The 143226-nt window shown below is 47.8% G+C and overlaps 2 protein-coding genes, 1 long non-coding RNA gene and 1 other non-coding gene across 7 annotated transcripts; 3 read left to right on the top strand and 1 right to left on the bottom strand.

The window, feature by feature from the left end:
* Positions 1 to 31706: 31706 nt before the first annotated feature.
* Positions 31707 to 72709, top strand: NOS2 (nitric oxide synthase 2). Of its 3 annotated transcripts, XM_043903143.1 has the most exons (27): positions 31707 to 31895; positions 33449 to 33621; positions 42422 to 42506; positions 43286 to 43408; positions 44891 to 45039; positions 48644 to 48806; positions 49777 to 49868; positions 50818 to 50959; positions 51051 to 51190; positions 51749 to 51923; positions 52017 to 52118; positions 56509 to 56703; positions 57742 to 57824; positions 58587 to 58731; positions 59578 to 59682; positions 60845 to 60894; positions 61248 to 61422; positions 62202 to 62334; positions 63447 to 63525; positions 64526 to 64707; positions 66302 to 66465; positions 67755 to 67962; positions 68810 to 68897; positions 69354 to 69475; positions 69798 to 69946; positions 71106 to 71300; positions 72114 to 72709. In XM_043903143.1, exons 2-27 carry the CDS (start codon positions 33512 to 33514, stop codon positions 72231 to 72233), a joined length of 3474 nt encoding a protein of 1157 aa, XP_043759078.1. In that variant the 5' UTR covers positions 31707 to 31895; positions 33449 to 33511; the 3' UTR covers positions 72234 to 72709. The 3 variants fall into 3 exon arrangements, with proteins under 3 accessions (XP_043759078.1, XP_043759079.1, XP_043759080.1); XM_043903144.1 differs by lacking the exons at positions 31707 to 31895; positions 33449 to 33621 and adding an exon at positions 38909 to 39102; XM_043903145.1 differs by lacking the exons at positions 31707 to 31895; positions 33449 to 33621 and adding an exon at positions 39683 to 39757.
* A 1442-nt stretch (positions 72710 to 74151) lies between these two features.
* LGALS9 (galectin 9) lies at positions 74152 to 92352 on the bottom strand. 2 transcript variants are annotated; one of them, XM_043903141.1, is made up of 11 exons: positions 92205 to 92352; positions 86167 to 86258; positions 83494 to 83695; positions 82531 to 82641; positions 81095 to 81190; positions 79212 to 79247; positions 78501 to 78551; positions 77797 to 77838; positions 77238 to 77326; positions 76979 to 77141; positions 74152 to 74829 (listed from the first exon to the last, which is right to left on the bottom strand). In XM_043903141.1, exons 1-11 carry the CDS (start codon positions 92241 to 92243, stop codon positions 74683 to 74685), a joined length of 1068 nt encoding a protein of 355 aa, XP_043759076.1. In that variant the 5' UTR covers positions 92244 to 92352; the 3' UTR covers positions 74152 to 74682. The 2 variants fall into 2 exon arrangements, with proteins under 2 accessions (XP_043759076.1, XP_043759077.1); XM_043903142.1 differs by lacking the exon at positions 81095 to 81190 and having other exon boundaries at positions 92205 to 92351.
* LOC122694425 lies at positions 91716 to 106096 on the top strand. Its single transcript, XR_006341186.1, has 3 exons — positions 91716 to 91786; positions 97164 to 97378; positions 105896 to 106096. It is a non-coding gene; the product is annotated as an uncharacterized LOC122694425 (long non-coding RNA).
* On the top strand, positions 93180 to 93252 carry TRNAG-UCC. Its single transcript has one exon. It is a non-coding gene; the product is annotated as a tRNA-Gly (tRNA).
* Positions 106097 to 143226: the final 37130 nt, after the last annotated feature.

Genomic DNA, 143226 nt, shown 5'->3' with positions numbered 1-143226 from the left:
TGTATACAATTTTATTTGTCAGTTACAGCTCCATAAAGCTGGGGCAGTGGAAAGGGAACAGTCTTGTTTCAGTTATTAAACCTTAATATTAACAATGTTATGTACATTCTCTCCATTTAAAAACTCCAATCCTGCATCAATTCCAAACATCCCTCCTCTCCCAGACCTCCTCTCCCAGGAGGCTCCTCTCCTTCTGAGGTGTGTGTGTGTGTGTGTGTGTGTGCGCGCGCGTGCTCTGGGTGAGGTATGTCTGCTGTCACTCAACCCCTCTGTCCTCCGTGGTTACTCCCTGCTGCAGGTCAGACGAGGTACCTGCTAAGAGCCCACCTGCAAGAGACTCAGTGTCAATATCAGTGTCAAGTGGCATATTGAGGGGCGTGTGTGTTGGGGGCACTATCCATACAGAATTTAAAAGCAATCATAAAACTGACAAAAGTCAGTCTATGTGTGTCCTCATTATGTCCAGAAAATACCAAACAATGTCAGTGATAAAATACTCCTTCCCACTTACGCAGACCATACCCCCTTGGTATACTATGATGTCAAGCAACTTTGGCAGGCCGTGGGAGTCCCTTGAGACTGGATACCTTCAGGCTGACTGCCAGCAGGAAGACCCTGCCACTCCTTCCTCTGTGCCCAGTGGAGCTTGCTTCCTCGTTTCCAGCAAATCGGCAGCCTCCCAGCTCATCTTGCCCTCCAGTGCCCCAACTCTGGCACCGGAAGGTCCTGGTTGCTGGCAGGGTTGAGGGGAGAGTTCTTACCCTCTCTTGACTCTGCACTCCAGTAGTGTCAGGGTGGCTCGGGGGACATCAAATAGGCAATGAAGTGTCCATCTCCCCATCGTGCAGATACTGCCAGCTTTTTATTGAGTTTCATCCCCGTTTGAACTAGTCGAAGGCCCACTCCTCCCTCTCCATCCCCAGGGGAGTAAGGATAGAAGAATTTCTTTTCACAAACACTGTCCTCCCCCAAGAAGCATCTCGCCACTCACCCTAAACCACCAGCTTTATATAGACCCAGGTGGTGGAGAGAAGGGCGTCTGTCTCTGACTCCTACGAGTGTCAATCCCTTGGCAGGCCTGGTGGAATGGTGGCTTACTTCAAGCTGGTGGCTCATGGACTTTGCTTTTTTGTTTTTAGATTATTTATTTGGCTGTTCCAGGTCTTAGCTGCTGCATGCGGGATCTTTAGTTGTGGCCTGTGAACTCTGAGTTGCAGCACATGAGCTCCTAGTTGCAGCATGTGAGATCTAGTTCCCTGACCAGGGATCGAACCCAGGCCCCCAGGATTGGGAGCCCGAAGTCTTAGCCACTGGACCACCAGGGAAGTCCCTGGTGGCTCATGGACTTGGCTACATGGTAGATCCAGTTCCTTTGGTTCTCAGTTCCAATCATAATTTTGGGAAATCAGAAACAATTTTTCTTAGCATCTCAGGCCCCTAGACTGTAGCTGTATAACATTTCATGGGATTCTCAGACCAGTGCCAAAATGAAACAGATGCTAGACTTATCTGGCAAGGATTTTAAAGCAGTCATCATGAAAATGTTTCAACAAGCAATGGCAAACATGTTTGAAACAAATACAAAACTGAAAAATCTCAGCAAAGGAATAGAAGATGTCAAAAAGAATCAAGCAGAAATTTTAGAACTGAAAAATGCAGTAACCAAACGTTTAAAACTCAGCTGATGGGCTTAAGGGAAGAATAGAGAGAGGACAGAAGAAAGAATTAATGAACTTGATGATAAAAATAGAAATTCTCAAATCTGAACAGTAAAAAGAAATAGATGGTGAAAAAACAGAGCTGTAGGGACCTATGAGACTATAGCAAAAGAATATTTGTGTCATTGGCGCCCTAGGAAAAGAGAGTGAAGCTTAACATGTATTTTAAGCAAAGATGGATGAAGACTTCCCAAGCTTGGCAACAGACACAGATTCAAGAAGCTGAAAAATCCCAGACAGGGTAATCCTAAAAAAAAAAAAAAAAAAAATCAGGCCAAGACACGTAATCAAGCTTCTAAAAATTAAAGAAAAAAATTATCGTATGATAATTCTATGTTTAACATTTTGAGGAACTGTCATACTTTTTTCCACAGTGACTGCACCATTTTACATCTCCACCAGCCATATACAAGGGTTCTGATTTTTTCACATCTTTACCAACCCTTGTTATTATCTGTTTATTTTATTCTATTTTACTTTTTCAATAATAGCCATCATTCTAATGTGTGTGAAGTGGTATTTCATTGGGGTTTTGATTTGCATTTCTCTGATAAGTATTGATATTGAGCATCCTTTCATGTATTTATTGGTACTGTAAATCATTTTTGGAGAAATGTATATTCAAGTCCTTTGCCTATTTTTTAATTGGGCTGTGTGTTTTAGTTATTAAGTTATTGGAAATTTATTAATCCTTATCATTAGTCAGAAAAGATTACAGATGCAGGTAGAAATATATACACACATAGAGTCAGATGGACTCCAAACTGTATTGGTTTGACTTAATAATTTTTTGACTTGCAACAGTGTGAAAGAGATAAACATTTAGTAGAAACTACACCATGAATTTTGATCTTTCCCAGGCTAGCGATATGAGGGGAAATACTCTCCTGATGCTGGGCACCAGCAGCGAGCCCCGGGTCCCAGTCAGCCACGCAATCACGAAGGCAAACAGCTGGTACACTAACAATCATTCTGTACCCAGCCAATCATGCTGATCACTTTCAATACAGCACTCAATCAGTTATAAGAGATATTCAACATATTATTATAAAATAGGCTTAGTGTTAAATGATTTTGCTCAACTGTAGGCTACTGTTAAGTGTCTTGGGCCCATTTAAGGAGGGCTAATCACTTCATGGGAAATAGATGGGGAAACAGTGGAAACAGTGTCAGACTTCATTTTTTTGGGCTCCAAAATCACTGCAGATGGTGACTGCAGCCATGAAATTAAAAGACGCTTACTCCTTGGAAGGAACGTTATGACCAACCTAGATAGCATATTAAAAAGCAGAGACATTACTTTGCCAACAAAGGTCCGTCTAGTCAAGGCTATGGTTTTTCCAGTGGTCGTGTATGGATGTGAGAGTTGGACTGTGAAGAAAGCCGAGTGCCGAAAAATTGATGCTTTTGAACTGTGGGGTTGGAGAAGACTCTTGAGAGTCCCTTGGACTGCAAGGAGATCCAACCAGTCCATCTTAAAGGAGATCAGTCCCAGATGTTCATTGGAAGGACTGATGCTGAAGCTGAAACTCCAGTACTTTGGCCACCTAATGCGAAGAGTTGACTCATTGGAAAAGACCCTGATGCTGGGAGGGATTGGGGGCAGGAGGAGAAGGGGACGACAGAGGATGAGATGGCTGGATGGCATCACCGACTCGACAGGCATGAGTTTGAGTAAACTCTGGGAGTTTGTGATGGACAGGGAGGCCTGGCGAGCTGTGATTCATGGGATCACAAAGAGTCGGACATGACTGAGCAACTGAACTGAACTGAACTGAAGCTATGATATTCAGTAGTTTGGGTGTATTAAATGCATTTTCAACTTGCGATATTTTCAACTTCCAGTGGGTTTATCAGGATGTAACCCCTTATAAGTCGAGTATATAGATATCCCATAAGGATCAGAAATAGGATTTGCTACAATTATTTTCTCCCATTTGTGGATTTCCTTTCACTCTGTTGACAGTGTCCTTTGACACACAAAAGTTTTTTTTAGAATTTTTATTGGAGTATAATTGCTTTACAATGGTGTATTAGTTTCTACTGCACAGCAAAGTGAATCAGCTATCTGTATACATAGTGAAAATGAAAGTGTTAATCACTCAGTTGTATCTGACTCTTTGCGACTCCATGGACTGTAACCTGCCAGGTTCCTCTCTCCGGAGCAGGTAGCCATTTCTTTCTCCAGGGGATCTTACCAACCCAGGGATCCAACCCAGGTCTCCTGCATTGCAGGCAGATTCTTTACTCTCTGACCCACCAGGGAAGCCCATATATATATATATACACACATATATCCCCTCTTTTTTGGCTTTCCTTCCCATTTAAATTTTGATGAATTCCAATGTATTTCCTTTTTCTTTCATTGCCTGTTCTTTTGCTATCATATCCAGGAAATTAGTTCCATGATGTTTTCTCTCTGTTTTCGCCTAAGAATTTGGTAGATTTAGCTTTTACATTTAGGTCTTTGATCTATTTTGAGTTACTTTTAAAAATGAGGAGTAAGAGGAGGATCCAACTTCATCCTTTGCATGGGGATATTCATCAAACCAACACCATTTGATGAAGAGACTGTCCTTTAACATTGAATGGTCTTGGCATCCTTGTAGAAAATTATTTGACTATTATGCCTCCATGCACTGTCTTGAACCTTTATATGCCCCCGGTCCATTTGCCACACGATAGACCTTAAAATACTGTAGACAGCAATTGCACCCCCCACTTATATGCATCAACCATCCTTTGATACAATTCTCCCATTTCACCTACAGTGCCTAAGCGGTACTTTTGAGGTTGAATAGGTGAATTCATTAATTAGTAAATATGACATGGTATAAACTTTCCTAATGTCCTTTGTCTCCCTACTTTGGGAATGCCCCAGTGTCCCAATGTCCTTAAAAATGTGGTTTCCTGAACAGGACACAAGGTTTCATATAAGGATGAGCCATCTGTATGCCAAAGGTTGTCACCTCCTGTTTTCAGAACACTCTGCTTCTCTTCACGAAGCTGAGAGTTGTTAGTATTTTTGGCAGACGTGTCTGTTCACTGTTGACTCATGCTAGGCTTATGATCTATAAAAACACCCAACGATATATTAAAAGAACGTTTATTGCTATTTCCCCACTTGTTTATAAAAGAGAGGGACTTTGGAAAAACATAGAAAGGTTAAAAAAAAAAGAAATCGATCATTAACATGTTTATCATTCATTCTACCTTCTTATCCATTTCTGTGTTTAAACTTTTTTTTTTAAACAAAATTCAGACTATATATTTCATGTCATTATGTATTCTTCACAATCTTACTTCATAATGAGGCTATGTAACATCATTTTGTTGTTTAGTTGCTAAGTCGTGTCCAACTCTGTTGCGACCCCATGGACTGTAGCTCGCCTGGCTCCTCTGTCCATGGGATTTCCCAGGCAAGAATACTGGAGTGGGTTGCCCTTTTCTTCTCCAGGGGATCTTCCTGACCCAGGGATCGAACCTGTGTCTCCTGCCTCGCAGAGAGTTTCTTTACCGCTGAGCTGCCAGGGAATCCCAAGTAACATCATAATGACTATATCATAATTCCTTCATTTAGTCTGTGTTTTACCTTAATACTCTTTTGTATGATTTACGAACCATTTTGCTATTGTTGGACTTTTCTATTGTTTTCCTTATCTGCTATAAATAATGTTACAATGAGCATTTTGGTACACAACTCTTTTTTAATCCTCTGAATATAAGTTGGACTTCACAATTTATCCATCATTGAGCAGTATACATATAGCCAATGCACATTTAATAAAAGATTTCTTCAAGTTCTGCTTAAATAGAAAATTCAAGATTCTGTGTGTTTTACACAAAACTATATAGTGTTTCCATCATTAGGAGCTGTTGTTTTCTGCTGGCTCACATGCCCCCAGCATATTTATCTGTGAAGTCCTTGAGAGAGGTTTTATTAAGCGCCCTTTCTGAGAACCAGTCACACTATGGCTGTGACAGTGCTTCTCAAACATTTTTTTTTTGCCCATGCCCCGTGCAATGCTTATTTATTCCACTTTTAAAATAGATCTATCAGCCAAGGGAATTTGGTAGAAAATCCCTCTGGAAATTCTGAGAGCTGTCTAGGGTGCCTGCCTACACAGCTTGAGAATCACTAGTCCCTGATGGGATAATTTTTTTAGAAAAAATAAAAAGGACTATCTTCCAATGACTTGTTCTTAGTGAATTTGCATTGGTCCCTAGAGATCAAGGCACTAAAAGATCATCTATTCAATACTCAGTTTAGAATTTTTCCAGGGTTGGGCATTAAGCTTCCTGATGGTGAGAATTATCACCTACTCTAATTACATCACAAGCACTGGTAAAACTTTATCTGGACTTTTACTTACTTTGGTAAATTCCCTTTTTTGTTTAAGCCAATTTAAGTTTTTCTGTCTGCTGTTTGCAACTGAAAACATTCTAACTGAAGAAAGGAAACTAACCCTGAGATATTACTCACTGAAATTTAAATCATAAAACAGCCAAATGAAGCAGATGTTATTCTGCCACCTTATAGATGGGGAAACTGAGGTTCTTAGATAGCAAATGACCTATGTTCCAGGGAACTGAAGATTTGCCTTCAGGGGACTTCCTTGGTGGTCCAGTGGTAGGGAATCCACCTTCCATTGCAGGGATCATGGGTTTGACCCCTGGTTGGGGAACTAAGATCCCACATGCTGAGGGGCAACTAAGTTTGTGTGCCACAACTAGAGAAGCCTGTGCGCTGCGATGAAGAGCCATGCACTGCAGTGAAAACCCAGCACGCTCCCCCCCAACAAAAGATCTTAATTCAGATCCCAGTCTCACCTCCGTGTTCATGTACTTTACGTGGCTCATCGTCTCTGTCTTAACCACCATGCCCAAATATGTTCTACGCTTCGTGATTGGAAGACATTCTCTTTGATGGAGACCGACATGAAAACAGATGTTAAATAGCCTTCTTTCTTCTAGTAGTGCTTGTCCTTTTCAAAATTTTTAGTTATTTACGGCTGCTCTGAGTCTTTGTTGTGGAACGTGGGCTCTTTGTTGCTGCGAGGGCTTTCTCGAGTTGCGGCAAGCAGAGGCTACTCTCTCGTTGCAGCCTGCAGGCTTCTCTCTGCGATGGCCTCTCTGGCTGTGGAGCGGCGGTCTAGAGCGTGGGCTCAGTAGTTGTGGCTCACAGACTTAACTGGATCCTGACGAGGGGTCCCCTGTGTTCCCCGCACTGGCAGGCAGATTCCTAACCACTGGATCACCAGGGAAGTGCCATGCTTGTCCTTCAATGTAGCAAAGCATGTCCAGAGCTATTTTCCATAGAACCCTAATGTTTCTCTGTGTGTTAATATGTATGCCACGGAAAACAAAGTTGTTTAGTGGTCACGTGACTTGGGAAATGCTACTCCATCATGGAGTCATGGGTGGATTAGCATTTTAAAGGCTCTGATGAATCTTACAGTAAATAACCTGGTTAATTTCACTTAATCAGTGTTTCTCAAACTTATTGGTCACAAAACCTTGTGTTGGAGGAACATTCATTAAGATTTTGGTGATACATCAATTGTCCACTGGAACAGAGTTTGGGAAATGCTGATGTAATGGATGAAACCCTATGCTTGGTATCAGAGACTCCTTTGTCTAACCCTTAACGAAGTTTATTTATCTGAACTTTGGTGTATCAAAGGAAAATAGACCAATAATCACATCCTGTCTGACACAGTACTATGAGAATTCAAAGAAGATAGAAGAGCTCACATCTGCTACGTGTTTGTTCTGTGCTTAAACACTAACACCTTAATTTATTTAATTCTCACTATTCCTGCATGGTAGATTTTGTCATTGTACATGGGGGAAATGATGTTCTGGAGGGTCTCTCGGTCTCTAAGTGGAAAAGCCAGGATTTGACCCCAGATAACACGGGTCCAGACCTGTAACCTCTACTCTGTCCTGCCTCTCATCTCTTATGCTCTGACAATGACCAGGAGGCCCTCTGACAGTTCTTTGTGTATCTTCTAACCTCTGTCCCTTCTGCACTTCTTGCTTCTGCCTTGGAGTTCATTCTCCAATCTCCTACACTGTGCTGCAAGAGCTGCTGGAAATTCCACATTGGTACACCATGGTGTTTCCACCCAGGGTGTGGGCATGACCTCAAGACAACACGTTCTTACCTCAGGCTGTGGAGGAAGTGATGGACGGAGTGCCGGGCACGGTGACAGACCTGGCACGCTGCCTGTGGGCCCCACGTGCTGGCCAGCAGGAACCCTCTGGAGCCTGTGCGTGCGTCTCATTCTGGAACAGCTCTGAGCTGGCTTTTCAAGAACAAATGCCCACCAAATACTCTGTTCCCTCCTCCCATTCCTTGCTCTCTTCCTTTCTTTTTATTTTTTTAGTAGACAAAATTTATGCAGGGTAAAAAAGTCAACAGCCTCAGAGAACGTAGGACAGAAATTAAGTCTTCCTCCCCACCCTGCTTTGTGGCTCAACTGGCAAAGAATCTGCCTGCAATGTGGGAGACCTGGGTTGGGAAGATCTCCTGGAGAAGGGAAAGGCTACCTACTCCAGTATTCTGGCCTGGAAAATTCCATGGGCTGTATAGAGTCAGACACGACTGAGCAACTTTCACTTTCACTTTCACCCAACCCTGATTCTCTCCCACACCCAGTTTCCCTTCCCAGAGGCAGTGCCCATTTCTTTCCAAGATACGTAATGTCATATAAAGATACATAAAGTCATATAATACTATCACGTCTTGCTTTTTTTTGTTCTTTGTAACAACTGCTGAAGACTCCATCAGTTTACTTAATGTAATCTAGTTCCTGCAGACTTGTCTGGCCACACTGTCTGGCTTATTTGATCTTGCCCATGGTAGTCAGGTTGGGGTCCACACAGGTGTCTCTGTGCTTACTTTTCCTATTCTCATTTTGTTCTTTTAAAAATAAAATCTAGTAAAAGTGTTTTTCTTTCCCATGATTCTCCACAGGTCCAAACACTGAGTGTCTACTTTACTTTTTAACTGTCTGTTCCTTCCCTAGGTCCATAAAATTCCAGATCTGTACACAGGCAACATGAAACGCATATGGTGGAAAATACCATATTTTTTCTAATACACTTTGACCTAGTAGGCTTGGGAAAGCTATACAATTCCAAATCATGTTCTGCAGGTGCTGCTGCTGCTGCTGCTAAGTCGCTTCAGTCGTGTCCAAGTCTGTGCGACCCCATAGACAGCAGCCCACCAGGCTCCCCCGTCCCTGGAATTCTCCAGGCAAGAACACTGGAGTGGGTTGCCATTTCCTTCTCCAATCTGCAGGTGCAGGTGATGTTAAATTTGTTAGTAAGGCTACCACTTGTAACTTATCTTCTATCAACTTTTGTTAAATAAAAGGTACACCTCTATTTCTTGCAGTTTCTTCACTTTGCCTGAGAAGAAAATAACCCCATTAATTGTTTTTTGTTCATTCAGAAGCCCAAACCACCAGGTCAAAGGGTATGGATTCTCTGTAAAACTTCAGTTTACCACAGAAAGAAAAATCATTCAAAGAATATCACTCAAGTGCTTTCTTCAAAAATAAAAAATTCCTAAATAGAAAAAAAAAACCTGCCTGAATATGGTGGAAGGGGCAACTTGAACCTGGACTTTATGAAGGGGAATGACTGACCCCAAGTACTGAAAGGAGGATGATACTCATTTTCCTGGGTGGTTTCCTGGGTGTGACCGAATCTCTAAGGGCAGGCTCTTTTCTCATCCTGAGCTCACCTCGGAGGTGGGCACATCTTAGTATAGTAATAAGAACTGGGATCTTTACAACACTTGGGTGGAGAGGTGGAGAACAGGTGTTCCCCTAGACACCAACTTCATAAAGATCCCCAACCCCATTTCCCTACTCATCTCCTTTCTCCCCTCAGTCTCACCCACTTCCTCTTCCACTGCCTCTTCCTCTCGGGTTCTTTCTTCACTTTCTAGAGCAAGTTGTCTCTTTCCCTTTGCACCCTCACACCTCCGGCCTCGGCCTGCCCGGCAATGCCTCTCAAAGTGTGGTTTCCGGATCTTCTGGGTCAGATTCACATGCCAGACTATTGACAATGACCCAGGACCTGAAACAAGTAGAAACTGGGGCAGGAGGGGCCAGGAATAGGCGTCACTAGCAAACTCTCATTTACAGCTGTCCTAAAGTCTGAAGACTAGATGTGGAGAGTTGCCTTCGACACCATCAGTTGGATCTAGCTATCTGGAGCCAGGTTGATGGGCTCAAGTGGTACTAAGCATGGTGGTCTGTGGCTATAAATGCAATGACCTTGGCATGCTTGAGTCAGCAAGGGGCCAGGGTGCGGCCACTCTAAGACTGAGTTCAGTCTCTGGGATGAAAGAAGAAATCCCTCCTAATGTACTTTGCATATAGTAGACCTGAAGTGAAATGAAGTGAAAGTCACTCACTTGTGTCCAACTCTTTGGGACCCCATGGTCAATATAGTCCATGGAATTCTCCAGGCCAGAATACTGGGGTGGGAACCTTTCCCTTCTCCAGGGGATCTTCCCAACCCAGGGATCAAACCCAGGTCTCCCACATTGTGGGAGAATTCTTTACCAGATGAGCCACAAGGGAAGCCCAAGAATACTGGAGAGGGTAGCCATTCCCTTCTCCAGCTGATCTTCCAGACCCAGGAATTGAACCGGCGTCTCCTGAATTGCAGGCGAATTCTTTACCAACTGAGCTATGAGGGAAGCCCTGCCTGAAGACCAGCACTTTTTCCCTTTTAAAATTGAAGAGAAGTTATATGCAGTAACATGCACAAAATTACACTAAGCAGCTTGATGGGTTTTTGCATAATGACACACCAGTGGAATCTCCACCCTGACCCCATCAAGGAGCACAGGCTCCCTGTTGCTTCCTTCCTCGCATCCACACAGTGGTAATTACTAGCTTGACCTCCATCCCCAGAGATTAATTTTGCCTGCTTCTGAACATTATCTAAATAGAATCATATGGGTGCAGTTGTGTTTGGCTTCTTTCACTGAACATTTTGTCTGTGAGAATCACTCAGGCTTTTGCATGTAGCAGGGAGTCGATCTTTGTGAAAAAGACCTGCTGTGTACCAGCGGTCAGCAAACTGTTTCTGTGAAGGGTAAGATAATAAACATTTTCAGCTACACAGACTATATAAGTCTCTGCTACATGTACTCAACTCCACCATTTGGGTCGGTACATTGTGTTATCGCCTTGTGGATTCTGTGTTTCCTTGGTGACTGGTGATGTTGAGCACCTTTTAAAATGCTGTTTTTGGCCATGTAATATTCTCTTTTGTGAAGTAAACATTTTCTGCTGTTCCTAATAATTGAATCATTTGTCTTTTTCCTGTTGACTTTTAGAAGCTTGTTATATATTTAGGATGTGCGTGTGTGTGTGCTAAGTTGCTTCAGTCATGTCTGACTCTGTGATCTTATCAACGATGGCCCGCCAGGCTCCTCTGTCCATGGGATGCTCCAGGCAAGAATACTGGAGTGGGTTGCCATGCCCTCCTCTAGGGGATCTTTCCAATCCAGGGATCGAACCTGCATCTCTTATGTCTCCTGCATTGGTAGATGAATTCTTTATCACTAGTGCCACCTGGGAAGCCCATATTCAGGACACAAAAATATACAAAATATGTTGTTACTTGTAAGTATGGCAAATATCTTTTAGTTTATGGCCAACTTTTTGCCTTCTTAATCATATCTTTTTGATGAACTGAAGTTTTTAATTTCAATGAGGTCTAATTTATTAACTTTCCTTTTACAGTTAGAACTTTTTGCGTTCTGCTTAAGAAATCTTTGCCTACCCCTTGGTCAAGAAGATTTCATCTTATGTTTTCTTCTAGAAGCTTTATTGTTTTACCTTTTCATGTCTGGGCCTGCAATTCATTTTGAATTAAATTTTGTGTTTAATGTGATGTAGGGCTCAAAATTCTTTATATTCATTCCCTATGGAAACCCAACTGTTCCAGTTCAAGTTAGTGAAAATTCTATACTTTCCACCCAGGGTAGGAGGGGTGCACTTAATCTTAGATCTAGTCTTTAAAAGGGATCTGGACCCATAGAGTGTTCAAATCTGAGAGGGTCTCTGAACTAGTGAGAGGGTCTCTGAACCATGCCTCAGAAGAAAGAGATGAAGGGGCAGAGAGTCTAGATGCTCTGGGCAAGAATAATATGGAGCCATCAACTCTAAGATGGACGGGACACATAAGGGAAAAAGTTTGGTTCTTTCCATTTCTAAAATTCTGTCTCCATAATGCTTAGAAGGATGTTGCACCAGGCCAGATTTTTTAGGTGTTGCTGGCAAAACAAGATTTCCAAGAAATTACCCTTGGAGGAAAGAGCCCAGCTTTGCCTTTTAAAATGTTTTCATTACTCTTCACATTGCCCAGACTAAATGTTTGCTTCCAGAGAAGAACAGGCTTTAAATAGTGAAAGACTAAACCAGCACTGGCAGTAGCAGTAACCAAGGAAAGTCCTGAGTATTCTGAGGCCCCAAACTGTTTATTTCTGTAAGTGAAAGAGAAAGAGTGTCCGGGCTCAAGTTCTGCACACATCAGACTGAGGACTAATGTTTTCCAGACAGATGACTACTGTCCAGAGTGTTCCTGGCTTGCGCCCCAGGGCCTTCCCCCTGGCTACGTGAGCGCCAGCAGCCACCCTGCCATCTGCGAGGGACAAGAAAGCTGCTATTGTAGGCTTCACTCTGACACTCCGAGGAAGGGGCCGATGGGCACTTGTTATCTCTCACCATTTCCCAAGTGTATGGGGTTTGGACTTGGCTGGTGGGCACAGAGCCAGGGAGCAGACCCGGGAGTGAGGGCTATGACCCTTGAGTTGATGCTGGAAGAGTAGTTCTTCCCTGACTCGTCATTTATACCTGAGAGTCTGCAGGTGCAGGTGCAACAGGGGATAAGTCGCCTTTGGATTGGCGGGCTCCGCTAACTCAGAAATGTTCTTCTTCTTTTTTTTTAAACTTAAATTTTTCTTTTTTATTGACAAGAGGCCTTGCCTGGCCCAAAGTTTCTTTAGTTTGGAGAAAGGGCTTATACTTTTCACCTCCTGGTTGGTATAGACTATGTACACGTTAAGATCTGTGCAGTGTTTATGAAACATTCCTCTTGCTCTAAGTCAGAGCTACACAAAAGGCATATGACTGGCAGGCCATCCTGGATTGGTTTCAGGAGAGACTGCAGGCTGGACCAGGAAGAACCAACATGAGACGGTCAGAGACTTACTGAGACACTGGGAAGTGTCAGGATCATTCTTGAGACTCACTTTCCTTGGAAGGAGACAGTTAATAAATTATTAACAAATAATTTATTCTCTGCCAGATGAATCAATGCATTCATCCAAAATGCTTATCAAGGCAGGCATGATGCTAGGCACTGGGTATATATATACATCAATGAACAGAAGAGACAAAAATTCTTGCTCTCACGGGGACTTCGTTCTAGTGGGGAGAAACAGACAATGAACAAACAAATTAGTAAATTATATAGGATGTGAAGTTAAGTTCTGGGGGAGATGGATAGAGCAGGGAAGAGGGGATCAGGAAGGTCAGGGTTGGGGAAGGGATGTACTTTTAAACAGGTAGCAAAGTTGGCTTCAATGAAAAGGGACACATGAACAAAGAATTGAAGGTGGGGAGGAAGGGAGTCATGGGATTATCTGGAGGAAAATCTGTTCATGCAAGGCTTTGACTCACCCTCAGATGAGGTAAATTCTAAATCCAAAGCTCTCCCCACCCCCCACCCCCCTTCCTTTCTCCTTCCCTCCCTTTCACATGCACTAATTGAGTGCCCGCTGTATTCTAGATTCTCTCACCCCCTACAGCTCTCTTCTCACTGAGAAACAAAGGACAGATGAGCTCAGTTGCTAAGAGCTCCCCAGGCCTCTTCAAACAGAACTTGGACATCTTCAGAAAAGCCCCCAGTATGGCAGGATGGGGCTTCCCTGGTAGCTCAGATGGTACCTGAGTCTGAGTCTGCCTGCAATGCCGGGGATCTGGGTTCAATCCCTGGGTTGGGAAGATCCCCTGGAGAAGGGAATGGCAACCCACTCCAGTATTCTGGCCTGGAGAATTCCGTGGACAGACCATGGGGTCACAAAGAGTTGGACACGACTGAGCGACTTTCACCCACCCACTCACTCACTCATGGCAGGACAGATGGGAATTTAGTGATGGATTCTCTCTTTAATATTGGAACCTCATAGATGCCCCCAGAATGAAATTAAATTGGTAATATGTTCACTCCAGCAACTTTTATTTCATTCCAACTAGCCCTTATCTTCTGAGGCCTTTGATGGGCATTTTAATTAAATCATGAAGAGCCCTTTGTCTTCTGAGAAGAAGGATGGAAGCATCCCCCATCCCACCACCTCCCTCCTGCCCTGACCTCTGAGGAATGTGCCTTGTTCCCAGCTGGGTGTTGGGATGGCAGGACCCAGCGGTGGATATGGTCTCCACCCGATCCCCACTCCCAGGTTCAGAGTAGAGATAGTAACTTGTGGATGGAGCAGTTGCCAGACCCTGGGTACTTTATAAACACTGGTGAAACAACCTGCTCCCAAATCCTGTTGTAAACAGCTGTGACCCTCTTCAACTAGACCCTGCAGCTTTATGGCTTCCCTGACCTGACTGATAAGAGGTTTTTGCTGCTATGCTGTGAATGTCCTTGCCTGGGGTGGGTCATTTCTCCATTCATGCATGCATTTCTTGTTTCCATTTTGCAATCATTCATTCATTTCTACCTTCCTGCTCCACAGGCATTTCAACCCTGAGTTCCTGAGCTTACCCTACCCCTAGATCAGCTCTTCCTCCGTCTTCCTGGCTCAGTAAGTGGCATCTCTGCTCCTCAGTCCCAGCAGCTTTCTGGGAGTCACCCCTGAGCCCTGCGCCCCCTCATCCTCCATGGCCACTCCCTGTTGTTTCCATACCCAAAGCTTTCAGTCCTGCCTCTGCCACTCACTATCTGTGTGGCCTTGGGGAAGCTGGCTTAACCTCTCTGCGCCTTTCCCCACTGTCACATGGAGATAATGTCACTACCTCAGGGGGCTGTTTGGAGCGGACAGGAGTTCATATATATAAAGAACAGCATCTGGCACATAGGAAGCACTAGACACATGTTCACCACAGAGATGATGCTATTGTTTGTGTTCTTATCCTTTAACCAGAGGGTAGTTCATAATATTGTCATATTTGTCATGTTGGGCATTTTATTTGAATGCATGAAATCTTACATTAAAATATAACAAAAGAAACAGGTTAATCTTCTAAAAATTTATGTTATTTCTTTCTTTATGAGTGCAGTGGGTCTTCACTGCTGCCAGGGCTTTCTTTAGTTTCGATGAGTGGGGGCTACCCTTCTTTGAGGTGTGCCAGCTTCTCATTGCAGTGGCTTCTCTTGTTACGGAGCCTGGGCTCCAGGGCACACATCGTGATGTAGGCTTGGTAGTTGCGGCTTATGGGCTCTAATGCAGGGGTTAGTAGTTGTGGCCCACAGGCTTAGCTGCCCCATGGCATATAGGATCTTCCCAGATTGGAGTTCAGATTGGTGTCCTGCACTGATACGCAGATTCTTAACCGCTGAATCACCAGGACTTTAGGGAGCCCGAAAAAAAAAGTAATCTTAACCGAAGAAATGAGGAAGTAAAAGAATAATGATATGGAAAAGTGTTCACAGATATTATTGTTGAGCAAAAGCAAAAGACATGTTATAAATATATTTTATATAATTAATAAAATTATATAATAAAATTAATAAAATATATAACAATATATTATTATATTATATATAATTATATATTAAAATATTTATAATTATATATTATATATAATAAAAATATATATTATATATATAATATATATATTTTGCAAAAGCAAAGGACATTGTTATAAATATATTTTATACAATTAATACAATTACATAATAAAATTAATAAAAATATATATATATTGCATATACATATGCATAAAATATATATATATTGCAAAAGCAAAAGACATGTTATAAATATATTTTATATAATTAATATAATTATATAATAAAATTAATAAAATATATAATAATATATTATTATATTATATATATTTATATAATATATATAAATATATATAATAAAAATTATATATAAAAATATATATATAATTACATACATATAAATATATATAATATTACATATATATATAAATATATAATAAAATAAAATAAAATAAATAAAATATAAATATATTTTATAACATGTCTTTTGCTTTTGCTCAACAATAATATCTGTGAACACTTTTCCATATCATTATTCTTTTACTTCCTCATTTCTTCGGTTAAGATTACTTTTTTTTTTGGGCTTCCCTAAAGTCCTGGTGATGCAGTATGATGACGTGGCCTCATTTCTGTAAAAAAAAAATAAAAATGTATCTGTACATGTGTGTATGAAAAGAAGAACCAGCCCAAATGTTAATGAGTGTAACTCCCCTCTCAGTGGTAGGATCATGCAAGGTTTTGACTGTCTTTTTGTTGCTCTTTGTTTTCCTATGAGAAACTCATTTTTAAAAGTTAGTCAAAATGAAAGCAAGCAATTGCCGTGTCCTTTGGTAGTTCCCTCACCGACAGGACAAGTTGTCCACCCTCCTTGGTGTAGCATCCTGGAGACATGGGATCTGATCCTTCTACGATCCAGTCACTCCCTCCACCCTTTACCCCACATGCTCCTCTCCAGCAGTATTGAGCTGCTTGCACATAGTATGTCCTTTGCCTAGAATCCTTTGGATGTGTTCTTCAAAACCCTTTTTAATGATCCATAAAAAAGCAAAATCAATAACACTTGCTTTGTAAGAGCACTTTAAAGAAACTGAAAAGACTGGGAGACTGTATTTGTAAACTACATATCTGGAAATTAATTTGTACCCAGAGTATATAAAGAATTTACAAAACTCAACAGGAAGAAAACAAACACTAAATTTTTAAAAAGAGCAAAAGACCTGAACAGACACTTGACCAAAAAAGATGTGCAAAGGACGAATAGGCACGCAAAAAGATGCTCTGCGCCATTAGTCACTAGGGAAATGCAAAACCACAGTGAGATACTACTACACACCTAATGTTAGTCTAAACAAACAAAAGTCTGACAACAATAAGTACTGGCTAGTGTGTGGAGCAAATGGAACTCTCATTATTGTTGGTAGAAATGTGATGCGGTATGACCATTCTGGGTTTGTTTGTTTAGAAAGAGGTGACAAGCTGTTTACATTTATTTAGTTATTTATTTATGCCACATCGCAGCATGTGGTGTCTTAATTCCCTGACCCGGGATTGAACCCATGCGCCTTGCTGTGGAAGTGCAGACACTGGGCCATCAGAGAATTCCTAATATGGTCATTCTGGAAAACAGTTTGGCAGTTTCTCATACACTTACCACAAGACCCAGTATTTCCACTTCTAGGCGTGTAACCCAGAGAAACAAAACTTATGTTCATGCAAGAAGCTACGCACAAATGATTGTAGCAGCTCTCCCCATAACTGTCAAAAACTTAACCACCCAATATCTTTCAGTGGATGAACTGTTAGACTGTCGTTTGTCCATACAGTGGCTTCCTCTTCTGCAACAGAATGGAACCAACTATGGATGGTGCTTAAAGGCATTATGCTGGGTGAAATAAATCAGTTTCAAATATTACTCACTTTATAATTCCATTTATATGACAATCTATAAAAGACAAAACTGTAGGGTTGGAGAACATAGCAGTTCCAGGGGGTTGGGGTTGGGAGTATGGTGTGACTACAAAGGGGCTGCAGGAAAGTGTTTGGCGGGGTGATGGGACTGTTCTGTATCCTGAATATGGTGGTGGTTACATGAATTTACACAAGTATTAACACTCCTATGCCTGTGCATCAAAAGAATGAAAAATCAATGCCACTTAAAAAACAAAGCTCTGTTCAGGAATTACTTGCCTTGAAAATCCTCCCTCATTCTTCCTGGCACTTGGATTCATCACTCTGAACTACAATAGGAAAGACAGACTCCAGGTCTTCAGACAGACTGCAGATCTGGTGCGTGGGAAGTGGAGTGGAAGCTGAGAAGCCCACTGAAGGTCTGGTTGACCTGAAATCAATAGACTGCCAGATATTTCTCCAGCAAAGATGGGTTTTTTTTTTCTTTTAATTTTTTAAAGATGGGTTTATTTGGGATCAGCAGAGAATTGCAATTTGGGGTCCAAGAGCCATGTGCAAGTCTCTGCAAGGCAAGGGAAGAAGACTGCTTTTATAGAGGGCGAAGGAAGCTGGGAAGTCTGTGCAAACAAAGCGTCTGTGGCTTTCCTTGGCTGAGTGCTTGCCAGGAAAGAAGAGGAGTCTTTCTTCTTCCTGCTGGGCTCTGCTAGATGCACAGGTCAGTGGAGCTCTGCTGTGTGGTCTCTCAAGTCTGTTTAATTGAGGCTTCTGTTCATTTTTAACTGTTCAACAAGTCAGGTGGTAGATGCTGTGTCATTTCAGGCAAGCATCTGACTTCTCCAGCTTCATGGTGAGAAAGTCCATGCCTCTATATTACCGAGGGAGGACAGGTGGGTGCACCAGGCAATCATAAAATTGGCCTTCATTAAAGTCGCTTAGTAGGCTGTGAAAGGTTGATTGCTTTCCAACAGGAACTTCGGCAAAGCCATCTGCTCCAGAGCCCCAGAAGATGCAGAGTCAGGTACTTTCCAGCATCGAGCCTTATCACCGTCTAGCTCCTCTCCTTCCTCAGTCCTTGATAAACAGTTTGCTTCCAGTTTTACTGTCAAATAGGAAACTTTCTCAATAAAGCAGTAGTACCCGTGTTAGGCTCTGTTAGGGAGCTGCAAAAACACAAGCCTCTCATATAGGCTTCTTTGGGGAATAAAGAGTTTATTGGAGAATATTCTGGGCAGTAAGGAAGCTGGGTCACATGGCCAGAGTCACAGAGCCTGGGGGAGAGTTCAGGATCTGGAAGGGAGCCACGTCCAGCGCCTGGGGCTCCTCCACCCTGCCCATCTGGGGCATCCTGCAATCTGTCCTCTGCTCCCCATCTCAGACCTCTGTTTGCTGGTGGCTTCCTCCGCCCTCTGCCTCCCACCCTCTCTCTTTCCGGGGGTCTTTTGGAGGTCTACACTGCTGTCAACTGCTGCTCCTCTGTCTCTCCAGTTCAATACTCAAAGGCAGAGGGTCCACCTCCGAGGCCACTGGCTGCCCCAGGGTGAGGCGCCCACCCTTGTCCAATGGACCGGGAGGGGTCACATGGTACACAGCAGGGAAACAGTCCCGGAATATTCCTCAGAAGTGGCTGGGCCAGAGCAGATGTCCCAATGCTTCTAGGAGTCTCTCCAGCTGGGAATTAGGTATTAATGAAAAAACAATTAACACAGAACTACAGGCAAAACGGGCTTCCCTGGTGGCTCAGATAGTAAAGGATCCGCCTGCAATGTGGAAGACCCAGGTTTGATCCCAGGGTCGGGAAGATCCCCTAGAGAAGGGAATGGCTACCCTCTCCAATATCCTTGCCTGGAGAATCCCATGGACAGAGCAGCCTGGTGGGCTACAGTCCACGGGGTCACGAAGAGTCAAACATGACTGAGTGACTGTTTCTTTTTCACAGACAAAACAATCCAAGCCAATCCAAGCTGCAGTCACAAAGCTGCTCCTCTCTCAGTGCAATTTCTCCATCTCTCTCCACCTAGTACAGGCTGCAGTTTTCTCTTCTGGTCAAACTGAGAGCATACATTTCCCCCACATGCACCTTTACTTTCTTGATCAGGGTCCATCAGATCACCTGGACCAGAAGCCCCATGAGGCTCGTGGCCCCATGTTACACGGAACCAGAGAACCGGCTCACTGGGAGCCATTCAGATGAGCCAAGAATTTCCCCCAACTGGGTCAGGCTCTAAAGGCGCTCCATGGCCTTTCTGCGTGAGTGACACCCTCTGCCTGGGGTTTCCTGTAAACCTCTGCCCAGGTTTCCCATAAACCAGACACAGCGTTCTGACACGTGCTAGAGCCTCTGGAAGACGGCTAGAGCGGGAAGCCATGGCCGCCACCACCCTCAGTCACTCCAGCAAATTCTCTGAATCTCTCTTGACCTTTACACTGCCCCAGCCAACAAATTACTTAGGCGGCATAGAAACTACCCAACAGAGAGCTCACCTTATATAGGTCTAGAACAGTAAATATGGGTCGTTGCTGTGACCACGCCCCACTCCTGAGCTGGGACAGGTACGGCTACTTTTTCCTACTGAGCCTCAAAGTACAGAACCTTGAACTCATTCCTGCTGAGAGATGCCGAATTGTTATTATTTATCTGATAAGTTGGGCATAACAGATAAAAGCCATATGCCATCCTAGATCTTGGCATCTGATTGCCCTTCCATGAGGTTGGCCTGTAGACTCCCAGTTGAGTTTGAATCAGCACTGCTCAGGTGCTCCCCACCCCAACCCTCATCCCCCTAGCACCCCCAACCAATGCCCTTCAAGGGCCTACATGGAAGACTCAGGGGTCTGAAAATCCAAAGAGCTTGAGGACAGAAATGACTGGGAGGAAGTGCCCTTTGGAGGCCTGTGATAATCCTCCCAGGATTGTCTGCATTGCCCACCTATTCCACAACTGCCGGCCGCCCCCACCACTGTTTCCTGCTATCTGTAAACCTCTGGTCTTACCCCCACCCTTTCCACCACCCTCCTCTTCTCAAACTCTTGTCCAGCAATTAACCAGTGAAGTGACATTTATGCATGAATGGGGCAGACTTCTGAGAAAACAGTCTGGAAAAAGGCACCACCCACTCTGTGCTGTGCCCTTTGTGGACAATTTACGTGCATCGCTTCATCCTACAGTTATTCCACACGCTGAGCTTTATTTTCATTTCCCAGAAGAGGAAACCAAGGCCCAGAGGGGTTACAGAGCTAGCCCCACCCAGAAACAGGTCCCGTTCAGAGCCTACTGATGGGTCTAGGGGAGTCCAGGCCACCTGCATGCTGTAAGCCACCCAGGACTGAGGCAGCTTTGGGGTGTCTGGAGCCACGGGGCGGGGGGCAGGCTGCAGATTGCTGCGTCTCCACTTAGTTCAGGCCCCCAGCGAGCGGGCGGAGCAGGCTCTCCCACCAAAATCAGATCGCAGAGCTCAGGGACTGACACCTACTTTTACATGTCCAACCATCCATCCATTGGCCAGCCACTCATTCATTCATCGGAAGTCCATTGACTACTGCACACCCACTAGGAAGTGACTGTATAATGAAAAAGACAGACAATAATTGACAGGCAAGGTTTGAATAGAGAAATAGGAACCCTCATACACTGCTGGTGGGAACATAAAATGGAGCAGCTCCTTTGGAAAATATTAGGGCAGTTCCCCCAAAAGTTAAACAATAAGAAAAAGTTAAACATGAAGTTATCCTGTGACCCAGCGATTCCACTTTTATACCCAAGAGAACTGAAAATATTTTTTCACACGAAACTGTGCTCACATGTTCATAGCAGCATTATTCATAATATCTAAACAGTGAAGTCAAGTTAAATGCCCATCAACTGATGAATGGATAAGCAAAATATGCTATGTCCATACAATGGAATATTATTCAGTCATAAAAAGGAATCAAGTACGGATACATGCTACAATGTGAAAAAACCCTGAAAACATTATGCTAAGTGAAAGTAATGTTCAAAATTCTCCAAGCTAGTCTTCAACAGTATGTGAACCAAGAATTTCCAGATGTTCAAGTGGATTTAGATAAGGCAGAGGGACCAGAGATCAAATTGCCAACATCCATTGGATCATAGAAAAAGCAAGAAAATTCCAGAGAAACATCTATTTCTCTTTCATTGACTATGCAAAAGCCTTTGACTGTGTGGATCACAACAAACTGCAGAAAATTCTTCAAGAGATGGGAATACCAGACCACCTTACCTGCCTCCTGAGAAATCTGTTTGCAGGTCAAGATGCAACACTTAGAACAGGACATGGAACAATGGACTGGTTCCAAATTGGGAAAGGAGTATGTCAAGGCTGTATATTATTACCTTGCTTATTTAACTCATATGCAGAGTACATTATGCGAAATGCTGGACTGGATGAAGCACAAGCAGGAATCAAGATTGCAGGGAGAAATATCAATAACTTCAGATATGCAGATGACACCATCCTTATAGCAGAAAGCAAAGAGGAGCTAAAGAGCTTCTTGATGAAAGTGAAAGAAGAAAGTGAAAAAACTGGCTTAAAACTCAACATTCAAAAAATTAAAATCATGGCATCTGGTCCCATCACTTCATGGCAAATAGATGGGGAAACAATGGAAACAGTGACAGATTTTGTTTTCCTGGGCTCCAAAATCACTGCAGATGGTGACTGCAGCCATGAAATTAAAAGACACTTGCTCCTTGGAAGAAAAGCTAGGACAAACATAGACAGCATATTAAAAAGCAGAGACATTACTTTATCAACAAAGGTCTGTATACTCAAAGCTATGGTTTTTCCAGTAGTCATGTATGGATATGAGAGTTAGACCATAAAGAAATCTGAGTGCCGAAGAATTGATGCTTTTGAACTGTGGTGCTGGAGAAGACTCTTGAGAGTCCCTTGGACTGCAAGGAGATCCAGCCAGTCAATGGAAATCAGTCCTAGATATTGATTGGAAGGACTAATGTTGAAACTGAAGCTCAAATACTTTGGCCACCTGATGCGAAGAACTGACTCATTGGAGAAGACCCTGATACTGGGAAAGATTGAAGGCAGGAGGAGAAGGGGATGACAGAGGATGAGATGGTTGGATGGCATCACTGACTCGATGTACATGAGTTTGAGCAAGCTCCAGGCGTTGGTGATGGACAGGGAAGTCTGGCGTGCTGCAGTCCATGGGGTCGCAAAGAGTCGGACATGACTGAGTGACTGAACTGAAGTGAAAGAAGCCGGACACAAAGGTCACATATTCCATATATAAAAAATATCCAGAATAGGCAAGTCCATAGAGACAAAGGGCAGACTAGCAGTTGCCTCGGGCTGGGACGGAGGAGGAAAGGGGAAGTGACGCTAATGGGTATGGAGTTTCTTTTGAGGGTGATGGAAATGTTCTGGAATTAGGTTCTGCTGATGGTTACACAGCCTTGTAAAAATAAAGCCCACTGAACTGTACACATTTAAAGGGTGGGTTTTATGATGTGTGAATTATGTCTCAATTAGAAATTTTCTTGACACATCTACTATGTGTCAGGCACAGTGCTGGTGCTGCAGAGATGTGTGAGATGTTGTCTTGGCCTTCAGGAGCTTGCAGCTCATAGAGGAGACAAATGAGTGAGTTCACAACTGAAAGAGTGCGATTAGTGTTGAGATGGAGGGGAACCCAGGGAAGCCTGGGGGTGAAAGGTCAGGGGAACTTTTTAGAGATGACAGCATTATGAAGTGGAGCAGAGTCTGAGAAGGGTGGGGATGGGGAGCTGCCGGGAAGGATATTCCAAGCAGAGAGAATAGCTTATGGAAAGGTGTGGCTGGCTGGGGAGCTGCCGGGAAGGATATTCCAAGCAGAGAGAATAGCTTATGGAAAGGTGTGGCTGGCTGGGGAGCTCCCGGGAGAAGGGAAGAACCTTGAAATAGGGACCAGGACAAATCCAAGTGTCAGATGCCAAAGGCCAAAGTTCCCTCCTACAGTAACATGAGAGGAACATTCCCTGGGCAGGAGGAAATAAGGCATCAACTCTGGGATTTCCCCAGTCGTCTAGTGGCTAAGAATCCATGCTCCCAATGCAGGGGACCCATTGGTCCCTTGGTCAGGGAACTAGTTCCTATGTGCTGCAATTAGAGATACTGAATGCCACAATGAAGACCCACCTAGTGAAGCCCAATAAAAAATAAATCAATATTTAAAAAAACCAAAGGCTCAACCTCCTCTGAAAGAACCTCTCCAGGTTCTGATTTACATACACAGCAAGCAAACTGCCCGTGCCCCCTGTCCCACCCTTGTTCCTGTAGGGAAAATACAAAGAAGGGTAAACAAGAAAGCAACTAGCACCCTTATTTCTACCACTTCTAATATTTTAATATTTTTGCTCATGTCTTTTTATGCCTTTATTTTACTTGGTGGGAGTGATTCCGCACTATGATCTGATGTTTTTACTGATACCATAAACATTATTCCTTGTCATAAAATATTCTTAAAATATTTCATTTCTTCATGTAATGGTCCACCATAACCCTGGCCCCTAAAGCTGGACCAGGGCGCCTTTCCTGAATGATGATCATTTAGGTTGTTTCTGAGCCTTATGTTCAGTGATGCCCTGAACATCTCTGTGGCCTGTGTGTGGAGTCACTGGCGCTGGTTATTACTGTGCTCTGCTTTCTTGGAGGGCACTCCAGTCAGCACGGGCACTCTCCCAAGAGCACCAGAGCCAAGATGTGCTTGAGTTGGGGAGACTCAGAAAAACCCAGATATCAGAGCTGGGAAGGCTCCAGAGAACCTTAACAGAGACCCAGCAGGCTCATGGGGCCCAACAAAAGATGCACAGCTGTTTAGGGAAGGATCCAAGATGATGCATTCACCCAAGCTGGTGAGAAGGTGTTTAGAACTTCTCTTTGGATCAGCATCCAGCATCCTCAGAGGCTGAAGTGGGGGAGAAAGTGACCAGACACTTGTCTTCCGTTTGACCTCACCCTAGCCCATTCAGAGCAGTGCAGCTGCTGCTCTGCCCGCATCATTCACGGCAGTGCAGCCTGGCCACTCCAGCTGCCAGCCTTGGCATCTCTGTGCCTGCGGGCTTTTCCAAAGCCAAGGAAGGCTACCCTGCCCATAGCAGGCCTTGGGGAGTTAATGCCCCTACCCTGCTCCTGGAAGCGATTCTCTAGAATTGTCGGGCAAACAGTCAGCAGTCTCGTACCTTGGGTGAGGTCTGAGTTTTACCTAGGTTTCTCTGTGGGGTTGAACTCCAGCTGCCTGTTCCGGTAACTAGCTTAGCATTGCACACTTGATGGCTACCTGCCCTTCCTTGCTCCCCTACTGGTGTCCTCTGCACAGAACCAAGGTACTAATTGCACCTTAATCCTTGACCTTTGAAGTACCACACCTCAGGACTTGCCCTGATGCCACGCCAAGTATTAATCTTCAACCCGAGAAGCAGCGAGGAAGGGCAGAAAAGGGACGATGTTCTGGGAAGCATCAACAAGAAATCGAGCCCTTAAAGAAAATTCCTGGCTGGTCCGCCCCCAAGAGCTGGTCAGGTCATCGCCCACTGTGCCCAGTCTACCAGTGAAGTGCCAGCTTGTGCCAGCCAGCGTGAATCATACTCCAGGGACTCAGAGATCAAAGCCGTCCACATCCTGGTCCATCCTAGGTTTGTCCACCTTAGGTAACAACCGGGGCATTTCCAGCAAAAAGCCCCCTGTTTCAGTCAACTCCAAGTCATTCAAGGTGGTACACACTCAGGAGACCTTGTGACTCACGCCCTCCAGTGGTTAGTCAACAAATGACAAGGAAGGGGCCGGGGGTCTTGCATGAGACCTAGGGTATCAGAACTGGAGGATCCTTAGAGAGCTTCTTCCCAATGCCATCCTCTGTCACATGAGGCACATGAAGCCTAAATAGGACAAGAGACATCACAGGTCACACACAGGCACACGTGTAGAGAAAGAACAAAAGTCACACATCTTCTCATGGATGCTCCTTGCAGTTTTCTTGCATCCCACCTTCATAATTTTTGTCACACCTGTTAACACCTACATTATTATTTGCTCCGATATTTCCCCCTTAGACCGACTCCTCTTTTAACTTAAATAAATGTAATTCTCAAATCCATTTTATCATTTCCCGCACATGAAACATCAGTAAATGATCACAGACAGTAAACACATTGATAAATACTTCAACTATTAAAATTTAAAAAGGTTACTCCAGGTATGTGCTAAGTCACTTCAGCCGTGTCTGACTCTTTGCGACCTCATGGACTGTAGTCCACCAGGCTCCTCTGTCCCTGGGATTCTCCAGGCAAGAATACTGAAGTGGGTTGCCATGCCCTCCTGCAGGGGATCTTCCAGACCCAGGGATCGAACCTGCATCTCTTAAGTCTCCTGCATTGGCAGACGGGTTCTTTACCACTAGCACCACCTGCCACCCCAAATCTCCTCTGGATTGGTCATGTTTTGGGAAACTTGTCATTTGACCGAAAAAGAGATCCCAGGTCATGCAGATATGGAGCTTTAGCATCACCAGTAAGGGCACCTGCTGAGCATCTGAGAGTGCAGAGTGCTGAGGTTATACGTGGGGAGACGGCATCCATGTCACCATCTCGAAGGGTAGGGGAGGAGGTACCAGAGAGCCTGGGGAAGGAGGAAGAGAAGGGCCTGATGTAGCTACCAGAAAGGTCAGGGGCCTGCTGGCCTAGAAGAGGAAGTTGTCCAGTACGAACTGCTGTGAGACCCGGGAATGAGTTACTCTTGGCCTCAGCTTCCCCGTCTGCCAGGATGGGAACCCCTAGGATTTATTGAGTGTCTGGCACTTTGAAGACAGGACCTCATATTTCCCTGGTGGTACAGTGGATAAGAGTCTGCCTGCCAATGAAGGTTACATGGGTTTGATCACTGATCCGGGAAGATTCCACATGCCATGGAGCAACTAAGCCCATGCGCCAGAACTACTAAGCCCGCGTGCTGCAATTACTGAAGCCCAAGTGCCCTGCAGCCCGTGCCCTGGAACAAGAGAAGCCTCCATAAAGAGAAGCCTCTGGGCTCTGCAGCTACAAGCAGCCCCTGCTTGCAGCAACTAGAGAGAGCCCATTGTAGCAATGAAGACACAGCACAACCAAAAATAATAAATAAATTTAAAATAAATAAAACCTCTTTAAAAAAAAAAAGAGAGGATCTCATTTTATCCTCAGGAAAATCCTACAGAGAAGCACTTCCTGGTCTCTTTTGGCAGCTAAAGAAAGTGAGGTTAGGGGTGGGATGAAGGGATCTGGCCGAGGTCACCTGGCTGAGCTGGGCCTGGGACACCATTCACGACCCCAGGATGACCTCACAGTCCCATGTGTACCGAGGGTGAAGGTAAGCCCAACTGTCTCAAGCCTTGCCAAAATGACATCACTTGACAAATCAGCCATTGCAGTGCTTGCCTGAGGCTGCCTGGCTGCCGGGCCTGGCTGAAGCTGGGAGGCTGCTCCTAAGTCCTCCAGACCACCCTGAGAGCAGCCAGCACCATGACAACTACATGCTGTCGCTTTCTCTACTCCTACTGGGACACCAGGTGGCAAGGATACTGAGCCGGAGCCTCCTGGGTGAGAATGGGGGTTCCCTGGATCCAGAGAGATATGACTCTCCCTGTGGAGAGCAGGCACTTAGCATCAGGGGAGATTTAGGCTTTTCTCCTGGCCTGAGATGCCCTCCTCTGGCTCTTCCCCACATCTAAGTCCTTCTGTCCTCCAAGTCCTCCCCCCATGGCCTGAAGCCCTAGAGCCCCCATCCCTGAAGACCCAGTGCCCTCAGGATCTAGGCAGCACAACTCAGCACTTGGCAGAGTGCTGGAGTCAGGCACGGAGACCCTCAGGGCAGAGCCCCCCTGGCTTCAGAGCTGGGAGCATGCAGAACCGCAGTTGTGGCTGTTCATGTTGATCCCTGGGTCCTCGAGCCACTGTGGGCCGCCTCTCTGAGCTTCGGTGCTACAAAATGAGAACAATGACACTTTCATTGTAGGGTTGTCTAGAGGTTACTAGAGGTTACTGTGCATGTAGTAAGTGCAGAGATCCTTCATGTAATCACTGCTTGAGCACCTGCTGTGTACCAAGGTAATATAAGTGATAAATGTGATAGAGCCTTCCTGTCCTCATGGAACTTGGGATATGCTGAAGGGTCACCCTCTTTCCCTTAATCTGGAGTGAGGAGGACAAAGGCCATGTCTTGAGGATCACCCCTCTGCTCACTAGCATGCTGAATCCTGCCTAACAGCCCCTCCCCGCCCAGCATAAACACATGGAGAACCTATCTCTGGGGTCTGACAGTTCTGGGTTCAAATCCCAGCTCTGCCCTGTCCTCCCTAGGTGACAAAGTGTCACCTTCCCTCCCGGAACTGCAGATTCCTCTTATGCAAATTACTGATTAGAGCCCGTGTGTGCATGCTGAATCATTTTAGTCATGTCCAACTCTTTGTGACCCTGTGGACTGTAGCCTGCCAGGTTCCTCTGTGCATGGGATTCTCCAAGCAAGACTATTGGAGTGGGTTGGCATGCCCTCCTCCAGGAAATCTTCCCAGTCCAGGGTTTGGACCTTTGTTTCTTAAGCCTCCTGCATTGGCAAGTGGCACCTGGGAAGCCCCAACTCTATCTGATGGCAAGTCAATCCCAGGATGATGAAGCCGAGAAATTCCAGCATCAATTGTTATTGGCATGGTGCCCTGATGCACTGGTTAGGTAGGGCAGAGGCTATTTCTTCACAGCAGCCTTGGAACCTGCAACCCCACCCTCCTGGGGGCCCACATGTCCTCTGCCTGCTCTTCAAACTGGGCTTTGATTTCTCTTCAGCGGAATTCACCTGCCACATCCATCAACAACAGACGCCCAGGAATGCGGCCTGTTGGGTAAGCAGGGCCAAGGGTGAAGCGGGCCCAGAACACACAGAACAGCAGATATAGAAATCCATGGCAACCTCCAGGATGGGAACCAGCCCTGGACCCTGCAAACTAGAGCTCTGAGGTGAGCATCCCTGTTTGTCCCAGCCCAGAGACTGTCTGCTATGTGACTGTGGGGTCTCTTAGCTTCTCTGTCTGTCACCACCCTTAGTGCTGTTTTCACTCCCCTCTTTGCCATCTGCTAATTAAGAGAGTATTGGGAGGGTGGTGATGGTTGTACACCACCTCGTGTAACCCTTAAAAATAGTTAAAATGGTGAATTGTATGTTCTATGAATTTTATCCTAATAAGAAGATGAATACATAAATGTAATGTTATACAGAGAAAGAGAATTGGGGATTTAAAAGCTAACGGTGGAACTTCCCCGGTGGTCCAGTGGCTAAGACTCTGTGCTCCCGGTGCAGAGCAACAGGGGTCGATCCCTGGTTGGGGAAATAGATCCCGCATACTGCAAAGAAAATCAAAGAGCCTGCATGTCTCAGCTAAGACCCAGTGCAGCCAAACTAATTCATTAATTAAAAAACACAAATTTTTGCAGTGGAATGCTGACCCTTGTGAAGAAGGGAACTTTGAAAGGCAGGTCATGTCACGTATGTGTGTGTGTGTGCTCAGTCATGTCCGACTCTTTGCAGCCCCATGGACTGTAGCCCACCAGGCTCCACCCTCCATGGAATTCTCCAGGAAAGAATACTGGACGGGGTTGCCATTTCCTACTCCAGGGGATCTTTACCTGCTTGCTGTTTATCAAAAAGTAAATTGAAAAAAAAAAAAAAAAAAGTAAACTGTTCTTCTCTGACCCACAGTGGGAACCAGAAATTCTTACGTGATTACCTTTTTGCTCCATAGTTCAAAGCATTTTCTTGTATCTCATTTACTCACTTTATCTTGGTCACCCTTTCTAATGTGAAAAATCAGGCCCAGAGACTAGAGGGCCTGAGGTCAGTCCTAAGGCCTGATCTTTTCTGACGCCACATAGCAGCCCAGTATCAGAACTGTCATGAGAACCCAGGACCTCTCAGGCTAATTGCAGCTGCATCAGGCGCTGAGCCTGGTGCTCAGGTCAGACAGTCACTGCTGACCCAAATGCTGCCAGGGGCCAAGAACATCACGGTTGGCAGATGCTGAGTTAGAGCAAGACCCAAGGTGAGATAGCAGCCTCGGAGCTCAGGCTGGTAGCCTGAACAGCATGCAAAGGAACAGGAAAGAAAACAAATAGTTATAGAGCCTTAACTCTGGGCCAGGCACTCCAGTGCCCCTAGAGGGGCACCACTCATCATCCATCCACCATTCATTCCTCTAGTGCTTCCCCAGTGCCCACTCCATGCTGGTCAGTAGGTGCTGGAGATGTTGGTTGATGGGGACAGCATGGTCCCTTACTCCCCAGGGCTCACAGTTTAGTGGGGAGACAGTCACCAGATCTGGGTTCTCACCTGACTCTGCCACAGATTCACCTGAGACTCCAGGTGCTTCAGGGAGGGGAATCAAAGAACGCCGTGGACGCACAGGCAGCTGGCCGATTATAGGCATCATGTATTTCAGGGGGTCATGGAAAGGGAGGCCCCTTGTGGAGGTACACTGAGAAGATAATGAGGACACAGAGACACTCTCTGGGGACTGCGTTTGGGAGTGGTCTTCTTCATCAGGGTGGGAGCATCTGAGAGAGTGAGCTAGGGCGCCAGCCTCAAGTGAAAGGCAACATACACACATCCTGGGATCTTACAGCCCATGCATCCAAAGCCCAGCTATCATATGTCTGATTGATTAAATAACTGAATAACTGCATCTTCTGAAGCAAAAACAGCCAGGGCTTTTGAGGTCAAGTAGATAAGATTCTAGAGGAGTTCACGAATGGCAAGGAGTAGTACCATTTCAGGGTTGTTGGAGGAGTTAAAGGATTAATACATGTATTTGCTGCAGATATAGCCAGAATATGTGGGAGCAATTATAGGGGACATGGTTAGAGTAAGACAAACTCCTAATTATCCCTCAAAACCCTGTCCTGGTGTCCGCTCCCCTGTCCACCTTCCCTGAGCAATGCAGTTTCAGCTTCTTCAGCTGTATCACCCTTGCATCACTGCACAGATCACTCCATATACTTATCCACAATTATCCATTCTTTAAGCTTTGTACTCCCTGAACCCAGGGACTCTGTTATCTCTCCTCAAGCAGCATTAGCTTCCCTGAACTGAACTGGCTAAAGCCTAAAGCAAGAATGGTCTGGATACATTGAAACTCACTGAAGGCTACTCCTATTTTTCATTCATTCACTCATTCAACCACTCACTCTACAAAGATCTTTTGAGCTCCTATTCATGTCTTTATTCAGTAGTTGCTCAGTCATGTCTGACTCTGCAATCCCATGGACTGTAGCTTGCCTGGCTCCTCTGCCCATGGAATTCTCCAGGCAAGAATACAGGAGTGCGTAGCCATTCCTCTCTCCAGTTTTTTCCTATCTTAGGCATATCCAATTGATTAGAATCCTGCATTTAATTTGGAAAATGCAGGAAGGAAATGAATGGATTGTGACAGCAATGCATTAGGATGGTGAAAACAAGGGTGGGTTTTTTTCCCCTCCATTTTCGACTTTTTCCTAACATAGTTATTATTTTTCTTTTATAATGGAACAATTCATACCATATAAGAACACTGTGTTTGAGGCACTATAATAAAATGGAATTTTAAGAAAGTATAGTGAAGTTAAGATATACTTTCTGTTATAAGAAAGGATTTTTTTCCCCTGTAGAAAATCACTCTACCTGCCACTCTACCCTCCCTTACTCAGAGCTGAAGTGAGAGACGTTAGCAACACCAGCATCTGACAGGTCTCTCTGTGCCAAGGGCTTTCCTTCCCTTCCAGAAACCTCAAGCTGAATGATTCAGAGATCTGTTGGGAACACTGGTGGGACCCAGCATCACCGGCCTTCTGTAACCTGGGCATTTTCCAGTGTGTTCCATATTGTCAATATTCCTTGGCTTCCTGGATTTCTGCCATGAACTGGAAAACCAAGAGGTTGGACAGAGATGAACTGGAGTGCTCCCTGCTGAGGTGTAAAAAAAAAAATCCCCAGAGTATGAAAGTGAGGCAATGTGGTTTAGCTAAGTAAAACTTGGCTCTGTGATGACTCCTTTATTGAACCCAGTACCCTGCTGATGAACCGCCGCCTTGGACCTAGGACCAGGAAGAGGTGGGTTTACTGAGGATGTCCCACACAGAGTGATGTAACAGCAACATCAAGTCACTCAAAGGCTAGTCATAAATTAGCTAACTGTATACGCAGCCTGGGACACTCCCTAGGGGAAGGGAAAAAAAAGCTCTTATGCAAAAATAGCTCCCTGGATGCCACAGGTTGGGTATAAATTCCTCTTAGCTGCCGATGTAATCACAACTTTGCAGTGAGTTGAAGACTGAGGCTCTCTGGCCCTAGAGAACTCAGTGTCTCTGGTCTGAAACCTCTCAGCCACCCTTGGTGAGGGAATTGGGCAGCTATAGACGGTTCCAAAGCTCTCAGCGTGAAGATCTTCCGAGTTCTCTTGTCCAGATCCTGCATAGGCATTGTGGCCGGTCACAAGGTGAGTTGTCTTCATTTCTGGGGAAGCTACAGTTTTGAGAGGATTCTGTTTCTTCCTATTTGGGAAGACTCAGAAAACTGTGGGACTTTTCTGCCTATAGAGATAAACTGGTGGGAAAAAAAAAATCTAAGAAATGCTAACATGAGGTTTGGCATCTTGTTCATATTTTGTTTTCTGCCAAATTTGCTGTAGTTGCTACATTTCAAGGGAAAACTTTTTGGAAAATGGGGAGTAATCTACTGAGAATTCTTTTTTACATTGGTGATCCTGTCCAGTCCTTGTAACATGCAGCTTTAGGGGAAAGGTAAGCTAAATATTATTAAGCCTATTTTATGGAAGAAAAAAAAAAATGAGTCTTTTAAATAACTTGAGTCAGGTCACATAACTAGTAAGGCTAGGATTTGAACCCAGATTAGGGGAGCCCTAAGAGTCTTTTTGTTTTTTTAACTTATCTATTTGGCTGCAGTGGGTCTTAGCTGCAGGATATAGGATCTAGGGACTCTCTAGTTGTGGTGCATGGCCTTAGTTGCTCCATGACATGTGGGATCTTAGTTCCCTGACCAGGGATCGAACCCACATCCCCTGCATTATAAGGTGCATTATTAACCACTGGACCACCAGGGAAGTCCCAGGCTCTAAGATTCTAAGTCCCAGGTCCCAAGGGCCATATCTCACCACACTGGCTCCCAGTGATTTTTCCTTGGAGGAGATATGCAGGGGTGGGTGTGGGGGGTAGGGGGGTATGGGGGGTAGGGAGGTGTAGGGGGTGGGGCAAGCCCAGACCAGAACTGAGCCTCCACGTAGGTCTTCTTCTTTGATCCTTTTTTAAAAGAAGATGATCTCAAATGTTGAGAATTGAGTGCATTTTCCCCCACAAATAATTATCCCCGCCCCCCCCCCCCCCCATAATGATAAAGAAGCAGGGATGTCCCTGGTGGTCCAGTGACTGGGACTCCATGCTCCCAACTCAGGGGATCTAAGTTCGATCCCTGGTTAGGGAACTAGATACCACATGCCAGAACTAAGAGTTCACATGCCACAAAATAAAATATCCCATGTTCCAAAACTAAGACCCGGTGCAGCCAAATAAATAAATAAAATTTAAAAAAGTAACAGATGGCAGCATTGATAACAACTGCAAAATCAGAAAAGATTTAGCACAGCTTGAATGCTTTCCCCAGTGATAGGTGCTCTGCCTGCAGGACCAGGCAGATGGTATTCCAATGAGCAGCAGTTTCCTTGCCTCATGTCAACCATGAAGCTCGCCAGGTCCCACTCAAGAGGCCCACAGGGTTTGTGCTTTGTCCTTATTGAGTTACGTGTTCTTCCTTTAAAGAGTTATGTTGCTTTGTAGAATTAAATCCATAAGATCCCAACATGCAACTCCAGAAGAGGAACAGAGGTTGCAAAACCCTGATGAAATGGCAGTTCATGACTTACGTATGTTATCCTCTGCACGGATGCCTCAGTGTGGTAAACTAACCACGCTGAGAAGGCCCAGGTCTGTCAACTCTTTCCCAACCTCCCGTCATGCTCTCCCTCTTCTTCCTCAGCCTGCAGAGAAGAACCTCCAAGTTTAAATCCAGACAAACGACGTGCTTTTCAAAACCGCAGAGATGGCCTGTCCCTGGCAGTTTCTGTTCAAAACCAAATCCCAAAAGGTGGACTTGGCTACGGAACTGGACATCAACAACAACGTGGAAAAAGTCTACCGGCCTCTGTCCAGGTAAGCTCTCCCCTGCTGCCTGCCACCTCCTGCTGGTCTCCTCTGGGTTTCCATTCCCCACTCTGCCCACTCGGAATTTCTCTCTGCTCCTGGCTTCTTACTGGAGGTCTGCTCTCGCCAGAGGCTTCTTTGATGTCCCTGTTGGGGTTTGATTTAGCCACTGTTGCACCTGACACTATGTGAAGAAGGAAGGGCCATGGCACAGTCCTGGAGGGAGCATCTGAGAAGGTGATATGCAATAACTGACTCGAGAAGGCGGGGGATGGGGGGCAGTAGAGGCCAGTGGTTAGAGCCAGGCAGCATCGTGGCCGACATCCCTTCTGAATTGCCAGCGTGCATGCCTCACTGGTGATTAGATATTTTGACTATCAACCTGGGGCAGGATGTTCCCAGGTGGCGCTCGTAGTAAAGAACCAGCCTGTCAATGCAGGAGACATAAGAGACGTGGGTTTGGTCCCTGGGTCAAGACGATTCCCTGGAGGAGGGCACGGCAACCCACTCCAGTATTCTTGCCTGGAGAATCCCACGGACAGAGGGGCCTGGTGGGCTACAGTCCATGGGGTCACAAACAGCTGAACATGGACATGTTAGATAAACTATACCCAAGCCCTGTGCTGGGCTGTGCTCACTGGCTCTGAGATGTCTCTCACCAGCTGTGTGACTTAGGGCAGATGAACCTCTCTGAGCCTCAGATGTTCTCATCTGCAGTCCAGGGAACCAATGCGACCCATTTTGTAGCATTTTGAGGATGAAATGGGAGTGGGAAAGTGAAAGTGTAAGTCGCTCAGTCGTGTCTGACTCTTTGAGACCCCATGGACTGTATAGCCTATCAGGGAAGCCCCATGAGAGTGGGCGTGTAGATCTATCAGCAGTGTGCCCATAAAGAGTAGGTGCTCAATAAATGCAAGCGTTTATTATAACTTACTGAGCACTCGCTTTGGGCCAGGGTCGTTTAAGACCCGTTACAGGGGCTGCCACTCAACTGCCCTCCTCGGGGGCTCTGTGAAGTACAAATTATTGTCTCATTTTACAGTTAAGGCAACAGAAACTTTTCATATGCATGGTATGACGTCCCCCAAAGTCACGTGACTGGTAATGACAGAGTTGGAATTTCTTCCACCCCCTTGCACCTTGTAGGAGAAGCAAGCCCGAGACAGAACCAGAGAGAATTAGTGTGCCAGCCTGCCAATCAGTGGACAGGCTTCCAATGCTAGGAGAACTCATGGCCTTGCACTCCAGGTTGAGGCTTACTCCCTGGGAAACACAATTCCACCTGTGATGACGCCACTGCCCGAATCAAACCAAAGCCCCAGGCCTCACAGGGCTCCTGGGGAGCCTTCCCCCTGGACTACAGTGGGCAGGGCGCCCCCTGCAGGCAGGCAGCAGGGCAACCCAGAAAAGCAGCACCAGTTAGAGCCTGGGCTTGCAGATAAGCAGGTGTGTGTGTTACTTGTTCAGTTGTGTCTGACTCTTTGCAACTCCATGGACTGTAGCCCGCCAGGCTCCTCTGTCTAAGGAATTCTCCAGGCAAGAATACTGGAGTGGGTTGCCATTTCCTTCTCCAGATAAGCAGGTGGCTTTACTACTTAATGGCAACCTTAAGCCTATAACCTTTGGCAAGTCCCCTGGCCTTAAGCCTCAGCTGCCTCATCTGTAAGAAGGAGGTAGGAATGCCTGTGTCCTGCCTGGGGTTGTGGTAGGAGATTACGTGAGTTTTCACATGTAAACAACTGAACCGCATGCCTGGCAGAGTCTGTGCTTCATAAACAGCATCTCTCTCAGCTGACAGCGTTTTAATTGCTGTAGTCAGTAGGACAAAGTTGAGCAACATAACAAAGTCCCCTCTAGCCACTGCACAGGAGTGGGAGGCTCGGTGTGGACGTGGAAGGGTGGGTAGAATGCAGGGAGGGGAAGAGATATAGTGAAGACATTCCAGGAAGGGGGCAGAGTGGCCAAAGACTCAGAGACTCAAGCCAGCCTGACTGTGTTGGGGCCCGGGGTGGGGGTGGGGGTGGGCTGGGATAGGAGAGGCCAGGCCGGAGCTCGGGAGCTTGAATGTAGAGCAGGGGGTTGGATTTTCCTCTGCTTGCGAACGGGAGCCATTGTGGATTCTTGGGCAAGACCGTCCAGGTAGAGAGTGTGGGCTTAACTGGAGGAGAGAATGCTGGAGACCAGGTGGTCTAGGCTGTGGTGGCCAATGTGGCCCGGAGACCCAGGATGAGAATGCAGGGTTGGGTTGCCTCTAGATGTCCTCCTGGCCCTCCAGACTCAGATGCTGCAGTCTGATAGCAGTTCCATCCTCCTTCTGGGGTCTCTGAACCCCAGGGGTCTGCCTTGACTCTTCTTGGTCATTCCTGCCTTTCTTCACGTCATGATTGCAGCCCTGGCCTCCTGACCTCCCCTAACTGCCCCCACATTGGCTCTGACCTCTCTCACTCCAACTTGCCTTCTAGCAAGCCATGCTCTGGCTCTGGAGTCTTCAGTAGCTCCCCATTGCCTATCACCACATGGAGGCAGACTGCTGGTCTGATCACCCTTCCTAGACCAAGGGTCCATCCCACCTGCTCAGCCGGGCCTTCCTCACTTTCCTGTACATGGCACATTCCTCCCTTGATTCATCCAGACCCAATCCATCCCCTAATCTTTGAGATCATCTTGAATCCCCCTCCTCCTCTAATCCTTACAGTGTGGCCTACAGGCTGTGGCCTTGAATTTCAGACCCTCTAATGGGACTGACTTGTGTTTTGGGACCATTCAGGAGACCTGAGCTGTAGGTTGACCTGAGGCAAACCAGCTGACTTATCACATCTTTTTAAGCTGGGCTGGGCTGGAAAGAAGTACTCAAATCAGATATTAGAGATGATTGGGAGAAAACACCACACATTAATTCATTTAACTCTCCCAACAATCGATGAGGAAGGAACTTGTGTTGTCCTCACGTTGCAGTAATGAGGACACTGAAGGCTAGAAAGCTAAAGTACTTGTTGAGATCTCACAGTTAGCAAATGACTGAGGCAGGAGTTGAACCCAGGCAGGTTGGCTGATGACCACTACACTGGCTGCCCTGCTTTTGGTTCTGGGCATGTTTCATCCATTAATGCTGATTTGCTGAGGGCTACTCCTCTCACATCTTGCTGGGGAGTCACAGGGCTGTTGGTGAAGCTCTTCTGTTTATCAACTAAGTTAATAATATATTATATATATTAAGTAAATAATATATTGCATAGCATGTCCATGTCTGACTCTTTGTGACCCCGTGACTGTAGCCCACCAGATTCCTCTGTCCATGGAATTTTCCTGGCAAGAATACTGGAGTGGGTTGTCATTTTCTTCTCCAGGGGATCTTCCTGACCCAGGGATCCAACCCACATCTGTTGCGTCTCCTGCATTGGCAGACAGATTCTTTGCCACTAGCGCCACCCAGGAAGCCCATCAATTGCACACACAGCAGCTAAATAGAACAGATACTGTTTAGAAAGTCCTTACTACTGTGTTGTCTTCTCTGATGGCTCAGACAGTAAATAATCTGCCCACAATGAGGGAGACCTGGATTCGATCCTTGGGTCAGGAAGATCCCCTGGAGAAGGGAATGGCAACCCACTCCAGTAGTCTTGCCTGGAGAATCCCATGGACAGAGGAACCTGGTGGGCTACAGCCCATGGGGTCACAAAGAGTCGGACACGACTGTGTGATTAACACTATTCCTGTGACAGTAATGAGGTAGGAATTATTAATAGCCTTATATTACAAGGTTGAGTGACTTACTTGAAGTCAACATCTGGAAAGGGGAAGAGCTGAGGTTTGAACCAAGTCCAAACTCATAACTTCGACACTATATGGGCTCTCCACGAGGGCCCGCGGGGTGCTGGGCTGAGAAAGGCACAGAGGAAAGAGACCCAGTTCCCACTGGGGGGAGGGTGGGGGAAAGGATGTTTTTCTTGCTGGTTTGGGGAAGAATACACAAAAACTGGAAGGTTAAGGAGATTTATAAATTAGGGTGGGGTGGACAGGGAGGAAGACAGGGGGTTACAGGAGAATTGGGGGACGCTGGGATCTATTCTGGGAATATTGTAGGGGGCCTGGCCTGGCTGTAGTGTGGGGGGGTGGTGGGGGATGGGAATGGGGAGAAGGCTTTAGAGAGGAGGCAGGCCCAGCTGGACTTCACCTACCAGTGGGGTGGGGGTTGGGAGGATGTTACTGGAAAAGGAAGCTGCAGTACAAAGGGGATTTTATCCTGAAAGCAGTGGGAGCCAATTAATATGCTTTGATTTGGAAAAGAAATTTTAAAATCCATTCAGGTGTAATAAGACCCAGGACTTTGTATGTGAGTAATGGTTCTGTATTTTATGAAAACAAATGATTAGGAAGTGAACATGGGGCGTTCGTGGGCCTGTGTTTTAGAGACAAAGGCAAATGTTGAGAACATCTAGGTGAAGTTGAATGGGATTTGGGACAAAATCAAGGCAGGTTGCAGTTGGCTCAGAATAAATATGTAACCTCTTTCCATGTTAATTTGGGTTTCGGATTAAACTCGCTGGAGGATGTGTAGGAAGGCTCCCCTTACTCTGGGGTCAAGGGCTGCTGCCCTGTCTCTGTCTGGACCCTAGGAGTTATCCTGTTCCCGGTATAAGGAGCAACATACAGAGGGAGCAAGGTCAGTGGCCGAGTTGTGCCTTCCGGGTAACAAGGACCAGGAGCTTGGAAGGGACCTGAGGAAGCCTCTGGCCAACCACCCTGACTCCCACTAAATGTCACCCCAGGTCTGCACTTCTTTAGGGCTTCTTTCCTGGAATCGAAATGAACATGCAGGAAAGAAATAGTATTTCCTGGGCCAGCCCTAGAAGTTGGGAGAACTTCAGCTGTGGCCCTGGGGCTGCTGTGAAGCCTTGGGCAAGATCCTTCACTTCTCTGGGCCCAGCGCTTCCTATCAAGTGAGGATAACAATATAGAATTGCCTTCTTGAGTGGAGTTAGTAAGGGGTAGATGAAATAATGGACAGGAAAGTTTGCTTTGTAAACTATGACGCACCGTACAATGGGAGTTATTATTATGGTCATTACTGTTCCTTCATGGGGAATAACAAACCCAAGGCCAGAGTCTCAGCCCAGAGACCGTCCGGTGGCATCCACAAGGCACACCTTCCCGCGGACGCCCGCTGCAGCGGAGGCGCAGGGCGAGGGGCGCCCGGCCCGGACCAGGCGGCCGCCGGCCGAGCGGACACTCTGGCCAGGATCCAGGCTCGGGATGAAACCGAGTCGAGGTTGCTTCTTCGGCTCGCTCCGCCCCGGGGCGGGGGCTGCTGGATCCGGCGGCAATAAAGGGGCCAGCTCGGCGGGGCGCGAGGCGCCCTCGGAGCTGCGCCCACCGCCGGGCCATGCGCGAGGGGCTGGGCGTCGCGTGCGAGGCCGCCCGGCCCCGGCTCTGCCGGCTCCTCCGCAGGATCCTCCGGCCGCAGCCCGCCTGCCGCCCGCGCCGAGCCAGGTACTGCGCGCGCCCGGGTCCACCCTGGGAGGGAGGCGAACCCCGGTGCGCACCGAGCCTCTCTGAGCCTCGGCTTTCCGGGGAAATTAGGAGGGTTGGGATATTCGCTCTGTAGGATTCCTACGGGGATTTACTTGAAAGTTTTTCCTGGTGTAGAACGCATAAGGGATTGCAACTGAGTAGCCACAAAGACCCAGATGCACCCCTGAGAGGCGTCTGTGCGGGCTGTGTGCACAGACTGTGCGGGCTGTGTGCACTTGGGAGCTTTCTAGCTTTTCCAGCACCGGGGCTGCAAGACCTGTTAGGATAGATAGGTTTAGAGAGCAAGGAGGTTCTTGTTTTACAAGTTAAGATCCATTTCCCAGAACGCCTCCTGGCGCCCCAGCGCCCGTTTATAGAGATGGGCGCCTGGCGCAGGTGGGGCCACAAGGGAATCAGCACCGGAAGAAGCCGCCGACTGCGGCTCTGACCTCAGCGTCCTGTCACTCGAGCACTTGTGGGCTGTGCTGGGTCTGAACAAGGGCCGCGCTTCAGCTTTCTTTCTGATGCCAGATCCTTAGGGTCCTCTGTTCCCGCGAAGGATCAAGCAGGACCCAGCACAGCTGTGGGTTTAGCCAAAATGCAGTGTCTGGATGGGCACCGCAATAACTTGGCGGTAAGTATCCAGAACCAAAGAGTCAGACACGATCTAGCGACTGAGAACGCCCGCATTCCAGAACCTTGATATGTTCACCCAGCTTCTGGGTGAACCCTTATCTTCCAGCAACTAACCCAAAGAAATCCGCTTACTAGGGGAGAAAGGAGACTCTGCATAGCTTCGTATATTCATGTTTCATGTTAAAAAGAAATTTCCCAATTACGGAAGGAATTTGCGGTCACTGAAGAAAGTTGGAAAAAACAGACAAGGACAAAGAAAAATTCAAATCATCTGTGATCTTATCAGTGCTAATCACTGTTAATATTTACTTGCATTCCCCTCTCCAGGTGTTTTTCTATGCCTTTGTACACACACACACTCACACACACACAGAGTCATCAGGTCATGTATAGCGTTTGAGGCATTGTTTATAATAGTGAAGAAATTGGATGCTTCCTAAAATCCAGCCATAGATGCTGGTGTCAGACTCACTATAGTCCATTGGTAGAGTGGATTTTTAGGTAATGTGTGTGTGAGTGTGTGTTAGTTGCTCAGTCATGTCCGACTCTGCAACCCCACGGACTGTAGCCTGCCAGGCTCCTCTGTCCATGGGATTCTCTAGGCAAGAATACTAGGGTGGGTAGCCGTGCCCTTCTTCAGAGGATCTTCCCGACCCAGGAATTGAACCTGGGTGTCCTGCATTGCTGGTGGATTCTTTATCATCTGAGTCACCAGGGAAGCCCCACCATTTTAAATTGGGGGGGCAATGGTTTTGCTAAGTGAACAGGGACAGTTTCTCAATCTAAAAGTTACTGTAGCCCAGTAAGCATCGCAGATTCTCCAGTTCTATCAGTTCAGTTCAGCCACTCAGTCGTGTCTGACTCTTTACAACCCCAGGGACTGCAGCACGCCAGGCCTCCCTGTCCATCACCAACTCCCAGAGCTTGCTCAGACTCATGTCCATTGAGTCAGTGATGCCATTCCACCAGGCAGAAGTGACGGAGAGGAAACAAGAGTGAAACGGTGGAACGGGGTGAGCGGGTGATGGTGAGAGCATGAGCAGAGCAGTAAGGCATTGCCTCCCTGAGGACCCCAGCCTCAAAACATCTTCCCGTGTAAGCAGCCCCATGATGACTACTCAGTCATGGCTTACCTGTCCTGAGTGTCCAGATTACCCTGTATTGGCTTTTTTTCTGGCGGGGCACACCAGATCAGATCAGTGGGGTGACAATAGCCAGTCACAGGGAAGGCGTGGTATAGGCCCCCTGAATCACTTGAATCAGAATGAAGATGCTTTCTGATACATACTCATTTTCTCTTAAAGGGACACTATCTCTTTATAGTTATAAATCATACAATGCAACCATATAATATATGTAGTTAATTACATAATGCTAATGTAAACAGTTGTCCCTGGTGGCTCAGACGGTTAAGAATCTGCCTGCAACGTGGGAGACCTGGGTTTGATCCCTGGGTTGGGAAGATCCCCTGGAGGAGGGCATGGCAGTCCACTCCAGTATTCTTGCCTGGAGAATCCCCATGGACAGAGGAGCCTGGTGGGCTACAGTCCACGGGGTTGCAAAGAGTCAGACACGACTGATTAACTGAGCACAGCACAGCTCGATGTAAACGTCATTACTTTTTCTAATAACAAAGCACCATACACTCATTTGTCATTTTCCAACATCACAAATGTGTATAAGGTGGAAAATGAGCTACCTTTTTCTTCTTCAAATGATAGGCTAAATTCTTCTTCTTTTTTAAAATATTTATTTGGCTGCACTGGGTCTTAGTTGCGGCATTTGGGATCTAGTTCCCTGACCAGAGGATCAAACCTGGGCCCCTTGCATTGGAAGCTCAGAGTCCCAGCCATTGGATCACCAGGGAAGTCCCAAGTTAAATGCTTTTAAATCTGTTGTTTTTAAACAAATATAACCAATATATTTTTAAGTGTCCTTATCTTCCAGAAATACTGAGATATTTATGGGTGGCATGATGTCTCAGACTTGCTTTAAAATGAGAGCGGGGTCTGGGAGAGTAATGTTGAAACAGAATTGGCCGTGGGTTGATAATTGTTTAATTATCAACAATTAATTGTTTAATTGGGCTGAATCTGGGTGACAGGCTTACAGGGGTTTATTACACTCTTCTCTCTAATTGTTTCTGTTTAACATTTTCCATAATAAAATTTTAGAATAAATAAATAAACCAGGATGAACCAAGTGCTTTAAAGAAAAAAGCTTAAGTCCCAAAGAGGGAGTGGGTGGGGTGGCGGGCAATACTGCTGGCCTGGGAGGGCAGGGTTGAAGGAGCTGTTCTCTGCCAGCTCCGCTTTGTACCTTGTTTGTACTTGGCTTCTGAGGGAGTCATCTTCACAGAGCTTCTGTGGGTCACCCTTTGGCCTGTTAGCTTTGGCTCAGCTCCCCTCTTGACTCTTTGGTTTTGTTGGGGGGCCAGGTGAGGGGGAGAAGAGGAAGCTGGGTGGTGATGGTGCAGAGGCTGCCTCCTCCACCACGTTGGCTGGAAACCATGACGTTCACTCCCACCCTCTAGACCTCACTCCCCACTTCGTCAAATGAGGGCCGGCCATAGATGCTGGTGTCAGACTCACTATAGTCCATTGGTAGAGTTCCCTCTCTGCCCTCGGACACTCCATCTCATGAGAGCTGTTTCCTCTTGCAGTCCAGTGACACAGGATGACCCCAAACGTCACAGCCCGGGCAAGCACCGGAATGAGTCTCCCCAGCCCCTCACGGGGACGGTAAAGGTCAGTGAGTCACTCGGGTGCGGGAAGCCCCTTCTTCCCTCGCCCAGCAGGTGCGGGCTGGGCAGCCTGGTGGACGCTGGGATCTGGGCAGTGAGTAGAAACCCGGGGACACAGGTGGGGGCAAGGAAGAGCTTTGGGAGAGAGGGGGTGAACCATGGTGATCAGGAGTGGTGGCCCCCCACGGGGGTGGGCATCTGGGTGACTTGCCTGTGTGGGCTGGCAGACCTGGGAGGGAGCAGACCACTCGTAGAGTCAGTGAGACCCTCAGAAGTGATCCCAGACTTGGCAGGTGAGCCTCCAACCCTGGCCCCAGCCTCTGGTCCACTGGTTCTGTCTTCCCTATGTGCTTTGGCCCTTAGTGTTCCACAGAGGTGGGCAGAGGACTGGTTTGCATATTCTTCAGTGCCTGCCTGAAGGCCATGATCCCTTCTTCCTTGTCCCGTTTTTTTATTCTCAAGATTAGCAGCTGTGATGGTAATCTGTGCCGTGTAGACCCCTTAATCCCTCCTGTTGCAGTTCCCCTGAGAGAGCATTTGGCAGGCTCTTGGATGAGGACAGGAACCTGGCCAGTGGCCCAGGCACCTGGAGCTCCCAGCAGACTCTGGCCCAGGTGGCCTGGCTACCGGAAAGGGAGGAGCTGCTGACAGCTCTACCCGTGTTCCCGCCCACAGCTCCCCACCCACCCGAAGCCCGAGCAGGGCCTCGGGGCGGGAGAGACCCCTGCGGTCCTGGGGTCGGAGGCACTTGGAAACCCCTGGTTTTTTTTCCCTCCCTCTTAGACGTCTCCAGAGTCCCTGGGCAAGCTGGACGCACCCCCATCAGCCTGTCCACGGCATGTGAGGGTCAAAAACTGGGGCAGCGGAATGACTTTCCAAGACACGCTTCACCAGAAGGCCAAAGGGGTGAGCAGTCTGAGGAACTACTTTCCTTTTTCTTTTCTTTTGGCTTCCTTGGGTCTTAGTTGGGGTATGTGAGACCTTTGTTATGTCATGCGGTCTCCAGTGTGGGCTCAGTAGTTGTGGCACGCAGGCTTAGTTGCCCTGTGACATGTAGGATCTTAGTTCCCCAAACAGGGATTGAACCTGCATCCCCTGCATTGCAAGGCAGATTCTTAACCACTGGACCACCAGGGAAGTCCCTCAAGAACCCCTTTTGTCCCAAACTGGCAAAGCCATCAAGGCTGTTAATGAATCAAACAGATGTCCCCCTCAGCAAACCAGACAGCCATCTGCTTCAGCAAAGGGTACTGGGAACAGAGACTCTTGTTTCTCATGAATTACAGTAGGACTAAATGATGCTAATTCTGTTAGCTTCATACCACCCTCCCACCCACCCTCCCTCCCCCTACCTCAGGGATGATGGATAATCCAGAAGGTGAGATAAAGAATTATAGGAACAAATGAATTGTTTCTCAGAGAGACAGATTTCATCATTATATCAGGGAGAATTTTCTAACAGAATTGCCCAAAGCTGGACTGAACTACATCATAAGGTAGTGAGCTCCCTGTCACAAAAAGGATTCAAGTGCTATTTGATAGGGAGATTGGAGAGGGGTTCCAAGAATCCAGTGAGTAGTTGGACTAAGTGCCCTTTAAGGCTTCTTACCTTCTAGGTTTCTTATTCTAAGTTTATATGCATTCTGTGATTGTAAAGTAGGAAAGGATTGAAAATTTCAAGGCCACGAAAGCAGAATCATTTCCCACACCTTCCAGAAATGACCACTGTTCACCTATGGGTGTACTTTCTGTCAGTATTTTTTCTGTGCCATCTCCTACTTTGGGATTTGCACCTTCTCAATTCATTTTGGCTGAACAGCAGTAGTTTGTCCCCAGGAGTCGTATCAGCTTCTTTAAATGAGAAGATAGTCAAGATGTTCCCAGCATTCGAACTATTGACTTTGCTCTGGGTCTGGGGCTGGCTGGGGCTCAGTTGTAAAGAATCTGTCTGCCAATGCAGGAGACTCAGGAGCCTCGGGTTCGATCCCTGGCTCAGAAAACCCTCCTGGAGAAGGAAATGGCAACCCACTCCAGTATTCTTGCCTGGAAAATCCCATGGACAGAGGATCCTGGAGGGTTCCAGTCTCTGGGGTTGCAAAAGAGTCAGACACAATTGAGTGACTATAGAACAACTGGGGCTGGCTGGGAGGCAGCCCCAGCCCACAGTCCGTGGTATTCAGCCAGTCAGAGGAGAGGAGATATGGATGGGGGGAAAGCCTGGTCGACCCCAAGGAAGAAGTGCCACAGAGGTAGAGAGGGGTGGTGGGGAGCTGGAACAGCCAGAGTAGAAGGAGGTGGCCAGGAGAGTTGGCCCTGGAAGAGGATGGCCATCAATGCCTGTGCCGAGGAACCAAGCGGTCAGCCTCACTGCCTCTTCTTTCTTTCCAGGATCTCTCTTGCAAGTCCAAGTCTTGCCTGGCATCCATCATGAACCCCAAAAGTTTGACCATAGGACCCCGGGACAAGCCAACCCCACCAGATGAGCTTCTACCTCAAGCTATCGAATTTGTCAACCAGTATTACGGCTCCTTCAAAGAGTAAGACTCGCTTCCTTCAGCATCACTCTCTCTCCCTCCCCTGAACTCTCTAGTCTCCTGCCATCTCCCTCTGACCCCAAACCTCTTCCCTTCCCAGATTTGCAGTGAATCCAAGGCTAAGACACAGCTTTTCAGGGAAAAGACCTTGGATAGGTTCTCAAAACCATAAGAGAAAGGAGCATGGCGGTAGTGGTTGAAAATGTGGGTCGGGTGTCTAAACGTTTGAGTTTGGATTCTGCTCAACCAGTAGCTGGTTCTGTGTTTTTGGGAAATCTGTTTCCCAAATAGATCCTCTCTGCATCTCCACTTCCTCATAGGTCCAAAGCAGGGTCATGATAAAACCGTTCCTAAGATTGTTTCGAGGATTAAATAAGTTTGAAACAGCATCCTGGTGCAAAGCAATGAGTCGATATGCAAAACCTTTTAGTATGAAATGTTTGAGATAGAAGGGACCTTGGAGACCGATGAGCCAAGCCCTCCACCTCCAGGTGTGAGTCAGGAAGCCCAGTAGCAGCTAGAGTTCAGTCCCAGCTGGAATTCAGGCCGCTTGACTTGGAGAGAGCTCTTTGCACTGTTCTCTGTGGGGATCTGTATCTCTGAGTTGCATAAAATATATGGCTCTTAATTTAAGTCCATTTATATCTTTAAAATAAAAATGCGCAAAGGGATTGTAAGATAGAAAGGCCGAGGGAATGGATTTGCTGTTTTATGGGCTGGGAGGGGAGTGTGGCTTTTATGATGCAGCCCCACAAGGCACTTTACTGCAGGAAGCAAGCCACGGAAGTACCCTGGGACCCACTGCAGCAGAAAGATTGGCTCCTGGTGATGCCACACCCCTTGGCTCTGGCCTGCAGTGTGTGAGCTGGAAGGGACCTTGAGTCTATGAAGGAGGTCCTTATCTTCTGGGGCCAGTGATCCTGCAGCCTGCTTGCACAGTAGTTGCTGTTATGGACCTTGTAAAATACTGATGCCAGGGTCCCCTGGGCAAGGGCATCAGCTTCTCAGGAAGTGGGGAGGGGGCGGACATCCTTGTTCTCTAAAAGCTCCGGAGGCAATTCTAAGTAGACTGAAAACTCCGTCAGGGGTTTGCTACCGCCTGTGTTGTGTAAATAAAACCTCTGCAGAAATGCTCTGTCACTGGGAGGTCCAAGGTCCTTAGGTTTTCCGCTTGGTTGTTGACTAAGAAGACTTTCAGGGCCCAGGAATTTTCTTTTCTTTAAGATTTATTTATTTTACTTTTGGCTGTCCTGGATCTTCATTGCTGCGCATGGGCTGTTTCTAGTTGAGGAGCTACTCTTCATTGGGGTGCGTGGGGTTCTCACTTTTGCGGCGCACAGGCTCTAGGTGCTCAGACTGCAGTAGTTGTGGCGTGTGGGCTCAGTAGTTGTGGCACACGAGCTTTGTTGCCCTGCAGCATGTGGGATCTTTCCAGACCAGGGTGCAAACCCATGTCCCCCACATTGGCAGGTGGATTCTAAACCACTAGACCACCAGGGAAGCCCCCAGGAATTTTCTCAGTGGGCTTCACTGGGCCACTGTTTTGATGTGCTAGGTATATTCTGGACTCTGCCTTGTACGTAAGGCTCACCACAGCTTTTTGGGACTGGTACCGTTATTACTCTACCTGCTCTACAGACAAGGAAGCCAGAGCCCATGGAGGAGATGTAACTTGTTCAAAGTCACATGCTCTGAAGTCCCAGAGCTGGGATTTGAACTCAGGCATTTTAAGCCAGAGCCCTTGCTTTAAAACTCAATGCTCTAGCATCCAGCTCATTGATTTTGAAGGCTCTGGCTTCATGCTGGACCTAAGGGGTTCCTGCTCGTGTTTGGAAGGCAGTTGGGGGGTGGTTAGCTGGGGAAGCTACAGGGCTGCTGATGATAGCTATTCAAACCCATTTGCTTTTCACAGAGGGAAGAAGTTTTCACAGTCACAAGTCCGTGTCTTGGTTTCCCCCAAGAGGTCTCGGGGGTGTGAGTGACAGATGGCAGCCCATTCTCACACCTGGGCCAGTTCAGTCTTTCGTAGGTGAAGGATTGTATAGTCAGAAATGATAACTTTCTGAATATTCTGTCCAAAGCCAGTTTACTGATGCCAAAAGCCACTCCCTTTTTTTCAGAACTAATAGGCATTATAGCATTTTAGTGCCTCAGAAATGTGACTATTTGAAAACAACGGTATAATGTAAAACTCCAAAGGAATTGAGTGAAAATGTAATCTTTTCTTAAAAAGTCACATATTAACACTACTAAGGATGTTGGCAGCATCATTGTTGTGGTAGTCGCTACTATTTTCCTGCTTGGATGCAGAATGAAAAATATTGCTAGAAGCTTTGCAGGTTGTGGGGGGAGGGCTGCCATTGGTGGGGCAGCCTCAACCTCACCCAGCAGTCCCTTATGCGAGGAGTGTCCTTGAAGATAATGTTTTGTCTTTGAGTTTTTTTCTTTAATCAAGGAAGAGTTGTCGAGACACTCTTCATCCACTGAAAGGCCATTTTGTCCTGAGTTGTCCACTCTCCTTAATCAAGAGTTCATTCCTTAAATAGTTTTGTTTGTTGCACTTTCAGATGTCTTTGGTGCTGATTGGAAATCTCAAGGTTGCTCTGTGTGCATGTGTTTCAAAACCTTCCTGGCTGTGGGATGTTTTTACAAGCCTGGGAGGGGAGGGCAGGAGCCAGTTTGGCAATCTCGCATGGGAGAGCTGGCTGAGTGACACCAGGTTTGAGAAAGCTTGCTGCGGAGACCCTGCGATGTTGGACTACACTGCGGAGGACACCTCCCTGAACCGCCCTGGGGCCCTGAAGGCTGAGTCCTGAGAGCCAGTCCCTGTCTGGACCTGACCAGGAAAGTGTGGGCAGGCCCTCCACATCTCTGGGCTTGCGATCCACCCCCAGGGTGGAATGTAGAAGGTTAAGAGCCTGGGCTTGGCACTGGGGCAACCCGAGTCTGAATCTTGGGCTTGCTTTTTATCACACTTCTATTTCCAGGCCAGTACTTAACCTTCCAGACACACCGACTACAAGGACACAAAAACGCCTCCGTCACAGACTCAGTGGGACCCTGACTATGTGTGGTGTTGCCCAGGACCTGGCTCATTAGTGACTGTGCAGAGGAGTGCTGGGGGAAGACCTGACTCATCTCTTAACCAAGAGAAGGTGGATGGGTGCTCCCCTGGCCAAGGGGCAGGATGTGGCTGCAGCCTGATGGATGCTGGTCTGGGTCTTGCAAGACCATTGAAAAGCATTGCACTCCTCACTGAGATGTGTGTGACTAGAAAAAAGGCGGCTTGAAACAAGAAGGGTGCCGGTGGGATCAGGACCAGCTATGTAGCTTGCAAGACCCAGTGTGAAAATAAAAAGATGGCTTCCTGTTCATGAATGATTGAGAATTCAAGACAGTCAGAGCAGAGCATTAAGCCCCATGTGGGGCCCTGCCGAGCTCGGTGCCCTGGACGCATGCCCATGAAGCTGCCCTGGAGGGGATGGTCTCCATGAGCGACATCTTGCCCTCCTGGTGTCCTCGTTCAGTTCCTGCTTCTGTGGATTCAATCAGTCTCCATTTAAAGCCATCTCATTGTTGATCTTCCTGATGTCTTCCTGTCCCGCAGGGCAAAAATAGAGGAACATCTGGCCAGGGTGGAAGCGGTAACAAAGGAGATAGAAACAACAGGAACCTACCAGCTGACGGGAGATGAGCTCATCTTCGCCACCAAGCAGGCCTGGCGCAATGCCCCCCGCTGCATCGGGAGGATCCAGTGGTCGAACCTGCAGGTCGATGCCTTTAGATGGAGGAGGGAGGAGCGGGAGAGGAAGCTGGGGGGTGGGCAGGCGGGCCCTGAACCGTGTGCAGGGTCCTCACCTTCTCTCCCTCCATCCCCGCACTTGAGATGGGGGCTCACAGACACCCACCCCCACCCCCCAGAGTCTAGACTCCAATCTCTGCACCAGGATTTCTAGCCCATCTTTCTCCCTTGTGTTAAATCTGAGAGACTAAATGCCAGCATGAAACCAATGACCTTGCTATTATTGCTGTGGACCCGGTTGTTTACCTTGATTGAATTCTTGCTTTTAGAAAACATTTTCTTTATCCTAGCCTCCTAAGTCATCATCTTTACATTTATTGCTGGGTAACTGTGGGCTTCCCAGGTGGCTCAGTGGTAAAGAATCTGCCTGCCAATGCAGGAGACGCAGGTTCGATCCCTGGGTCGGGAAGATCCCTGGAAGAGGAAATGGCAACCCACTCTAGTATTCTTGCCTGGGAAATCCCATGGACAGAGGAGCCTGGTGGGCTACAGTCCATGGGGTCACAAAAGAGTCGGGCACGACTTAGCGACTAAACAACAACAACAATAGTGAAAGTACTTGGACAGATAAATAGATGAGACATGCCAATGGAATGGGCTGTGGCTATAATGAAATGTGCTGGAGGCCATGTGTGAAATGTGTAAAGCAACTAAGCTGTGGGAATCCTGGTTCATGGTGCTTGAGAATCTGGTTTTCTTGAGAGTTAGGTTTAGATAGGGTCTTCCAAGTGGGGGGTGTGGGGGGGCACCTGGGCTCCCCTAGGAAAGCAGAAGAAGGAAGAAGGGGCAGGGGGTGGGTGCATGCCTCTGCAGGATGTTCTGGTGATGGGGATTTGGGCAACTTTTTCAGTCCCTCATGAGTTAGCTTCTGATCAGCCCTGCTGAGGCCTCTGTCCTCCTGGTCCTTGACGGGCGTGGTCTGGGTGGGCTGTGCGCAGGTCTTCGACGCCCGGAACTGTTCCACGGCCCAGGAAATGTTCGAACACCTCTGCAGACACGTGCGTTATGCCACCAACAATGGCAACATCAGGTGCGTGTGCCTTTCCCAAGGCTACAGCTGGGGCCCCGCACAGCCCCCTGAGGCTTAGCCGAGAGATGCAGGCAGGTTTAAGCTCCTGGAGAGGCCAGAGAGAAAGAAAGTAGGAAGACCTCGGCTTCTTCAGGGAGTCTTCACAGTGAGCCTGCCTCCGTGAGCTTAGTGCATCATCAGTGGCCCATTTCCTTGGTTTCTTTCTGACTTGGAGCCATTTGGAGGAGACAGGGGGGATCTTTAAGGGGGTAACTTCACTCTTCAAGGTTAGGGTCCCCACTTTGTAGAAGGGATGAGAAGTTGGTTTTGCAGCCGATGGGTCCAGTGTGGTGTGGGGTGTGGGGGTGGGGGACTCGCTGCTCATCCATACCCACCCCTGCCTTACCGTCCCCCCCCCTCCCCCTCCCCCGCCCAAACAAGGAGGTCAAGGCCAACTCATTCGGTCATTCATTCATTTTTCTATTTGGCAAACACTCAGTGTCTGCCTGATGGGGACCCAACCCAGGACTAGGCTTGGGGGTGGGAAGTGAGTAGGACCCTAAGACGAGGCTCCAGCCCGCTATGAACCTACACCTCGCACTAGACAAGCACCCAGCTAACTCAATGCCTAAAAGAGAGATACGGTCCATCTGCAGAAAGGGCTGGGACAGCCTGAAGGGTGGGAAGGGCTCCCTGGAGGGGTGGTGGTGGTCCCTGCGCTGATCTGGAAGGAAGGGTAGGAGCTGGAGGGACAAGGACGGAGAAGATATGTCAGGAAGTGGACAGGCTACACAGAGGCTGGCGAGAGCTTGGCATGTCTCAGGGCTGCAGGGGTTTGGTTCAGTTAGCTTGGGTGTAGAGCGCTGGGGAGTGGGAAGATGGGAGGGAAGGGGGACCTGTTAGGGGGGTGGTGGCTGGAAGCCCCCACCGAAGCCGGGTGGCAAACAGTACCATCCTCATCTTGGGAAAGGTCGGCCATCACCGTGTTCCCCCAGCGGAGCGATGGGAAGCACGACTTCCGGGTCTGGAATGCCCAGCTCATCCGCTATGCTGGCTACCAGATGCCGGATGGCAGCATCAGAGGGGACCCCGCCAACGTGGAGTTTACACAGGTATCGGACCCAGCTTTGGCGGGTGAGAGCGGAGCCCAGAGCGGCCCAGGGACCTGGATCTCCAGGCTCACTGGGCGTGTCTTGCCTCCAGCTGTGCATCGACCTGGGCTGGAAGCCCAAGTACAGCCGCTTCGACGTGTTGCCTCTAGTTCTGCAGGCTGACGGCCACGACCCAGAGCTCTTCGAAATCCCCCCTGATCTTATACTCGAGGTGCCCATGGAACATCCCAGGTAAGCAGGCTGTGGGTGCTGGCAGTGTGCGTTCACACGCATGCCCCCTCCTTTCTGAAGAGAGATCCAGTCCTCAGGACCCTCCCTGCTCCTCCCCCAAAGCCCAGCCAGCAGCAGCTTGATGCCCAGAAGGGCTGGCTTTCCAAGTCCATCACTTCACCCTGTTCAGCAGCTTTGTTGGGCCTCAGACCTATGAGAAGATGCTGCTGGGGACAGGAAAGCAATGGCTTAGGTAGACTGGGCCCTGGGAGCTTGGGAAGTGGTGACCCCGGGAGGGGAAGCCTTGAAAGGCTATGTTCTGTTGAGTCCTCAGCATTTAGCCCAGAGCCTGCCACTTATTTGATGCTTAATACGAGTCCTTGAAAAATCTCACGAATGAATGCGTAATTAGCCAATGACACATGTTATGTCCAATTCACCTCTCCAGGTGGGATGAACTTAGAGATCAGCACTTGAAAAGGCGTTTTCTTGGTTGACTGTTTTTCTGAGGCTTTTATTAGGGGGTGAGCATGGGCCGCAGTGAAGGCGCCATTGCCACCAGCCCTGCCTCCCTGCCAGGTACGAATGGTTCCGGGAGCTGGAGCTCAAGTGGTATGCCCTGCCAGCCGTGGCCAACATGCTGCTCGAGGTGGGCGGCCTCGAGTTCCCAGGCTGCCCCTTCAACGGGTGGTACATGGGCACAGAGATTGGAGTCCGGGACTTCTGCGACGTCCAGCGATACAACATCCTGGAGGTAATGAGGGCCGTCCAGCTGGGCCGGCTGGAGGTGCGGGCCTGCGGGTGGGGCCCCAGGGACCGCCTCACCCCCATTTCTCTGCCTCTACAGGAAGTGGGCAGAAGGATGGGCCTGGAAACGCACAAGCTGGCCTCACTCTGGAAGGACCGGGCTGTCGTTGAGATCAACGTTGCTGTGCTCCACAGTTTCCAGGCATGTCCACTGTCTGTGGGTCTGAAGGCACTCTGGTTAGAAGGTTATCTGGTCCAGCCGCTCATGTCATTCTTGATTTTCCCCTTAAGGCTTTGCTCATTTATTTGTGCACCTAACAGTGTTGAATACCCAGTTTATGTCAGGTGCTGGGGGATACAGAGACAAGCCCTCTCAGGTCTTCTAGTGTAAACTTGAATGCTTCTAGCAACAGGCAACTCCTTACCTCTCAAGACTGATCAATCCTGGCATTTGAGCAGTCCTCTCCCAGTTTTCAAGGACTTTTATTCCTGAAAATCCTCACCCTCTCATAGCAGCTGTCTCCTTATCCATTGGATCATTTCTACTGATGACCAATAAGCTGTAATGATTCCTATCTCAAAGAGATAAATGACTAACTAGCCAAATACTCCCCCTAACCAGCTACTACCTTGTTTTTCTACTTCCATTTACAGCAAAACCATTGATGTGCTAAGTTGCTTCAGTTGTGTCTGACTCTTTGTGACCCATGGATTGTAGCCCGCCAGGCTCCTCTGTCCATGGGATTTCCCAGGCAAGAATACTGGAGTGGGTTGCCATGCACTCCTCCAGGGGATCTTCCCAACCCAGGGATGGAACCCCAGGTCTCCCACATTGCAAGTGGATTCTTTACCATCTGAGCCACCAGGGAAGCCCCCAAACCATTGAAAGACCTCATAATACATTCTCACCTCCCACCTCCTCCAGTCAGGCTTTTATCCTCCACAGCTGTGCCAGTCACACTGGAATTCTGACTTTTATTCAGACTCACCAAGATGGTCCCCACCCTAGGGCCTTTGCACTTGCTTTTCCCTCTGCCTAAAACTCTTGCCACAAATCATCCTATGAACAGCTCCTTCCCTTCAGCCAGGTCTCAATTATCACCTCTTCAGAGCAGCCGTCTCTGACATCATAAAAATGGCATGCTCACCCCACCTTCATCCTGTCTCTTATTCCTTTAACCCTTTCTTTTCCTTTACAATTGTTATTAGATCCTGATATAGTCCATCTTTCTCTTTCTGTTTTTATTTATGTATTTATTTTTGGCTGCACTGGGTCTTCATTGTTGTGCACAGGCTTCCCCTAGTTGCTGCGAGCAGAGGCTGCTCTCTAGTTGTGGTGCATGAGTTTCTCATCACAGTGGCTTTTCTTGTGGAGCGTGGGCTCTAGAGCATGTGGGCTTCAGTAGTTGCAGCACATGGGCTCAATAGTTGTGGCGTGCGGGCTTAGGTGCCCCGTCACATGAGGGATCTTCCCGGATCAAGGATCGAACCCATGTCTCCTGCATTGGCAGGTGGATTCTTAACCACTGGACCACCAGAGAAGTCCATCTTCTTCTTTCTTTCTTTGCCCCATTAGAATGTAGGCTCCATGGGGCAGGGGCCTTGTCTCTCTAACCCTAACCCTGGAGCCTAGAAGAGTGTCTGGCACGTGGAGATGCTAAAAATGTATTCCCTCGATGAAAGACCCAGAGCCCACGTCCACACGAGCAGTGGTTATCTTGCTTCCCTATCTGGGGGGCAGCGTCCACCACACATAGCAGGCTGGTTTCTGTGTGGGACTGAGCCCTCTGGCCCATCTGCTGCTCTCTCTCATATAAACACTCCGCTTGTGGGAAGGAGCCATGGGACGTGTGAAGCTATTATTGCTTTAGAAACTGGGATCATCTCCATAAAGCTGGCAGATGTCCTGGAAACCCGGCCACTGGGCTGAGAGTCATTCATTCATTCAGCGAAGTTTTATTGTACATTTTTCATGTGTCAGGCACTAGGCCAGGCCAAGAATATGAGCAGTGAACAAAACAGACAGAAACCCTGACCTTGTGGAAAGTAGTGGGAGCTGACTTTAAACACCCAGTAAATACATATGATCACGCGCTGTTCCCTAGGGCTGGTCACCCTATAGACGGGTCAAGCTCGTGCCTGACTGTAGGGAGTAGGGGGCATGGGGAAGCTCTGAGACAAGACAGGAAGAGCCCCCTGTGGCTGGCCCAGCTTGGGAAGGCCCTAAGGCTGAGGACCACACATCCTGACCCCGGGATCAGCTCTGACATTGGCAGGATGTGGATATGTCCCAGAAAATCTGCTGACCCTCAGCAGTCTCCTGACCACTGCTGACCACGTCCCTCCACTGCTTGAGAGTCTCCAGGCAGGACTTCCCCATGACCCTCCTTCGGGGTCAACTTCAAAAGACTTGGGCTCATTTCCTCATCTGTAAAACAGAGATAATAATGGTACCTCCCTCACTAGGTTACAGTAAGAATGAAATGAAAACCAATGCAAAATGTTTAGCTGCACTCCCTGACCCACAGTGAACACTCAAAAAATATTCGGGTTTTTTTTTTTTTTTCTGTTTTATTTATGTATTCGGCTACACCCGGTCTTAGTTGCCACATAAGGGATCTTCAGTCTTCATCGCAGCATGTAGGATCCTCTTCATTGCTGCTTGAGGAAGCTTTTAGTTATAGCATGTAGACTCTATTAGATATTAATAGTTCCTCGACCAGGGATCGAACCTAGTCCCCTCTGCCTCCCATATTGAGAGCTCAGAGTCTTAGCCACTGGACCACCACAGAAGTCCAGCATCAGTTTTGTTGTTATTATTATTTATTACTGTTACAACCATCTCACCACCATCACCATCAGCTCCTGAGCCTAAAACTGGTCTGGCATCCAGGAGCTGCCGTGTGAAAAGTGAAGTGTTAGTCGCTCAGTTGTGTCCGACTCTTTACCACCCCGCTGACTGTATGTAGTCCACCAGGCTCCTCTGTCCATGGAATTTTCCAGGCAAGAACACTGGAGTGGGTTGCCATGCCCTTCTCCAGGGGATCTTCCCGACTCAGGGATCAAACCTGGGTCTTCTGCACTGCAGGCAGATCCTTTACTGTCTGAGCCCCCAGGGAAGCCCCCAGTTGCCGGGTGTGTAAAAGTTTACCAGGCGCGGCTGATCCTACTAGTCCCGCCACCAGCGGGCTCCTCTCCTGCCTCCTGACCTGGTCTCAAGCAATGCCTGTCCGCTGCCTAACTGGTACCCGTCTCTCAAAACTCACCTCCTCTTAGGAGCTTGTCTCTAAAGAACTCACCTCCTCTTAGGAGCTGTCTCTAAAGTTCCCCCATCTCTCCTCCAGGCCCCTGTCAGCCCTTCGTCAGCACCTGCTCTGACCTCCGGGGTAGCTTCTGTCAGACTTCGTGAAACGGCTGAGGTCCTTCTGCCTCCCCCAGTTAGAACATGATCTAAAGCAGAAACGGGGCTGCGTCTTTCTCCTCTATATGCAGTGCCTGGTAGATAGAAATAATAATAGCAGCTAACGTTTACTGAGCATGTTTTATGCTTTACTTGTTAACTATTTTAAGATTTTTAATAGTTATTTTTGGCTGTGGTGGGTCTTCGTTGTGCACAAGCTTTCATCTGGTTGCAGCGAGCAGAGGCTGCTTTCTGCTTGCAGTGCGTGGGCTTCTCATTACGGTAGCGTCTCTTGTTCCAGAGCACGGGCTCTAGGGCACACGGGCTCAGTAGCTGCGGCGCATGGGCTTAGCTGCCCCACGGCAGGTGGGATCTTACTTCCCAGACCAGGGACTGAACCCGTGTTCCCTCTGGCAGGCAGATTCTTAGCGATTGGACCCCCAAACACATCCCTTATTTATTGCATCCTTTCAACAACATGATGATGTGCCAACCATTACCATCCCCATTTTACAGACGAGGAAACTGAGGTTAAGGAACTGATAGCTCAAGGTCACGGAGCTAATGAGAGCCCAAGGTTTGAACTGCTCCATGAAACAAATGTCTCTTGACTGCATGACTTGCTCCAGATGATGTGGCTGCTCTTGCTGGATCATTCCAGGAAGGCTCAGGCCCCTTGGATTCTAATTTTAAGACATGGGACATGGTAGTTATTTGTCTTCCATATGCTGTAGTTCCCCCAGGGCTTCAGCCCTATTCAGAGATGTCTAGTTCCTTCTTGGCTGAGACAGCCACTCCTTTGGGAGGTGATTCCTGGAACTCTCTGCCAACAAGTGACAAAAAAAAGGCACTGTGGTTTGATTCAACAGCATCCAGAGAGCCATTTGCTGGGTGTTTGGGGAGAGTGTGAGCATGGCCCGAGAAGCTGGACACCGCCACCAGAGGGCCAAGGGTGGCAGCCTGTGGTCTGAGGGCTTACCATGGCTATTGTGTCTGCTTGGGCACCTCAGAGGCTCTGGCTGTACCTTGCATTTGGGTATTTATTTTCATCAGTGAGAATGGGTCCAGGGGATTGCGCTCCCTTTTTATAGATTGCCAGGCCCTCCCACGGTCCATCCGGGAGCCCTGCAGCTCACCGGCCACTCTCCTCACTCCTCTCATCAACTCACCTTCTTGCCACCTTCCTATTTAGAAGCAGAATGTGACCATCATGGACCACCACTCCGCTGCAGAGTCCTTTATGAAGTACATGCAGAATGAGTACCGCTCCCGAGGGGGCTGCCCATCTGACTGGATTTGGCTGGTCCCCCCGATTTCTGGAAGCATCACTCCCGTGTTCCACCAGGAGATGTTAAATTACGTCCTGTCCCCTTTCTACTACTACCAGGTAAAAGGGGGGCTTCCTCTACTCTCTTGGGAACTCAGGGGTGGAGGGAGCGTGTGTGCGTCTGCACGTGTGCGTGTGTGTGTGTGTTTGCGTGTACCTGTGTGTGCTCACTAGTGCAGGACATCCAGGGAAGAATCAGGGACACAGAGGCATATATTTAATGCTTTCTGGGCTTCACTCAAGGATGCTTTTGTCCATTTCCACAGAGGTGAGACTGAAGGAAATACCTTTCATTGTACCTTTAGTAGCCCAAAGCTCTGAGAGAGCTGAAGCTCATGGGGGTGACCCCCATTGTGCCTGCCCGCCCAGGGGGGCTGTAGACGGTCACAGAGCACCGTGGTGAGGATCCTGGCTCCCAGCCACATACATCTGGGGTGATTCTCCCACTTCCTAGCTGTGTGTTCTCGGGTGGGTCATTGCACCCATCTAAGCCCTGATTTTCTCATCTCTGAAAAGATGGATGTCAGCTCCATGATGGCAGAGGTGGTCAGGAATCCCGTGAGCTGGTGCCCGGAACAGCTCAGCCCAGTGCCCTACCCAGAGTACACTCAGGAACTGCCACCCAGTGAAACGGGCTCTTTTTTTTTTTTTTGGTCCAAAAAGACCTTGGTTAGATTTAGGGAGGAGCTTCCTTGTTCTAAAGGTAAGAAGGAGGGTGACTGACTGCCTGGGACACTGTGGGCCTGTTGTCACAGCACTTCCTACTCTCAACGGCATTCCAGGTCAGACTATACATTATATACAGTCTATATAGGCTTCCAATGATAAGACATCAAAAGGAAAGAGAAGTGAGGCCCCTCCTTCCAGGGGGACAGCTGAATGAAAATCAGCTGATCTGTGCCAGACGGGAGCTTCAAGTCTGAGGGAGACAGACAGATGCAGCCCTTCCCTGTGTGGCTTTCAGTGAGAGGGTGGGGACAGGGTCTGCTTGCCTCCCCACCCCCCCAACTTACGAGGGGCATGAAGGGCCCTCTGTCTCTCCAAGCCAGAGCCAAGCCAGGGCCTGTCTTGCCTACATAACTGTCCTCTTTTCTGAAGGTAGAGGCCTGGAAAACCCACGTCTGGCAGGATGAGAGGCGGAGGCCCCAGAGAAGAGAGATTCGATTCAAAGTCTTGGTCAAGTAAGTAGGAGCGGTCAATGTTAACATCTGAATGGCAGCCCTTCCCTCTAGGCCTTGAAGGACAGGGAACAAAGAGAAAAGATTCGGACGGAGGGCCTTCTCTGGCAGTCCAGTGGTTAGGACTCAGCGCTTCCACTGCGGGGTGCGCGGGTTTGATCCCTGCTGGGGGCGCTAAGATCCCACGTGCCTCATGGCCAAAACACTAAAGCATAAAACGGAAGCACCATTGTAATGAATCCAATAAAGACTTTAAAAATCTTCTTTAAAAAGCATATTAAAACTATTTAAAAAAAGAGAGAGAAAGGGTTTTGTTCCCAGATATATGTGCTTGCTAAGGCACTTCAGTCGCGTCTGACTCTTTGCGACCCTATGGACTGTAGCCTGCTAGGCTCCTCTGTCCATGGAATTCTCCAGGCAGGAATACTGAAGTGGATTGTCATGCCCTCCTCCAGGGGATCTTTCTGATCCAGGGATCAAACTTGTGTCTCATTATGTCTCCTGCACTGGCAGACGGAGTCTTTACCCCAGGCACCACCAGACCCCAATTCCATGGGTCGCCTGCCACCTCTGCCCCAGAGTTCTCTCGTCTCTATTTTCCCAAAGGACCTGAGTGGTGGGTTGAACAGGGGAGGGGAATGAAACAAAGTCCATAGCTGGTAAGAAGCCTGGATTCTTTTCCCTCAACCTGCCCCGCTGTAAGCGCAGGGCCCCCGTCTTCCTTTTTGGAAGGCTGACTTGGCACCTACTCTGTCGTCCCCACAGAGCCGTGTTCTTCGCCTCGGTGCTGATGCATAAGGCCATGGCATCCCGGGTCAGAGCCACGATCCTCTTTGCAACGGAGACAGGGAGATCAGAAACGCTGGCCCAGGACCTCGGGGCTTTGTTCAGCTGTGCCTTCAACCCCAAGGTAGCCACCTCAGCCTGTGTGTGGGGAAGTCTGGGACGAGTTACAGTGATTGCTCTGCTCCTAGATATCTCTGAGCCTCGGGACATACTTTGCAACTCTGTGATAGAAGGAGAGATATGTGTCCCGGGATTCCCAACTTACCCAGTAGATAAGCTTTTCATAGTGTTCCAGGAAACACAATTTGAGAAACATGTTCCTAATGATGCCAAGTCTCCGAGCTGTTCCAGAGGAATTTTATTATCATTCATGGAGCACCTCCTATATGGGGTGCGGGGCTAAAGGCGAAGGACACAGAGAATGGATAAGATGCAGAGAAACAAAACGAAACCCCTAAGGGTGACTCATTCTTTCTAGCAGTGTTGGATTTGAGCCTCCATCATTGAAGTCACTGAAGCATCCCGGGTTCAGGCTGGCCTGGGTTATAACCTGAGGCTGTGACGTATTTCACCTGAGATTAGCTTCAGGCAAAGCATTTGTGTTCTCAAGATGCCAAAGGGGTTGAGCAATTTTGTAACCCGCTCATGCTGTTTTTGTGAAAAATATGTCCGCATTCTTGGAATCTGAAATAGCGGTGGAAGTGGTGAGACGTGATGTGGGACATGGAGTGTTTTGGAGGCAGAGCCCCCAGGGCTGGGTGATGTGCTAGCCGTGGGAGAATCGAAGAACCCAGGATGCTGTGTGCAAATAGGTTCGGTTGGCAGGGACATGTTAAGTACTTACCTCCTCCGTGCCAGGCACTAGGGGATGGAGCTGATGATGGGGACCCAAGCGCTGGGTGCCTGGGGAGGGCGTGGAGGGAGTCGGCCTGGGGAACGAGGGCTGACGTCCACCCTGGGTGCCCTGCAGGTTCTCTGCATGGATCAGTACCAGCTAAGCCATCTGGAGGAGGAGCAGCTGCTTCTGGTGGTGAGCAGCACTTTTGGCAACGGAGACTCCCCCGGCAATGGAGAGGTGGGTGGCCCAGGGCCCAGGGCCCAGGGGTCTGGGGGCTGGTAAGGGCCCGAGAGGACGGAGGGAAGGGTCTGGGGACTCAGCATGTCCTAAGGAGGGCATTTGGGAGTGAGAGCTCCGATCACTGTGGGTTGCCCTAACGTTAGCCATCAGCCTTCCTTCCTCCTTTGTAATTACCAGTGTATACTCGAGCTGCCAAGCCTATGACGTGCTTCATATATTTCAGTAAATTGACCTGCCTTTTTAAATTCAAAAATTCATTTTTAGAGGAAACTTTATATCAGTCTCACAAATGGAAAGCCAGCAAAGAGTGGTCCCACGTACATCCAATGAAAGTCAAACAGTTATTGAATTTTAGCCAGATACTGTTGCCTAACCATGGCTTACTTTGTTCTTCAAAAAGAGTAATAAGTAAGTATTAGAGAAGTGTTAAGTCTCCACTGGCAGTGATCTGAGATTTTTCCCTAGAGTTCAGGACAAGAAAATAAAATGTTTGAAACAGGAGTAACTATTTAAAAATTATAGAAAAAAGAATATTTTCCTACCATGTGATTTGACACTATTTTCCATCTCAAGTTATCTTGGAAAAAAAAACAAAAGAAAGTGAAATTGTTAGTTGTTCAGTCATGTTTGAGTGTCTGCGACCCCAGTGGACTATAGCCTGCCAGGCTCCTTGTCCATGGGATTCTCCAGGCAAGAATACTGGAGTGGGTCACCATTCCCCTCCTGGCCCAGGGGTCAAACCCAGGTCTCCCACATTGCAGGCAGATTCTTTACCACTGCACCACCTGGGAAGTTATCTTGAGTTTCTGGGAAATCAAGGTTATTTTGGAGAATATGGGACCAATTGTCAATCTGACAAGAAGAAAGGCTCAGGCCCCATCAGGAGATCCTCTGGAGATACCCTGCTATTAGACAGCACCCCCCCCCACCAGGGCTGGGCTCTCCTGGGTCCCCCATCAAAGGTCAGGCCCCCGTGAGTTGCTGAGGCTGAAACTGTCCCCGAGTCCCAGTCAGGTGATCCACATATACCAACCTCCACGTGAGGATCTTGGACTTTGTCCTGCCAGATCTGGCCAGTCTTCAAATGAGCCACTGGATGAGTAGGAGACGCAGGGCTCTCATTAATCGTGTTCTGAGACATCTGTGATTCTCTTTCTAGAAACTGAAGAAGTCCCTCTTCATGCTGAAAGAACTCACCAACAAGTTCCGGTAATGCCCTTCCCTGCTCCCAGAGTCTGGGTTCCATCTGAGCATGGAGCTGGGGATTTACGAGAGGGGGATTTCTCTGGGACGTCCAGGCACAAAGAGAGCCTGTCTTCAAGGGTGCATTGGTTAAAGCACGAAAACCAAGTACCTCTCTTGGGTCTGCAGGCCAAGGTGGGGTTGGTCTTGGGAGTTGATGACAAGGTTCGGCAGTCAGGGAAGACAGGAAGGGGACGTGTGCCCTGGTGATCCTTGCCCAGCTGGCATGAACATGTCCGGGGGCTGGCCTATGGCTTGTTGGCCCTGGGGCAGGTGGCAGGTCGGCTCACCCAGGCTCCATGCGTGTCCTCCTCTGGCAGGTATGCTGTGTTTGGCCTTGGCTCCAGCATGTACCCTCAGTTCTGCGCCTTTGCTCATGACATCGACCAGAAGTTGTCCCAGCTGGGGGCTTCTCAGCTTGCCCCAACCGGGGAAGGGGACGAACTCAGCGGGCAGGAGGAGGCCTTCCGCAGCTGGGCCGTGCAAACCTTCAAGGTCAGTTCACAGCTGGGAGCTGCCCCACCACATGGGCAGGGAAGCTGTGGTGTGCGTGTGCCCCAGACACCTGTGCCAGGCATCCTGGGGTTCACCACCCCTATTGGGCCCTGTAGGCATGATCCCAGTGTGGGCAGGTTGGAGGACTCAGGTCGCTACTGCACCCCAACAGCCCCCAGAAGAGCTCCACTGAGACATGTGTCCCCCAGGTGGGAGAAGGTAGATAAGATGCTTCCCGGCCCTCGGGGAGCTATGGTTTAAGATCTTCCCCCCTCTGATTATCCAGGTCACCTCCTGACATCCTTGTCTCATTTCAGTGTCCCAGCTACAGAGAACTTGAGACAGGGCTATCTCAGTAGGTCTTTAGGGCCTGCAGCTTGACCCCACTGACTGAGAAAACTCACTGAAGCAAAGTCTTTCACCCCGCAGCGGGGCTTATGAGCACCAGCTTGAGAGGGGCCGGCATGATTCCCAAGCCCCGGTCTCCTCCACACGATTCCACATCAGGAAAATGGGAGCAATCAAACCTGTCTCATGGTGTGGGCATGCAGATAAAAGGAGATGCTATCGTTATTATTAATATTCATAATAGCAGCAACAGCTACTCTGTGCTAGGACCAGCCGCTTTATACAGTCTTCATAATAGCCCTACCAGATTAAGTGTCCTTAGTAATTAAAGCACTTAGCTCAGTTGTAAGGAACAGCAGCCCCAGGGGTGGTAATGCTGCCGCTGATGACAGGAATGGTTGTTAACACTGGTCTGTTCCATCTTCACCCAGGCAGCCTGTGAGACATTCGATGTCAGTGGCAAGCACCACATTGAGATCCCCAAGCTCTACACTTCCAATGTGACCTGGGACCCACACCACTACAGGCTCAGGCAGGACTCAGAGCCTCTGGAACTCAACAAAGGTACTGCTTCCCTGCACCACGCGGAGCTTGTTTGCCCTTCCTGCTGGGGTGGGCGTGTCTGAGTCCTGAGCCTGTGGTCAAGAACACTGTGTGTTTGTTGTGTGTATGTGCATGTGTGTGTTAGTTGCTCAGTCATGTCTGATTCTTTGCGACCCCCTGGACTATAGCTAGCCAGGCCCTTCTGTCCATGGGATGCTCCAGGCAAGAATACTGGAGTGGATTACCATGCCCTCCTCTGGGAGATCTTCCCGACCCAGGGATCAAACCCAGGTCTCTTGTGTCTCCTGCATTGGTGGGTGGATTCTTTACCACTGTGCCACCTGGGAAGCCCAAGGAGACCACTAGGACCCTCTGAATGGAGGCAGCTAGTCTAGGGCTACCACGCGTCTCTCTCTTATTGGGTCCAAGAGTCTGTAGGGATGCAAGGCCCAGGGCTTGTCTGGTCTCTGAGGAAGGGAATTCAGAAGGAAACCCTGGGAGGGTGGTGGAAAGAGAAGGGTGCTCCTGGGCTCTTTGTCCACCTGCTCTAAGTGATCTCTGACACTCAGCCCAAGTGGAAAGCACAGACAGAGAAACTGAAGTTCAGGGAGGTGTGACAAGTTGCTGGCACGAGGCCAAGTTGGGATGTGGGCCCCGGCCTTCCAGCTCCAGTGGCATCGGGGTATTAATGAGGGGCATTTTGCAGAGGCAATTCCAGGCTGCGGTCCGGGAACTCTGGATGGCCCCTATCGATGCTGGATCCCATGATGCCTCTTGTCTTGTACCATAACTGCAGTGGTCCTGCAGGTTTCTGCATGTTTAGGATATCCTCAGCTTCAACTATGCTCTCCTGTGGATCCCAAGCCATGGGATGCTCTAGAAATCCCCATACCGCGGGCATCGAAGTTGCATTCCCCAGCACCTAGCAGCAGCACAAGCACCTTCTGTCAGACCAAGGGTCTTTATCTGTGATTGGGAAACATAGTGGGAAAAAAAGGCAGGGAAGGAAAACCCCAGCACCGTCCCCATGAGACACCCAGGGGAATGTCGGGTGTAATCGACTCAGCGCGTGGAGGCTGCCCCGCCAACACTCACGAGCCACATCGCCACTTCACCGTCTCTCTGTTCCACAGCCCTGAGCAGTATGCACGCCAAGCATGTGTTCACCATGAGGCTCAAATCGCAGCAGAATCTGCAGAGTCCGAAGTCCAGGTAGAGCAGAAGACAGGACTTCTGGGGTGAAATTCCACAGATTTTACTTATTTATTTATTTATGGCCACACTAGCTTTCTCTAGTTGCTGTCTGTGGGGGCTACTCTCTAGTTTTGGGGCACAGGTGGAGCACAGGCTCTAGGGTGCATGGGCTTTGATAGTTGCAGCACACAGGCTTAGATGCTCCGAGGCATATAGGATCTTCCTGGACCAGGGATCGAATCTATGCCCTCTGTGTTGGCAGGTGTATTCTTTACCACTGGACCACCAGGGAGGTCCCCACAGATTTTATTTTAATCAAGGGAAGACCAGAGTAAGTCAGTCTTTGAAAGAAGAAAACAAACATATCCGCTGGCCTTATCTATGGTGCTATTGGTAGGACCAGCTAAACTGCTCACCCCTGTGGCCACCAGCACCTTCACATCAGGCCTCCATTAACCGTGGGCCAGTTTTCCAGCTTGAGAATCAGGAACCTGCTTCACCTCCTGTCCTTTGTGATTTAACTATTTCACCAAAAAAAGGAGGGCAAGAGAAACTCAAACCCTTTGGCTCTTCCTTAAGAACTTTCAGGAGAAGTTTTGACAGGGCAGGACGTTTCCCCGCCGGGCAGCCAGTGTTGTGGATTCCCTGTAATTTATCTGTGCTGTCCTTACATTCATTAGCAAAATTGGGCTGTGTTCTAATAAGAACCAGATTTGTGCTGACACTAGGAAAGTTTTGTCTCAATGCCCACATATCTCCCAGTGACATGCTTTCTTTAGGCAGTCTGTGGCCAAGCTCTTGTGGAGGGTGGCACGGGAGGGATACTGCCCACCCTCTCCCCATGGAGAAGCCACAGTCCCTATCAGCCCCCAGCCCTGGGATGCCGGCAACCTGTGTTCATGGAACCCGGCAGGAACGTGAAAGGAGGGCATGTTTCCTGGGGAAGCTGGCCCACCCATCGGGGAGCATGGGAGGAAATCCTGGTGGCATCATCAGAGGCTTCTTTTTCCTTCTCCAGCCGCACCACCCTCCTGGTGGAACTCTCCTGTGAGGGCAGTCAAGCTCCAAGCTACCTGCCAGGGGAGCACCTCGGAGTTTTCCCATGCAACCAGCCGGCCCTGGTCCAAGGCATCCTTGAGCGAGTGGTGGATGGCCCTGACCCGCACCAGCCTGTGTGCCTGGAGACCCTCTGTGAGAATGGTGAGCCTTCTGCAGGGGAGCTTGGCTGAGGCGACCTCAGCATCCTCCCACCTCCCCCACTCCAGCCCCACTGATGGGTTGGGCTGCAAACACTCATCTAGTCTTGTCCTTCTGGCTGAGTAGGGGACTCCTGAAGCCTGCCCCAAAGCAGCCTTGCAAATAGTTCTGGACTATTTATTCTGGGCTATATATTCTGGACTATAATAGTTCCAGCAAGAAGGGATTCTTCCTTGGAACTATCTGCCCAACACCAGAGGCTGGGCTGTCTTTCCCCTTCATTCAGTTCCTTAACTGGCCACTTTGGTTGATTGATTCATTTTTCCATAGAAATTTTAACCACTCGTATCTATATACCAGGGTCTTCCCAGGTGGCTCAGCAGTAAAGAATCTGCCTGCAATGTAGGAGATGCAGGTTCAATCCCTGGGTCAGAAAGATCCCCTGGAGAAGGAAGTGGCAATCCACTCCAGTATTCTTGCCTGGGAAATCCCATGGAACAGAGGAACCTGGTGGGCTACAGTTGCAAGAGTCGGACACAACTTAGCGATTAAACTATCACCACCGCCATCTGTATAGAGAGAAAGAAAATGAAGTCACTCAGTTGTGTCCAACTCTTTGTGACCCTGTGGACTGTAGCCTACCTTCGTCCATTGGATTCTCCAGGCAAGAATACTGGAGGGGGTTGCCATTCCCTTCTCCAGAGGATCTTCCGGACCCAGAGATTGAACCCAGGTCTCCTGCATGCAGGCAGATGCTTTACCCTCTGAGCTACCAGGGAAGCCCAATACCATCTGTATACCAGGCTACAAAACATCTATATCCTGGGCTATGTGTGCATGTGTGCTAAATCATTTCAGTCGTGTCTGATTCTTTGTGACCCTATGGATTGTAACCCACCAGGCTCCTTTGTCCATGGGATTTTCCAGACAAGAATACTGGAGTTGGTTGCCATATCTTCCTCCAGAGGATTTTCCCAACCCAGGGATTGAGCCCATGTCTCCTGCAATGAAGGCGGATTCTTTATCATTTGAGCCACCAGGGAAGCTCCCACCTGCGCTAAAATGAATGAGACTTCATGTCTACCCTCAGAAAACCTATTACTTAGTACAGGAGGCAGATATGCAAGAATAGTCATAATAATTAATATTATAACAATAACAGTAGCAGCCACCACAGGATAGAAAAAGATTTTTCTCTAAATGAACAACTCACCTACCTCTAGGGTGTACATCAGTCTTTGGTGAATTTAGTCACTGTGAGTCTGTAGTTCACCTGTGTGTGTACTGCTGAAGTTCAAGTCCATGCCAGAGAGGGGCTGGACACTGGTGCATGGTTAGTTTTGCAGGATTGTGTCCACTTGGGTGCCCTTTGGGGGGCTATTGATCAGCCTTTCCTAGCAGTCCTATCTCTGAGCACCATCCTCCTGCACTTGAGTTGGGCATGTGAGCCCTTTTACTGTTCCTGGAACCAGAATTTCAGTGTCTTCTCTCGCCCGCAGCTGGAGGATGGAGGGTGTCTGTCCCAGATGCCTAATCACTCTTTGGGAAACCTAAATGGGGCTTCTTTCCTATCCTGTCTCCTTTCTTCCCTCTTCAGGCAGCTACTGGGTCAAGGACAAGCGACTGCCACCTTGCTCACTCAGCCAGGCTCTCACCTATTTCCTGGACATCACCACCCCACCAACCCAGCTGCTGCTCCGAAAGCTGGCCCAGCTGGCCACGGAAGAGGCTGAGAAGCAGAGGTTGGAGACACTATGCCAGGTGAAGGTTGGGGCTGGTGGGTGAGGCTGGGGCAGGGTCCCAGAGTCGGGGGAGCCTGAGCCTAGAGCTGGTTTTTAAGCTTCAAGAGGATCCACCCCAACTTCCCAAAGTGTGACTTGTCAAAGGCTGGTGGGAATTCAGACATCCTCTTCCTTCCCATTTCTAGGACATAGTTGCATTAAGTGAACTGAGTTTTTTGAATGTCTGCAGGATGCAACCTAAGTGCCCTTCCTCAGAAATTAGCTAGAAAAGGAGAACTATTCTCTTTTGTATTCCCCACCCCTGGAAGAAGCCTGGAACTCAGGAAGTGTTGGAGGATGGATGATGTGGATGAATGGACATAGTAAAAGATGTGTAGTAGTTGACTTAATAAATGAATGAAAGAATGCATTAACTCACTGGAAACTTTCTAGGCCCAAGTCTTTGCAAAGGCACTTCTAACCCAGGGATCGAACCTAGGTCTCCTGCATTGCAGGCAGATTCTTTACCAGCTGAGCCACAAGGGAAACCCAAAGAATACTGGAGTGGGTAGCCTATCCCTTCTCCAGCAGATCTTCCTGACCTAGGAATCAAACTGGAGTCTCCTGCATTGCAGATAGATTCTTTACCATCTGAGCTGCCAGGGAAGCCCTTTGCAAAGGCACTGGATATCATTGTCTCTAATTATCTTGATTACTGCCATTAACCTGTGGCTGCACTACACTAACTTGGCACACATTTTATCACTTAATTCTCACAACATCCCCACGAGGTAGGCAATGCTGTCCTCATTCCACAAAGGTTAAGTAATGGGGACAAGATCCCACAAATAGTAAGAGCCTTCAGGCAAGGTTTGAACCCAGGTCTGTTCAGTTGTTTCTGACTCTTTGTGACCCAGTGGACTGTAGCCTGCCAGGCTTCTCTGTCCATGGAGTTCTCCAGGCAAGAATACTGGAGTGGGTTGCCATTTCCTTCTCCAGGATATGGTTCCAAAGCTCTCCCCTAAATTAGGTTATGATGAAAATTTGACTGCTGCCCATGTATGATTCCAAAACACTCCCCCAAATTAGGTTGTGATAAATATTTGACTGCTGCCCACCAGTAGTTGACAGTAAGGTTCTAAGCACACAAGTTAGAGAGAGGCTACTCCTCTCCACCGTAGTGTTTTCAGCACCACGGACAGCACCTAGTTCTTTGAAATATTTGCTGTGGGAATGAATGAGTGAATGAATGAATACTGAATTGTGACAGCCTCTTCCCTCCATGTGGAGCAAGCTCCCAGAGACACTCACATTGCCCTTGACTTTCAGCCCTCGGATTACAACAAGTGGAAGTTCACCAACAGCCCCACATTCCTGGAGGTGCTGGAGGAGTTCCCGTCCCTGCGGGTGTCTGCCAGCTTCCTGCTCTCCCAGCTCCCTATTCTGAAGCCCCGGTACTACTCCATCAGCTCCTCCAGGGACCTCACACCCACGGAGATCCACCTCACTGTGGCCGTGCTCACGTACCGCACCCGAGGTGAGGCTGGGGCAGTGGCTGGGGAGCGGCCCAAGGCTGCTACTTACTGGGCAACTGTCAACACCTCCGAGCTTTGATCTCCTCATCATTAAACATCCATCTTCCAGACCTGTTAACAGCAGTGGGAGGAGTATATGGGAGAGATCACTATGAATCAGGCACTGAGCTAACCTCTTTGTAGATGTGATCTGAGAAGCACATTCACATGGTTTCTGAAAACCAGGCAGAGACCCGCTTTGCTCTGCTAAAGAACATTTGCAGGAGACCTGGGTTCCATCCCTGGGTTGGGAAGATCCTTTGGAGAAGGGAACGGCTACCCACTCCAGTATTCTTGCCTGGAGAATTCCATGAACAAAGGTGCCTGGCAGGTTACAATCCATGGGGTCACAAAGAGTCAAACATGACTGAGTGACTTTCACTCAAAGAACACCTGCAGAGGCCAGGTCTCAGTCCTCGGACCAGGGGAGGGGAGGCAGGTGCACATCCTATGAAAGCAGGATCCCACCCTGAGGGAAACCAACAGGACTGCTCAGTTAGGAGCACTGGAGTAGGAGTTAGGGAAGCTGAGTTGTGACCTGATTCTACTGTTACCTGAGGGACCTTGTACAAGTCACCTTCCCTCTCTGAGGCTCAGCTTCTGCAGTGAGAGAGGCTTGCCTGCTCTCTGAGTCCCTTTCAGCTTTTGCTGACTCTGGGCACATAGAGAGTATAGCTCAGAACCAGGAGGAAGAGCAGCCCTCTGACTAAAGCCTGTAGTGCCTGAGCGGGCAGTTCAGGGAGGAGCCACCGAAAGCGTTCATGCACGGGTGGCAGGGACCACGTAGGTCAGTGTGTGCTGTCCTTGCAGATGGCCAAGGTCCCCTGCACCATGGTGTCTGCAGCACGTGGCTCAGCAGCTTGAAGCCCCAAGACCCGGTGCCCTGCTTTGTGCGAAGGTAAGCACTCCCTCCAATATATCTACTGTGGGACCACTGGCCCTGGGGAGTACTGGGTTGAAAGGGAGGCTTCTGGGGCTTAGATGCCACTCTGGGACCATTGGCCCATAACGAAGGCACTGGGGTCACACGGGGCCTCTCCATTCTAATCCCTGGTGATAGACCACAGCCAGGTCTCTAGCAGGGACAGAGGCTGACAGTGGTGGTGGGCTCAGAACAATGAAGCTCAGCCTTTTTCCCAAAGGACCCCAGGGTGAGGTGATGGTGCGCCTGGATGGGGGACATGAAATAGCCTGCAGGACATGGGAAATCAAACTTGAGCTCGTTGTCTCCACCGCAACCCCCCCACCCCTCAACACTGCTGCCTCAACCACCACGGTTCCCATGCCTGTCCTGTGTGTGTGCATTAGACCCAGAGTGTCTGAGGACAGGACCTCTTTCCTTCTGTCCCCTCAGTGCCAGCGGCTTCCAGCTTCCCGAGGACCGCTCCCGTCCTTGCATCCTCATCGGACCCGGCACGGGCATCGCCCCCTTCCGCAGTTTCTGGCAGCAGCGGCTCCATGAGGCTGAGCACAAAGGTATAACTGGGGGGCTCCCGGGGGTGGGAGGGGGCACCAGGTGGTGCCCAGCACCTGCCTGGAAGTAGAACTGTAACTGTAACCATCTCACAGACATTTCCTGGCCCCCCTCCCAAGTTTACCTCAGCCTGTGTGGAAAAATGATATGAATGCCCCGGGCCTCAGTTTCCTCATCTGTAAAATAGGGACAGTACTATTTTCAATAGGCTGTGGCAATGAAATGGGATTCCAGTTGGGCGCCCAGCTCAGCCAGCCTTGCAGCATGATCTGCCCGCCCTCTGCTGGCCACCCTGGTAACTGCAACCTGCTCTGGGTCTTGCAGGGCTCCAGGGTGGCCGCATGACCCTCGTTTTCGGGTGCCGCCGCCCGGAAGAGGACCACCTCTACTGGGAGGAGATGCTGGAGATGGCCCGCAAGGGGGTGCTGCATGAGGTGCACACAGCCTATTCCCGCCTACCTGACCAGCCCAAGGTAAATGCCACAACTGTGCGTGTAGAAAGGGTGGAGCATTAAAAGAACAGACTGTGGTGGGTGTCTGGCTCCCCACAAGCCCCTTACCTCTGTGAGCCTTCACCTCCTCAGCTCCAAAATAGAGGCAAGGGACTTGCCTGGTGGTCTAGGGACTGAGACTCTGTGCTCCCAATGCAGGGGACTCGAGTTCGATCCCTGGTCAGGGAACTAGATCCCACATCATACAACTAAAGATTCTGCATGCGGAAACAAAGACCCAGTGCAGCCAAACAAATAAATATTTAAAAATAAAATGGAAGCAGTTATACAGTCACCGGAGCGGTGCTGTGAAGTTACTGATAGTATGTTCACTCTTCCAGGAGAAGAGACAGGTCCTGAGACGGTCAGGGCTAAGTCAGGGTCATGTATGAGTTCATCCCCAGTGCCCAGCCTGCTGAAGGCTCCCGCCTCTGGATGTACAACTGTTGGGTGGGTAGTGGTCCAGGCACTGCAAGGCTGGAGGATGGCTGCTGTTCCCTGACTGGCCGGCTGACCCACCCTGCTGTCCCAGTGGGCACTTTGCCCCAAGAGCCTGCACAGTCAGAACAGTCTCTTGGCTCAGCCTTTGTGAACTTGTCCCATTGGGCCCCTCCCACGCTGGTACTCCGTGCCTGGTGGTGTCTCCATGCCTGGTGGCATCACTTGTGTGAAGCAAGGGCAGAGAGCCCTGGTTGACTCCAGGACTTCTGAATATCTGGGGAGACCCTTCTCTGAATTAAAAGGAGGGTCCCCTGGACAGTCTGCACTGAGAGACTCCCTTTTCTGGGGTGTAAGCAGATGGGCCTCAGAGCCCTGGGCAGGGCAAGTGGCTTGATTGATGCCTCTTTGGAGTGTGCTAAATTCAGAGCAAGTGTGCTAAATCTGGGAGCTCCACTGGAGGCCAGCTCCGCAAGGGCAGGGCTGCGGCCGGTACTCACCTCTCCAGCCCCAGCCCAGGCCTGGGCCAGGCAGGGCGCCAGTGCACCTCCTCCTCCCGACCTTGATCATCCTCCCTGGCCGGGAGGGTGCTCACTCCACGGCCCCCTGTGCCCCCTCCCCGCCTCCCCATGGCCAGGAGGCCTGACCACAGCCTTTGCCCTCAACGGCGGGGGCCTGGACCCACCATCTCCTCTGGTTTCAGGTCTATGTTCAAGACATCCTGCGGCAGCGGCTGGCGGGCGAGGTGCTTCGTGTGCTCCACGAGGAGCAAGGCCACCTCTATGTCTGCGGGGACGTGCGCATGGCCCGGGACGTGGCCTGCACCCTGAAGCAGCTGGTGGCTACCGCACTGAGCCTGAACGAGGAGCAGGTGGAGGACTATTTCTTCCAGCTTAAGGTAGGGCCGCTGGTGGAGTGTGTGGGCTCGGGATGCAGGTCACAGGCATGGGCCTGGGAGCCAGGACCAGGGAACTCAGGCTCAGACTGAACTCAAAGGAATCCTAGAGAGGGAGGGAGGTCAGAGCTGGGGTGGGCTGTTAGAAGGCCTGACTGTCCATCCTGATCTGGTTGCTCAGTTGGGCAAAGGCAAACGTTGATTTTCTGCAAGACACTCAGAGCCCCTAACACGCTGCTGTGCATCAAAGAGTTTGAAGACTCGGAGAAAGCGCACAGCATTTCCCAACCATATTTATCTCAGAGCCCACAGTTCCTGGAGCCCCGAGGGACAAGCACACGGCAGGCTTTGTTGTTGTTCAGTTGCTCAGTCATGTCCGACTCTTTGCGACCCCGTGGACTGCAGAACGTCAGGCCTTTCTGTCCTTCACCATCTCCTGGAGCTTGCTCAAGCTCATGTTCATTGAGTCAATGATGCCATGCAATCATCTCGCCCTCTGTCATCCTCTTCTCCTCCTGCCTTCTTTCCTGGCATGAGGGTCTTTTCCAATGAATAGGCTTTAATGGCTGTCATAAAGCTTGGGGAGATGTTTTGTGGTCCACACCAGAGTGGGTGCTCATGGGAGTTAAAGAGTCTTAAATGAGATTCAAATCTAATCTAAGCATGGCAATTGGGAAGGCAAATAGTTCATGAGTGTCCGTGTGATGGGGAAATCAGGGAACCCTGGGGGCTGGTCCCAACCTGGACCTGCTGAGTGAGAGGACGCTGCACCAACAGAGCTGATATTAATACCTTGGTCTCTGTTTTCCCTTAAAGAGCCAGAAGCGCTATCATGAAGACATCTTTGGTGCTGTATTTCCCTATGAGGTGAAAAAGGATGAGGCAGCAGGGCTGCCCAGTGATCCCAGAGCTCCAGGCACCCACATGAGAAGTTAAAGCTGCTGGCATGGAACTTAATGATGGCCCCCACTCTCGATTATCTGAGGTCACAGGACTGGGGCGACTGGAGGGAGATTATATCCCCAAGCTTCACATCTTATTTCCCCATCTTCCATCTCAAACCCTGTACTTGACCTGCTACCAAGTAGCAGCCTTGGAGACAGAGTGTAACCTTTTGTCTCTCTTGAGCCCCTGCTCCAGGGTGATGGAGAGACAGGCCTCCCTGGTCCCTTGGAGACTAGGTCTGCAGTGCCATGTCTGGCCAGGGGGTGAGAAAGAGGGAACTTCCTGGAGTGCACCACTTGGAGTGACCACTAGGAGGAGCTGTCATGCCACTCTGTATTTAGCTGCCCATGTACAGTTATTTATGCCTCTGTATTTAAAACGAGTAAACCCCAATCTGTCTCTTGGGCCTTCCTTGTATGATTACATGATGGAGATATTTATACGAAATACATTTTATTTTAACCACACTGTATATGTATATGTGTGTTTTGTAAGGAAAGCGGCCTTAAGCTGTAGAGTTAGGGTTGGGGTGGTGGTGGTGGGGTTGCCACAGCTTGGACAAAAGTCCCCCACAAAGGGACATACCAGCTTGGCCACGTTGCTTCTCTGAAATGCCCACTGGGCCTGGGGGCAGCACATGAAGTTTTGTGCACATCTGAAAACCTGTGATGGAGGTGAGGAAGCACAGGATGGCCTGAGGGCGCCAGCTAGCTGAGCCCTGCATGGGAAGCATCGCACACGGGGTGTCGCGGAGACGCGAGCTGCCAGTCCTTTAGTGAAGGCCTGCCCTGCAGCCCGTCTCGGGAGTCACCACCTTCTGCTCTGGGGCTGCCTGTTTCATGACAGTTTGGCAATAATGATTTGGCCCCTGAGTGACAAAGCAGGTGAGGCTGGGCTATGTGTCAAGGACTTGATGGTGAGTGAAGGACACACTTCTTCCACGGGGAAGGCTTCTTCAGGGACTGAGCCCGGGGGGAATAAGGAAGGAACTCAGCCAGGGGCTAAGTGGAGGGTTGGCTAAATCTGGCTGCCAGCCTGGGTTTGGACTCTTGTTACCTTGGCTCCTTGGCCCCCTTCTTCCCTCCCCCACTCCTGCTCAGATGGGGTGGCCAGGCGGTGGGGAGGAGGAAAAGGGGCATGCCACCAGTGTCCCAGCGATGCATCTGTACAACGTGGCCAAGGATAGTCCCCTGGACCAGCGCCTCTCCCACTCCAGCGAGCAGGGGACCACCGGGGCTCTTGTTACATCGCAGACTGAGGAGGTCTGCAGCAGAGCCCAGATTCTGTGTTTCTAAGGAGCCCCCAGGTGCTGCTGGTCCGAGCCCACCTGGGTTCCTGAGGACTGGATTCTTGGAGTTAGCAGGATGTGCTGGCGTCATGGGGACACACAGTTGGGTCCCCCGGCACTGGCTCTGTGACCGGTGGAAACCCCACACTGAGTCTTCTCCCACTCCCCACACACACACACCCCCGATGCCGGGGCACCCACAGCAGAACCACACACACAGGCCTCTCTTCTGAGCCAGCTTCTGCGGAGCTCACCTGCCCCCTCCTCCCACCAGGACCCAGGGTTCTGCTGAACTGACCCTGCCGTGTGGCTGCCGGGCCTAGCCCTTGGCCCATTTCAGAAGCATGGAGCCATTGGTTTTCTGGGCTTCACCTCTGTCACCAAGCTCCCAGCAAAGATTCCCATTCAGAGGGGGGCCTGAGCTTTCTCCCACACCCTTGTGGGGTGGGTGGGGGACCCGCTGGGAGCAGGCTCCAATGTCAGGAAGCCCCCTGATCAAAGTGAGCCAGTGATCTCTCCTCCTCCTTCCCTCAGCCAGGATCTTCCCAATTCCGGAGACAACAAAATGTCTCCAGATTCATTTAATAAACCACAACTATCCCATGCACATGTACCAACAAGTCTTTTTCTTTCTTTCTTTATTCGAAGGACACTGGGAAAAGGGACAGCCCCCTGCTGAGAAGGTTCCGGTCCATTAGTGGGGGCCAGAGGGGTGTCAGCAGGGTAGACTGAACAGAGCGGGGACGGGGTCAAGGTTGGAGAAAGGGGAGGGGTCGAGGATACTGCTTCCCACGCAGAGTGACAGCTGGCACTCGGACTAGGTGAACTTGAACGGGGGATGGGAATGTGGTTTCGAGGCAGGTGGCGCAGCAGGCCCGGAGCCTGGGAAGGCCAGGACCCTCCCTTTCTGCCACAGGAACTGAACAGGCCCTTCTGCCTGTGGACCACCTGTCTTCTGTAGGATCTGGGTGCTGCCCAGTCCTGGCCAGCTGCCCTCTCCGCTCAGCGCTGGCTGCAGCCAGGAACAGAGCCAGTCAAGGTTGTGGTCTCTCCAGCAAAGCCCCCAGATCCTGGACGGGCTGGGGCTGGGGCCGGGGCAGGGACGATGTGGGTGGTGAGCAGATCCAGACAGCAACACAGGGCGGGGCTGGTCTATGTCTGCACGTGGGTCAGCTGGATGTCGCCCCCCACCTCCAGGTTGTTGATGGCGGGCAGGTTCTTCAGACGGTGGTGGTATTCAAACAGGTGCTGACCATCCGCGGCCACCTTGAAGCAGTGGCCTTCACACATGATCCACACCTGCGCAGACAGGCCCCTCGGCATTTGCACCCCACCTGGGCTGTCCTCAAGCGGAAGGCAGGCTAGTCTCCCTCCCTCCTTCCCACATTCCCCAAACTTCAGTCAAGCAAGACCCACACCTGCATTTGAGCCACACCGAAGGATTCACTCATGCCCAAACATGCCTCGCTCTCTCCTTCCCAGCACCTTTTACACATTCTGTTCCCCGCCTCGCACCCCCACCCAGAATGTCGCTCCCCGCTCTGCACACCTTGTCCACATGGATCACTGCGAATCCCTCTTCAGGATTCACCCTCCTCCCTCCAACCAGCCTTCCCAGCCTTCCCGCACCTCCTGTGTGTTCACAGTTGCTCAGTTGTGTCTGATTCTTTGCGACCCTTTGGACTTGAGCCTGCCAGGCTCCTCAGTCCATGGGATTCACCAGGCAAGACTACTGGAGTGGGTCACCATTTCCTTCTCCAGGGGAATCTTCCCAACCCAGGGATCGAACCCACGTCTCCTATGTCTCCTGCATTGGCAGGTGGATTCTTTACCTGCAGGGCTATCGGGGAAGCTCCCCACCTCCTGACCCCCATCGAGTCAAGTCAGATGCCCCCTTAGACCTGGCCTCTGTCATTCATACCCCTAGGACCCAGCACACGGGCATGGTCAGTGCTTGGGTTCCTGCTGCGGCAGCCCGTTAACTTGTCTTTTCCTTCCCAACATCCTCCAAGAGGCAGCGGCAGCGCTTCTGTGAAACTATCACCGTGCCCACCGCACACTAACACCAGAAGAGCGGTCCCTGCACACCAGGCACTGTCCTAAGCGTGTCACAAACACGATCTCATTGACTTCTTGCTTCTACTTGTAGTCCCATATTTTAGATAAGGAAATTGAGGCACAGAGCAGTTAGGTCACTTGCCTAAGGTCACACAGCTATCAAAGTGTACTGCTTTCTGGCTTGCAACACACCAACACCTGGTACTAAAATCCAACCTCCTTTGCTATGGCCCACAAGGCCCTCTATCAGTCATTTTCAACTCTGGGAGGAGTATTAGGGCATATTTAAAAGCACAGATGGGGCTTCCCTGGTGGGCCAGTGGTTAAGAATCCACCTGCCAATGCAGGGGACCCCAGTCTGGTCCCTGGTCTGAAAAGATTGCACCTGTCACAGAGCAGCTAAGCCCAGGTGCCACAACTACTGAGCCCACGGCTGCAACAAGAGAAGCCACTGCAACGAGCAGCCCATGCATTGCGGCTACAGCGTAGACCCGACTAGCCGCAACTAGAGAAAGCCCATGCACAGCAATGAAGACCCAGTGCGCCCCCCCAAAAAAAAAAATACAGGTGCCCAGGCTCACCCCCTCATGGGCCTGCGGTGGGTGGGGCCAGGCATTGATTTTTATTTTTCAAGCTTTCAGGTGATCTGAGTGTGTAGTCAGGGTTGAGAATCTAGCTCTGTGTCATCCCAGCCTCCAGAATTCCCACCTGCCCCCACCTCCCTGTCCTCCCTGCTTCCTGGACAGGCTGTGCCCATGACCCTTCCCTCTGTTGCCCCTAATCTTTCCAAGTTGGGCTCCCCCCACCACTGAGGTCCCACATGCACTGTGGCCTCCTCTGAGACCTGCCCCCACCTAAGGCCACATGACCCTGGGGCTCACTTGTTCCTTATCCTACATTGCTCTTGGCTTGGTACCCATTGCTATTCCACAGTGGTCTGTCCTTCTTTCACCTCCCACCTCTACTGTAAACTCCGTGGGGTCAGGACCTAGACCACTGGCATCACAGCTCCTCCCAGCACCTAGGGTACTTCCTGCTCAAAGTGGGCCTGGATGAAACAGCTGATAAATGACAGTTGAATGAGTGAATGAATGAATGACACCTCCCATCCCGCACTGATTGGCTGTGTGACCTTAGCAAGTAACCTACACTTGTGAATTAGTTTCCTTATCTGTAACAGCTGATACTACCTGCCCCCTGCCTTACGCAGGGCAGTAACAGTAAAATGATAATAGCAGTCATTTGGTGAACACTTTCTCTTCTTCTGAGGCCAGGCCTCAGGCTAGAGGCATCAGCTCTTGTCTCAATCAATGTGGCCCCAGATGCCCTCCACCCGCTCCTCCATTTGCCCCTTGAGAGCCCGTTCGAGCTCCAGGTGGCGACATCTCACCGAGAAGCTCTGGCCTCGGAAGAAGGGCATCCCTCGCGGCAGGCTTCGCTCCTCAGGCCCCCAGGAGCCGTTGATCTGCGTGTTGCGGACCACCGCATTCTCGTTGAAGCGGGGGTTCAGGTGGAAGGCGATGTCACTCCCTGAGCGCAGGTTGATGTAGAACCTGGGGGGCGGGCCACTCCCATTGACTCTCTGCCCCAAGGCAGAGGGGTGGCCAGAATGCCCTTGGGGTGTCTTCTCCCCGGGAGCCCTGGCTTACCTCTGAGCACTGGGCAGGATGGTGCCCGACACCAGGATGCTCTTGGAGGGGTACAGCCCACCCAGGATGGAGGTGAAGAAAGGTAGTTGCTGTGGGGAGGGGGTGGGGCAGGTCAGCCAGCAGCAGCCAGAGCAGCTGCCACCCTAGGGGGACCTTTGTGCCAATTTCTATGCATCTGGACTGTCAGCCCACAGTTTGCTGTGTCTGTGAGTGTCTTCAAGAAAGAACTCCACGGTATCTTTACTTGGCTCAGTAAATGGCAAAGAAAACCTTTCCAGCATTCCTCAAATTAATGGACATTTACCTTCAGGAAAAGAGCTTTTTGGTTGGATGCAAAGGATGCTTAGGCTGAGAAGGGGAGGCTGTATGATATGCTCAGGGTGAAGGGACGATTTTAAAGGTGAAAATTCCTTTTGTAAGTCTTCTAAGTTACTCGGAAGTTTCCAGAACTTCAGTTTACTAAGGCACTGCTTTTAATTTTGTAAGCTGCGCTCTCCCCCTCCCCTCAACCCTGCAAAGCACAAACCAGACCTCCCCTCCTCCCCGAGAAACCACTTACATAAACCGGGTTGGGATACACCACGGGTGGGATCACGGGATTCTGTGCAAACGAGATTGAGAACGTCAGGGCGGGAGTGCGCAAGCTCGCATACGCGCACATTCTCGTGAGACCGCATGTTCTAGAGCGGATGTTCCAACAGGAGATGGAAATAGTAAAGGTTTCAGCCCTTGGGTTTTCCCAGCCACCTTCCTCCCCATGTCAGCCTTGGTGGGACTTCCTGTCGTGTTCCTGGATGCCATCATGGTCACCTGCCCCTCAGCCCCTCCAGGGACAGCCCCGCTGACTCCGGGTCCCTGTGTGCGTGTTCTGGCAGGAGGCGGTGGAGGAGAGGCAGCCTATGTCCGTGATCAGCAGTGATAGGCATCCCAGGGACTCGTCTTCTGGATGCAGGGTCTTGTATCCAGCTACTGGGAGCATTGGGCTCCACCTCCACCCCCCACCCCAGTGACAGAAGGACCGGTTTTCCTGCCGGCCCCTAGGGGATCTATTTCTTGCTACGCTGGATAAATCCAGCCTGATCCAGAATCTGCCATCTCTAAGGAGAGTTTTGTGTGCATGTCCCCTGAGCAAAGGGCCTCAGCCCCAAATGTCCCCACCTTCCTTGCTAAACTGCTTTCTTCCTGACCCTGGACCTAGAGAATTCAGCCTTTGGTAAAGGGCACGGAGTAGGGCTGTGAGCTGACCAGAGTGTTCAGACTTACAGGGAACATCTGTCCAGGGGTGCTGTGTATGGTGTGGACGACGGTCTGAGTCTGGAAGGAAGAAACCACGTTTTTAACCAGCTCTCACCTGTGCGAAGACCACCACCTGCCCCCAGAGGCGGCCCTTAACACTCAACTCCCTCCTCTTAGGAGAGTTTCATCTTGAGCTTGTAACCAGCCAGAAGGTACCTCCAAATTGGTGGGTAGAGATATTTCTTCTCTTAAGGGGATGAGACAGGGGCAAAGGTTTCTTCTGAGAAGAAATATGGCTGCATTTGTGGTGTGTGGCCTGTCTTTCTTAGGGGAATCACTCCAGCATAGCTTCACTTTGCAGAAGGAAGAAGTGGAAGCGGGGCCTTGGTGTCCTGCGGCTGCCCACAGACTGCAGGGGCCTGAGCGAACCAGTGGCCCTCGGGGCTGCTTCCCAATTCATCAGGGCCAGCCACCCCCCCCACACCCCAGACCCTCCCACTGTTACCACCACAGCCGGGCAGACGGTCCTGGGCTCTGGCCTTGGGGGCTCCACGTTCCAGTGGGAGAAGCCTGGTGTTTGGCTCTGCTTCCTCCTTTTAAACTACCACCCAGGGACTGAACCCGGGTCTCCTGCATTGCAGGCAGATTCTTTACCTTCTGAGCCACCAGGGAAGCTCTCTTTTAACCCACAGGAAGAAACAAAGTGAAGAGCGTCTACAGAGAGAGCAGGAGACTTACAATGGGAGCCGAGTTGGCTGGCCAGCTCCCTGGAGGCTGAAGGGGATGAGAAACGAAAATGGTGGTTAACATTGGTGCCGCGTGAGGATAAGATGACGGCGAGAGCTGTGGTAAGAAATGCCGCCTTCCTGCTGCCAAGCAAGCCTTTCTGAGCCTTCTGGGCGCCCAGATTCTCACCCTCCCCCACCAGGATACACTGTGGTTATGCAACAGTGTCGGGGAGGTCTTGGAAGTGGAGGAGGGGAAACTTTCCCACTGGCTTCTTCAGAAGGGGAAAGTGAAAATGTTAGTCACTCAGATGTTTCTGATTCTTTGTGACCCCATGGACAGTAGCCCGCCAGGTTCTTCTTTCCATGGGATTCTCCAGGCAAGAATACTGGAGTGGGTTGCCATGCCCTTCTCCAGGAGATCCTCCCGACCCAGGGATTGAGCCTGAGTCTCCTGCATTGCAGGCAGATTCTTTATCCTCTGAGCCACCAGGGAAGCCCTCAGAAGGAGAGGAGGCCATATCTGATACAGACCATTTCGCTTTGTTTAGCTCCCCGAGACAAAACCATCATTCCCGGTGCCGTAATTCACCCATATTGTGAACACCTACATTGGCTGGAGATTTCTTGTGTGCCAGGCCCTGGCTTCAAGGCTTTACAAATGAGAGAGGCATCCTTACCTCCTGTTTTGCTGGTGAGGCAACCAGTTCTCAGAAAAATTAGGCAACTTGCCCAAGCTCACCCAGATAACAAGAGATCAAATCCAAAATGGTACCCAGTTCTTCTGATAGTATCCATCACGCCCCATCCTCCCCAGGCCAGGGCCAGAGTCGGGCTGCCCTGCAAAGGCTCCCTGGAGCTCTACCAGTCCTGGGTCCACACAGCAGGAAGCAGGTATCCTAGCTGCACCGTGATGGGCGTGGGAAGGGCTGGGTAGAGAGACCCCTCTCCCCTCAAGTGGCCGAGGAAAGGGCAGGCCCTGCTCCCCTTCCTGTCTGGGACCCTGCCTTCACCCAGCAGACTGTTCCTCTTGCAAACCTATTCCACATTCATTAACTGAGTCCCTACTGCATGCCAGGCGCTGTGGAAAATGCTGGGATACACGACTGAACCAGCTACAGCCCGCGCCCACAGAGGGCCTGGTGGGTGTAGGGAAGCAGGGGAGGGGAGTGATGGAGAGACATACATAAACACAATTATAGCAGGACATGATGTCTGACGTGACACAGAGTTATCGAGAGTCTGTAGGGATGCAGGGGCATCCAGTGATCCACCAATCAGGGACGGTGCTCCACAAGAGCCACACTTAAGGAGAGGTTCGAAGAGCCATTCAGGGTTGGCTGGGGGTGAATGGCAGGGCATGCTTTCAGCACAGGGGCGGCACGTACCGAAAGCATGGTGGCCCGAGACTGCCCCTCGTGAGTAGTGGAGGCCGCGTGAGCTTCATGGGTGAGGCTGGCAGGGAGGCTGGGGCAAGCCTGGGGAGGATTCTTCAGATTCTGCTGGGGAATCTGGGCTTTCTCTAGAAGGACTTGGGGCCTTTAGGACTTTAAAGCAGGGGGAAGATGCAATCGGATTTGTGCGTGGGAACAAACAGTGGTGGTGGGTGGGTGCGTGGGGGTGGAGAAGCAGGCCATGGGCGGGTGGTGAGGGGGCAGATGGTCTGGACCGAGCCAGTGGCTTTGGGAGGAGAGGCGCTGGTGCCCTGGAGAGATAATGATGGAAGGAAGAGCTGAGGATAACTCGCAGGTCCCCAGCTCTGGGCTGGGGGGTATGGATGGAGCTTTGGGCATACCGGGGCCTGGAGACCCTGGCTGGCCTGCTGACTAGACCAGCCTCAGACACTCTGTCCTTCGTGCTGATGGCTCAGCCTCCCCAGGCCTCTGTTAAACTCACTTTTGATTTGCGCCCCCTGGGCCTGGGTGGGAAACAGGCAGCCGGGGAGAACTGCACCATGGAGCAGGCGGGCTGCTTGGGAGCTGCGCGGATGTTCTGTTAAAACAAAAGGCGCCATGGGGTGAAGAGAAGCATTAGTGGAGCCAAGGAAGAGTGGAAAAGCAGGGCCAGGCAGGGAGGAGAGAACCAGGCAGGTGGGGGAGCGAGGGATGCGCAGGACAGGCAGAGGGAAGGTTGGGCTGCAGTGAGTGACAGCAGGCTGGTCAGTGCTTCTCCACCTCCATCTCTCTCTCCATCTCTCTCCCCACCTCCATCTCTCTCCCCACCTCCGTCTCTCTCTCTCCCTTCATCTCTCCATCTTCACCTCCATCTCTCTTTCCATCACTGTCTCTCTTCACCTCTCTTTCCACTTCCTGTCTCCACCTGCATCTCCATCTCTCTGTCTCTCTCTCTACCTCCATCTCTCTCTCCATCTCTACTTTTCTCTCCTCTCTCCTCCACCCGTGTGGGAGAGAGTTAAGGAGGGAAGGAATATGGAAGATGAAGACCAAAGAAGAGGCCCCTGCACTTGTGGAGGGCCTGCTGCGTGCCTTTCCCGTCTCAAGGTGCATGCACAGACACCAGAGTGCTGACGACAGCTCCCAGTGAGGAGCCGGAGGCCCTTACAGAACATGGGCCCACTGTACCCCAGTCTTCTCAGTTTTCACACAAAAACAGAAATCCATGTGCTATTACCAGACCTTTTTTCTGCTACTGTGGCAGAATGCACATCCCATAGAACAGATCATCTTAACTACTTTTTAAGTGTGTGGGTCAGTGGTGTTAGGGTGACTTCTGCAGTTGTGCAACCATCCCCACCATCCAACTCCAGAACTCTTTCATCTTGTAAAACTGCTCCTGACCTTTTAGATGTCGGTTACATGTTAAAAATTTCAAAATGCAGAGAAGATCAAATAGGCCTGGGAGTGGCCCAGCAGGCTGTTCTGTGCCCTCGAAGGGTGTGACCTCATTGAGCTGACCGAGCGACCCATGGGGCAGCAGACCCTGCTCCTTCCACAACTGAGGAAACTGAGGCTGGGAGAGGTGAAGTCACCTGTCTAAGATCCCACAACCGATGAGAATGGCAGAGCTGGGGATTTGAGCTGGATTCAGTTTGATTCCCAAGCCCGGGTTCTTTCTACCACCACACAGCCTCCTAAGCAGAGTGGGGATAGGAAGTAACAGAGACGAGTGGCATCTGAGTCCAGAAGACTGAGCGAGTGTCCCAGATAGAGACAGCGACACAAGAAGGAGGGGAAGGGAGCCAGGGGCGTGTCCACAGAGTCGCCTGCAAAGGATACCGGCCGGCACTTTGGGTCCACACAGCAGGGCCCAGGCACAGTGAACTGGGCCCCACACCCAGCCCCTGGGGACGAGTGCTGGGTGGACAGTCTGACCTGGAAGCTGATGGAGGACAGCTTCACGATGCCCGTGATGCAGATGGTGTCGACGCGGTGGAAGGGCACGCGGTGGGCATACTGCGTGAAGAGGTTCCCGTTCACGGTCACCTGCCGAGAGACGTGCATGTGGCAGGAGGGGGACCCCAGCCAGGTGGGAGCACACCTGAGCCTCTGGGACCCCTGCTTCTAGAAGTTGAGATCTGCATCTAGTTTTCACCTTTATTCCCTGTAGATCCGGGCATCAGCCTTCAGAGATGTGCCAGTCACAGGAACATGCTTGGGACCCAGAGGGCATCCAAACACTATCTCTGTCTGGCTCTAGTCATTGCTTTTTCATTCTTCTGGCTGTTTTTATTGCAGTAGGTTTGTCTTTCTGATCATAGCTCACCTGGGGCATTATTGAAATATGCATATTGAAATATACATACAAATGTTGGTGGGGAGCAGAGGAGAGGGGACATCAGGTTACATGACAAGGGGGGTGGCGACATTTGTATTCACACAGAGAAGCACAGACACAAATGGACTCACCCCCACCCCCGCCTGCTTCCCAAGCCCAGAGACACTGCTCTGCTTGCAAAAGCAATGTGCAGTGTCCTACAAAACCAAGTCATTAATAACACCTGGATAAAGGCAGCAACAAGGTAACAGGAAAAGAAATGTTCCCAGGGACCTGGAGTGGAAGAAGGGGTACAACAGAGAAATGGAAATAACTTGGACTGTAAAGACACCAGGAGGCCAAAAAGCACCATGGTGACTTCTCTAGTGCTTATTTCTGGAGCAAAAGAAGCAACAGGTACACTTGTAGATGCAGTGAAGGTGTGTAAGGGGACTGCAGCCTTACAAGGAAATGATCCTCTTCTCTGTGCAAAGGTGTTGCTCACGTGACTATTTTAAGACCACACATGGCGCCTGATTGAGCCAGGCAGCTGAAAGGACGAGAGGAGAGTTCCAACTCACCTTGAACTCTGAGCTCTGTACGTGGAAGCAGAGCTCAAATGAACTCCCCCTCTGGAAGGGAATCTGCATCTTCCTTTCCTCCGGTCCCCAGCTTCCTCTCTGCTTCGTGTTGCAGACCACATACCCACCCTCTTCAAACCGTGGATTGAAGTGGAAGGCAATGTCATTGTCATTATAGCCGGTCTGAAAGTTCACAGCAAACCTAGATGGAGGGAAATCAGGCAGCGCATGGTGTCCTGGTTTACTCCCAAGGGTGGGAACAGGAAGTTCTCAAGCTTTTGACTGACATCCGTCTGGGAATCTGCATACAGCCTGCATGGCTGGTTGGTACCCACCCCTAGTCTGCTGCTGTCTGTTTTGTTCACCTAATTTGCACTAATGTCTTTTTGTTCAGTTACCACATTTTGCCCTTACAGTGTGGATTTCTATGGGTAAAGAAATTTGTATCCAAGTTGGAACTCGAAAAATGTGCCTGGAAGTGAGAGCCTTTTGGACCAAGTGGTTGCTGAAGCCTGCCCACGTCCATTAAGTTGGGACAGAAGAGGACAAATGGAAAGAACAGGTGACACTGGTGGGACACCTACAGAGATGGTGTCTAAAGGGGAGACACAGAATAAACACTAGGTCTACGGGCATGGGTACCTCAGTGTGTGTGTCTGTCCCTCAGTGGAGGCTGTCGTGTGTCCACCTGCCCCCAGTGAGGTCAGCAGGCCTGGGCCCTGACCCCTGACAATGCCCTGTTTGTCACTTGCGATGACCGAGACCACACTACTCAAGCTGCCCCACCCAGGAAAGCGGGTGACTGCCTTCCTTCGGGGATGATGACCAAGGCAGCCCGGGGATGCCAAGTGATTCTTTGTTCCCGTCTCTCCTCACCTTCCCAACTTCCTCTGGGTACAGCCATGACTGTCAGGTGAGGGCTAAAATAAAAAAGGAGCTTCCAAGGGGCCTGGCTCATGAAGGGAGTGCAGTCGATGTTTGTTCTGACTTTTCCCAGATGGAATTCTTGCATGTCCCCAAACCAAGTTCCAGTCTGAGGTTCTTCCAGCAAGAAGTCTGTCCCACCACCTTGCCCGAACTCAGAACCAGTGCGGTTCACAGCCTGCTTCTCAGAGTCACTCTGGTCTCCCCAACTAACACACAGCAGTCAGAGAGCGCCTCGCTCCCGCGTCATCCCCACAGAGCCAGGCACTGCGGTGCACCCATGGGTGGCCCTCAGCGGACATTCTATCTGCAGGGCCCATTTTTGGTTTCTTCGTTGTTTGTTTGGGCTGTGCAGCGTGCCTGCAGGATCTTAGTTCCTCAGCTAAGGATGGAACCCTTGCCCCCTGCAGTGGAAGCGTGGAGTGGTGCCCACCTGCCTTCCAGGGAAACTCTGAGAACCCATGTGCTTTATCAGTTACGGGGGTGAGTTTGGGATGTTGTCCTCAGCACTAAGGTGCTTGGTGACCTCTCAGCCAGCAAGACTAACAGAACTGGCTGGGACCTGAGCCCTAGGTGCTCCCTCCAGGAACACCAAAAGGAAAGGATGTTCCAAGTGATTCAAGAATTAGAAAATCGAAGTCCTTGTTCCTCTTAAAGTGAAGAATAGTGTTTCTGAAATATCTGGGTGTAATTTTCCCTTTGCCACCCTCCAGCTTCATTGCTGTGTTCCTTTGAAAATTCCGCCCCAGGCAAGGAGAGAACAGCAGCTCCCATCGGAAGGGGGACCCTCGGAGGTAGAGACAGGCTCTGTCAGACAGAGTGGGAGTAGAAAGCCCTGCTGTGCTGGGAGGAAGTGTCCGCAGAAGGAGAGGGGGAGAGAGGGGTGGGGGTTCAGAGACAAGGTTCCCGATTCCCCTGCTGGGACAGTTTCTGGGAAACCGAGTGTCTCACTTCCCTCTGAGTCCCCTGGGGGCACTGCGGACTCTCAGAGGCCCATGGTCAGTATGACTGTGTCACCGGGCAGGGGAGGCAGTGACGGAGGAAGTCATCTAGAGGCTTCTGAGAGAGGTCACGTGTCCAGAGGGGCCTCGGTGTACACTGTGGATCTCAGGGTGCAGCCCACCTGGACCCCACCCACACGGGCACAGGTTTAGGCCTCTGGGTCACCCGGCCCTCGGCAGGGGTCAGTCAGGGCTGCTTGAGCAACTGATGACCCTCCTGCCTCTGAGAATTTGTGCAAGCTCTTGTTTGTTCCCAGACAGCCCACCTCGAGAAGGAGGGGGATGGGAAACAGAGCTGAGATATTTATATTTTGAATTGGCTTTAGCAGCAACGACCTTGAAACTGAGAGACCAAACCGCAAACTTGAAGGCAAGTTTAAATATTTCCACATCAGCCCACATGAGGGTTCTGAAGTAGATGCAAGTGACTGTAGGAAATGGAGGAAGTTGATGTATCTGCAGCTCTGGGTCATTGTGTATGAGGTTCAGTCCCAGAACTCCGCCTCTGGGCTGGCCTGCTTCCCTCCCTAACTGTGAGCCTCCATCCCCCGCTGTCTCTGGGGAGTCTGCTTAATGGTGCCCTGGATGCTACGTGCAGGTGCCCGGGGTCTCATGCATTGTTGGCAGGGCCAAGCCCTTCACATCCCCTGAGCCAGGTGAGGTTGCTTGGAGGATGCTGGGTGAACTGTCCTGAGCTGACAGAACCGTGGTTCACTCGGGTGAGGCTGAGAGAGATGCTTGCTGGTACCTGTTCCCGCCTGAGGGAAGAATGGCCCCAATGACGGTGATCTTGTGTCCATCCTGGAGACCCCCTTGGATCATCCCGGTGAAGGGGACCACCTGCGGGGAGGAGATGGTGGTCAGTGTCTCCTGCTTCCTTCTCTCCACACTAGAGAGAGCCTGCACACAACCCAGTGCAGACATAAAAAGATTTTAATAAACAAATAAATAAAGGATCCATGGTTCTGGTGAAGAGGCTTCATTTTAGAGCCAGGCATCCTCCAGGTTTGAATCCTGATCTGCTGTTCGTTAACCTGAGTGGTCTTGGGAAGCTTACTCAACTTCTCTTTGCCTCAGTTTCCTCATTTGTGATATAGGGATAAACCCCACTTTTAGGGTGAGATTCATGATTGAATGAGAAAGTCTGTGGAAGATTCTGTCATGTAATATAGTAGGTTGTCTCTCTACTGCTTGCCCCACCCCCAGCCCCCACCGCTTCCACCTTGGTCTCTGAGAAAAATTCCTAAATTGGTTACATTCCAACTTTCGAGGCTTCCTTCCAAATGCCTAATGGGATTCTACAAATTGCCTTACACATCGTATAGTCTCCTAGTCAATTTTCACGTTTTTCAAGCTGTTGAAGTCTTGTCTACTTTCTCCTTTAAGTCAATTCCCTACAAAATTTAAATGCTTATTTAAAATGGATAATCAACAAAGACCTACTGTATAGCACAAGTAACTCTGCTCAATGATATGGAGCAACCTAAATGGGAAAAGAATTTGGAAAAGAATAGATACATATATATGTATAACGAATCACTTTGCTGTACATCTGAAACTAACATAACATTGTTAATCAACTATACTCCAATAGAAAATAAAAATATAGAAACTATTTTTTAAAAAAAGAAGGAAAACACACACACACACACACACATGCAATGCTGACAGAGATGAGGCAGGTGATTTACATATTTAAGCTGGCCAGGTATGGGACAGTCGGGAGTGGTGGGGACTGCAGCCAAGTAGGCATCATCTTCCTTAGCTAGAGAGCAGTGTCCACTCAACTGTAACCCGTGATTACCTTCCAGGCCAGTGTGGACAGAGCTTCCAACTTATTAGGAGAAGACAGAAATCTGGATTTTTATTTCTCTGTAAACCTTTATACTTTCTGGGGCAAAACTCCTTTAAAAAAGGATTGTAGAAAGTTTCTTTGTGATAGGAACACATAATGAATGTTTGCAATGAGATGATATATCTAGATTAGCTTCAAAACAATCCAGGGGTGGAAAAGGAAGGAGGCTTGGGTAGAGGAGAAGCAGAGAGGTCAAGAGTTGAAACTGAGGGATGGGTGTGTGTTGTTTATGATACCGTTCTCTCCACATTATACATTTTCTTTGGCAGCAAATTAAAGTAATCCCTGTGCTGTCCAAACAAAAGACACTCACCAGCCCAATTCAGTCCTACCCTGTGTCCTTGAGTCGTACAACCACTCAGAATCCAGGGAAGCCCCTCCGAGCCCAGTGTACACTGCTGGCCCTGGGAGATAACCAGTGATGCCAGGATCCCGTTCAGACAGACTGTGCTTTCCATGGACCTTGGGCAGAGGTGTCTTTTGCGGCACCCCAGGTCAGGTCTGAACTCTGCCATTAAATACTTTGGTGATGTTAAGCAAATCACAACCTCTTTGCATCTCTGAGTTCTTTCTGTTGTCTGTCCATGTCAGTGATTTTGGAGTAGGATCAGCCTGACCCAGTTAGGCTGACCACCATGGTGAACTTTCCTGAATAAGAATCCCCTTATTTGTTTGTTGAAGCCTCTTAAGAACCTTTCATACCATCATGAAAGACAAGGCTTAAAATATATCCTTCTGGCAGCATGGGCGCCTCCCTCAAGCGTATTCACACAAAGGTATAAAGAACTGAAAGCACAGTGTGATGGGATGAGGTCCTTAGGGCACAGAAGGAAGGCAGGATGGAGGAAGCCCTGTGTGGGTCATGGGGGCGGGCAGTACAGTAAATCTTAGGGAATGTGTGTGTGTGTGTGTGTGTGTGTGTGTGTGTTAGTTGCTCAGTCACGCCCACCTTTTTGTGATCCCATAGACTATAGTGCCAGGCTCCTCTACCCATAGGATTTTCCAGGCAAGAATATTGGAGTGGGTTGCCATTCCCTTCTCCAGGGGATCTTTCTGACCCAGGGGTTGAGCCTGAGTCTCCTGCGTGGCAGGCAGATTCTTTAACTTCTGAGCCACCAAGGAAGCCATGGCTCAGACAGTAAAGAATCTTAGGAAATGATTCCCCCAAAAAGCTTTGTGAGATTTTAATGTCTTAAATGGCATCCTCAAATTCTGAAACACAAGATTATTTCAAATTGAGTATAGTCCTAAAGACCAGATTATTCATAGCTGCATTATAATTGTAAAGAATCAAAAGCAAGTCCAAAAAGTCCACTAGGAAGAAAATAGTTAAATTAATTTGGTGTTTCCATACAATGGACTGTATGAAGACTTAATAAAAAAAGAAGAGGAAGAAGGGAACTCTTTGAGAATTGATATAGAATGATGCCACATGGATTATTCAAAAATGGATGCTGCTGCAAAGTCGCTTCAGTCGTGTCCGACTCTGTGCAACCCCATAGACGGCAGCCCACCAGGCTCCCCTGTCCCTGAGATTCTACAGGCAAGAACACTGGAGTGGGTTGCCATTTCCTTCTCCAATGCATGAAAGTGAAAAGTGAAAGTGAAGTCTCTCAGTCATGTCTGATGCTTAGTGACTCCATGGACTGAAGCCTACCAGACTCCTCTGTCCGTGGGATTTACCAGGCAAGATTACTGGAATGGGTTGCCATTCCCTTCTCCAGGGGATCAGGATCTTGGTTGACTCCAAGGAGGGTAGGGTGGGCTGAATAATTACCACCCTTCCCTCTGCCCTACCAACAATGTCTACATGCTAATTCCTGGAAGTTGTGAATATACTACTTTATACAGCAAAGGAGGATTATGCAGATGTGATTAGGTTAAGGATCTTGAGATAAGTTATTGTAGATTATCTGCTTGGGCCCAATGTAGTCACAGGGTCCTCAAAGAGGGAGGCAGAAGAGGAGGGTCAGTAGTAGCTGTGACAACAGAAGAGAGAAGCTGCTGGCTTTAAAGAAGGAGGAAGGGGCCACAAGCCAAGGGAAGCAGGCAGTCTCTGGAAACTGAGAAAGGTAAGGAAACATTCTCCCCTGAAGCCTCCAGAAGGGAACAGCCTTGCTGACACTTTGATTTTAGATTTTGACCTCAGAACTGTAACAGAATAAATTTGTATTACTTTTAGCCTGGCTGGCCAAGGACCCCTCCGTGCATGTGTGTGTTGTGTGTCTGTGATCTTAGCAAGAAACAGCAGCACCTAGAGGACGCAGAGGAAGGATTTTTATGTTGGATTTGTGGCCGCACAGCATGGACTTGCCTCCCAACTCCCCAAACTGGCAGCTCTGATGTTGACCAAGTCACATGACCTGTCTGCACCCCAGTTCCTGCCTCAGAACGGTGAGACAGGTGAGATACTAGCGAGGCCAGCCTGGCAGTGTCCTTAAGAGGATTAGGTGAAAGGCTAAGTGGAAAGTCCTTGGCTGGAAAGACTGACAAGGGTAGCTGTCTGCGTCAGGATGGCTTAATCCTTCTGCTGGGTCCAAAGTAGGTCTCAGGTCTTGGCCATGCCTGAAGGCTAAGGATCTTTCCCTCCTCTTCATATCCTTCCAGAAAGAGGAGCTAGGCCCTACAGGCCAGGGGTGGGAATTCCCTTTCTGGAGACCCCGTGTCACAGAGGCCACCCAGCCACCCCTGACTGGGGGCTCACCCGCAGAGGGCAGCGCTGCTACCCTTCTGGTGGCCTCCTTTCCTTGTCTTTGTTATCTCATCATCCCATTTCCTCGAAGCCACGCAGGTCATTATTGGTGCCGTGCTTACAGATGAGGAAACAGAACAAGCAGGTTGCCTAACTTTCCCGAAGTCACACAGCTGGGCAGTGGAAGAGGCAGGTTTGAATCCCAGCACCCACGCTCTTAGCCCTCACCCGGGCCGCTTCTCATGGTGAAGCCCTGACCCTGCTGGACCCAACAGAGAGTCCTGTCCTGACTCGTGGCTGCTGCCCTCCTGGCCCTCCGGGGGCTGGGCCAGATGAGACCAGAGCGGGGCATGGGCGAGCAATAGGGCTGCTCCTGAGGCATATCCTAGAAGCAGTGACTCAGCTGACTGGCCGGGCGGGTGACCCTCATGTTGCACTTGGGAGGAAGTGAGGTCCCGGATACTAGAGGTCACTGGGTGACCTGGGGGCGGGCGGCCACGTGGGTGGACAGTGCTGCTGGCCCCTGGGGGGCTGCACCAGCCTGTTTCTCGTCCAGACTCCGAGGCCCTGTCTTGCCTCTCTGTTGTCGATAGAAGTAATTTCCTTCTAATTTCAAATCTTTGGCTTTTGAATCCAAGGATTAGAAAGGAAAAATGTGTGTCTTCAGAATAATAAAACGTCAGGGCCTGGAACGGGCTCTGGGTCCCCCATCTGAGGAAGAAGGAAACCTAGGTGTCACGTCCTGACCCGAGGTCACCATGGAGGCACCCTCTGGGGGGGCCCCAGCTTCCTCCAACCCCAACAGGAGCCCCCCAAAGTGGGCTGAGGGCCACAGGACACTGCCTGGAGCAAGCAGGCCCAGCGGGGCCCCCGGGGAGGGCTTGAGTGTGGAGTGCAGCAGTCCCCAGTACCTGCTGTCCCCCCACGCCTCCCCAGGAAGGACTCCACCAGCCCACCTGCCCAGCCTCTCAGGCAGCTGAGGTTGGGGGAGGCTCCTACTGAGGACCAGGCCCAGGACACAGGGAGCATGGAAACCTCCTGAGACCCGGGCTGCCGCCTGCCTGCTTCCTCCTCACCCAGGTCTCTCTCTGTGGGCCCTTGCTTCCTTGGTCACTTACCATCTGGGGACATTTGACAAGTGACCTCCACCTGTCTGAACCTGTTTTCCGTTTATGACCTGGGGATGATAAGGCTCGCAGGGTTTAAACCAGGCCACCTGCAATGGGGCCTCCACACAGGAGGCAAAGGGCACAAGACGCAGCCCTTGCACCCCACAGGGCCCCCTCTCCCCCATAACTCCCCGGAGGGTCCTTCTCAGATATCCTTGACCTGCCCTGCCTTACTCTCTCACCCCTCAGGGAGCAGACATCTCCTCAGGAGGCCTTCTCTGCCACCCCCAGACTCCTATTAATTCTAAACACTTCCACAGTGAACCAGACACCTTTCAAGCTCTCTCAGTGGACTTCCTGGCTTAATTCTTCCCCCAGCCCTGGGCAGTGACCTGAGGATTATCCCCATTGTATGGATGCAAAATTGAGGCCCAGAGAGGTAAAGCAACTTGCATGTGCGTGCCTGCTCAGTGGTTTAGTTGTGTCCAACTGCTTGCAACCCCATGGAATGTAGCCTGCCAGGCTCCTCTGTCCATGGGAATTTCCAGGGAAGAATGCTGGAATGCGTTGCCATTTCCTCCTCCGTCCCCTCACCCAGGGACGGAAACCACATCTCCTACATTGGCAGATGGATTATTTACCGCTGAGCCACCTAGGATGCTTGTGGTCACCCAGCTAGTACATGGCTGAACCCAGGGAGGCCATCTTCAAGGTAAGTGCACTTCGCTTCCGAGTTGGGTTGTTAGCCTCCCCAGAAGCCCTGTGTACCTCTCCCTTCGTGCAAAAAAAAATTATTAATAATCTCTTTTCTAGTTATGATATAGGCCCTTCATCCCCCGCTGAGCATCTAGAGCAGGAGTGGCACCCAGAGAAAGCTCAGTAAACCTTTGCTTACTGAATCCTGGTGATGCTCATCCGCTCCAGCCCTGAGTGGGGCTAGGGGGATGAGACGAGCTCAGAGCAGAAATTCTGTTAGGATCACGCCGGCGGATGTGTCTGCCTTTCTTGTGTTCTCATTTGGATGCCCCCCTCCCCCCATTGCCCTGCAAGAGCTCCTGTCACCTGCAGGAGCTGTGACACCTGTCCCTCCCCTCCCCCAGCTGAGGCCACCCCCAGCCCTGGGAACTCACTGGGTTTATGTAGGAAGCCTGGGCACCACCAAAGGCCATGTCTCCACCACCTCTGTAGCTGCTGCCACTTCGCCGGCTGGCTTAATGAAGAAATAGAAACCTAAGCAATCTGGCAGTTATTCAATGGGGAGGAGCCCAGGGCAAGAGGAAATGGGTGGAGACAAAGAGCAGAGGATAGAAATGGACGCTCCTCACCCAGTGTTCTCTCTCCTCCCTCTTTCCTGTGCTCCGCTCCAAGTCAGAATAGGTTCCAGAAGTTCATGTAGGGTCAGAGAGCCTCATTGCATGCACACCACAGCGAGCTTCTAGGAGACTCTGCCCCTGTGGTTGTGTCGTGAATGTCCAGACAACAGTGGGACTGCTTGGCCAGCCCATGCAGATTGGGGCTGCCTGTGCGTGGGCTGGCAGTGGTACCAGGAAGGCCTGACTGTAACCATTCTTCCAGGTACAGTAACAGAGGCTCAGAGAGTCTAAGGGTCATACCTAAGGTCACACAGCTCATTAGTGGCAGTCTGAGCCATCTGAGGCTACTTGGTGGTGGTGTTCAGTCGCTCAGTCATGTCAGACTCTTTGTGACCCCATGGACTGCAGCACCCCAGGCTTCCCTGTCCTTCACCATCCCCCGGAGCTTGCTCAAGCTCATGTTCATTGAGTCCGTGATGCCATCCAACCATCTCATCCTCTGTTGCCCCCTTCTCCTCCTGCCCTCAATCTTTCCCAGCATCAGGGTCTTTTCCAATGAGTTGGCCCTTTGCATCAGGTAGCCAAAGTATTGGAGCTTCATCTTCAGCATCAATCCTTCCAATATTCAGGGTTCATTTCCTTTGGGATTGACTGGTTTGATTTCCTTGCAGTCCAAGCTACTTCCAAGAGTCTTCTCTGGCACCACAGTTCAAAAGCACCAGTAGGGTCTGGAAAAGGTATCCTCTCCTTTAAAATTCTATTCCTAATGTAAAACATTATCATGTTGAGACTTCCCTGGTGGTCCAATGGTTAGGACTCTGCACTTCCACTGCAGGGCTCATGGGTTCAATCCCTGGTCAGGGAACTAAGGGTCTGTAGCTGCTTGGCATGGAAAAAAAAGAAAAGAAAAACATAATCACATAGAAAGAAATGTCTTGCAAATATAAAACCTCATATTGAAGTTTACCTTGAAGTGAAGTGAAGTGAAAGTTGCTCAGTCATGTCCGACTCTTTGCAACTCCATGGACTGTAGCCTGCCAGGCTCCTCTGTCTATGGACCTGTTCAGGCCAGAATACTGGAGTGGGTAGCCTTTCCCTTCTGCAGGGGATCTTCCCAACCCAGGGATCAATCCCAGGTCTTCCGAAATGCAGGCAGATTCATCACCATCTGAGCTATCAGGGAAGCCCAAGAATACTGGAATGGGTAGCCTATCCCTTCTCCAGGGGATCTTCCCAACTCAGGACTTGAATCGGAGTCTCCTGCATTGCAGGTGGATTCTTTACCAGCTGAGCTACCAGGAAAGCCCAAGGTTACCTTAGCATTGTGTATAATGATGCCCCAGGAGCTTCTGACCCTTTTCTCTACCAATTTATCTCTTTCTTCCCTCTCCCTTGATTTTGGGCTTTAGAATGGGGAACGGATAAGTCTCAGACATTCCAACTGACATGGATACTGGGAGAGTATATTGAATAAGCTGTCTTTAATTGGCTCTACCATCTTGTGAAAGGAAATGATTGACTGAAACAGAGACTCAGGATCAACTGGATCGTGAACGGAGATGCAGAGGAAAGACATAGCAACAATAGTCTTCCCTGAGGTCAAGAGGGTCCCCCACACCATGTGGCAGAGACAGGGCCTGAGGGTCCAGGCTGGACAAGCTGTTGAGGGTCCTACAGGAACCGAGTGTGGAGCAGGTGCTCCAGGGTTGCTCCCTTCTTGTGCTTCAGAATTTGCAAAGCCTGACTTCTTCGAGATGTTCCCACAGACTGAGGCCGTATACCTCCTCTCTCCCCTCCCCATCCTTACTAGATTCCTGGATCAACTGAAACTTGACCGAATTTAAGGGGCAGGGGCAGGTAGCACAGTTGGAACAGAAAGGAGAAAAAGAAAGGAAAATTCTTTGCAATTCTCTTCAATACCAGGGACAAGGGGACTGTCTTCTCATTGGCTGGGATATGGAGCAACTGGAACTCTCATTCACTGCAGGTTGGAGTAAAATACAGCAGCATTGGACACTTGTTGGTGGATCATAATAAAGTCAAACTTCTACCGCTCCCGTGTCCTGGCTCTTCTGCTCCTAGATATTTACTTGAGAGAGATGAGAACATACACATGTGTGCATAATGGCTTCACTCGTCATAGCCCCTTACTGGAAACAATGCAACTGTTTTCCAGCAGGAGAAAGGAAAATTGAACGGTGATGTGCCTACAATGGACTGAAAATGGAAGTGTTGGCCACTCCATTGTGGCCGACTCTTTGTGACCTCATGGTCTGTAGCCTGCCAGGCCCCTCTGTCCATGGAATTCTCCAGGCAAGAATACCGAAGTGGGTTGCCATTCCCTTCTCCAGGGGATCTTCTCAACCCAGGGATCGAACCCAGGTCTCCTGCACTGCACGCGGATTCTTAACGGTCTGAGGCACAGAGAGGCCCTACAGTGGGCTGCCCTCAGCAATGAAAAGGGCCTGAAGATACAAGCAAGTTCATCAATGAAACTCACAGTTGAGCACAGGCTGGGAGCATTCTGATTACATAAAACCCAACATCTGGTCGGAATAGTGATGACCTGTGGAGGGAACCAACTGAGAAGGATCCTAAAGAGTCATCTGGGTGCTAGAAATGTCCTAGAGCTTGACCTCAATGGTGGCCACACAGCTGTTTGCAACATAAAAACTCATCCAGAAGACTAGGGTCTGTGGATTTACCTGAATCATATCTCAATAAAGTTCTGTTTTTATTTTTATATATATCAAGAAAAAAAAAAAACCTCCCAGGGCCCAGGCAGACACGGGGACAGCTAGAGTTCCAGGAAGTACTCACTTTGGCATTTCTAGGTGGCTTGGAGGTGAGTCCCAGGGAGTCCATCCCCAGAGAAGAGCCCAGGGTTCTCTGCTCCTGCCCTGCAGGGAGGGGCAACAGCCAACACGAACAATGGGTTTTCAGGTGATGGAGACAGTGGGGAGGCATCTCCAAGACCCAGTGCCTGGCATAGTTGACCTCAGCAGCCTGGCATCACCGTGCAGTCATGAGACTTGTTCCCAGGGCCTGGCTTTGGTCTTAAGGTGAGAGGCAGCCCTCAGAGCTCCATTATTCAAACTCCAGAGACTTGTCTGAGGCTCTCTGTTCTCTGCATCGTAGAGGGTAGGATCTGTTCTTAACGTGTCGGCCACCTCACACTCTTGAAAAACCAGAAACTGACAAGTATTGATGAGGACATGAAGGAAGGAGGCCTTTTGTGCTGTGGGTGGGAATATTTAATGGGGAGGTGGTGGTGGGAAATGTAGTATATGTGCTTGACCCTAAGGGCCCAGCATTAAGCCTCTGATTGTCAAAGCATCCATTTCGAAGACACCCATCTTGTGTAAACACATCACCAGCTGTATGACAACTTCTAAGTAAGCACCCAGTTTGGCCTCACCCATGAAATTCTCCTTCCTGGGAAGCTTTGGGGTACCTAGATAACCATGTGTGGGACCCCACATGTCTCTTCCTGCTCCTGGTCCCTGCTTAACCACCCTACCCTTGGACCCTAGTAAGGGCCCCCACTCCCACCTCCCATTTGGACAATCTCCTTATGTAGCCCTCAGGACTTGAGAGTAATAATCCTTGTTTTTTTCAAAGCTCCCAGATGGTTGTTGCTGAGCTGCGTCCTGGAATACTAGTGAGAACCACAAGGGCCAGTCCAGCCACAGCACTGGCTCCAGCTGGGCTAATGACCTGGGGGCTCCCACAGGTTCTAAAGGCCCACGTGAGTGCCCCCAGACGTTCCTATGCTGACAGCGTCACCATGCATAGGCTGAGACGGATGTCTCATACTGTCCAAAACAGTATGGAGGTTCCTCTAAAAACTCAACATAGCATTACCATATGATCCAGCAATTCCACTTCTGGGTATAAACCCTAAAGAACTGAGGCAAGGACTTGAGGAGATGTTGGTACACCCATGTTCATGGTATTATCTACAACAGCCAAGAGACAGAACCAGCCCAAGTGCCTATTATGGATGACTAGATAAGCAAAATGTGGTCTATACATACAGTGCAATGTCATTCAGCCTTGAAAAGGAGGAGAATTCTGACCCAGGTTTCAGCATGTGTGAACTTTGATGATGTTGAGGAAGGAAGAAATTTTCCTCCTACCCCTCTAGGTTCATCTGGCAGGTCTAAGAATTAAATTGACAGGAGACAGATTAACAGGAGAAAATCTAACAAAAGTTTAACACATATATATGGGAGAGACCCAGAAGAACTAACTCACCAAAATGGTCAAAGCCCTGACATTAAATACCATCTTGAGCTAAGACAGAAGAGGATGTTGAGGGTGATGGTTGGGATTTCAATGAGGAAGAAGCCAGATAAGCAAATGCTTGGTTAATAGGTGCTTGCTGGGTGCAGACTGGACTCTGATCTCTACAGGGTGCTGGGTTTCACCCAGCACACCTCGCCCATGTTCTGTAAATATAGGTCACGGCTCTATTATTGGAACAGGTCCTTTATCTAATTTCTTTGCAGCAGTTGAGGGGGAGTAACAAGAAAAACTTCAGGTCTTCAGTTTCTTAAGAAGATTCAGCCTCAATGAATCCTCATGCCCAATTGACACATTTTGGGATGGCAGATTTTGCTCCCCTACACTGTTTTAGTCTTTCATCATTTGCGAGATGTAGCATATTGCAGGCCTTATTTGATATGATTGTCATGAACATTGATTGAGCTAAGGCTGGAAAGCACTTAGTTTGACTATGACTCACCAAACTGAATCCCAGTTGTCCTCCATCAGGAGATCTGACACCACTAGGAGCAAAGACTCCCCTTTAATCTCCTTGGAAGGGACTGTACCAGGTCGTCCCGACTATCCAGATGGCAGTCAGGCTCCAGGGACTTGAACCTTGGATATACATCTCACCACTGAAGAAGATCCCACCTGATACCTGGTGCTGTACGAATGTTGGAGACCTTGAAGCAAACTGAGGAGGAAGAGTAGCGGACATTCAGGTAAACTGCTTCTGTCCAAGAGGATGGATGAAGATTTTATACTTTAATTAAACATGAAACCCTTTCTCCTTTTCCCTTTCCTTTCCTCCAGTATTGACCTGGAAAGATAATACCCTCATCTAAATCCCCCAAGCCATTGCTAAGGAAGGTAATCTTTCAACTGAATTTATCATCTAAGTTTCCAATCCATCTGTAACTATCTAGATCAGATTTACCTCTACTCACTAATCGCTCATCCACCTGCAGTAAAGCCAGTCTACTGACACTGGGTGGCAGGGAAGGGAAGTGCAGCATTTATTGCAGGCACCAAGCAAGGAGTCCAGACAGCTAATGCTTGAAAGGCCTGAACTCGCCTATGGCTTTCAGGAACAGGTTTTAAAGACAGGGTGAGGTAGAGGGTTGAGTGGGGCATGATCAGCTCATGGAAAGCTTCTGACTGGTTGGTGGTGTTGACTAAAAAAAGATGTACAACTTGAGAGTTGTGAGTTAAGTTTTATTTGGGGGCAAAATGAGGACCGTAGTCTGGGAGGCAGCATCTCAGATAGCTCTGAGAGACTGCTCCAAAGCAGCCACGGGGAAAGGTCAATATATAGGTTTTGGTGAAGAGGGAATTCAATACCAGGAAACAGTCATTTTACAAAAGGCTTTTTGTTAGTCATGAGGATCTGATGTCACCATGAAGGGATTTAGTGCTTCTCTAGATATGAGGAGAGATCATATGAGGTGAGATATGAGCATTGAGATCATAAAATCTGTTCCTAAAAACATCCAACTACCTAAAGGCCTGTCCCACCACATTCCCTGGGTCACAGAGCGCCTCACTGCACCCTGAACTCCGTCAGGGGTTGTTGAAGGTCAACAGGCAAAGCAGCATGGGGTTCAGTCTCCACAGAGGCAGATGGCAAACGCCTTTGTTGTTCAGCCTTTGACAATGCTCTTGGTGAGTGCCAATTTGTAGCTGACAATGGTGAGATAACTGGGAGTCAATATCATCAAGCTTCTGGTTCCACCCTGTTTGAGGTCTACATTCTTGTGGGTGGCACAGAGGTAACTCTTTCCACCTAGTGGAGCTTTCTACATCTGCAAAGCAACACAAAGTATTTGCCTCAGAATATTGCGTATAGCCCCTGAGGAAGTTCTACTTTGTTTAGTTGCTAAACTATCATCATTTTGATTTGTTTGATGGTTTTCCTTCATTTCTGCACTTTTCTCACTTCTCCGATTAAATGTTTTTCCTTGGACTTGGGGAAGGCCTAGGAGGCTAATGTTTTTACTATGGACAGGGAGGTAGGTGTAGGGCTGTCACAGGGAGCCTCCGTTGGCCCTGCTCAGTTACAAATGTTATGGAAAGTAAACAGAAGCATCATGACCACTAAATACCATATCAAAGGTCAACAAGATCAGTTACTGAGAGTAATGCCAATGCCTTATCTCTTGGTTAACCTAAGAGTTTGCTCAAAAGTGGGGAATAGTAAAAGAGAAAACCACAGGGTCAAAATGAAGTCACTTTTGCTAAAGCCTATGATACCAAACCTCACTGTAATACCTGACCTAATTATAGCTTCCACCTTCCCCAGAAATGTAGTCTTAATCAGCCAGTTTGGAATTTTCTGGTCAGCACCCTGGAGGTAATCTGCCTCCTGGGCTCTCTCCATCCTCAGGAGGAAGAAGCAATCTGTGTGACCTTTTTTTTTTTTTTTTTTCCTAAATGGTGGTGAAATGCACATCACAAAGAATTGACCATCTTAAGTATTTTAAACTGTACAGTTTAGTGGTATAGAGTTGAGTCCCATAGATGGGGAGCCAACAAACCACCATGCAGCTCTAGAATTTTTCATCTTGCAAAACAGCTCCTGACCTTTTCTTTTTTAAAAAAAATATTTAATTTTAATTGGAGGATAATTCCTTTACAATATTGTAAAGCATTGTTGCTGGTTTCTGTGTTGATTTCTGCCATACATCAACAAGAATCAGCCACAGGTATGCATATGTCCCCGCCCTCTTGAACCTCCCTCTCATCTCCCACTCCTCTTACCATAAGTAAACCAGACAGCCCCTGGGAATTTGCCCTGTGACTCAGGAAGCTCACCTCGGTGCTCTGTGAATTCCTGCCCTTTATGAATTTTAGACATTCAAGAATTTGAAAACACAGAGAGGGTCAAATAGACTCAGCTGTGACCCAGACAGGCTATTCTGTGCCCGCTGATGTAGAGTGCCTCGTTGAACTCACACAAAAACCCCTGGGACAGCAGACCATGCTCCTTCCACAGGTGAGGACATGAGGCTGGGAGAGGTGAAGTCATTTCTAAGATCTCCCAGCCAATGAGAATGGCAGAACTGGAGATTCAAACTGGATTCAGTTTTATTTCCAAGCCTGGGTTCTTTCTAGAACCACATGGCCACCTAACCAGGGTGGGCGATGGAGAATGACAAAAGATGAGTGGTCAGCTCCCCTCCCATCTCCCCAAGCCCAGAGACACCACTCTGCTTGCAAAAGCAATGTGCAACGCCCGGAGGAACTAAGCAACACTGTAACAGAAAAACAAATGTCCCCAGGGACCTGGAGTGGAAGAAGGGCTACAGCAGAGAAATGGAAATCCTTTGGATATTAAAGACTCAGGAGGCCAAAAAGCACTATGGTGAGAGTAACAGAAGGAACAGGTGTACCTGTAGATGCAGGTGAAGATGTGTAAGGGGACTGCAGCCTTACAAGGAAACGGTCCTTTTTTCTGTACAAAGGTGTTGCTCACGTGACTATTTAAAGACTGCTCAATGGGCCTGACTGAGCTGGGGGACAGGCAGCTGAAGGGAAGACAGGAGAGTTCCAACTCACCTTGAACTCCGAGCTCTGTACGTGGAAGCAGAGATCAAATGGACCTCCCCTCTGGAAGGGAACCTCCCAGATCCTCTCCTCAGTCCCCCATTTTCCTCCTTGCCTTGTGTTGCAGACCACATACCTGTCACGTTTAAACTGAGGGTTGAAGTAGAAGACAATGTCATTGTTGCTGGTTTGAAAGTCCACAGCAAACCTAGATGGTGGGAAATCAGAGAGTGTGCTGGCTTACTGCCAAGGGCGGGAACAGGAGGTGCTCACACTTTGACTGACATCCGTCTGGGAACCTGCAAGCAATCTCTGTGCCTGGTTGGTACCATGCCTAGCTTGTTGCCATCACTTTTGTCTACCTAATTTGCATTTAGTGTGTCTTGGTGTAGTTACCACAGTTTGCCCTTGAGTGTGATTTTCTAAAAATAAGGAGGGAATGGGTAAAGAAATTTGTGTCCAAGATGGAAGTGGAGAAATGTGCCTGGATATGAGAGTCTTTGGGGACAAGTGGTGGTTCATTGGAGGCCAGCCCAGGTCTGCTCAGTTGGAAAAGAAGAGGACAAATGGAAAGAACAGGTGCACTGATGGGACACCTACAGAGATGGTGTCTAAAGGAGACATAATAAACACTAGATCTCCAGGCACTGGGATCTCAGAGTGTGTGTCTGTCCATCAGTAGAGGCTGTCGTGTGTCCACCTGACCTGAGTGAGGTCAGCAGGCTGGACCCTGACCCCAGATCTGCCCTGTTTGTCATTTGCAATGACCTTGCGAGGTCTACCCAGAAAGGGGGTGACTGCCTTCCTTCAGGAATGATGACTGAGGCAGCCCAAGTATGCTCCCAAGCAAGTAACTCTTGCTCTAAACTCTCCTCTGAGGAAGCGCCTCACGTCTCAATTTTCTCTGAGTACAGCCATGAGTATAAGAAGACTGAACACAAGGAGCTTCCAAGGGGCCTGACTCACCAAGCACGCATAGTCGATCAGTCGTGTCCAACTCTGAGATCCTTTGGACTGTAGCCTGCCAGGCTTCTCTGTCCATGGGATTTTTCAGGCAAGAATACTGGAGTGAGTTGCCATTTCCTCCTCCAGGGGCTTGCCCCAAGTAAGGGAAGGAACCCGTGTCTCTTGTGTCTCGCACATTGCAGGCGTAACCTTTATTTGCTGAGCTATCAGGGAGAGAGCACAATAAATGTTTGTTTTGCCTTTTCCCAGTCAGCGCTCGCTCATGTTCCCAAATCAAGCCCTTCCAATCTCAGTTTCTCCAGTGAGTATGGGTCTGACTCCCACCACCTTGCCTGAACTCAGCACCTGTATATTTTGCAGCTTCCTGGGGTCACTCAGGCTCCCTAGCTAACACGCGGAAGTCAGACAGCATGCCTCACCCCCACGTCGTCCCCACAGAGCTAGGTGCTGGACCACACCCATGGGTGGCCCTTGATGGACAGTCTACCTGCAGATCCTGTGTTTTGTTTCGGTTTTTATTTTTTGTGGCTTGGCTTGTAAGATCTTAGTTTCCCAGTCAGGGATGGAACCTGCACCCTCTCCATTGGGAGTGTGGAGTCTTAATCACTGGACCACCAGGGAATTCCTGAGAACCTGTTTGCTTTCTCACTTAAGGGGGCGAGTTCTGGATGCTGTCCTCAACACTGGGGCACTCTGTAAGCCCTCAACCAGCAGGCCTCATGGGAGCCGGCTGAAAGCTGAGCTGAGCTGCTCCCTCTGGAAACACCAAATGGAAAGGGAGCTCTTGGTGACCCTAGAACAAGAAAATCTAAGTTCCTTCTCCTCTTAAAATGAAGAGTGTTTCTGAAATATCTCTGTGGGTAGTTTTCCCTTTGCAGTCCCCCAGCTTCATTGCTGTGTTTCTTTGAAAATTCCGCCCCAGGGAAAGAGAGAACAGCAGCTCCCATCGGAAGGGGGACCCTCAGAGGTAGAGATAGGCTCTATTAGACAGAGTGGGAGTAGAAGTGCTCCTGTGCTGGGAGGAAGGGTCAGCAGAGGAAGAGGGAGAGAGAGGGATGGAAGTTCGGAGTCAAGCTGCGGATTCCCCTACTGGGAGGGTTTCTGGGGAACTAGGTGCCTCACTTCCCTCCGAGTCCCCTGGGGGCACTCAGGGCTCTCAGAGTCCCATGGTCAGTGTAGCCGGGTCAGCGGGCAGGGGAGGCAGCAGCAGAGGAAGTCATCCAGAACCCAGATGCAGAGGTAGAGCTGTGGGGAAGGGGCCTGGAAGGATCCAGAAGGTCCTAGACCCCATGCAAAGTGATGAGAGGACCAGTGAGGGCAGAAGCCAGCTGAAATCACACAGAGAGGCTTCTGTGATAGGCCATATGTCTAGAGGGGCTCCCATGAGCACTGTGGACCTCACGGTGCAGCGCACGTGGACCCCACCCAAACTAGGCACAGGTCCCAGGCCTCCCAGCCACCCAGAGCTCAGCAGAGTTCCTTGTGAACACCTGAGGATCCCTCCCACTTCTGAGAATATGTGCAAGTTTTTCTCTGTTCCCGAACAGCCCACTTTGGGAAGGAGGGAGATGGGAAACAGAGCTGAGATACTAATATTTTGAATTGACTTAGCATTTTCCAAAAATGATCTTGAAACTGAAAGAGATCAAATTACAACTTAGAGGCAAGTTTAAATGTTTCCACATCAGCCCACACGAGGTTTCCAAAGTCAATGGGGGCAGCTGTAGGAAGGAAGGAGGTTGATGTATCTGCAGTGCTGGGCCATCATATATGAAGTTCAGTCCTAGAACTTCTTCCCCTGGGCTGGCCTGCTTCCCTCCCTAGACCGTGAGCCTCCATCGCCCCTTGCCTCTGGGGAGTCTGCTTAATGGTGCCCTGGATGCTGTGGACAGGTGGCAGGGGTGCCGAGCTTTGCTGGCAGGGCCGGGCCTTCCCCTGAGCCGGATCTGGGTGCTCAGAGGATGCTGGGTGGACTCTCCTGAGCTGACAGCACCGTGGCTCCCTCAAGAGTGAGGTTGAGAGACACAACAATTTCCGGTACCTGTTTTCATCTGAGGGAAGAAAGGTCCCGATGATGGTGACCTTATGTCCATCCTGGAGACCCCCTGCTATCATCCTGTGAAGGACAGGGGCTGCGGGGAGAACACAGTGGTCAGTGGGCCTGCCTCCTTCTCTTTGTGGGCTTAAGCGTGAGCTTCAGCAACCCCCCAGCACTTGCTGCCCGCCATCTACCCCCATGCCTGTGAAGGGCTCCATCAGCCCACCTGTCCAGCCTCTCAGGAAGCTGAGGCCGGGAGAGGCTCCTGCTGCAGGGCCGGGCCAGGCCACAGGGAGCACAGAAACCTCCCGGGACCCAGGCTGCTGCCCGCCTGCCCGCCTCCTCCTCCCCCAGGGCCCTCTCTGTGGGCACCTCCTTCCTCAGCCATTTGCCATCTAGGGACCTTTGACAAGTGGCCTCTACCTCTATAAAACTCAGTCTTATGTATATGATATGGGGATGATAGGGATTTAAACCAGCTGTCCCCAACCTTTGGTAGCAGGTTCTGGTATCATGGGAGACAGTTTTTCCAAGGACGTGGGGATGCGAGTGATGGGGAGGGGCTGTAAATACAGATGAAGCTCTGCTAACCCTCTTGCCACCCAACTCTTGCTGTGCAGCCTGGTTCCTAACAGGCCAGAGACCAATACCAGTCTGTGGGCTGGGGTTTGGGGAACCGTGTTTTAAACAAGGCTGCCCGGACAGTGCATCCACAAAGGAAGCAAACAGGCAGCCATTTGTGCCCCACAGTGCAGGGACACCTGCTCCCCTGACTCAGACACCCTTGACCTGCCCTGCCTTGCTCTCTCACCCCTCAGCAGGCAGACACCTCCTCAGGAGGCCTTCCCTGCTGCCCCCAGACTCCTAGCAATTCTAAACACCTCCGTGGTGTCCACAGTGGGGCAGACACCATTCAAGTTCTCTTAATGGACTAAGTCACTTATCATCCCCGCAGCCCAGGGTGGTGACTGGAGGATTATCCCCATTATACAGATACAGAAACTGAGGCCCAGAGAGGGAAAGTTATTTGCTTGAGGTCACCCAGTTATTAAGTGGCTGAACCCAGGGAGGACTTCTTCAAGGTAAGTACCTTTTGCTGCCATGGTGAGTTGTTACCCTCCCAGAGGCTCTGTTTACCTCTCTCTTCATGCAAAACAATAAAAAAAAAAAAGAGCATCTCCTTGCTAGTTGTTACGTAGGTCCTTCTTGCTCCTCTGAGCACCTAGAACAGGAGAAGTGACTAGAGAGGCAGTAAACATGTGTCAGAAGCACAAAACCTGGGGATGCTCATCCACTCCAACCCAGAGTGACCCCTGGCAGACGGGGGTGGAGCAGAAGTTGTGTAAGGTTGCCATATCTGGTGTATCTGTCCTTGTGTTTTCTTTGGGACGCCACCCTCCCCCACCCCCTGGTCACCAGCAGGAAGTGTTTCCTCGGAGCCCCAGAGCTGCTTCCCACCCACTGAGGCTGCCCCCAGCCCTGGAACTCACTGGATTCACATAGGCAGCCTGGGTGTCAACGAAGGTCGTCTCTCTCAACGAAGGTCAACGAAGCCCACCTCTGTGCCCACTGCCACTTTGCATGCTGAGTGATCAGGCCCTGCACTGGAGAGGACTTAACAAGATATAGAATTTAAAGTAACTTAGCAGTTATTCAATGGGGAGGAGCCAAGAATAAGATAATGTGGGTTTAGAGAAGAGGAGAAAGGGAGGAGGGCTGAGGATGGAAGTGGGTGCTCCTCACCCAGGACCCTTTCTCTCTGCTGTCCTCCTGCTCTCTGATCTGAGACCAGATAGCTCATAGAGGTTCATGTATGTTCAGAGATCCTCGCCACATGCACACCACAGCGAGCTTCTAGAAGACACTGCCCCTGAGCGTGTGGCTATGTCATGAATGTCCAGACAACAAGCCCAAGTGATGGGACCTGCCTGTGTATGGGATGGCGGTGCTGCTGGGAAGGCCTGGTTATACCCATTTTTCAGACAGGGTAGCTGAGGCTCAGAGACTCTATGGGTCATGCCCAAGGTCACATAGCTCACTAGTGGCAGCCTGAGCCATATGAGGCTACTTGGGTTCTTAAAGTGGTCTTCCTCCCCTTTAAAATTCTATTCCTCACATATAAACATTATCATGTAGAAAGAAATGTCTTGCAAATAGAAAACCTCGTAATGGAAGTTCCCTTATCCTTGTGTACAATGATGCCCCGGGAGCTTCTGATCCCTCCTCTCTATGAATTTCTCTCTTCTCTCTCTGGGCTTTAGAATGGGAAGCAGAGAGGTCTCAGACATAATACAAAATTTCAGGTGACATGAAGGCGGGTGCAATGTATTGAATAAACTCTTTTTAATGGGCAACAGCACCTTGTCAAAGGAAGTGATTGACTGAAACAGAGACTCAGGATCAGCTGGGTAAGGATGCAGGGTGGGGAGGAAAGACACAATGACAATAGACTTACGTGATGTCAAGTGGGTCCCATCGTGTGCTAGAGACAGGGCCCTAGGGTCCAGCCTGGACAGGCAGTTGACATCCTACAGGCACTGAGGGGGAGCAGGTGTCCCTAGGTCCACATATGTGTCTGTACCTCTCTCTTCTTGCACTTACCTGGGTGCCCCAGAATTTGCAAAGACCGACTTCTTTGAGATGTTCCTATAGACTGAGCCCACTTGCCTCCTCTACCCTCCAATCCCAATAGAGTCCTGGATCAACCAGAATTCAAATGGATTTAAGAGGCAGAAGACACAGCGGGAGCAAAAAGGAGGAAAAGAAGGACATATTCTTTGCAATCCTCTTCGATGCCAGGGAAGCGGGGACCATTTCCTCATTGACTGGGATACACAGCAACTGGAACTCATTCACTGCAGGTTGGAGTGTAAAACACAACAGTGTTGAAGACATGTTGGTGGATCATAATAAAGTCAAACCTCTACCACTCCTGTGTCCTGGCTCTTTTGTTCCTAGATATTTACCCAAGAGAGATGAGAACATATGCACATGTGCATATCAGCTTCACTCATCATAACCCCGCACTGGAAGCACACAACTGTTTACAAGTTAGAGAAAGGAAAAATGAATGGTAATATACCTACAATGTACTAGCCCTCTGCAATAAAAAGGGACTGAAGATACAGGCAAGGTCATCAACAAACCTCACAGTTGAGCGCATGAGCCAGACACAGCTGAGCACAGGCTGGGAGCATTTCGATTACATAAAATCCAACAACCAATCAGAAAAGTGATTACTCATTGTGGGAGCCAACTAGGAGAGACCTGAAGGAGTCATCTGGGTGCTGAAAATGTCTGGAGCTTGGTCCGGATGGTGGTGACACTGCTGTTTACAACATAAAATCTCATCCAGCAGCCCAGCTCTGGGAATGTTAAATGGTGAGGCTGTGACGGGAAATGCAGTGCATGTGCCTGATCCTAAGGGCGTGGCATTAAGCTTCTCTTTGCTAAAGCATCCTTTTCAAACACACATCTTGAATAAACACATCTCCAGCTGGAGATAGCTTCAATGCAAGGCGCCAGGCCAGCCCAGCCCATGAAGTTCTGGTTTCTAGAAAACCTTGGGGAACCTAGATAATCATGTGAGAGAACCCGAATGTCTCTTCCCGCCCCCTGGCTCCCGCCTAAGCACCCCACCCTTCAATTCAGCTCAGTTCAGTTCAGTCACTCAGTCCGACTTTTTGCAACCCCACGGAGTGCAGCTGGGCAGGCTTCCCTGTCCATCACCAACTCCTGGAGCTTGCTCAAACTCTTGTCCATTGACTCAGTGATGCCATCTAACCATCTCATCCTCTGTCATCCCCTTCTCCTCTTGCCTTCAATTTAGGACTGATTTCCTTTAGGATTGACTGGTTTGATCTCCTTGCAGTTCAAAGGACTCTCAAGAGTCTTCTCCAACACAGCAGTTCAAAAGCATCAATTCTTCAGTGCTCAGCTTTCTTTGTTGTCCAACTCACATCCATACATGACTACTGGAAAAACCATAGCTTTGACTATGCAGAACTTTGTCAGCAAAGTAATGTCTCTGCTTATAAATATGCTGTCTAGGTTTGTCCTAGCTTTTCTTCCAAGGAGCAAGCGTCTTTTAATTTCACAGCTGCAGTCATCATCTGCAGTGATTTGGGAGCTCAAGAAAAGAAAATCTGTCACTGTTTCCATTGTCTCCCCCTCTATCTTCCATGAAGTGATGGGACCAGATGCCATGATCTTCGTTTTCTGAATGTTGAGTTTGAAGCCAACATTTTTACTCTCCTCTTTCACTTTCATCAAGAGGCTCTTTAGTTCCTCTTCACTTCCTGCCTTAAGGTTGGTGTTATCTGCATATTTGAGGTTACTGATATTCAGTTATTATCTGGGGTCCAAGGAGCCCCACTCTTGGGTCCCAATAAAGGCAGAACCCCAGGTCCGTGCTCTCTCCATCTCCCCTCCACTGGCCATCGTTGCTGTTGGCCCTCAGGGCCTGGGAGGAACCAGCCTGGAGCCCCCTGATGATCGTTGCTAATCTGTATCTCGCAACGGTAAGAAGAACTCCAAGGTCCTGTCCAGCCACAACTTTGCCTCCAACTGGGGAAATGCCTTTGGGCACTCCCACCAGTGGTGACAGCCCCTGTGAGGGCCCCAGGTATTCCTGAATGGTTAGCATCACTGTGCATAGGCTGAGACGGACATCAACAAACAGTATGAAGATTCCTCTGAAAGCTAAACATAGAATTCCCGTATGATCCCCAAACTCCACTTCTGGGTATATACCCTGAAAAGCTGAAAGCAGGGACTTGAAGAGACATATGTACACCCATGTTCATGGTATTATTTACAGCAGCCAAGAGATAGAAGCAACCCAAATGTTTATCATGGATGACTAGATAAGCAAAATGTGGTCTGTACATGCAATGAGATATCATTCAGCCTTGAAAAGGAAGGAAATTCTGGGAATTATTTGCTGGGCAAGTGGTTAGGACTTTGCGCATTTACTACCAAGGGCCTGAGTTTAATCCTTGGGCAGGAGACTAAGATCTCACATTATGTGCAGCACAGCCAGAAAAAAAAGAAATTAAAAAGGGGAAGGGAATTCTGACACAACATGGATGTTGGGGAGGGAAGAAATTTTCCTGTACCTGACTAGCTTCTTTTGGCTGGTCTAAGAAATAAATTGACATGAGACAGATTAACAGGAGAAGAATCTAACAAGGGTTTAATAACACATATATGAGGGAAAGATGCAGGGAACTAACCTAACAAAATAGTCAAAGCCCTCACCTTAAAGGCCACTTTCAGCTAAAGACACAAGAGAATGTTGAGAATAATGTTTTGGGACTTCAGTGAGGAGGAAGGCTATGCACAGGAAAACAAATGTTTGGTAAATAAGTGCTTGCTGGACACAGAGTTGACTCCAATCTCGAGGCCCTTCCAGGTTCCCCCACCACACCTCACCCATGTTCTTCCATAAATATCACTGGTCATGGCTCTATTTCTGGAACAGGGCCTTTATCTACATTCTTTCTGGCATTGAGTGGCAGGAGGAGAAGGGAATAACAGAGGATGAGAGAGTTGAATGGTATCGCCAACTCAGTGGCCATGAGTTTGAGCAAGCTCTGGGAGGTGGTGAAGGACAGGGAAGCCTGGCGTGCTGCAATCCTTGAGGTCACAAAGAGTCGGACACAACTGAGTGACTAAACAACAGCAAGAAACCTTCAGTTCTTCCATTTCTGAAAAAGAATCAGCCTGGGGACTTCCCTGGTTTTCCCGTGGCTAAGGCTGTGTGTTTCTGCGCTTCCACTGCAGGGTCACGGGTTTGAGTCCTGGTCAGGGGAACTAAGATCCTGCTTGCCCGGAGGCCAAAAAAAAAAAAAAAAAATCAGTTTAAACGAATCCTCATGGCAAAGCAAAACCACATATTTTAGGGGGTGACAAACTTTGCTCCCCTACATCTCTCTAAAGGTTTTCCAAGTGGCTCAGTGTAAATAATCTGCCTGCCAAACAGGGCACTCAGGTTCCATCTCTGGGTCAGGAAGATCACCTGAAGACCTGGAAGTGTTCCAGGATTCTTGCCCGGGAATCCCAGGGACAGAGGAGCCTGGCGGGCTACAGTCCATGGGGTCCCAAGAGTCAAACGCCACTTAGTGATTGAATAACAACACTCAGCCTCAGTATTTGCTCTTCTGTGAGAAGCAGCTAATCACAGGCCTTATTTTATATGACTGCTGTGAGCACTGAATGAGCTAAAGCTTCTAAGGCACTTAGTTGATGCCTGACACAAAGCAAGTACCCCATAGATTCTGTCTGTGCCCTCCAGTATCTGACCTGCAAGGCCCTGAGAGAATTCAGAGAGGAGGTGGCCCTTGGGCTGGGTTGTGAAGGGTCGGAGGTGTCCTTTCCTTGGATGGGAGTGGTAGGGGTAAGGAGTAGAAGAACTTGTAGCCCCAAGGGATGCAGCACCCTCGATGTCACGAGCTGGTTACACTTCCTCCTTTGGGGAAGAATCTGTGTCTTATCGGCAGCTATTTCTGCTTTCAGGCTTTGTGTGACTCCCTTGGGACCAATCAACCTTACTTCCCAATTTCCTTTAAACAACTTATTATAGGCATTTTTTTGGGCGAGGGGGAAGGAAGCATTTATTGTTTCTGTGACAAGTAACACTCACGATCTCCGCCAAAGCAGTGTCTCCCTCCCCTTCAAAAGCAAACTGGGGAAAGTTTTAACCTAAAGGTACATGGATTTTCGTGAAGGGGTTTGAGCAGTGGAGAATTCAGCACAGAACTCAGGCCATGAAAAAAAACGTCCAGGCTTTAGTTGTTTAAAGTCATGAGGGCTGTCATGTGAGTGTGAGTGTCATGTGAGTGTCTTGTCACAACAAAAATTTGGAGTGATGGACATTGAAGCCCCCTTGGCAGGTCACAGCTCTCGGAGGACAGACCGTGTTATAGCTCTTAAATAAATCAGTGTTACAGCTCAGTGTTACAGCTCTATTTATTTAGATAATAGCAGGAAAATCCATCTTCGAGGCATGAGGGGATATCGATCCAAAGATGCGAAGAGAAGGTCACCCCATCGCGCGGGAGAGAGAGAGAGAAGAGTTTTGGCTCCTCTTTTTATATGTTTCTCTGTCCCTGGGCCTGTCTTATGTAAATTGGGCCAGCCAGGAGTGCTGTTTGTTTTACCTGAGGTTCTCACTCTGGTCCTCAGACCTTCCTTTGTTCTATTTTCCGGGCTTTCCCTTCCGGGTCTTTTAGCCACCGCCATTTTGGACTCTTTTTCCCTATTCTAACTTCCTAACATTCCCCCCTCAAGAGATGGGAGGCCCAATTCTTTGGGAATAGGGGCGTCAAGGTCTTTCTGGCTACTTCCTGCTGAACTGGGACGGCGAGGGGCATTGGGCCTCCCCCTCTTGCTAGTCTCAGGCCTCAGAGTCTTTATAGCGGTGTCCATCTAAGGGTGACTGATGTTTTCTGTGGTTGACTGTAGTTTTATATCTTTGTTGAGCTTTTTTTTTTTTTTTTTTAAAGAAACCCTGTGTCATGACCATGAATGAAAAACATGACTACTTCCATAAATAAAAACTACTGGGGGCCAAAATGGGTGACAATGGTCATGTGAATTGGGTGGATGGCAGGGCACCATATTCAAGCCAAAGCTATTGACAAATACCCTAGACATCACAAAAATCTGGGAAAATACTATTTTTATTAATTAATATCTTGGCACAATAAGACTTTCTTTTTTTGGCCTCACACTCTTGTTCTTCGTGTGATGAAGATTGGACACATTCTCTACAGAGAAAGTAAAAAGATCATTCTGTCTTTCCAGTGACCTGCTTTTCTCCACTGCACATGTACATTGGGTCCCAGGCAGCATGGGACACATTCCTTCATGATTCCCCTCAGGCCCTACATCTTTGTACTTGACCCAGGTGAGTTGAGAGTCCCTTGGACTGCAAGGAGAAACCAGTCAATCCTAAAGGAGATTTGTCCTCAATATTCATTGGAAGGACTGATGCTGAAGCTGAAATTCCAATACTTTGGCCACCTGATACGAACAGCTGACTCATTGGAAAAGACCCTGATGCTGGGAAAGGTTGAAGGCAGGTGAAGGGGATGACAGAGGAAAAGACGGTTGGATGGCATCACCAACTTGATGGACATGAGTTTGAGCAAGCTCCGGGAGTTGGTGACAAACAGGGAAGCCTGGCGTGCTGTAGTCCATGGGGTCGCAAAGAGTTAGACACAACTGAGTGACTGAACTGACTGAACTGAACATGTGAGTTGGCATAATGGGCAGGACTGTTCTGGAAGCCACTCCTAAGCTGGGGAAAGTGCATTGTTCGTGGAATAATTATACTTGCACCTCTGTAGACCTTAGATGCTAGTGCTCTTAATTGTCTTTGAGGTTTTGTCTTATACTTGCAAACTAGACTGGATCCTGAATTCTAGTTTCTTCAAACATCTGGCTATGACTCAACAAAGTAATGTTTCCAATTGTCTTCTACCATCTGCTTGGAATCACCAAAAGCCAACACTGCCCTTTAATCTGCTTGGAAGGAACTGTACCAGGTCCTATCAGCTGCCCAGATGGCAGTCAAACTCTTGAACCTTGGGTACCCATCTCACAAGTGAAAATGACCCCACCTGCCACCTGCTCCTGACAAGTGCTGGAAACCTCCGAATCAAACAGATGAGGAAGAACAGTAGCTGACATTCAGGTAGGCTGCCTTTGGTAGGGATAATGGATTAAGACTTCATATTTTAAATAAACATGAAACCCTTTTTCCTTCTCCTTTCCTTTCTTCTGCATTGATCTGGAAAGATAATGCCCTATCTGTATTCCCCAATCCATTGCTAAAGAAGGTAATTTTTCAATTGAAATTATCATCAAAGTTTCCAATCTATCCATCACTATCTAGATCAGATTTCCCTCCACTCACTAAGAGCTCATTCACATTCAGTAAAGCCAATCTACTAATACTGGGTTATGATGAAGGACAGTGTAGCATTTATTGGAGGCACCAAACAAGGAATCCAGGTAGCTATTGCTTAAAGCACACAAACTCCCTGATGCCTTTCAGGGAAAAGGTTTTCAATCCAGAGTGAGGGAGAGGGTTGTGGGATGTGTGATTAGCTCATGGATGTCTTCAGACTGGTGGGTTGTGAGGTAAACAGGAATCACCATCATCAGGCTTCTAGGTTCTATGTCCTTGTGGGCAGCATACAGTTAACTCCTTCCACGTGGTTGGGGTTTCTGTACATGCAAACCAGCACAAAGGATTTGGCTCAGAATATTATCTATAGCCCTTGAGGAGGAACTAAAGGTCCTTGACTGTGTTTAATGACTAAACTATTATCATTTTGTCTTGCTTGATTGTTTTCCTTTGCTTCTGCATTTTCTCACTTTGCTGATTAAATTTTTTCCTTGAAACTTAGAAAAGCCTAGGAGACTAAAGTTTTACCACCAGACATGGAAGTGGGATGGGGTTGTCCCAGGAAACCTCTTTGGGTCTCGTTCTGTTACAAATGTCACAGGATTAAACATATACCTCATGAACATTGAATATCACACCAAGGGTGAACAAAGCTGTGCAGACTATAGATCAGCAGCTGAGAGTGATGCTAATGCATTAAATTCTGATTACATCTCTTGGTTAGGCTGAGAGTTTGCTCAGAAGTGGGGAATCAGTCAGTTCAGTTCATTCAGTTGCTCAGTTGTGTTCGATTCTTTGTGACCCCATGGACTGCAGCACACCAGGCCTCCCTATCCATCATCAAGTCCCGGAGCTTACTCAAACTCATGTCCATTGAGTTGGTGATGCCATCCAACCGTCTCATCTTCTCTCATCCCCTTCTTCTCCCTCCTTCAATCTTTCCTAGCATCAGGGTCTTTTCAAATGAGTCAGCTTTTCACATCAGGTGGCCAAAGTATTGGAATTTCAGCTTCAACATCAGTCCTTCCAATGAACACTCAGGACTGATCTTTAGAATGGACTGATTGGATCTCTTTGCAGTCCAAGGGACTCTCAAGAGTCTTCTCCAATACCACAGTTCAAAAGCATCAATTCTTTGGTGCTCAGCTTTCTTTATAGTCCAACTCTCACATCCATACATGACTATTGGAAATACCATAGTCTTGACTAGACGGACATTTGTTGGCAAAGTAATGTCTCTGCTTTTTAATATGCTGTCTAGCCTGGTCCTAGCTTTTCTTCTAAGGAGTAAGCGTCTTTTAATTTCACCGCTGCAGTCAGCATCTGCAGTGATTTTGGAGCCCAAGAAAATAAAGTCTGTCACAGTTTCCATTGTTTCCCCACCTATTTCCCATGAAGTGATGGGACCAGATGCCATGATCTTAGTTTTCTGAATGTAGAGCTTTAAGCCAACTTTTTCACTTTCCTCTTTCACTTTCATCAAGAGGCTCTTTAGTTCTTCTTCACTTTCTGCCATAAGGGTGGTATCATCTGCATATCTGAGGTTATTGATATTTCACCTGGCAATCTTGATTCCAGCTTGTGCTTCATCCAGCCCAGCATTTCTCATGCTGTACTCTCCATATAAGTTAAATAAGCAGGGTGACAATATACAGACTTGACGTACTCCTTTTCCTATTTGGAAACAGTCTGTTGTTCCATATCCAGTTCTAACTGTTGATTCTTGACCTGCATACAGATTTCTCAAGAGGCAGGTCAGGTGGTCTGGTATGCCCACCTCTTTCAGAATTTTCCACAGTTTATTGTGATCCACACAGTCAAAGGCTTTGGCACAGTCAATAAAGCAGAAATAGATGTTTTTCTGGAACTCTCTTGCTTTTTCGATGATCCAGAGGATGTTGGCAATTTGATCTCTGTTCCTCTGCCTTTTCTAAAACCAGCTTGAACATCTGGAAATTCATAGTTCACATATTGTTGAGGCCTGGCTTGGAGAATTTTTAGCATTACTTTGCTAGTGTGTGAGATGAGTGCAATTATGCGGTAGTTTGAATGTTCTTTGGCATTGCCTTTCTTAGGGACTGGAATGAAGACTGATCTTTTCCAGTACTGGGGCCACTGCTGAGCTTTCCAAATTTTCTGGCATATTGAGAGCAGCACTTTCACAGCATCATCTTTTAGGATTTGAAATAGCTCAACTGGAATTCCATCACCTCCACTAGCTTTGTTCATAGTGAGGTTTCTTAAGGCCCACTTGACTTCACATTCCAGGATGTCTGGCTCTAGGTGAGTGATCACACCATCGTGATTAACTCAGTCGTGATTTTTGTACAGTTCTTCTGTGTATTCTTGCCACCTCTTCTTAATATCTTCTGTCAAGTCCATACCATTTCTGTCCTTTATTACCCTGTGGACTGTAGCCCCCAATTTCTGTCCTTTATTGAGCCCATCTTTGCATGAAATATTCCCTTGGTATCTCTAATTTTCTTGAAGATATCACTTATCTTTTCCATTTTATTGTTTTCCTCTCTTTCTTTGCACTGATCACTGAGGAAGGCTTTCTTATCACTCCTCGCTATTCTTTGGAACTCTGCATTCAAATGGGAATGTCTTTCCTCTTCTCCTTTGCTTTCGCTTCTCTTCTTTTCACAGCTATTTGTAAGGCCTCCTCAGACAGCCATTTTGCTTTTTGCATTTCTTTTTCTTGGGGATGGTCTTGATCCCTGTCTCCTGTACAATGTCATGAACCTCTGTCCTTAGTTCATCAGGCTCTCTGTCTATCAGATCTAGTCCCTTAAATCTATTTTTCACTTTCACTGTATAATCATAATGGATTTGATTTAGCAATACATGCATGGGATCTTTAGAAGGAGGTCACCATTATTTTCATTACCTCCACCAGAGTTAGGCCCCAGGTAAATAGCAGGGAGGGAACACAGCCCACCCAACAACAGAAAATTGGATTAAAGATTTACTGAGCATGGCCCTGCCCATCAGAACAAAACCCATTTTCTTCCTCAGTCAGTCTCTCCCATCTGGAAGCTTCCATAAGCTTCTTACCCTTCTCCATCAGAGGGCAGACAGACTGAAAACCACAATCACAGAAAACTAACCAATCTAATCACATGGACCACAGCCTTGTCTAACTCAATGAAACTACAAGCCATGTGTCCAGGGCCACCCAAGACAGATGGGTCATGGTGGAGAGTTCTGAAAATGTGGTCCATTGGAGAAGGGAATGGCAAGCCACCTAAGTATTCTTGCCTTGAGAACCCCATGAACAGTATGAAAAGGCAAAAGGATAGGACACTGAGAGATGAACTCCCCGGATCTGTAGGTGACCAATATGCTACTAGAGATCAGTGGAGAAGTAACTCCAGAAAGAATGAAGAGACAGAGCCAAAGCAAAAACAACACCCAGTTGTAGCTGTGACTGGTGATGGAAACAAGGTCTGATGCTATAAAGAGCAATTTTGCATAGGAACCTGGAATGTTAGGTCCATGAATTGAGGCAAATTGGAAGTGGTCAAACAGGAGATGGCAAGAGCGAACATTGACATTTTAGAAATCAGCGAACTAAAATGGACTGGAATGGGTGAATTTAACTCAATGACCATTATATCTACTACTCTGGGCAAGAATCCCTCAGAAGAAATGGAGTAGCCATCATAGTCAACAAAAGAGTCTGAAATGCAGTACTTAGATGCAATCTCACAAATGGCAGCATGCTCTCTGTTCATTTCCAAGGCAATCCATTCAATGACATGGTAATCCAAGTCTACGCCCCAACCAGTAATGCTGAAGAAGCTGAAGTTGAATGGTTCTATGAAGACCTATAAGACCTTCTAGAAATAACACCCAAAAAAGATGTCCATTATAGGGGACTGGAATGAAAAAGTAGGAAGTCAAGAAACACCTGGAGTAACAGGCAAATTTGGCCTTCAAGAACAGAATGAAGCAGGGCAAAGGTTAATAGAGTTTTACCAAGAGAATGCACTGGTCATAGCAAACACCCTCTTCCAACAACACAAGAGAAGACTCTACACATGGACATCACCAGATGGTCAACACCGAATTCAGATTGATTATATTCTTTGCAGCCAAAGATGGAGAAACTCTATACAGTCAGCATAAACAAGACCGGGAGCTGCCTGTGGCTCAGATCATGAACTCCTTATTGCCAAATTCAGACTTAAATTGAAGAAAGTAGGGAAAACCACTAGACCATTCAGCTATGACCTAAATCAAATCCCTTACAAAGTGGGGAATAGTGAAAGAGAAAACCTTAGGCTCAAAATGGTTTCACTTTTGCTAAAGACCATGATAGCAAACCTAGGTTAACATCAGACCTAACAATAGCTTTGATCTTCCCCAGGAATGTAGGCTTAATCAGCCAGTCTAGAAATTCTGACCAGCACCCTGGAGGAAACCTGTATCCTGGGCCCTCTCCATATTCAGGAAGAAGAAGCAATCTGCCTGACTTTTTTTTCCCCTAAATGGTGGTGAAATGCACATGACATAAAACTGACCATCTAAGTATGTTTAACTATGCAGTTTAATGGTACAGAGTCAACTCCCATAGCTATGGAACCAACACCACCACCAGGCAGCTCCAGAACTCTTTCATCTTGCAAACTGCTCCTGACCTCCTGACCTTTTTGAATTGTAGATATTCAACAATTTGAAAACACTGGGAGGGTCAGATAGACTCAAGTGGGGCCGAGAGAGGCTATTCTGTGCCTCCTGACTTGTATCGCCTCACTGAACTCACACAAAGACCCATGGGACAGCAGAGACCATGCTCCTTCCACAGGTAAGGAAACTGAGGCTGGGAGAGGTGAAGTCACTTGTCTAAGATCCCCCCAGCTGGTGAGAATGGCAGAGCTGGGGATTTGAGCTGGATTCAGTTTGATTCCCAAGCCCGGGTTCTTTCTGCAACCACACGGCCTCCTAAGCAGAGTGGGGATAGAAAGAGAGACGCGTGGTCAAGAAGTCCAGGAGACTGAGCGGGTGTCCCAGATAGAGACAGCGACGCATGAAGGACAGGACAGGGGAGCTAGAGGTGTATCCCCGAGTCACCTGGGTAGGAGACTGGTTGACATCTCTGGGTTCATGCAGCAGACCTTGGGCACAAAGAATGGGACCCCAAACCTAGCCCCACAGACAGGTATTGGGTGGGCAGACTGACCTGGAAACTTCTGCAGACATGGCACCTGTGATGTAGATGGTGTTGACTTCATTGAAGGGCACGCGGAGTTTGTACTGGGTTAAAAGGTCCCCATACAGCATCACCTATCGAGATGTGAGCGCGTGTCAGGAAGGTTCCCCAGCCAGGTGGGAGGACACCTGAGTCTCTGAGACACTTGCTACAAGAACTTTAAACCTGAGTCTAGTTTTCATGTTTATTCCCTGTAGGCCCAGGCATCAGCCTTCAGAGCTGCGCCAGTTACAGGAACATGCTTGGGACCCAAAGGGCATCCAAACACAATCTCTACATGGATTTAGTTCTTGGCTTTTTAATTCTTCTGGTTGTTGGTTTATCACAGTAGGTTTATCTTTCTAGTCCTGGCTAACTTGGGGTATTACTGAAATACACATACTGAAATATACCAACAAATGTTGGTGGGGAGCAGAGGAGAGGTGAGATCACATTGCATGATGAGGGGGTGGGGACATTCGTGTTCACACAGAGAAGCACAGACACAGATAGACACTCTCCCCTGCATCTCCCCAAGCCTAGAAACAGTGTTCTGCTTGCAAAAGCAATGTGCAATGTCCTGTAAGGCTAAGCCATTAATAACACCAGCATAAAGGCAGCAACAACGTAACAGAAAACGTAATGTTCCCAGGGACCTGGAGGGGAAGAAGGGCTACACAGAGCAATGGAAATAACTTGAACTCTGAACACCCAGGAAGCCAAAAAACACCACGGTGACTTATCTAGTGCTTATTTCTGGGGTAAAAGTAATAGGTGTGCCTGTAGATGCAGGTGAAGGTGTGTCAGGAGACTGCCGTCTTATAAGGAAATAGTTCTCTCTACAAAGATGTTTCTCACCTGACTAGTTAAAGGCTGCTCACTGGGTCTGATTGGGCTGAGGAACAGGTAGTTGAAGTGAAGAGAGGACAGTTCCAATTCACCTTGAACTCCAAGCTCTCGGACTGGAAGCAGAGCTCAAACTTACTCCCTCCTCTGGAAGGGCATCTCACAAATCCTCTCCTCATTACCCCATTTTCCTTCCTGCCTCGTGTTGCAGATAACATAGCTGCTGAGGTAATCTTCAAACCAAGGGTTGAAGTAGAAGGCAATGTTGTCCCCAGAGTTGGTTTTAAGGTCCACAGCAAACTTATGGGAGAGGGAAATCAGAGAGTACATCACCCAAGAGTGGCACTTCATAGACATTCTACCTGTAGATCCTGTTTTTTATTTCTGTTTTTTTTGTGCATTGACTTGCCAGATTTTATTTTCTCTACCAGGGATCAAATCCTTGCACTCTGCAGTGCAAGATGGAGTCCTGACTACTAGGCTTCAGGGAAGCTTCGAGAGCCCTTTGCTTTTTCGCCTAAGAGGGTGAGGCTTCCCTCATAGCTCAGCTGGTAAAGAATCTGCCTGCAATGCAGGAGACCTGTATTTGATCCCTGAGTTGGGAAGATGCCCTGGAGAAGGGAAAGGCTACCCACTCCAGTATTCTGGCCTTGAGAATTCCATGGACTATACAGTTCACGGGGTCACAAAGAGTCGGACATGACTGAGCAACTTTCACTTTTCACTTTTTCTCTCAGGGGGTGATTTATGGATGCATCCTGAACACCAGGGAGCTATGTGAGCTCTTGGCCAGCAGGGCCCTCGGGAACTGGTGTAAATTTGAGCCTAACTGCTCCCTCTGGAAATACAGACAGGAAAGGACACTCCAAGTGACTCTAGAGTGAGAAAATCGAAGTCCCTGCTCATCTTAAAGTGAAGAATAGTGTTTCTGAAATATCTGAGAGTAATTTTCCCTTTGCCACCCTCCAGCTTCGTGGCTGTGTTCCTTTGAAAATTCCGCCCGCGGGAAGGAGAGAACAGCATCTCCCATCAGAAGGGGGACCCTCGGAGGTAGAGACAGGCTCTGTTAGACAGAGTGGGAGTAGAAAGTGCTCCTGTGCTGGGAGGAAGGGTCCGCAGAAGGAGAGGAAGGGAGAGGGATGGAAGTTCAGAGTCAAGGTGCGGATTCCCCTGCTGGCTGGGTTTCTGGGGAACTGGGTGCCTCACTTCCCTCCGAGTCCCCTGGGGGCACTCAGGGCTCTCAGAATCCCATGGTCAGTGTGGCCGGGTCACCGGGCAGGGGAGGCAGCGACAGAGGAAGTCATCTAGAATGGACACGTGAAGGCAGGGTTGTGGGGCAAGGGGCCTGGAAAGATCCAGAAGGTCCCAGGCCACATGCAAAGTGATGAGAGGACCAGCGGGAAGAGAAGTCAGCTGGAATTGGACAGAGAGGCTTCAGGAGAGACTATGTGTCCAGAGGGGCCTCAGTGGACAGTGCGGACCTCAGGGTGCAGCCCATGTGGACCCCACTCATACGGGGCACAGGTCCCAGGTCTCCCCGCCACCCAGAGCTCAGCAGAGTTCAGCCAGGGCTGCATGAACATATGAGTACCCTCCTGACTCTGAGAATATGTGCAAGCCTTCCTCTGTTCCCAGATAGGCCCCTCAGGAAGGTGGGGGATGGGAAACAGAGCTGAAATATTTATATTTTGAATTGATTTTAAGGTCTTCCCAGCAAACACCTTAAAACTGAAAGAGATCAAATTACAACTTTGATGACAAGTTTAATTATGTCCAGGTCACCTCAAATGAGGTTTCTGAAGTAGATGAGGGTGGGTGTAGTAAACAGAACAAATTGATGTTTCTGTAACTCTGGGTCATCTTGTACGAAGTTCAGCCCCAGAACTCCGCCTCTGGGCTGGCCTGCTTCCCTCCCTAACCGTGAGCCTCCATCCCTCCCTGTCTCTGGAGAGTCTGGTTAATGGTGCCCTGGATGCTGTTGCAGGTCGCAGGGGTCTTGTTGGCATGGCCAGCCCTTCCCATCCCGTGAGCCATGTGCGGGTACTCAGAGGATGCTGGGTGGACCATCCTGAGCTGACAGCATTGTGGTTCACTCAGGGGTGAGGCTGAGAGACAACAATTTCCAGTGCCTATTTCTGCCTGAGGGAAGAACAGTCCTAGCGATGATGACCCTGTGTCCATCCTGGAGAACCTCTACTATCATCCCTGTGAAGGACAGAGGCTGCGGGGAGAAGACGGTGGTCTGTGGGTGTTTTGCTGAACGTTTTCACTTTCATCTCAGGTTCAAAGGATTTGTTCACAAAATAAGCCACTCATTATATACAAATAAATAATACCAATATTTTTAGAGAAGTATCTAGCTTAGTTTCAATTTACTAACATTAAAAGAAAAGAGAAATAGAAACAGCAGAAGATACATCACCCAATTAGGTTTTGACATCCAGACTCAAAGAGCGCTGGCAAGTCCTGTGATACAACACATCTGGTGTCCCAGTTGGGAAAAGGTCCAGGCAGCGTGTCTGTACCATGGGTGAGAGTTCAAAGGTTGCAGTTTGGGGTTCTCACTTACAATCCCAGGACACAAACTGATATCATCATCAATCTGTGAGCAAACTGCAGTTCTGGTTTCATGTTAATACCATTGCTTTATCTTATGAAACTTAGAATATTGTTAATTAAGCCTGGGGCTTGGTTGACCTGGGCTCCTGTCCAAGGGCTCAACAGTTTCAAGACTTGCCCACTGTCTTATCTATGGTGCCACAGGTCTTGCCCTCAGAGCAAGCAGTCAGGGCTCTCACGGTCAGGGCAGTGTCCAGACAGCTTAGCAGCAAGGTCAGAGGCCTGTTCTGCTTTGTCTCTGAAGCCTGAACAAGACTACTTATATAATTTGCCTAATTGTGGGCCTGCCTACTTCTCTCCATTCCCTTCAGCGTGGGCCTGGGTATGGGGTACCAGGCTAGGGGCCAAGTGCAGCTGTGACAGAAGGAGGCTCAGCTCCACGGACCTTCCAGGCCTGGGGTGAGGAAGTTACACAGATATGCTGAGGTTGAGAGAAGGAGCCCCTCAGGCTCTGAGAGGATGTGACAGGGTCAGATTGGTGTGGGGAATAGGCTATGCACAGGCCTGTACTGTAATTAACAAACAGGGCTTCTTTGAAAAATAAGAATGACTTTCTCATGGCCCATAGGTGAAGGGCTGGGAGCAGTAAAAGTACAGCGTGGAAAGGCATCTGGAAAACAAGGTGTTGAAGTACTGATGTGACTGATGGGACACCATTAATGACTGTTCCCTTAACCAGAGCCTTGAGGGAGTTGCTGAGAAAGGGCGTCATTAGCCAAAGGGCTAAACAAAGTCATGAAAGGCCTGAAGGTTTGACATTGAGGACTGTGCATTGTGTATCTTTATCCCCGATCTGAGATTGTAAAGAACAGATATCTCTAGAGCACAAACAAGGAAGTAGATGTTAACAATAAAAGGCATGCTAGGAGTAGGATCTGGGCTTTTGCCTGCAAATGGCACCAGCCCCCTGACCCCCACTTTATTTCTGAGTCTTTTTCCTTATTCTTCTGTGACTCTGCTCCCTCAGGTCAGTTCATTGTTGGGCTGGTCCTGACTTTTGGCTCCTGAACAGGGTCCCGAGGGAGCAAGTAGCTTTTGAGGCTTTTTTTTGACAGTGCCAGAAGATGCGGGGAATTCCAGCCTAGAGATCAGAGGACAGTGGAAGCACTTGGTGAGTACACTCCCATGGATTTGTCAATCAGGGACACAATGGGGCAATCACCTTCTAAGCATGCTGACTATATTGTGCTTCTAAAAACCTTTACTACCGTAGCTCTGGAGTGACAGTGAAAGAAGAGAACTTCTCGGAAATTATTTCAGGCAATTCATAAGCACTGTTACTGGTTGGATCCAGAAAAAGGGACTCTGTGTCTTAATGAGTGGAAAGAAGTAATGCGTTGTTTGCGTAGAGCCTATCAGTCTGAGGAACGCATTCCTATAAGTGTGTGGTCTCTGTGTAACCTTATTTATATTCCTTTGGCTCCTTTACAATCTGAATGGACTGACTCTTCTGATTCAGAATCTGACACTCCTGCTCCTCCTGTATCTCAGGAGTCACCTGTCTGGCTGCCTCATATTTATGAAAATCCGGATAAAGGGAAATATAATCCTTTGGAAGGGGAGAGAGGCTCAATTTTTGAGTCCTAAATCTCATGTTAAACTGGACACCATCCTGAAGCTTTCCCTTTATCACCAGTCTCACAGCCTTCAGCTCCTTGGTCGGAGCCCCTATAGTTCAGGAACCTCCTTCACTAGATCCCAATACACCATGGGGTGATGGGGCATTTAGAGCCGTGGTCACAACACCAAAGACATCTGCACCTACTCTCTCACTTTTTCAGCAAGCTGTACAAGCAGCGAGGCGGGAAGGTGACCTTGATGCTTTTGCCTGTCATCGTGACTGAGGTGCCCCTTAACGCTCAACTTCCACAAGGTGGAGTTCAATTTGAACATACTCCTCTCTTTCTTTCAAAACTATTAAGGAGATTAAACAGGCATGCACACAATATGGAACTACATTCCCTTACACCACAGGTCTTATTCAGGAGTTGGCTCAGTCTGAATGACTCATTCCATATGATTGGAAAATGATTGCTAGAACTTGCTTATCCACTTCAGAATTTTTACAATTCTGAACATGGTGGCAGGATGAAGCCTCTCAACAGGCTCAAAGAAATGCAGCTGCTAATCCTCCCCTTAATATTACTGTGGAGCAATTAATGGGGTCAGGGGCGTATCAAGGGAGTCAGAGACAACTACAATTTGATGACCAATTTATAAGTCAAATTAGATTTATTTGTCTTAGGGCATGGGAAAAGGTTAGCTACCAGGGACAGTCTCATCCTTCTTTTATTAATGTAAAACAATCTAATGGAGAAATTTATACTGATTTTATCACCCGATTAAAACAAAATCTGGTGAGAACTATTGCTCAAACTGAATTAAGGGATATGTTATTACTGATGCTTGCCTATGATAATGCGAATTCAGAATGTCAAAAGTTTATACAGCCTCTCAAAGCACAAGGAAAGCCTCTAGAAGATTATATTAAGGTTTGTCATGATATTAGATCAGAACCCTATAAGATGCAATTGTTGGCTCAAGCCATTATGGACTTGAAACAACAAGTGAATCAGCAGGTTATATGTTTTAGTTGTGGTAACAGAGGACATGTGCAGAAAAATTGCAAGACTAATAAAAATACACCTAATAAGCCTACTCCCTTGGAAAGAAAATTATGACCAACCTAGACAGCATATTAAAAAGCAGAGACATTACTTCGTCAACAAAGGTCTGTCCAGTCAAGGCTTTGGTTTTTCCAGTGGTCATGTATGGATGTGAGAGTTGGACTATAAAGAAAGCTGAGTGCCGAAGAATTGATGCTTTTGAAATGTGGTATTGGAGAAGACTCTTGAGAGTCCCTTGGACTGCAAGGAGATCCAACCAGTCCATCCTAAAGGAAATCAGTCCTGGGGGTTCATTGGAAGGACTGACGCTGTAGCTGAAACTCCAGTACTTTGGCCACCTGATGCGAAGAGCTGACTCATTTGAAAAGGCCCTGATGCTGAAGATTGAAGGTGGGAGGAGAAGGGGATGACAGAGGATGAGATGGTTGTATGGCATCACCAACTCAATGCACATGGGTTTGAGTAAACTCCGGGAGTTGGTGATGGACAGGGAGACCTGGCGTGCTGTGGGTCATGGGGTCACAAAGAGTCGGACATGACTGAGTGGCTGAACTGAATTGAACTGAAGCCTACTCCCACAAATGAAAAGACACCTGGATTATGCCTTCGCTGTAATAAAGGCAATCATTGGGTTAATCAGTGTAGATCTAAATTTCATAAAATTGGATCCCCTTTGTCGGGAAACTGGAAGAAGTGCCCCACTCAGGGCCCGTCAGACAATATGAGCTCTCAACAAACCTGGAATGCTACTCCTTTTGTGTACCCAGCCAGCAAATAGCAACCACATCCAGCCCTTCCAAACCATAAACCTGGGTTGCCAACCTCCTTCCTGCAACATCCAGGAGTGCAGCATTAGATATCCCCACCATTGATAATTTACTTCTTATGCCAGCTATGGGAATTTATAAAATCCCTATTGAAATTAAAGGTCCAACACCTAAAGGAAGTGTGGGGTTATTATTAGGATGCAGTAGTTTAACAAGTAAGAGAGTTCTAGTCTTAATGGGGATTATAGATGAAGATTATGAGGGCAAAATTTCTATTATGATGAAAACAGAGTATCCTTATCAAATAATAAACAGAGATCATATTGCTCAATTGTTATTATTAACTTATATCACTACTAGTAAATCTCATGTTAGAAGAACTGGAGAATTAGGAAGTACAGGAAAACAGGTATATTGGCAAACTTTTGTATCTGATTCTAGACCCACATTATCTGTATATATTAATAATAAGCAATTTTCAGGACCTATAGATACTGGAGCTGATGTTTCTATAATATCTAAAAAGCATTGGCTGATTTCTTGGCCTTTAACAGATGTTCCTATTATGTTAACTGGAATTGTAACTATGCAAAATATTCAAAAAAGTACTAATATTTTGACCTGTTCAGGTCCTGAACAACAACCTGCAACTTTACAACCTTTAATTGCAGATATCCTATTAATTTATGGGGACAAGATCTACTGATGCAATAGGGAGCTTATATAACAATTCCTACTATATCTTCTCAAGCTAAACAAATTAAGACAAATATGGGATACAATCCTGTTCAAAATACACAGGCTTGAGGGAGGAAACTAAGATGGTGGAGGAATAGGACGGGGAGACCACTTTCTCCCCCACAAATTCATCGAAAGATCATTTGAATGCTGAGCAAACTCCACAAAACAACTTCTGATCGCTAGCAGAGGACATCAGACACACAGAAAAGCAGCCCATTGTCTTCGAAAGGAGGTAGGACAAAATATAAAAGATAAAAAGAGAGACAATAGAGTTAGGGACGGAGATCTGTCCCGGGAAGGGAGTCTTAATAGAGGAAGTTTCCAAACACCAGGAAACCCTCGCACTGGCGGGTCTGGGGGAAGTTTTCGAATCTCAGAGGGCAACCTAACTGGGAGGGAAAATAAATAAAACCCACAGATTACATGCCTAAAAACAACTCCCAGCAGAAAAGTACCCCAGATGCTAGCACCCGCCACCAGCAAGTGGGGGCTGAACAGAGAGGAGTGGGCGGCATTGCTTAGGGTAAGGACAGAGCCTGAAAGCCCTGAGGGCAATCGGAGGGAGCTAACGTGAGATAGCAACTTAAACTGTGGGATAGCAAGAAAGAGAGAATTAACCTGGGAAAAGCCCTAAACTTAGGCACTACCTGCCTGTTCCCAGAACGAAGGACTGAGTGAATACCAGAGAAGAGCTAGCTGGCGGCGGACTGGCCCAGCCGCCCCCGGGGGCAGGAGGCAGGCAGGAGGAGAAAGGGGCAAACTCGGCCCCAGAGACGGCATCCCCTACCAAACAGCAAACAGGCTTCCAGTCTCTAACCAGAGACTTCCTGAGATTCTGGATGGTCGACATCTGCCGAGAGGGTCGCAGCCAGAAATCAGCTTTCCAGAAGGGACACAAGGTGCACCCGGCCGGGCGCTCCCGGAAACTGAGGCTGGAACTGCGGAGGGGATAAGGCGCATTGCACCCGGGGACAGTGCACTCCTCAAGCTCCTGGCTTCCTGAACTGCTCGGGAGGGGAAGGCACAAAACGCAGGCCCAACCGAGGCTGCGTCTTTGTGGAGTACCCAAAAACCTGAATCTGAGGGGCTTAGGCCTGGAAAGTGCACGCAACTCAGGGCCTGCTCCCCGGAGAGCAGCCTGGAGCCTGAGCAGTGTAGACGGGGAAAGCACACACCCGTGAGTGGGGGCAAACCCAGTGTGGCCGGAACACCGCGAGTGCTCCCCACACACGCCAGGGACATTTGTCTGCAGTGCCCCTCCCTCCCCGCAGCAGGACTGAACAAGCGAACCTAAACAAGAGACCACCTCCGCCCGCCTGTGTCAGGGTGGAAATTAGACACTGTAGAGACCTGCAAACAGAAGCCAAATAAACAAAAGGGAACCGCTTTAGAAGTGACAGGTGCAACAGATTAAAATCCCTGTAGTTAACACCGAGTACACCAGAAGGGGCCTATAGATATCGAGAAGTGTAAGCTGGAACAAGGAGCTATCTGAAACTGAACTGAACCCACACTGCCCACAACAGCTACAGCTCCAGAGAAATTCCTAGATATATTTTTACAGTTATTATTTTTTTAATGAAAAAATTTTTTTCTCTTTCTTTTTTTTTTCAAAGTCCTCTATTACTCCTCTATTACTCCTTAATTTTCATTTTTATAACCCACTATAACCTGGCAAAAAAAAAAAAAAAAAAAAAAAGGACCCTATTTTTAAAGCAAACTTCATATATATTTCTTAAATTTCTTGTGTTTTTGTGGTTTTTTAATATTGTATTTTTAAGAGTCTAACCTCTACTCTAGATTTTTAATCTTTGTTTTTCAGTATTTGATATCAATTTTGGACATTTAAGAATCCAACCTTCAGTACCCATTTTTACTCAGGAGTGTGATTACTGGTTTGATCACTCTCTCCCCCTTTTGATTCTCCTTTTTCTTCCCCAGATCACCTCTATTTCCTCCCGCCCCCTTCTCTTCTCAACCCAATTCTGTGAATCTCTGTGGGTGTTCTGGGCTGCGGAGAACACTTAGAGAACAGAGTACAACCTAGATCTGTCTCTCCTCTCTTGAATCCCCCTTTTTCTCCTCATGCTCACCTCTATCTCCTTCCTCCCTCTACTCTTCTTCATGTAACTCTGTGAACCTCTCTGGGTGTCCCTCACTGTGGAGAATCCTTTCACCATTAACCTAGAAGTTTTATTATCAGTGCTGTATGGATGGAGAAGTCTTGAGGCTACTGGAAGAATAAAACTGAAATCCAGAGGCAAGAGGCTTAAGCCCAAAACCTGAGAACACCAGAGAACTCCTGACTACAGGGAACATTAATTAATAAGAGATCATCCAAAAGCCTCCATACCTACACTGAAACCAATCACCACCCAAGAGCCAATAAGTTCCAGAGCACGACATACCACGCAAATTCTCTAGCAACGCAGGGACATAGCCCTGAGCGTCAATATACAGGCTGCCCAAAGTCACACCAAACCCACAGACCCATCTCAAAACTCACTACTGGACATTCCATTGCACTCCAGAGAGAAGAAATCCAGCTTCACCCACCAGAACACCGACACAAGCTTCCCTAACCAGCAAACCTCGACAAGCCAAACATCCAGCCCCACCCACTGGGAGAAACCTCCACAATAAAAAGGAACCACAGACTACCAGAATACAGAAAGGCCACCCCAAACACAGCAATCTAAATAAGATGAAAAGGCAGAGAAATACCCAGCAAGTAAAGGAACATGAAAAATGCCCACCAAGCCAAACAAAAGAGGAGAAGATAGGGAATCTACCTGAAAAAGAATTTAGAATAATGATAATAAAAATGATCCAAAATCTTGAAAACAAAATAGAGTTACAGATAAATAACCTGGAGACAAGGATTGAGAGGATGCAAGAGATGTTTAACAAGGACTTAGAAGAAATAAAAAAGAATCAATTAAAAATTAATAATGTAATAAATGAGATAAAAAACACTCTGGAGGGAACCAACAGTAGAATAACAGAGGCAGAAGATAGGATAAGTGAGGTAGAAGATAAAATGTTGGAAATAAATGAAGCAGAGAGGAAAAAAGAAACAAGAATTAAAAGAAATGAGGACAACCTCAGGGACCTCTGGGACAATGGGAAACACCCCAACATTCAAATCATAGGAGTCCCAGAAGAAGAAGACAAAAAGAAAGGCCATGAGAAGATACTCGAGGACGTAATAGCTGAAAACTTCCCTAAAATGGGGAAGGAAATAGCCACCCAAGTCCAAGAAACCCAGAGAGTCCCAAACAGGATAAACCCAAGGCAAAACACCCTAAGACACATATTAGTCAAATTAAAAAATCAAACACAAAGAACAAATATTAAAAGCAGCAAGGGAGAAACAACAAATAACACACAAGGGGATTCCCATAAGGATAACAGCTGATCTTTCAATAGAAACTCTTCAGGCCAGAAGGGAATGGCAGGACATACTTAAAGTAATGAAAGAGAACAACCTACAACCCAGATTACTGTACCCAGCAAGGATCTCATTCAGATATGAAGGAGAATTCAAAAGCTTTACAGACAAGCAAAAGTTGAGAGAATTCAGCACCACCAAACCAGCTCTTCAACAAATGCTAAAGGATCTTCTCTAGACAGGAAACACAGAAAGCTTGTATGAACGTGAACCCAAAACAACAAAGCAAATGGCAACGGGACCATTCTTATCAATAATTAACTTAAATGTAAATGGATTGAATGCCCCAACCAAAAAACAAAGACTGGCTGAATGGATACAAAAGCAAGACCACTATATATGCTGTCTACAAGAGACCCACCTCAAAGCAAGGGACACATACAGACTGAAAGTGAAGGGCTGGAAAAAAATATTTCACACAAACGGAGACCAAAAGAAAGCAGGAGTCACAATACTTATATCAGATAAAATAGACTTCAAAATAAAGGCTGTGAAAAGAGACAAAGAAGGACACTACATAATGATCAAAGGACCAATCCAAGAAGAAGATATAACAATTATAAATATATATGCACCCAACATAGGAGCACCGCAATATGTAAGGCAAATGCTAACAAGAATGAAGAGGGAAATTAACAATAACACAATAATAGTGGGAGACTTTAATACCCCACTCACACCTATGGACAGGTCAACTAAACAGAAAATTAACAAGGAAACACAAACTTTAAATGACACAATGGTCCAGCCAGGCCTAATTGATATCTATAGGACATTTCACCCCAAAACAATCAATTTCACCTTTTTCTCAAGTGCACACGGAACCTTCTCCAGAATAGATCACATCCTAGACCATAAATCTAGCCTTGGTAAATTCAAAAAAATTGAAATCACTGCAGTCATCTTTTCTGACCACAATGCAGTAAGATTAGATCTCAATTACAGGGAAAAAAAACTATTAAAAATTCCAACATGTGAAGGCTAAATAACACGCTTCTGAATAACCAACAAATCATAGAAGAAATCAAAAAATGAATCAAAATATGCATAGAAATGAATGAAAATGAAAACACAACAACCCAAAACCTATGGGACACTGTAAAAGCAGTGCTAAGGGGAAGGTTCATAGCAAGGTTTGAAGGTTCATAGAAGGTTTCTTGAGGCTTACCTCAAGAAACAATAAAAAAGTCAAATAAATAACCTAATTTTACACCTAAAGCAACTAGAGAAGGAAGAAATGAAGAACCCAGGGTTAGTAGAAGGAAAGAAATCTTAAAAATTAGGGCAGAAATAAATGCAACAGAAACAAAAGGGACCATAGCAAAAATCAACAAAGCTAAAAGCTGGTTTTTTGAAAAGGTAAATAAAATTGACAAACCGTTAGCCAGACTCATCAAGAAACAAAGGGAGAAGAACCAAATCAACAAATTTAGAAATGAAAATGGAGAGATCACAACAGACAACTCTGAAATACAAAGGATCATAAAAGACTACTACCAGCAGCTATATGCCAATAAAATGGACAACTTGGAAGAAATGGACAAATTCCTAGAAAAGTATAACTTTCCAAAACTGAACCAGGAAGAAATAGAAGATCTTAACAGACCCATCACAGCATGGAAATTGAAACTGTAATCAGAAATCTTCCAGCAAACAAAAGCCCAGGACCAGATGGCTTCACAGCTGAATTCTACCGAAAATTTAGAGAAGAGCTAACACTTATCTTACTCAAACTCTTCCAGAAAATTGCAGAAGAGGGCAAACTTCCAAACTCACTCTATGAGGCCACCATCACCCTAATACCAAAACCAGACAAAGATGCCACAAAAAAAGAAAACTACAGGCCAATATCACTGATGAACATAGATGCAAAAATCCTTAACAAAATTCTAGCAAACAGAATCCAACAACATATTAAAAAGATCATACATCATGACCAAGGGGGCTTTACCCAGGAATGCAAGGATTCTTTAATATCCACAAATCAATCAATGTAATACACCACATTAACAAATTGAAAGATAAAAACCATATGATTCTCAATAGATGCAGGAAAAGCCTTTGACAAAATTCAACATCCATTTATGATAAAAACTCTCCAGAAAGCAGGCATAGAAGGAACATACCTGAACATAATAAAAACTATATATGACAAACCCACAGCAAACATTATCCTCAATGGTGAACAATTGAAAGCATTTCCCTTAAAGTCAGGAACAAGACAAGCGTGCCTACTCTCACCACTACTATTCAACATAGTTTTGGACGTGTTGGGCACAGCAATCAGAGTAGAAAAAGAAATAAAAGGAATCCAGATAGGAAAAGAAGAAGTAAAACTCTCACTGTTTGCAGACGACATGATCCTCTACATAGGAAACCCTAAAGACTCTACCAGAAAATTACTAGAGCTAATCAATGAATACAGTAATGTTGCAGGATATAAAATTAACACACAGAAATCCCTTGCATTCCTATACACTAACAATGAGAAAGCAGAAAGAGAAATTAAGGAAACAATACCATTCATCATTGCAACAAAAAGAATAAAATACTTAGGAGTATATCCACCTAAACAAACGAAAGACCTATATATAGAAAACTATACACCACAATAAGCTGTGGATAATTCTGTAGGAGATGGGAATACCAGACCACCTGACCTGCCTCTTGAGAAACCTGTATGCAGGTCAGGAAGCAACAGTTAGAACTGGACATGGAACAACAGACTGGTTCCAAATAGGAAAAGGAGTACGTCAAGGCTGTATATTGTCACCCTGCTTATTTAACTTATATGCAGAGTACATCATGAGAAATGCTGGGCTGGAAGAAGCACAAGCTGGAATTAAGATTGCCGGGAGAAATATCAATAATCTCAGTTATGGCAGAAAGTGAAGAGGAACTAAAAAGTCTCTTGATGAAAGTGAAAGAGGAGAGTGAAAAGTTGGCTTAAAGCTCAACATTCAGAAAACTAAGATCATGGCACCTGGTCCCATCACTTCATGGGAAATAGATGGGGAGACAGTGGAAACGGTGTCAGACTTTAATTTTTTGGGCTCCAAGATCACTGCAGATGGTGACTGCAGCCATGAAATTAAAAGACGCTTACTTCTTGGAAGGAAAGTTATGACCAACCTAGATAACATAAAAAAAGCAGAGACATTACTTTGCCAACAAAGGTCTGTCTGGTCAAGGCTATGGTTTATCCAGTGGTCATGTATGGATGTGAGAGTTGGACTGTGAAGAAAGCTGAGCACCGAAAAAATGATGCTTTTGAACTGTGGTGTTGGAGAAGACTCTTGAGAGTCCCTTGGACTGCAAGGAGATCCAACCAGTCCGTCCTGGAAGAGATCAGTCCTGGGTGTTCATAGGAAGGACTGATGCTGAAGCTGAAACTCCAATACTTTGGCCACCTGATGCGAAGAGTTGACTCATTGGAAAAGACCCTGATGCTGGGAGGGATTGGGGGCAGGAGGAGAAGGGGATGACAGAGGATGAGATGGCTGGATGGCATTACTGACTCGATGGGCATGAGTTTGAGTGGACTCTGGGAGTTTGTGATGGACAGGGAGGCCTGGCGTGCTGCGATTCATGGGGTCGCAGAGTCGGACACGACTGAGCGATTGAACTGAACTGATAAAACACTGATGAGAGAAATCAAAGAGTACAGAAATAGATGGAAAAATATACCGTGTTCATGGATTGAAAGAATCAATATTGTCAAAATGACTATACTACCCAAAGCAATCTATAGATTCAATGCAATCCCTATTAAGCTACCAACGGTATTTTTCACAGAACTAGAACAAATAATTTCACAATTTGTATGGAAATACAAAAAAACCTTGAATAGCCAAAGCAATCTTGAGAAAGAAGAATGGAACTGGAGGAATCAACCTGCCTGACTTCAGGCTCTACTACCAAGCCACAGTCATCAAGACAGTATGGTACTGGCACAAAGACAGAAATATAGATCAATGGAACAGAATAGAAAGCCCAGAGATAAATCCACGTACTTATGGACACCTTATCTTCGACAAAGGCGGCAAGGATATACAATGGAAAAAAACCAACCTCTTTAACAAGTGGTGCTGGGAAAACTGGTCAACCACTTGTAAAAGAATGAAACTAGAACACTTTCTAACACCACACACAAAAATAATCTCAAAATGGATTAAAGATCTAAATGTAAGACCAGAAACTATAAAACTCCTAGAGGAGAACATAGGCAAAACACTCTCTGACATAAATCACAGCAGGATCCTCTATGACCCACCTCCCAGAATATTGGAAATAAAAGCAAAAATAAACAAATGGGGCCTAATGAAACTTAAAAGCTTTTGCACAGCAAAGGAAACTATAAGCCAGGTGAAAAGACAGCCCTCAGAATGGGAGAAAATAATAGCAAATGAAGCAACAGTCGAAGGATTAATCTCAAAAATATACAAGCAACTCCTGCAGCTCAATTCCAGAAAAATAAATGACCCAATCAAAAAATGGGCCAAAGAACTAAACAGACAGTTCTCCAAAGAAGACATACAGATGGCTAACAAACACATGAAAAGATGCTCAACATCACTCATTATCAGAGAAATGCAAATCAAAACCACAATGAGGTACCATTACATGCCAGTCAGGATGGCTGCTATCCAAAAGTCTACAAGCAATAAATGCTGGAGAGGGTGTGGAGAAAAGGGAACCCTCTTACACTATTGGTGGGAATGCAAACTAGTACAGCCACTATGGAGAACAGTGTGGAGATTCCTTAAAAACCTGGAAATAGAACTGCCATATGACCCAGCAATCCCACTCCTGGGCATACACACCAAGGAAACTAGATCTGAAAGAGACACGTGCACCCCAATGTTCATCACAGCACTGTTTACAATTGCTAGGACATGGAAGCAAGCTAGATGCCGATCAGCAGACAAATGGATAAGGAAGCTATGGTACATATACACAATGGAATATTACTCAGCCATTAAAAAGAATACATTTGAATCAGTTCTAATGAGATGGATGAAACTGGAGCCCATTATACAGAGTGAAGTAAGCCAGAAAGATAAAGACCAATACAGTATACTAACGTGTATATATGGAATTTAAAAAGATGGTTATGATAACCCTATATGCAAAACAGAAAAAGAGACGCAGATGTACAGAACAGACTTTTAGACTCTGTGGGAGAAGGCGAGGGTGGGATGTTCTGAGAGAACAGTATTGAAACAAGTATACTATCAAGGGTGAAACAGATCACCAGCCCAGGTTGGATGCATGAGACAAGTGCTCAGGGCTGGTGCACTGGGAAGACCCAGAGGGATGGGATATGGAGGGCGGTGGGAGGGGGGATCGGAATGGGGAACACATGTAAATCCATGGCTGATTCATGTCAATGTATGGCAAAAAACCAGTACAATATTGTAAAGTAATTAGCCTCCAACTAATAAAAATAAATGAAAAAAAAAATACACAGGCTTTTTAGTGGGGGCCACTGCCGAACAACAAAAAACAGCACTTAAATTGACATGGAAATCTGATGAGCCTATTTGGACAGAGCAGTGGCCCCTATCACATGAAAAGTTACAGGCTCTTGAACAGCCAGTAGAGGAACAATTATCTCTTAATCATATTGCCTCAACTACTAGTCCTTGGACTTCTCCCATCTCTGTTATTAAGAAGTCTGGGAAATGGAGAATGTTAACTGATTTAAGAAAATTAATGCTATAATCAAACCTATGGTTGCTTTACAACCAGACATTCCATCACCTTCTATGATACCACAAAATTGGAAAATAAGAATCATTGATCTTAGAATTGTTTTTATACTATTCCTCTACAAGAATCTGATGCTCTCCATTTTGCTTTTACTGTACCATCAATTAATAATAAACAACCAATGTATCGATATCGCTGGAAGTTACTGCCACATACTTACATTAGTCCTACATTAGCCGCATACCTACAATAGTCCTACATTATGTCAATTACATGTCTCCCATCCACTTGAATTTATTAGAAAACAATTCCCTCATGCTTATATTATCCGTTATATGGATGACATTCTTTTAGCTTCTCCTTCTGCTGAGGAATTTCAACATATTTTCTTAAATACAGAGATTAAATTAAAAGAATATAAGTTACATATTGCTGTTGATAAATTCCAAGAGCAGGAACCATATACCTATTTAGGATATATATTGCAAAGAACTATTATTAAATCACAAAAAATACAAATTCGAACTGATTCCTTAAAAACTTTAAATGATTCTCAGAACTTATTAGGAGATATAAATTGGTTGTGACCATCTTTAGGAATTCCTAATCATTCCTTGACCCACCTATTTCAAATCCTATAAGGAGACTCTGATTTAAAAAGCCCCCAGTTACTAACAGAACAGGCTAAACATGAATTGGATCTTGTAAATCAAGCTATGCAGCAAAGACAAATTAAATAAGTAGATTTGACTGTACCAATTTCTTTACTTATTCTTCCTACTCTAGATTCCCCTATAGGAATATTATGGCAACCACGGGGTATCCTTGAATGGAGATTTTTATTCCACACTCCTAAGAAAATAATGACTACTTACATAATGCTTATTTCCTTTCTTGTTTCAAAAATGAGATCCAGATGTATACAACTTTCTGGTTATGATCTGTATGAAGTTGTTCTTACTTTCACTAGTGATCAAATCCATAGATTATTTGTTACCAGAATGGATTGGCAAATTGCCATTGCTGATTTCATAGGTGAGGTTCATAACCATTTTCCAAAATCACCTTTGATTACTATTACTGCTAAACACAAATGGATAATTCCTATTGTTACTAAAAAAATTTCACTTGCTAAGGCTCCTGTGTATTTTACTGACACAAATAAAACTCTCAAACCCGGTTATACTGGACCCACAACAAAGATTTGGCAATCTACCCTAGCCTCTGTTCAACAGAGGATATTGCTACCTTATTACAGAGTGTTTCTATAACATTAAATATTGTATCAGATTCTCAATATGCTGTATGGATAACACAAATTATTGAAACCATATCCCTACCAAAGGCTTCTTCTAAATCATCTATTATTACACAATATTATCTCAATTTACAAAATATAGCAAGGCTTCGTTCTGCCCCTTTTAACATCACATGTATCAGATCTCATTCTAATTTGCCTGGACCATTGGCAAAGGGCAATGATTCCATTGATTCTTTGTTAATTGCTTTTCTTACTCCTTATGCATTTCATCAACTCACACATATAAATACACATGGTTTGATGAATAAATTTCAATTATCCAGGCAAGAAGCCCAAGATATTGTTTCTGCTTGCCCCACATGTACTCTTACTCACCACGTTCCTACAACTACAGGGGTTAATCCCAGAGGCCTTTATCCCAGTGATATTTGGCAGACTGATGTTACTCATGTCCCTTCTTTTGGACATCTGGGAGCTGTTCATGTTTCTGTGGATATTTATTCGTGCATGATTTATGCTTCTGCTCATTCTGGAGAAACATCTGTTCATGTTATCTCACATTTTTTGCAAGCCTTTTCTTACATGGGCATACAAAAACATGTTAAAACTGATAATGGCCCTGCATATGTGAGTCATGGTTTTGCAAAATTTTTATCTGATTGGAATATTTCTCATTCTACAGGTATTTCATATAATTTTCAAGGCCAGGCTATTACACACTCATTGTACTCTAAAGAATATGCTATTTAAACAGAAAGGGGGAGAAAAGTATGGCATATTGATGACACCAAAAGAGAAATTAGCCCAAGCTTTATTTACTGTAAATTTTTTATATTTAAGATTGGCTCATACAACACCAGAGGGATGTAGACCCAGAGGGATGGGATGGAGAGGGAGGCAAGAGGGATGGGGAACACATGTAAATCCATGGCTGATTCATGTCAATGTATGACAAAAACCACTACAATAAAAAATTAAAAAAAAAAAAAAAAAAGATTGGCCCATACAACACCAGCAGCAACATTGCATTTTCGGAACACTCTTCTTAGTGAAAGTTATACTCCTGGTCAAATGATTGCAGATAATACTCCCGTATGGTGGGAAAAGGCTATGAACAATTGGTGTAAGGGACATAGACTTAAGAAAGGATGAGGTTATGCTCTTGTCACTTCAGATGATGGACAACACCACCGGGTACCAGGAAGGCATGTCAAAGAAAGGAAAGAAGAGGACATGGTTCGACATCGACCCTCACAGAGAGCCGCCAGTGATAGGGAAAACAGCAACTGCCCCAAACCGGTTCCCAGGACCAGCAAAGCCAAACTGCCCACGTGGGGTCAATTGAAGAAATTGACCATTGAAGGGGAAAAACTGGTCAAAGAACAGGGACAGCCTTTGACCTCGGCTACCTTGTTCCTGGCTATGTTATCTGTGGTAACTACCACGTCTGGCATCCAATCACCAAGAAAGTCGAGGGACAGGACATGGAAGCAACCTAGATGTCCATTGGCAGATGAATGGATAAGAAAGCTGTGGTACATATACACAATGCAATATTACTCAACTATTAAAAAGAATGCATTTGAATCAGTTCTAATGAGGTGGATGAAACTGGCGCCTATTAAACAGAGAGAAGTAAGTCAGAAAGAAAAACACCAAAACAGTATATTAATGCATACATATGGAATTTAGAAAGATGGTAATGATGACCCTATATGCCAGACAGCAAAAGAGACACAGATGTAAAGAACAGACTTTTAGACTCTGTGGGAGAAGACGAGGGTGGGATGATTAGAGATAATAGCGTTGAAACATATATATTATCATATGTGGATTAGATCACCAGTCCAGGTTGGATGCATGAGACAGGGTGCTCAGGGCTGGTGCACTGGGACGACCCTGAGGGATGGGATGGAGAGGGAGGTGGGAGGAGGGTCAGGATGGGGAACACACGTACACCCATGGCTGATTCATGTGAATGTATAGCAAAAACCACCACAATATTGTAAAGTAATTAGCCTCCAATTAAAATTTTTTTAAAAAGTCGAGGGACAACAACAGCAATTAGCAGTTATCGCTTTGGCTTCTATGATCACCAATAATTGTCAGGAAGCATTTAACAGGAGGCTTCCTGTGTGCTGTTTTGGATCTGTCAGGAATCCTCTGGCCCTTATTAATTCCTGCATATTCAGGAATTAAGAAGAGAGGCACGCCTTTCCCGGGGCTGAGGAATCCAGGCATGTCCTTCATTAGTTTTTCAATACGGTGATAAGTACCCTCTTCCTTTTTATGAATTATCCAGTAAAAGTGATTGTTTATGACTTTCTCTGTTTGATAAGGATCGCCTTATGTTTTGTAAGTCTGGAATTTTAATCTTTATCTTTGTAAGACAGTATATATGCCCACACCATGTTGATTAAAACATCTTTGCTCCATCAGAGCTTGGGTCCCTGTGTCTTTCTTTCTTTCTTTCTCTCTCTTTCTCTCTCTCTCTCTCTATCTCTCTATTTCTGGCTGATTCCCTCGAGCGTGAAAGCCAGCTGCATAACCTAGGGAATATTAGCCTCTTTCCTTTTTTCACTCTCTCATTGTTGAATCCAGACCACCAGGTTCCAGTCCAATAAAGAACCAACAAGTGGTGCCCAGAAACAGGGACTCTGGTACATGTGGCAGATTCGGACGGAGTGACCCCAGAGGGCCTATTGTGGCTGGTAAGTACTAAGACATGGGTCAATCGGCTGGAAAGCTCCCTCACTTTTCTACTTTACTTTATCACTTATTTAAAGTTCAGGGATTTTTGGTTTCAAGTCAGCGAATAGAGGCTTGCCTTCAGGCAGTGGCTGAATGTAACCCTTGGTTCCCTGATGAAGGTAGTTTCGATTTAGAAATTTGGAATTGGGTCAAAGAGAATGTTGAACGAGCTGTCAGGCAGGGAAAAAATATTCTGATAGATTTCTGGCCCTTATGCGCTCTTGTTGAAGCCATGATTCTGCCATTACAAGGTAATTCTAGCCCTCCTGATATTCGGCAACAGGCAGAACACTCATTACATGAATATGAATTAGACAATGAAGACTTACAAAAGGCTCAATTAGAACAATATAAGATACTTCAGAATTTTCCTACTAATCCTGCCCTAGTTGCTCCAAGCGCTCTTTCCCTGCCAGCGGGCACAAATCCTAGAAACTCAAAAGATGTAAAGGCTAGCTGAAACAATGATTGCTGCCTTAAGAAAAGAAAATAAAGGATGCTTTACATGTGGAGATAAAAACCATTTAAAAAGGGACTGTCCTAAGAAAGCTAATAAAAAAACCTCCAAAAATCTGCCCTCGCTGCCATAGAGAAATGCATTGGGCCAAAGAGTGTAAATCTAAATTTAATATTGAAGGGAAATCTATTCCGGGAAGCTCCAAGTAGGAGACCCCCCCCCCCCCCCCCCCCCCCGCCCCGCCCAGGTCCCCTTCAACAAAAACCAGGGGCAAATTCCATCTTTTCTCTCAAACCCTCAACATCCTGCAGTGCTGCCAATGATATACCAGCCCTGAATGACTTTCTCCTTTACCCTCAAACAGTCCCCTGTAGAATACCTACGGGACTTTTTGGGCCCCTGCCCCCACAAACCTTCGGTCTTTTACTTGGCAGATCTAGTTTGACGTAACAGGCAGGAAGCCCAGGGGTCTCCAAATGGAGAAAATAGGCTGCAAGTGTCAGACATTTTTATCTCTCTTAAGTGGCAGGAGGAAACAAACTAGAGATATTTCTTTTTTTTTCTTTCTCTATACAAATTTAAAAGGAGGTTTCTCTTAAAATACTGTGTTGCCATAATGACACCTGGTTTCACTTGAAGTTAATTATTCTCAAACCCTGAGTTAACCAATGTATTTTTCTTACTGAAATGTTTGTCTTAAGCTATCTTAATGTGCTATACATTTACCCCAGACTCTGTCTTCAAGTTGGTTCTGCCTAAGACTCAGAACTGACTTGACAAACCGGTATGTTTTACTCATGCAAATGTTCTCTTAAGCTATGTTAATGAAACTGTATTTGCTTGGAAACCTGCCTTTCTTCAAGATTCATGTCAATCATTTTGTGGCCCGGGACAACTCACCTGGTGCCAAGGTTATCTCAAAATGTATGTTGTGGGTGAGGGGCCTGGTGCTATTCTCTTCAGTTTTGAGACATTTCCTTTCTCTAGTTAGCAGACTGCTAGTAGTTATATGACATCTGGCTAAAGACTAGCAGGGGGGCACTCTTTCTGCCCCCTTCTGATGTCTATGTCAGAGGCTTTCTCTATCTCCTTTATACTTTAATAAAACTTTATTACAAATAAATCTCAATTTGAGAACACATTACAAACTTCTACTGATTTCCAATTAGCTTTTCTAAAATATTTTGGAGAAATTTCATTTCATTATCCTTTTGGTAAGCTGTGGAATTTCTTCAAAAAAGAATTTATTATTTCTTGCATTTCTTTTATATAGATGGGACTAAAAATGCCAAAGCTTCATTCTGGTCTCTTAAAATATAGAAAGTCTTTCATACTAAATTTCATTCTGCTCAACAAAATGAATTATATGCTCTTATTCAAGTTATTTGCCTACATCCTTACCCCATTATATAGTCTCTGACTCTATATATTCAGTTTTTGTATTAAAAAATATAGAAACCTCCACCACAAACTCCTAGTTCTATTAAAATAGACAATGGCCCTGCCTCTATTTCTAGACACTTTAAACAATTTTTATAATCTTTTTCTATTAAACATATTACAGGTATTCCTTATAATCCACATTCACAAGACATAGTTAAACGAGCACATCACACACTAAAGTTACAAATAAAAAATTATTTATCTATTGCTGTTTCTATTTATATCTCTATTTCTCTATCTCTCTATTTCTGGCTGATTCCCTGGAGCGTGAAAGCCAGCTGCGTAACCCAGGGAATATTAGCCTCTTTCCTTCTTTCACTCTCTCATCATCGACTCCGGGCCACCAGGTTCCAGTCCAATAAAGGACCAACAAATAATCACCGAAAATAAGCTTCAAAAAATAAACAAGGGAGGTATGTAGGGAATATGCTATACACAGACCTGTATTATAATTAACTGGGCTTCTTTGAAAAATAAGAATGACTTTCTCATCACCCCCAGGTGAAGGGCTGGGAGCAGTAAAAAGTACAGCGTGGAAAAACATCTTGAAAAGAAGATGTTGAAGTACTGATGTGACTGATGGAAAACTATTAGTGACTGTTCCCTTAACCAGAGCCTTGAGGGAATTGCTGAGAAAGGGCGTCACTAGCCAAAGTGCTCAACAAAGTCATGAAAGGCCTGAAGGTTTGACATTGAGGACTGTGCATTGTGTATCTTTATCCCCAATCTGAGATTGTAAAGAACAGATATCTCTAGAGCATGAACAAGGAAGTAATTGTTAACAACAAAAGGCATGCTAGGATTAGGATCTGGGCTTTTGCCTGCGAATGGCATCAGCCCCCTGGCCCCCATTTTATTTCTGAGTCTTCTTTTTCCTTATTCTTCTTCAGCACCTCTCCTTCAGGTGGGTTTGTTGTTGGGTTGGTCCTGACAATTGGCAGCTTCTAAGAGGAAGAAGTTACAGGAACAGATTGGCAGCTGCTAAGAGGAAGAAGTGGTATGTGCCCAGTCCTGAGACAGGAAAGAACCAGGAGAGTGAAGGAGGATGGCTGGACTGCAGCCCAAGCTCCTACACAGTCCCCAAACCCTGGCTGGGGATTCTGGGGGCCCCAGGGATCAAAGGGAATCCCACCTATTCTCAAGGATAAACCTTCTGCTCACCTGAGCAGGCCAAGCAGAAGGCCTCCACCTCCTGCCCACCACATGCAGAAAACAGTGGTAACCTTGACCTTTACCTCCCACAGCCTCAGAATGTACCTCTTCCCAGGTGCTCTCTGCAGCCTCAGGGCAGCCCCCTCTTCTACTCCTGCTCCTGGGCTCCCATCCTTCCTCGAGGCCCTTGACAGCCTCCAAAGTCCTCATGTGGCATCTCCACTCCTCCTCGGCCCCATCACTTTGTCATGTTCTCTTTCCTGAGCCTCTTTAAAGGACCTAGGCTTATGGTGGAGATGCTTCATGTTAGAGCCAGACAACCTCCAGGTTTGAATTCTAATCCTACTGCTTGTTACCTGAGTGGCCTTGTGAAGCTTGTTTAACTTCTCTTTGTCTCAGTTTCCTCATCTGTGAAACAGGGATAAGTCCCACCTACTGGGTGAATTTGTGATTGAGAAAAAGTCTGTGGATAAGAATGGCGTGTAGTATGTTGTCTCTACTACCTGCTGCTTCCACCCTGGTCCCTCTAAACAAAATTTTCAAATTGATTATGTCTCTACTTGTCAGGCTTCCTTTCAGAATGCCTTTTATCTCATGTGGTTTTGAAGGAGGAAACAGACAGAACAGGCTCTGTCTTGAAAGCAGGACTCCATCTTGGGCTGGACTGTGGACTTTGAGCTATATGCCCAGTACGTATGGAAATGACATACCAACGGGAAAAACCAGACCCTCCTCCAGATGGGAGAGCCCCAGGGTTTGTACCTAGACTCCTTCACCTAAAAGAATACCCTAATTATCTGTGTAACTGAAAAGAATCATAAATTCTATTACGCTTATTGGGGTATGACCACAGGCCTATTGATAATTGTCCACTGTTAACTATCTAGGCTTAAGGCATATGAGTCATGGGTTAACTTTGTATCTTTCTTTTTTGTTCAGACTAGTTTCAGGGAATTTGGGGAGGTGGGTTTGGGCACATACACTTAAGGTATATAAGGTTTTCACAGAAACTGGTTGGGGTCCTTGGCTAAGAGGAGACTGCCTTGGGCCCGCTGGTATAATAAACTGCACTCCACTATCTGCATTGTCCTTCTGATTGAGATTGTTTCTTGGAACCCGTGGCTACAACAGTTTTACAAACTGCCTTCAACACAGTTCTATCTCATAGTTGATTTTCACATTTTTCAAGTTGTTGACGTCTTTCCTGCTGTCTCCTTTAAGTCCGTTTCGTACAAAACTTAAATGCTTAGAGGAGCCAGGCAGGTGATATGTATAGGTGAGCTGGCCAGGCAGGGTACAGTCGGGAGTGGTGGGGACTGCAGCAAAGTAGGCATCATCGCCCTTATCTAAAGAGCAGTGTCCACTCAGCTGTAACCCATGATTACCTTTCAGTCCAATGTGGACAGAGTTTCCAAGTCTTTAGGAGGAGACAGAAATCTGGAATACTTTTTTTCTGTAAAACTTTCTAATTTGGGGGGCATAAGCCTTTATATAGGATTGTAGAAGAGTTTCTTTGTGATAGAGATATATGACTATTTGCAATGAGATAATATATCTAGATTTGCTTCAAAGTAATCCAGGGGTGGACAAGGAAGCACCTCTGCTTCCAGAGGTGAAGCAGAGAGGTCAAGAGTTGAAACTGAGGAATGGATGTGTGTTGTTTATGATGCTATTCTCTCTGCATTATACATTTTCCTGGGCAACATGTTAAAAGAAACACTGTGCTGGCCAAACAAAAAACACTCACCAGTCCAGTTCAGTCCTACCCTGTGTCCTTGAGTCGTAAAACCACTCAGAATCCAGGGAAACCCCTCCGAGCCTGGTGTGCGCAGCTGGCCCTGGGAGATAACCAGTGATGCCAGGATCCCGTTCAGACAGACTGTGCTTTCCATGGACCTTGGGCAGAGGTGTCTTTTGTGGCCCCCAGGTCAGGTCTGAACTCTGCCATTAAATACTTTGGTGACATTAAGCAAATCACAACCTCTCTGCATCTCTGAGTTCTTTCTGCTGTCCCTGTCTATGTCAGTGATTTTGGAGTAGAATCAGCCTGATTCAGTTAGGCTGACCAGCAAGGTGCTCTTCCCTGAA

Source organism: Cervus elaphus, chromosome 5, assembly GCF_910594005.1.
Source record: "Cervus elaphus chromosome 5, mCerEla1.1, whole genome shotgun sequence".
Taxonomy (NCBI): domain Eukaryota; kingdom Metazoa; phylum Chordata; class Mammalia; order Artiodactyla; family Cervidae; genus Cervus; species Cervus elaphus.
The sequence above is the reverse complement of the archived record's forward strand: the minus strand, read 5'-3'. Positions and strand labels throughout refer to the sequence as shown.

Coding starts and splice junctions, on each gene's coding strand:
- NOS2 (XM_043903143.1), top strand. CDS start 33,512: ATGGCCTGTCCCTGGCAGTTTCTGTTCAAAACCAAATCCCAAAAGGTG. Junction 42,507..43,285: donor CCCTCACGGGGACGGTAAAG/GTCAGTGAGTCA, acceptor CCTCCCTCTTAG/ACGTCTCCAGAGTCCCTGGG. Junction 69,476..69,797: donor CCATGAGGCTGAGCACAAAG/GTATAACTGGGG, acceptor TGGGTCTTGCAG/GGCTCCAGGGTGGCCGCATG.
- LGALS9 (XM_043903141.1), bottom strand. CDS start 92,243: ATGGCCTTTGGTGGTGCCCAGGCTTCCTACATAAACCCA. Junction 79,248..81,094: donor CCAGGGGGCGCAAATCAAAA/GTGAGTTTAACA, acceptor CATCCCCTTCAG/CCTCCAGGGAGCTGGCCAGC. Junction 77,142..77,237: donor ATCCTGCCCAGTGCTCAGAG/GTAAGCCAGGGC, acceptor CCCGCCCCCCAG/GTTCTACATCAACCTGCGCT.